Source organism: Bidens hawaiensis, unplaced genomic scaffold (assembly GCF_021521415.1).
Source record: "Bidens hawaiensis isolate Kalapana, Puna unplaced genomic scaffold, B.hawaiensis_p1.1 tig00001511_1, whole genome shotgun sequence".
NCBI lineage: Eukaryota > Viridiplantae > Streptophyta > Magnoliopsida > Asterales > Asteraceae > Bidens > Bidens hawaiensis.
Window position 1 is genome coordinate 655,016 of NW_027491085.1, and position 144,179 is coordinate 799,194.

General features: G+C 36.8%; 10 protein-coding genes and 3 pseudogenes across 13 annotated transcripts; 5 read left to right on the top strand and 8 right to left on the bottom strand.

Moving 5' to 3' along the window:
* The first annotated feature begins 4,020 nt into the window (after window positions 1-4,020).
* On the top strand, window positions 4,021-6,340 carry LOC143580539 (large ribosomal subunit protein uL29w-like). The gene is made up of 4 exons (XM_077063535.1): window positions 4,021-4,192; window positions 4,276-4,411; window positions 5,140-5,296; window positions 6,153-6,340. Exons 1-4 carry the CDS (start codon window positions 4,189-4,191, stop codon window positions 6,219-6,221), a joined length of 366 nt encoding a protein of 121 aa, XP_076919650.1. The 5' UTR covers window positions 4,021-4,188; the 3' UTR covers window positions 6,222-6,340.
* A 6,572-nt stretch (window positions 6,341-12,912) lies between these two features.
* Window positions 12,913-25,470, top strand: LOC143580549 (chalcone--flavanone isomerase-like). The gene is made up of 4 exons (XM_077063543.1): window positions 12,913-13,130; window positions 24,020-24,178; window positions 24,661-24,884; window positions 25,144-25,470. The coding sequence occupies exons 1-4, from the start codon at window positions 13,025-13,027 to the stop codon at window positions 25,303-25,305; spliced, it is 651 nt and encodes a 216-aa protein (XP_076919658.1). The 5' UTR covers window positions 12,913-13,024; the 3' UTR covers window positions 25,306-25,470.
* An 821-nt stretch (window positions 25,471-26,291) lies between these two features.
* On the bottom strand, window positions 26,292-29,277 carry LOC143582430 (putative receptor-like protein kinase At2g39360). The gene has a single exon (XM_077064999.1). The coding sequence runs from the start codon at window positions 28,893-28,895 to the stop codon at window positions 26,451-26,453; it is 2,445 nt and encodes an 814-aa protein (XP_076921114.1). The 5' UTR covers window positions 28,896-29,277; the 3' UTR covers window positions 26,292-26,450.
* A 6,198-nt stretch (window positions 29,278-35,475) lies between these two features.
* Window positions 35,476-39,733, bottom strand: LOC143580556 (putative adenylate kinase 6, chloroplastic; annotated as a pseudogene). Its single transcript, XR_013143679.1, has 4 exons — window positions 39,450-39,733; window positions 38,502-38,642; window positions 36,604-36,876; window positions 35,476-35,841 (listed from the first exon to the last, which is right to left on the bottom strand). The product of XR_013143679.1 is annotated as a putative adenylate kinase 6, chloroplastic (transcript).
* A 2,437-nt stretch (window positions 39,734-42,170) lies between these two features.
* LOC143580567 (large ribosomal subunit protein uL10c-like) lies at window positions 42,171-43,092 on the bottom strand. The gene has a single exon (XM_077063554.1). It carries the CDS (start codon window positions 42,982-42,984, stop codon window positions 42,298-42,300), a length of 687 nt encoding a protein of 228 aa, XP_076919669.1. The 5' UTR covers window positions 42,985-43,092; the 3' UTR covers window positions 42,171-42,297.
* Window positions 43,093-53,373: 10,281 nt separating this feature from the next.
* LOC143581503 (uncharacterized) lies at window positions 53,374-54,503 on the bottom strand. The gene is made up of 2 exons (XM_077064274.1): window positions 53,656-54,503; window positions 53,374-53,569 (listed from the first exon to the last, which is right to left on the bottom strand). Exons 1-2 carry the CDS (start codon window positions 54,501-54,503, stop codon window positions 53,374-53,376), a joined length of 1,044 nt encoding a protein of 347 aa, XP_076920389.1.
* Window positions 54,504-54,781: 278 nt separating this feature from the next.
* LOC143581513 (uncharacterized) lies at window positions 54,782-62,624 on the bottom strand. Its single transcript, XM_077064282.1, has 3 exons — window positions 62,044-62,624; window positions 61,881-61,959; window positions 54,782-54,799 (listed from the first exon to the last, which is right to left on the bottom strand). Exons 1-3 carry the CDS (start codon window positions 62,622-62,624, stop codon window positions 54,782-54,784), a joined length of 678 nt encoding a protein of 225 aa, XP_076920397.1.
* An 11,480-nt stretch (window positions 62,625-74,104) lies between these two features.
* On the bottom strand, window positions 74,105-77,420 carry LOC143580576 (deaminated glutathione amidase, chloroplastic/cytosolic-like). The gene is made up of 9 exons (XM_077063561.1): window positions 77,233-77,420; window positions 76,329-76,465; window positions 76,125-76,244; window positions 75,953-76,011; window positions 75,699-75,811; window positions 75,405-75,497; window positions 74,646-74,748; window positions 74,453-74,535; window positions 74,105-74,271 (listed from the first exon to the last, which is right to left on the bottom strand). The coding sequence occupies exons 1-9, from the start codon at window positions 77,326-77,328 to the stop codon at window positions 74,230-74,232; spliced, it is 846 nt and encodes a 281-aa protein (XP_076919676.1). The 5' UTR covers window positions 77,329-77,420; the 3' UTR covers window positions 74,105-74,229.
* A 3,335-nt stretch (window positions 77,421-80,755) lies between these two features.
* Window positions 80,756-85,147, top strand: LOC143580584 (putative protein phosphatase 2C 48; annotated as a pseudogene). The gene is made up of 4 exons (XR_013143683.1): window positions 80,756-81,070; window positions 81,707-82,074; window positions 83,000-83,236; window positions 84,809-85,147. The product of XR_013143683.1 is annotated as a putative protein phosphatase 2C 48 (transcript).
* A 7,113-nt stretch (window positions 85,148-92,260) lies between these two features.
* LOC143580593 (putative disease resistance RPP13-like protein 1) lies at window positions 92,261-96,329 on the bottom strand. Its single transcript, XM_077063572.1, has one exon. The coding sequence runs from the start codon at window positions 96,167-96,169 to the stop codon at window positions 92,348-92,350; it is 3,822 nt and encodes a 1,273-aa protein (XP_076919687.1). The 5' UTR covers window positions 96,170-96,329; the 3' UTR covers window positions 92,261-92,347.
* Window positions 96,330-117,468: 21,139 nt separating this feature from the next.
* LOC143581533 (putative receptor-like protein kinase At5g61350) lies at window positions 117,469-119,328 on the bottom strand. Its single transcript, XM_077064300.1, has 3 exons — window positions 119,317-119,328; window positions 119,187-119,270; window positions 117,469-118,167 (listed from the first exon to the last, which is right to left on the bottom strand). The coding sequence occupies exons 1-3, from the start codon at window positions 119,326-119,328 to the stop codon at window positions 117,469-117,471; spliced, it is 795 nt and encodes a 264-aa protein (XP_076920415.1).
* Window positions 119,329-130,350: 11,022 nt separating this feature from the next.
* Window positions 130,351-134,002, top strand: LOC143582441 (protein MAEA homolog; annotated as a pseudogene). The gene is made up of 6 exons (XR_013143972.1): window positions 130,351-130,699; window positions 131,876-132,070; window positions 132,253-132,375; window positions 132,472-132,657; window positions 133,543-133,676; window positions 133,817-134,002. The product of XR_013143972.1 is annotated as a protein MAEA homolog (transcript).
* Window positions 134,003-137,858: 3,856 nt separating this feature from the next.
* LOC143582451 (ABC transporter G family member 16-like) lies at window positions 137,859-143,261 on the top strand. The gene is made up of 2 exons (XM_077065009.1): window positions 137,859-139,503; window positions 142,642-143,261. The coding sequence occupies exons 1-2, from the start codon at window positions 137,955-137,957 to the stop codon at window positions 143,259-143,261; spliced, it is 2,169 nt and encodes a 722-aa protein (XP_076921124.1). The 5' UTR covers window positions 137,859-137,954.
* Window positions 143,262-144,179: the final 918 nt, after the last annotated feature.

A 144,179-nucleotide genomic window follows, 5' to 3' on the forward strand; every position in this document is an offset into this window, starting at 1 on the left:
AGATTATATATTACCTCTACACATTGTGTAGGTAAAAGAATAAGAAATCAAAACATATATAAACAAATTATTTTGATAGTTTGTAACTTTTATACACAAATTTTAAAATATGAGCATTGATTCAAAATATTATTTTGTTTTGTTTTTTTTAACTCACAATAACTTAATGTTTTGTAATAATTGTCACCCTGCACACATTAATAGAATGTTCCTGAAATGATCATATACGTCTTTTTCGAATGGCTAACTCGTACACGCTCTAAATCTGGATTAAGTGTTAATGAACAATTTTAGCATATATAAACGCTAAGCTAAACAACATCCCATGTATGTCCAAAAGCACTTTGTTGCTTTATCTTCATTTCTATTAAACACATGGAATTGAATTATGAAAGTGTGACGTGTGTGGTCCAACTGTTTCTAATTGGCCTCTTGCCGTACTTTCATTTTAACTGTTGTTTTTGTCCATAGGTGACCATGATTAATTGGCCTTTGGCCCATACTTTATCATGTTGAATTAAACGTAACTTAAACAAATAAATATGTTAAAGCAAACTTTAGCTAGCTATAAAGGAAATAAACATGTTCCATTAAAGTGAAATAAAGCTACTCTCTTTATGGTAGCAAATAGTATAGTCCAACATCATCATACAAAACAAAACAATATAAAATACAAAGCAAAGTCTATGTAGACTGTAGTAATGTAGGAGTATACTCTTTGCTACAAAGAAAGAAATGGTGGCAACCATAGTTTGGAATAGAATTGTAAGGTGGCGTGACATACAACCGTTTCAAGCTAAGGAGGTCCATGAGATTTTGAGATGGTTAAATAGTTTCCGAAAAGTGCCCACAAAAGAAAAATAGTGCAGTTTATGTGATGGTGGCAATTTAATGCTTATGGATTATGGAAGGTTCAAAACGAGAGAGTCTTCGAAAGCAATTGGTCAAAACTGATAAAGTGTTTGAAGAAATAAAGGGTTTGAGCTTCTTATTGATTACAAACAGGACCACTAGTTTGAACACAAATTGAGATAGTTGGAAATTTTTGGCTTTGTAATTGCTTTTCAGCTTGTTGTATGAATGGTCCTTGCTATCCTCATGGTAGGAAATAAATATGTTCTGATGTTCTCTGACCATCACACAAGGCCATTCGAAACTCGATAGTAGTTCAAGGAGTCAACCTGAAGCTCAACAATAAGCCACAATGCTCAGGGGGTCCAAACTTAATACTATCTGACAAGAAGCACAATAGTAAGTTGTATACCGAGACCGACTTCAAAAACATAAAGGTTGCTCGCAATGATGCTGGTGTGTGGCATATGTCGTTAAAGCGTCATATTGCACACAAGTACACCAATGTGTGTGCGAGTTAGAGTCCTTTGCATCTTTTTGCGCTAAGAAAACAATATCCAACTAAGCAGTTCCACTCTTTACGGGCAATTTCATAGAATAGTAACCAAGTTTCAAAAGTGTTCCAATTAGGTCACTCAACTTTAAAAAGTGTTCCAATTAGGTCATTCAACTTTCATATTTTATTAAATTCAAGGTTTTAACATGTTTTTTTAACGTTTTTATTTTTTGTTTCACATAAGAAATCTTTTTATCTTTTATTTTTTTGATGTTAACGTTGAGTGGCGACGTGAATTTTATTTTTTATTTTTGAATTTTATTATAATTAACGTTTTTTAATTTTTTAAAAATATAACTACATATATTGCAAATTCCGACCCCCACATCTTATCCTCCATTTCTTTCTTGACAAACAAAAAAATCGGTGAGACTCGATTTGAAGATTTAGTGACCTGATTTGAGAAAAATATGCATGAGTGACCTAATTGGAACACTTTTGAAAGTTGGTTACTATTCTATGAGATATTCCCCTTTATTAACCATTACATGGTTTGTATGTACACTCACCTATAAGATAGAAGTTCCACCCATATTTTCCATTTTTCCATAGTTTTGGTTATCCCATCCACACGAATTCAAGTGTTGATATTTCACAATCTTAACTCCATTTTGGACACAGTTTAGCGCATTATGATCCTCTTACATAATAAAACTCAAATCTAGAAATTGTTAATCATGTTGGACATATAAAAACATAATTATATATTTCTAAAAAGACACTTTTCTACTAAAACTTTCAACAAACTCAACCTTGTCTTTTATGAGTTGGACGCCAATCTTTACTTGCTTAATGCATTCATTTGTTTTCATCATTGATTCTTTGTAGTCTATGAAATATACTAAACAATGTATTAATTAAACAATATATAATATATTACAATATAATATAAGATGCTCTTGTTCATATAGTGCTTAAACACTCAACAAGTGTATCTGTATATGCATTAACACGACCTACTAGTTAAAAAAACTACGAATTTAGACCCCTGGTAATTAAGGGCTCCATTCGTTTTGGGGCTTTTTATTGAAGTGGTTAAGTGAATGGACCTACAAGCCTTGATGAGTGAATAACCCGGGGAGGACGAGAATTCGAGATCATAATCCATCGTTGACGCAAGCATGCCCAGTAGTCCTCGTCTTGTATGCTACCTTAGGAATTAATTTAGTTGTGACAAAGGCCGGCTTTGAAGGAGGGTCGCGGTGGTAGACGCCCACCCGACACGGTCACCCAGGTAGGTCCGAATTTATTTTATTATTTTTTTAAAAGAGATATGTATTATTAATGTTCATAATCAGTTAATCAACTTATTTAAGCACATTTCTTTAGAAAAAATTGGTTCAACTTAAATTATAACAAATAAGCCTATTTAAACATATAGTTGTTTTAAGCCCTACAATTTTTTTGTTTCACGTTTGGCCTAAAAGCTTTTTAATGATTTGTAACTTTAGCTCGAGAGTGGTTGAGATCGATCTAAAATCGACCTCCTTGACTCAACCCTGCCTCATCTCTACACGCATTTTTAAATTCAAACAAGCCTATCGATCCTCATGTGTTCAGTGCAATTACTACTTTTCACTATGAGTTTTTGTAGTTTGTATTCCGTCTAAAAGCTTTCGAGATTCACCAACTTTCTTGTTTGTTCTAAAACCGTGTTTATGTTTATTGTTAACCTAAATACTTTATTTTGTAGTTGTAATTATGTTTAACTAACAACATTACGTATAATGGTATCAATCAATCGCATATTTAAATTTCGCCTTTTCCATTATGTTAACCTAATCAAAGTTATCAAACTCACCTTTTGTATTTGTGTGTAATCAATTTCACAACTTTCATTCTAGTCGATTGTGAGTTTTACTATTGTTTTAGGCTGTTAATGTTTTTCTCTTATTTGCAAGTGCATGCACAGTTGCATCTTCACTTGTTATTTTGAGCTGTGAATGCTACATAGACCTCAATGTTTTGGAGCAGCATCTTTTATATAATCTAGGGAGAACAAACCACGGTTTACCACACAAGTTTTTCGGTTTCAATGTAAGCAAATGAAACACAAATCCAAAAATTTAGTCGTAGCATAAGCAGAAGGGTATCGAAACGTGTTTGTTTCGTTTTATTATATTTCAAACTCACGCTTCCAAACTCGCACACTGTGGCATGTACCAAACAAAAAATAAGCGCAAAAAATACAACGTGTTTAGTTTGATGGTTAGTTAAATATGTGAGTTGATTAAAATAAGAACAATAAAAAAGAATAAATAGATATTAAAAGTCATAAAAAAAGTAAAAATGAAAAGCAACAACATAAAAAATAGGAGAGTAAAATGCCTATTTTATCATTTGACGTTTAAATCTGTTTGCAGCATTTTACTCATTGGGCTAACTCCATTCATTATTTCACCGAGAGATAATGGATGAAGTTAGCCTAAGAGACTAAATCCGGATTCAAATTTAAACGTCAGGGTCTTTTCGTACAAAATTTCAATATTATGTTAAAAGGACTACGAGACGTAAACCACACGACCGATAAATACAATTTCCTTTTATTAACAAGAAAAATTAACTTAAGATTAACTATTGATCCATAAGAAAACATAATACGGGCCACTGGGGGCCTGTGATTCACATAATTTAGCCCATTTTATAACACTACTGGACCTTTTAATACAATATAAACATCCCCAATTCCAAACCCTAATTTCTTCGTTCATTTTACAAATTAGGGTTCAATCGCAGCCTCCATTGCCGGTTGATTTCTGCTCCGATTAACAATTAATCAAATGGGTAAGTTTGCATTAAGATTATAATCAACATTTTGATTTCAATTTCACATTTGGTTGTTTAATTTGCTGCAATTTGAATAACAGCTCGAATCAAAGTACATGAACTTAGGGGCAAATCGAAAGTGGATTTGTTTGATCAGTTGAAGTATTTGAAAGCTGAACTTTCTCTTCTTCGTGTCGCTAAAGTCACCGGTGGTGCACCAAACAAGCTTTCTAAGATGTAAGGTTTTTTTTTTTTTTTTGAAATTAATTTAAGCTAGTGAGAATTTTATAAATTGTGTTATTTTATCATTACATTAGTGCTTACTATATGCAATGTGAATAGGTCTGTAAACGAACCGAACTGTTCGTGAACTGTTTGGTGGGAAGTTTGTTTATGTTTGTTTTTAATAAACGAACAAACATGAACAAAAAAATTGTGTTCGTTTAATTAAGCGAACGAGCATGAACACATGTTTTGTTCGTTCATGTATGTTTGTGAACGTTCCGTCTATTTATGTTCGTTTACATGTTAATAGAAAATAAATAAATATTATCGAGATGACACATCTAGTTAATTGTTGTTCATTTGTATTCATATAAATGTGTTCGCTTTTGTTTGTTTATATTTGTTCAATTATGTTCGTGAACTGTTTGTTTAGATTTTAAGCAAACGACATAAACACACACGAGCATGTTCATTTTTTAAACAAATGAACATGAACACAAAATATGTGTTCGATTAAGTGTTTGTGCTTGTTTAAAGTTAAATGAATGAACACGAACATGCCCTTGTTCGTGTTCGTTGGGTTCGTTTACAGGCCGAAATGTGAAATTTTATTTTGGTGTTAATACATTTAAAGTAACATTGTGTGTTAGGAACATAATGCATCTTTAAATTATAGAGGTTATAAGATATAAAGGTTATAAGATATTAAGTTTTTTAAATAAATTATGCCGTGTTTGCAGAAAAGTTGTTAGGACTTCAATTACACAGGTTCTGACTGTGATTTCACAGACTCAGAAATCTATGCTAAGGGAAGCTTACAAGAATAAGAAATACCTTCCGCTTGATCTTCGCCCCAAGAAAACCAGAGCCATTCGCAGGCGTCTCACCAAACATCAGGTAAATAATAATAAATCCTTTTAATTTAATTTGTGATATAAACAGACTGTTATTCAAGTAATTAGGGGTGCAAATTAGCCGAGCTTGTGCTTTGTTTGTTAAACTTAGCAGGCTCGGCTTGTTTTAACCTACATTCAATGCTTTGGATTGACTCGTGTTAGTAATTTTTAAAGTTTGAGATTGGATCGTTTGTTATTAGTTATTTATGTATGCGATAGGGGTGTTGTGTTAAATGGGTTGTTAATTGGTTGGCAATCATCAAAGCCGGCACGAACTTTAAAATTTGACATGAACGTAATGCAACCTAAACCCTGTGTCAATGCACGTCACCTGGACATGGCATGATTTGTTTTACCTGATTGTATCTTTTTATTGTTTTCACATGTTAATACTTTAAATTTACATTTTTACATCAAATGGTTTATGAATTTACATAAACGGTTACATTTTATTTATAAAATCTTATGTCAGCTTCTTATTTGGTTTTAAATTTTGGCATTTGATACCTAACCAATGCAATATATCACGTAAAAGCACATTTTAGTGTAACAGAATAAAAAATAGATGGGTTAAACGAGTCAACCCACAAACCCGTCAGGTTGACTTGGACATAATTTGTTTAGCTAAATGGGTTTGCGAGTTCTGCCCGAGACTAACTAAAAAGTAACATACTCGTTTAGGTATGTGAGCCTAATCAACTTTTGTATATTCCACTTAATGAGTTTTTAGTTGATGCTGAGTAGGCCCAAAAGCTGATCGACTCAGTTACACCTTTAAAGTGATCTTGTTTTGGCAGTCATATTTTGATATGTTTTTTTTCTAAACGGTCGGTATTTGTGTGTTATGTATATTGTAGGCCTCGTTGAAGACCGAGCGGGAAAAGAAAAAAGAGAAGTATTTGAGGAAGTATGCGATCAAGGCTTAGATGCGTTTAAGTTCAATTTTGAATGACTTCGAATTTGTGTATGATTTTGTTAAAATTTGTTGGTTTCAAAAGTTTAGTTGAGCATTGGATCTTATTTTTCTTTGTTTTGTTTAATTGTTGTGGAGTTTAATAAGAGCTGAAATTAGTAATTATTTTTTAAAATAAGTTTATTTGAAAAACACTAACGAAGTTATACATCTTTAATTATTTTGAAAGAACTTACTAATTATATGAAAATTATTAATTGACCATCTATGAACACGGTTATATACATATCGGTCGACCTTGTTTGTTAAGGTTGTAATTAATAGTTCTATGACTTTTGATCATTAAAATGAAACAAAATTAATCCAAAAATAATTCGCACGTGACCCTTCAAATCCTATTTTTATAATTCAGCTTATACAGCCAATAAGCTGGTGACGGAGTGGTAATAGAGATATCTGATGTTCCGTGCAACCCAGGTTTTACTCCTACCCCCAACATTTAGTTTCAACGGCGTCTAGTGATCATGGGAGACTAGACAAGTAGGCGACGATCACTAGTTATCACACTGCATTGTCATTCCTTCGTTGAGTGTTCACGAAAATTGGCCTTAGAAACATGTGTATTCCGATGTGATGAATTTCGTCAGTAACCCATTTAAAGGGATTCAAAGGTCGTTAAAAAAAATTCAGGTCATGCAAACTTGGGCTTTTATGACCTTGCAAACAAATCATGGATTGGACCAACCCAATATCATCATCTAGTTGCTTTAGGCTTGCAACTACCTGAAACCGTTTTAAAGTTGGTTCGAAGGGTTGTAAAAACAATCATATCATAGGAAAGATGATTGACTGGTCCTCCCACATATAAGACACATCTTTACTCTCTTATTTGAATTTTTCTAGAATTTTATGGTTTATTTTCTTGGAGGGTTAGTCGATATATGCAAATATACCCAATATCTCGCTCGTAATTACCTAGCATACACCTGAAATGCATGTAACATAGTATTCGTAACAACTTTAGTTATTGTTTAATATCCCTAATCTCAACATATCGATGTGATGAATTTCATCAGTACCCATTTTAGACCCTCTCATTGTAAGAAATGACCTTGCTTATTAGAGTTACTCGACTAAACACCTTGTTATCATTCCTAGATAATAACAAATACATTTGGATAAATATAACCAATAGGACGAAAGTCCAATAATTAGAATAGACATGTTGATTTAATTATAATCGTTGAAACATGAAAGCTACTTGTTTCTTTCTTAATGATATAATCATTGTGGTTAAGAAAGTAATAACAAATGACAAGTGTATTTATTATGGAGTAATAACAATAAAAATATATATTATTTTGTCATAATTTATAACGTAACAAACAGAATTTTGTTTTTATTATACATCAATTTCTTTTGTAAATTGCTTCTCGCGATAGTCAAATATTTACAACTCTGGTCTGCCTCCTTTATTTTTTTCCACATATGACTTCGTTATAATTACCTGGTCATAATTACAAATCAACCAAAATATATATATTTAATAACTTTTGCTATTAAAAAGTAAATATATTAGTCAAACACTGATTATTATCACGGACCGACTGTTAAAAAATCGTTTTGATTTTTTTTGTGTTTGAACACATGGGTTTACTGGCTAGTTTGGACTTCATCAGGCACAACCTTAGTGGGATAGACGACGTGAACATGCTAGTTGTGCTTGCACAACGGACACATTACTGGTCGCGAGCTGTTGCAGCTCGCCTGATAAGTCCAAGGCCTGATGAAACCAATAGAGCATAATTATAAGAGAAAAATTATGTTGGTATACGGGACACCAACTCGGTCAAAGAAAATTTTACACTCGAAGGCGTGGGTATCAGGGACGTGCTAGAGGGTGCATAGATCACTCCTTGAATGTCGTTCGTCCCTAGTTGCCAGGATTAAAGTTTAAGACCATGCGATGGTGTTCAAGAACCTGGTTGGTTGGTGTCGTAATTCCGACATCTTTGGTCCTTCGGAGCTGGAAGTCTAAAACCTGGCGTTTTGGCCAGTGGAGCCTCAAGTCCACTAACAATCTATCAACGTATCGGATTTGGGGCTTGATAACCTAATTACTTGAAATGATCATGGAGTAAAGTGGTTGAGATCTGGAACTAGCAAGATCACCAAAGAGGGCAATGGACCAATTCTTATAAAGGAACCGGATGATCTAGGGTGTCGTCGCATGTTGAGATCACAATTCTTATGGGAGTCCCTTTAGCCTATCCCTAATGAAGCCGTCATCAGGGCCGTCTCCAAGAATTGTTAAACTTTTTAAATTGGCTTACTTGGTTATAATTTGGGTCGGGTAAAAAAACTTTTTGTATAAAAATAGGGTTAAAATGTCTCATGTAAGACTGGAACCCAACATTTTGTTTGAAAGTCATAACCTCTTGTCACTAAACAAGCTAATGGTTGTGTAATTAAGTTTAAATATTAAATACACATATTGTTTTTCATAAAAATATATATAATTTTTTTTAAAAAAAATCGGGGCCTAGCGGAGTGTTGGATTGGGGTCCGTCGACCACCCAGCCCTCCCTTAAAGCCGGCCCTGGCCGTCTTTTATGTAGGTTGCCAACATTTTTTCTCGGCATGCTGACGAATGCAAAGCACATGCACGAGGACGTGCATGGTTATGGTGTTGGGAGAAGGTCATGGACCAACTATCCGAAGATCGTTCTTCTATGTTTTTGCTTTAATGGTTGGGTTTATTGGCTATTCCAGACTTAATAGGGCATTAGCTTAATGTGATAGATGACATGAACATGCCTAGGCGTGCTTACACAACGAATACAATAATGTATCACTAGTCATGAGTGAACATGCCTATGCGCCTAGCTGGACTTAATCAGACACGGCATCAATGACTCAATGAGACACATTTTTTTTCACTCGTGACAAATAAGTAAATAGAACTTCTAGTTATGAATCATACACATTCTGTTCTTTTTTATTCTTTGGTTTATTTTTATATTTATAGTGTTGGAAATTAATTATTGTACTTAAGTCAAAAAAGTAAGGGAGAAAATGAAAAAAAATGAATGTTTTGTTTAGTGTATCGGTCACATTTTTCCAAACACACCTTCTAGCTTTGATTCATAGGTTTTATTTGTTTTATAAAGCAATTTTAATTAGATTTTTAAAGTAAAGAAATAAAAAATCTAGGATGATTGATTATATTTTGCTTGATACTTAAAATATATTACACAAAACCACCATCGGCTACGCCTTGCCCTCATCGCGCCCCATTAGTGGTGGTCCTGCGTCATTTATGCCCACATGGAATGACTTAGAGTTGGAACGTATCACATCATCATATATAATAAATGATACATTTTAATTTTTAAATAACCAATTTTATAAACTAATAAAAAAATAGACTAGCAAGAAGCTAGGATAAATACAACAAAAACACCTGATTACAAGCACACTTGTTATAACAGTCTTATCAAAAAAAAAAAAAAAAAATTCTCAATCCATCCCCACTAGTTTACCCAAGAAAACTATGTCTTATGATGTTTTATTTGAGATAGTCGAACGGGACCGTTTTATTTTCAAATGATAAAACTATTTAAACTACTCTTAAAAATCAAATATAAAACTAAATAAATTAAATGATTGGTTGTCAACTATTATGAATTATTAAAGTCGTAAGAATTTTGGAAATTACATAAAATAACTGGCATAAACAAATTTTACAATAAGGTTATTTTATATTTTAAAGACCATGATGTACGATGAAAGAATTCAATTCATTACTACTTTTTATATAGGCATTACCTAATCCAATAAAATATGCGCTCATGCGTTTAGCAACCACATTAAACTAATAATCTACTTTTATTTTCTAATGCATGACAAAATGTGGTCTCATACGTTTATAATTGTAGACAATATCGGATAGTTTAAGCCTACGGTCTCCTGCTTGTGAAATACATGTTACTCAGAGGTTAACTGCGATAAAACCTGATTATGATTGGATTCAAATTTGTGACCTTATAGTCTCTAACCCAAATCTTCAGTTCCTTTTCAAATTTCAATACCAGTTAAACTCAAACTCATTGAAAATAATCCAACATCTAATAATTTTATATGTAATAATATACAAATTCTGTAAATTTTGGTCTTATTTGACATGTACTTGACCCATGTTCAAAATCAATTATTTTGATCATACATAATAGAAAATTAATGGTCGGTTGTATTTCATGTATTACAATATATTAACTAGTTCATTTTAGCTTAAATATTGTGTGAACATTGGTGCTTCAAACATGTTTATGTGTTTCAGGTATTTGGAAGTTATGGATGCTTATTGATGCTATATACGAGCTTGGAATGATGATTTAGAAGAACGAAATCGAGTGGCACACATCCCAATGCAAAAAACAAGAAATGCCAATAAACCCCTGTCAAAGAAGCCCTTCACGCTTTGCGAAGGGATGAAGATGTGATTCTTCACGCTACGCGAAGAACCCATAAGTTAAACCCGACTATTTTGTCATTCACGCTACGCGAAGAACCCGGCTTGTAGAGCTTCGCGCTACGCGAAGAAGTTAAAAGACGGAAATATAACCCAAATGTTATAAAACACTTTTCAGTTCCCAGTCGACATATATTTCCTTCCTATAGCTGTAAAAGAACCCTAAGACGATTTTGCATCATCCTTGAGCTTTCTTTTCGTCTAATTAGTCAATGTTTTCATCATTTCATCAGATAAGCGAGTTAATCGTTATGCCGAGGTCAGGCTAAACACCTATGCGATTACTTTAGGCTAGGGTTTTTTGTAAACTGATTTTGATCGGATTCTATGTGTTTCATTGAATAAGAACTTGATTGAATATATTATTCATCTTGCTTTACTTTAGTAATTGATTGTTAACCAGTTTGTGTTTTGATTATCCTATCTTGCATCAACTATTCGGTTGTGTTCGTCAGCATTTATGACTAGGTTCTTATAGCATTGATCTGATAACCGTTAGTTATTGCATAATAATTGGTTTTCATAATATAAAACTGGTAATTGAGTAGATTGTGTCCAATTGTGTCAACAATTTGGATAGGGTTTCATTTGTCATCACAACTAAACTACTAGGTCTAGTAATTATTGCGTAGTCAACTTAACAGAATTCGTGACTAGTTTGTATCACATTACGTGAACCTGAAGTGAATCACTCTTTTCTCATAATTGTTTACATATCATAAAGTAATCATGTCATATTCAAAACATTTTTATAAACTGTTTAACATTGCATGTCCGCCTAGTTAAATAACTTTCTAAGTCATGAGTCAAACTTGCACTTCCCACTGATTCTCTATGGAGATGACCTTACTTACCTATACTAGTTATAAATATTTTAGTGATTATAAATACTTGTTTTTTATTAAAGCACGACGTGCACATCAAAAAACATTTGAATAAACTAATTAACTTTTTTTAGTTTAATTAATTTGTTGCCCGTTTGCCTTCTATATGTAATGGGTTTGTAAAATACGATATTGTACGTGACCAGTTAAACATTACTTTTATATAGAAATTTATGTGTTTTTCAAGTATTAGTTTAATAAATTAAAATTCATATGGACTTGCACCGACATATGAGCTCCTAGATATTTCGTAGGTGATGATAGACAATACATTTTTGCTGATAGGCATCCTGAAGGAAATTTTAGTGCAGAATTTCTTGCGAGTTCAACTGGCAGTTATTATGGCAGTTAGGGGTGTTCAGATTCGGATATTCGGAGTTTCAGATATCCAAACTTCGGATATCCGAACATTTCAGGTACCAACATATAAGCGATAATAATTTCAGGCATTCAGGTATGGATCATCCATGTTTCCAACTAAACCTTTTCCAATAGTAATTAATTTATTTAAAAGTATTTATCCATCTATTAAATGCATATCAAAAAAATATAACGTGCCACTCTCTGATTGCTTCTCATTCCCTCTCAAACTTCAAATTGTTTGATTTCTGATTTGAGACTTCTTATTCATTTGGCCCGAATTCACGGGTATGAGTCTCACCAAACCCGAATAGTTTTTAAATGGGGTAATACATTTCATATATTTATGAAACATTTTCATGATCAAACAATAATTTTCGTGGGTCATACGTCTCACCAAACCCGGATAGTCTTAGCATTGGTGATAGTCTCATATTTGAATGATTAAAAGTAAACGAAAACCATGTTTCCTTTCAAAGAAAAACAAGTTTTGTTTTATTTAGTCTTGAATCTTCAACGCCCTGCTTGCGGTGCGCGCATATAATGTATATATGTGTGAACCCTCGGGTGGGCAAAAGTAAAATTGCACTAATTTTGACGTTATTTTACTAATCTCGGGAAAATAACGTTAAAAGTGGCGGAAGGTTAATCAGGCATCATGTGGTGGCGTTGATAGCCGAAAGACAAGGGCACATGCACCGATCAGCCGGTGTCCCGATGATTGAGTGCTATGTGCCTTATGTCCAAGGCTTGATGCAAAACTACTATCGAGCCGGGGGTCTCACCGGAAACAGCCTCTCTATCCCTATGGGATAAAGGTAAGACTGTCTACATCTTACCCTCCTCAGACCCTACCATAGCATTGCTATTGGTGGGATATACTGAGTACGATGATGATGATGATGATGAGTCTTGAATCTTCAAAAGTCCTACAAATACACCCAATGTTCTCTTTTACATAATCTACCTAACCCTTTTGTTTCCTTATAATCCTCTACTATTAAAGTATTAAACACAAATTTTAGCTCCAACTATACTTCCATGGCTAACCTGCCATCAGTCACCGATATCCAGGTCGAATCCATTGTCTTCTCACCATCCATCAAACCTCCTGGCGCAACCAATACCTTATTCCTCGGAGGTGCAGGTATCTATGATTCAAGTCAATAAATTTTAAATATTATTGTGGAGCTTTATTGTTAAAGTTAACTAATACTATTAGTAACGGCCGGTTAGGCCAGTTCAATAGATGTATAAAACTCTAGGGAGGGTCTAAGATACTTGAAAACTCGTGAGAACCACTTTCAAATTTTATTTTTTATTATTTTACTTTTTCATTGTTTTTATATGCTATTAATCTTTATCAAAAACCAAAAGAAAAAAAAATATTTGTAATTCACGAAAGTACATATATGTAGCTCGTAATCCTTATATATTTATCTCGTATGAGACGCATATGTACTTTGCAAGGTACGTATATCAATATATGTATTTCCACAATCTACATATTTTTATTAATTTATTTTGTTTTAGGAAAATCAAATTTCTTATTTGAACCTAGCCCATAATACCAATGTAAAAATAAACATTAAAAAATTATTGTTTAAGAGTGGTTCTCATTCTTTAAAAATTAAATGTGGTTTTCGTTAGAACCCTCCCTGTAACTATATGTATATAGTTACAATACCCAGAGCTTGTTCGCGCTTGTTCGCGCCGCTTTCATCCAGGGCGCCGAATACCCAGAGCTTATCCGCACATTGACGGGTAAAGACGGCATGCCATCCACATGGGATGCCATCATGACGGCGGCCAAGCGCTTTGCCGAGACGGAGAAGCAACTGGGAAGGGATCTTCCCCAGAGTACACACCTCTACACGCAAAGGACTAGAGAAAACAATGTTCGGATCGCCCGGCAGAACAAAAAGAGGAAGCTAGGTATTTGGCAGTCAAGGGTAAACTTTGACACCTCATCCAGCTCTCACCCTCTTGTTGGCGGAAGAAATAACACACACCCTTCAAGCCAAAAACATCGGTGGACGCCACTCACCAAAAGCGTCACAGAGATATTTGCCACTGAAAAGCTACCATGGCCAAAAGCTCCAATGATCCGGCAGCGACCCAATGCGGATCAGAGCAAATCATGTGACTTCCACGGGACAAAAGGTCATAGTACGGAAGAGTGTACATCCTTGAAGGATATTGTTGAAGCATTCGTCAAGGATGGAAGACTTGCACACCTGGTGGCATCAATCAAGAAGGGAGGAAGGAACGATAACCGGTACCGAGGCAACGGACGAAAGCCCGTTGACATCAGCATCAACATGGTTCATGGTAAGATCAGGGGAAGAAAAAGGCGAACGACAGAACCATGCGCGTGGAAGGAAGCTGAGGTGCGCTTCCCGCGAGTGCCAGGAGGACCCAGCAAAGAAGGCCCTATCGTCATCAAAAGCCAGCTGGGGCACTACATCACTTCTCGCACTCTTGCTGACAACGGCGCCTCGTCAACGGTGATGTACAGGCAGTTCTTCGACAAGCTAGATGACGAAGACAAGGAGCGCCTGGAAACGATCTGCGCCTCGATGGAAGGGTTCGATGGCAGCACAAACACCCCCCTGGGCATCCTATCTTTCCCCGTCACTCTTACGGACGGGAATCACTCACGCACAGAAGACGTGGATTTTGTCGTAATGAGGAAGCCACACCACACATACGACATTCTCTTCGGAAGAGACGGGATGACAAGATTCAACGCCGTGGTATCCTCAGTCCACGGCATGATGGGATGGCCAACAGCTGAGGGTGTAGCGATGATCACCGGCATTTCCCAGGTATGCATCGCATCTGTCTCATCTAAACCCAAACCAAAGATGGCTAAACCAACCATCACCGAACCAGAAAGATGGGCCTTCAACGGCAAATACCCTGACCAGGCCGTTTCCATTGGCCCAACAGCTGTTGATCCCACACGCACCTTACTCAAGCGCTTATTACAGAAAAACGCTGACATCTTCGCGTGGACACCAGCTGACATGACTGGTGTACCCCGAAGTAAGGCAGAGCATAAGCTCAAATGCGATCCGGCTGTTACGCCAATCGTACAAAAGCGCAGAGTAATGGGGCCAGAACAAACTAACGGGTGTAGAACCCAAGTCAAGGAACTCCTTGACGCAGGCATCGTACGCGTTAGTAGATATCAAACATGGGTTGCAAATCCCGTTATGGTACCGAAGAATAACAAACAATGGCGCATGTGCATAGATTTCAAGGACTTGAACAAAGCATGCCCCAAAGATTGTTATCCGTTACCCGAAATTGATCTTAAGGTGGATTCGTTAGCACCGTTTCGCCTTAAATGCTTCCTGGACGCGTATAAGGGGTACCATCAAATCCATATGGCCGTTGATGATCAGGACAAAACCGCTTTTCGGACGCCCGATGGCACATTTTGTTACCAAATGATGCCATTCGGACTTAAGAATGCCGGGTCCACATACCAACGCCTGATGGACAACCAGTTTCATGCCCAAATTGGGAGGAACTTGGAAGTCTACATGGATGACTTGGTCATCAAAAGCCCTGACGCAGAAGCGATGTTGAAAGACATCGAAGAAACTTTCAACACGCTCAGGAAGATAAACATGAAGCTCAACCCGAGCAAGTGTGCCTTTGGAATGGAAGAAAGGAAGTTCTTGGGGGTCATCGTCACTAAAGATGGCTTCAGAGCGAACCCTGAAAAGGTCGAAGCCATTATCAAAATGGAATCACCTACTACCATCAAACAGGCTCAGACACTGAATGGACGACTAGTGGCACTTAATCGCTTTTTGGCAAACCACGCGGATAAGTCGTTTCCTTTCGTGTCAACGTTGAGAAACTGTTTAAAGAAAACGCACTTCCGCTGGACACCAGAAGCGGAAGCAGCTTTTAAGGAGATTCGGTCACGCTTGATCGAACTCCCTACGCTCACAGCACCAAAAGCGGGAGAGGAGTTAATCCTATACCTTTCCGCAACAGATAGAGCAACCGAGGCAGTCCTGCTAGTAGAGCGAAAAGGCATCCAGATGCCAATCTATTATGTCAGCCGTATCATAACAGACGTAGAAACCCGGTACTCTACCCTCGAAAAATTAGTCTTAGCACTTATACACGCTTCACGCAGGTTAAGACGATATTTCCAGGGTCACCCAATCACCATTCTCTCCAACTTCAAACTTGCAAATGTTCTAGGCAAACCCGAGTTATCGGGACGCCTAGCCAAATGGGCAATTGAGTTGGGGGAGTACGCGATAAAGTATAGGCCAAGACCAGCCATAAAAGGCCAGGTTTTGGCCGACTTTATTGCGGAAGTGCATGCATCGCGGGAAAAAGAGTGCCAGGAAGAGGCTCAACCCTCTCCAGCACAAGACATCAATGATGTCTGGCGACTCTACACTGATGGAGCAGCCAGTAACGAGGGTTCAGGCGCAGGGCTGAAACTAACCAACCCAGCAGGCCAAGAATACACTTACGCTATTCGACTGGATTTTCCAAGTACGAATAACGAAGCCGAGTATGAGGCATTCTTGGCTGGGCTGAGAATTGCGCGTAAGATGGGAGTAAAACACTTGGAAGCCCACGTGGATTCCATGTTAGTAGCCAATCAAATCAACGGGACGTACACGGCCGTGAACGACACAATGGCCCTGTACCTCGCACAAGCAAAAACCCTTATGCGCGATTTTAATGATTGCAAAGTCATACACGTCAAGCGTAGTGAAAACAAATCTGCGGATGCGTTAAGCAAGCTTGCATCATTAGCCTTCACCCACTTGGGAAAGGACATCCGCATTGAACTCCTCGAGGCACCTTCGGTCCCGCACAAGGAAATTTGTGTCATCCAAACCGGCACAGAAACGTGGATGACACCAATAATAAAATACCTTGCAGCAGGTACACTACCAGAGTCAAAAACACAGGCAAGAAAACTACGCTGTAAAGCACTGAATTATCAACTTATCGATGACATCCTTTACAGACGTAAGTTTCTTGGCCCACTCTTAAGATGTGTTGACAACCAAGATGCTGACTACCTCCTAAGGGAAGTACACGAAGGCATCTGTGGAATACACGCAGGTCCCCGCGCTGTTGTAGCTAAGCTAAACAACGCGGGATACTTTTGGCCGGGGATGCATACAGATGCGCTGGCATACATCAGAAAATGCAGATCTTGCCAGCTCTACGCACCCAACAAGCACCGCCCAAAGAATGAACTTGTTCCAGTCACCTCTTCATGGCCATTTCAGAAATGGGCCATCGATGTAACAGGCCCATTTCCTACAGCAGTAGGAAATGTTCAGTTCCTAGTGGTAGCCATCGACTACTTCACCAAGTGGATAGAAGCAAAACCCTTAGCCCAAACAACCGCGAAACATATCAAAAAATTTATTTGGGAATTTATTATTTGTCGTTTTGGACTTCCACAGAATTTGGTGAGCGATAACGGCACCAACTTTGCTGACAAGAAGCTACAACAGTGGCTGAAAGAACTTCAAATCACCCACACCTTTACCTCAGTGGCACACCCGCAAGGTAATGGTGAGGTGGAAAGAGCAAATAAGAGCATCGTCGAAGGCATAAAGAAAAGACTCTTGGAACACAGATCCGGCTGGGTGGACGAGCTTCCGCACGTCCTTTGGGCAAACAGAACGCTGAAGAAGGCCAGTACGGGAGAAACCCCGTTCAGTCTCACTTATGGCACTGAAGCCATGGTCCCGGTCGAAATTGGTTTACCCTCACCAAGGGTCTTGATTCAGCCAGAAGACAATGACGCGGAAAGACGGTTAGATCTTATGCTAACCGAGGAACGCAGAGACTTAGCCGCAGTGCGTGAAGAGAACTACAAGCGACAAATGCAAAAGTACTACAACACGCTGGTAAAACTCTGCAACTTCAATGTAGGAGACTACATACTGCGTAACAACGAGGCTTCGAACCAAGAACGCCCAGGAAAGCTGGCCCCGGTCTGGGAAGGGCCATACATTATCAAAGAAGTTCTGGGAAAGGGCGCGTACCGGCTCGAAAGGCTCGATGGCACTCCCATCCCAAGAACATGGAATGGAGCTCAATTACGCAAATGTTATATGTAGATCAATTCCAAACTTGTAAAGAAAAGGCCTAGAGCCACTTCTAATGGAAATGATTCTCCTTTCACAATGTGTTGATAGCCTTACCTTTATACTTATGAACTTCCCACACTGATGTGCCGGTATTCACCGCATAAATGGGGGAAGAAGTAAGTCGTTACGTGTGGAAGGCGGCAAAACCCGCATAAACACAACGGTAAAAATTTCAAGTTTTAAGGAAAACCTACACGCAGGTCAGATGTAAGTAAAGTTTAGCCATCCTTAAGTGCAAGTGACGGTCTTACCCGCACAATCACGAACAAGGAGGCAAAACTTCAACCTATCATCTACCACGTCCAAAGGTTAACTTATTCTGAACACTTAGAAAATTTCAAAGGAAAAGATGAGGAAAACTTCCACGCAGGTCAGATATAAGTAAAGTTAAGCCATCCTACTAAGTGTAAGTGACGGTCATACCCGCACAATCATGAAAGAGGAAGCGAAACAAACTTATAATTTGCCACGTTTAAAAGTTAACTTATCTAAGTACTAAAGAAATTGCTAAGTTAGATCAAAACATGCGTCAAATAAACAAGGCAAAGAATTAACACAATCTTTATTCCATCAAATTCAAATATTATAAAGATTGCTGGGTGCATACCCGCATACAAAAAAAAGCTATACAAAAGCAAAAATCTACGCTAATGGTGGAAAGGGATATTCAGGATCATGCTTCAGGACCACTTCCACTTGGACCCGCACCATCAGCAGAGCGTGGCGGTTCAAGGAAAGCTTTAAGGATAGCTAGCCCATCATCAGCAGCAGCGACTTCGTTTACCTTCTCACAGCTTCAGTATCCACTAAACAAAGGGAAGTTGGAAGGCGGGATGCCTTTCTCAACAAACCCTAGACCAAGCAGGAAGCCGGCCTTTTCCCCATCCTCATGAGAAGCGTTGAGGGCTGTGCTCATAGCATCGTCATAAGACGTCTCCGTGAAGACCCGATGCACAACCTACAAAAGAAAAAATATACAAGTATCAAAACCTTTTCTGTTTACAAAGAAAAGCGTAAAGACATGAAAAGCTTACCTGAGACAACGCTTTTCGAAGAAGCCATTCCTTGGCAACCAGAGCTTCTTGGAGGGCGGCTTGAGCTTGGGTACAGGCGCGTTCGGCTTCACTTTTAATGAGGTTGGCAAGCAACACTTCCTTTGCAGCAGCCTCTTCGACGCCCTTTAGCTTCCGCTCAGTGTGGTCAAGCACGCCCCTCTGGTCCAGGATCTCTTGGAGCTTCTTCGCGTCCTCCATCGCCAAGGCATCATGAGCCTGTTGGAGCGCCTCTAATTTAGCTTTAAGTTCCTCATTCTCGAGGCGTAGAGGCTCAGCAACAGCTTCAGCCTTGGTGGCCCTTTCAGTTGCGTTCCTAGCAGTTTCCTTAGCCAGCCGAAGCTGTTCGTTAACAGCTTGGGCAGCCTTGGAACGGGCCTCGAGACGGGCCTGAACCTCAACTTCAAGGGCCTTGAACGCCTTCTCCTTCTCCGCAGCCGCGGCGGAGAGCCTCCTATTCTCCTCCCGGACAGCCCGCGCCTGAGCTACTTCTTGAATGCGAGCTGCTTTTAACTTGTCATTTTCACGACAAAGCAGCTCGACGCGCGGCTGCATCCGGGCCAGGAGAACCCGAAGCTCATTGGTTAGCCTACCCTCCTGGTAGCTAGCCATGGCTTCCCCCAACGCACCACTGGGAGCTGCGTGACGAGCCCACTCCACGCACTCCACAGGTGTGGGAACGGTTGTTCCTCGGCGGATGTTCCATCGTGGAACATACACTTCATTGGAATCCGACACTGCAAAAAACAAAAAGCAGTTAGGAAAAGATGATATAAAAAATAAATAAAAATTAGGCCAAAAGAACCCTACGTACCTGTAGGGTCAATAACAGGCCGATAGCCGCCAAACCCATCACCTGAACCTAAGGGAAATCCGTCCAAAAGGTCAGGTAGATGGGAAGGAGGCAGAGGTTGGCGAGAAGCCCCATGCATACCTGAAGGATCGGCCGTCGTTGCCGATGACGGAGGAGGCATGGTGAAGGCCGCCGCGGCCGCCGCAGTCGCCGTTGCAGAGTCCGCAGCAAAAGTAACCGCCGGCTCAGTGAAAGATGCTGTAAAAATGGCACTGACAGCCGGCGGTGATGTCATCACAGCTGGAACAGTTGGCTCAATGGAATGAGCAACTGAACCAGCGGAAGCAGGCGCAGCCGCCTGGGTCGTCGCCTCAGGTAGGCTGACCAAGCCTACCGTCATGGGCGGGGGGGTACTCCTCCCCGCTTCACCCTGGAATGCGTCAACATCCACGCCTGCACAAAGAAGAAGTATTAATGATGGAAATCTATGAAGTTAAAAATAAAGTTTGTACTTACGGGTTTTCTTGAGCCTAAAAGTGCGGACAGGCGGGGATGAACCCGATGGAGCCGGCCTCTTCACGCCGGTCACCGTTGTCATCCTGGGCTCTCCGGAGGTAACAATCGTCGCAGCCTCCGGAGCAGTGGTCTTATCACCACCGGGGTTCCCCGCCACCTCCTCGCTCTCGGCCTCTGAGTCAGACCGAGGCACTGGATCGGCAGTGGAGGCCACCTTCTCCTTCCCCTTCCCGCCGGCAGCCTTCTTCTTCCGCACCAACGGAGGACCATCTGCGGATTCCTCATCAGAACATACGATTAGAGGAATTCCAGCAGAGGTTTCAACATTGAGGGGTCGAGGGTTGAATAGCGCCTTACCTGGCCGCCTGGCGCTCAGGATCTCGTGGCCTAGCGGGTAGACCTCCACGAACCGATCCGCCGTTTGTTCTAGGATGGGCAACTCGTTCTCGTCTAGAGCGCGAGTACCCATCCGAGCGGGACTGTCAGCCTCCCGCGGATACATGAGCGACTGCAAGTCGTTCCCCTCTGAAATAAACAGGAAAGAAGTTAGAAGAGATTCTAAATCAACAAAAAGAAACAGAGCATACCGTAAGGAACAGAGTTCGAACCGTATTCGAGGACGATTGGGATCTTTTGCGCATCCGCATCCTTCCACACCCGGCTCATCCCGAGCATCACCATCCCGGACTCCGCAAACCGGTAAACCGGAGATTGGACTCGGGATATCTTCGAGAACCATTCCGCCTCCTGGTAATTGGAGGCGTGAAGGCTGGGAAGTGCTTGCCCATTCTTGAATTTCATGGCAAGGGGGATGGCGCGAGCGGAGATGTAGAAGAACTCCCGCTTCCACGAGCGAAGACTGCGCTCGGTTGCGCAAATCTTCAAACCCTTAATCCGGGTTATCAGCGTATACCACCCCTGGATGCACCTCCAAGAGTAGAAGGTCATCAGGCGGTCGACATAGGGCTCAATGCCCAGAATCCGGCACACCCACTCGAAGTGGCGAATCTTCGCGATCGCCATCGGGTGCACCTCGGTCAGGTGCACACCGTGCCTCTCCAGGACACGGTACACAAACTTTGTCAATGGGAACCTAAGATTCCCATAAACAAAGAATGCAGCATATACCCCGATCTTGCCTCTGGGGGCATCATACACCGTCTGATGGGGTTCAGGAAACTCAGGCTCGAGAGACTCGAGCATGAACTTCCTGACGATGTACTGATATAGATCGACAGGCAGAGCACACTGGCACTCGCCAGCAGTACTCTTGTCATCGGCAAACACCCCAGCCTCCTGGGCTGTAGATTCGAGATCACGAGAAGACATCTTGCAGATGAAAGAAGAAAACGATTTCAAGAGAATGCTCGACTGAAAGGTGAGTATTCGCCGGAAATCGTTTTGAAGATGAAGAGAAGAGTGAAAGTGTGGATTACAAAGAACCCTCTCCCCCTTTTTATACTAATCGCAATTAATGCGATGAATTTAATGCGGAGGAGAGAGAAATCGAAGGTGCAATGAAACTATGACACGTGGCAAAAAGCAAGCTGGCAACAGCTGTTGAAAGGACGCGTACCATTAATTTCGCGGCCACGCGCCCGAAAAATCGCGCCCACGCGCCTGAAAAAGCGTCTGGAATGACCAGGTACTGTCACGTCACCATAACTTCCTGCACGTCCTGACACAGTCAGAAGAAACCGTCGCACGACTTTTCAGAGGTTTGGACTGTTCTTATCCTTTCACCAACTCTTCGAATTTCAAAAAAATTCAAAAAGATTCAAAAGTAAGCGGGAAAATACCCCTTACCTTGGCAACCAAGTAACCATAAGACGGGTGCGGGTACAGTGTCAAGGCAAAACCCTTCACATACTTAGCACCCGCAGGGAATTGACGCCAGGAATACCTTGGAAGTAAAGTAACCGTAAGACGAGTGCGGGTACAGTGTCAAGGCAAAACCCTTCACATACTTAGCACTCTGCAGGGAATTCAAACCAAGAAGGATCTTCTGGGCCATGCTTGCGGAAACGGGAATAACATCCCCGCATGACGGGAACGTCGAGAACTATATTGTTTGAAACTCCAAGATGGAATTGGTGGTTTTAGCATAATTGATCAATATGTTGAAAACTACCAAAACCCCATGGAGAATCCACACAAGTGGGACTCAACGCTCCTGACTTGCGAGGAGGTTACAAACCTACCCGCTTCATACCCAAAGATCAAGCAGAAAAGTCGGGAATTTCTGCGTGACATCAGGAAAACCGCGGGAAGAATCCCCATGGAAAACCTAAAAACTAAAAACCCTTTTCAAAACCCCTTGCTAGTCCAAAAGTTCACCTCACTTATTAATAATTCATGAGAAGAACATTGGACTGGGGGGACTTGAAGAGGTAGGTCCCAGCAGAGCCCAGTTGGACCCGCAAGACTCACCTTGAACAGGGACGTCTGCGCAACGACCAACTGCTCCCGCAGGACCCACCATGCTCAGAGAAAACCTTACGCGCAGTACGCCAGCTGTACCCGCAGGGAAAGCCTCCCAATGGTGAAGTACCCCGCCTGTTCCCGCAGTTGCGGATACAAGCCATCAGGGAAGGCTACCCGCACTAACAGCAAGGCTACACGCACAAGGCACTAGCTACTTCAGTAGTCACATGAAGGAATGAGCAAGGCGGGAATACTCCCGCCTAAATGAGCCAGTCCGTATGCTTCTGGAAGATCTTTTGTACTATACCTACTAAGGTATGGGCAGAACAGACGATCTGACCAGAACAGCCCATGAACCAATCACAGGATGACAGCTCACCGACAACAGTACGAGGGGGAGCACCCTCTAGTACTGTTTGTCACTATTAGCCGCTGCCTACTCACCAACCCTTACTATGGGACGTGCGTAGCCTATAGTTGGTGGAACAGTGCATAGCCGGCAGTAAAGGAACAGTGTACAGCCGACCTTGTTACTGTCGGCCGTAGTCTATCCACCAACCAGCATGGCCTGTGCGTAGTCCACTGTTGGTAGAACAGGAATACTATTCAGCCGGCTGTACCTTCTAGGAAACCTACCTTCGGCTATAAATACTCCAACACCTTGGAATGGTAAGGACATCATCTGATATCTCATTCTTATCTAGCAATCTCTTAATATACACTTATATTCAGAGCAATCTAGTCTGATTCTCACGCCGGAGGGTGGTCACAAGGAGGAACCCCCCCTTTCTCAGTGACGAGCTTACGGTGTCTGTTTTGCAGGTCACCTGAAGAATAACCTTCTCTGCTGGACCTCATCCTCGTGGGAAACATTACTTAACCCCCAGATTATCCGTAATCTGCCCCGGGTCACCTAGTGTTTCTTCAATATGTATATATAAATAACGTTGTTTTTGTTCATTGTTCATTATTATCACAATTATATCATCGGTGTTTCAAAAATAAATTTATCCGAAATTCGGAAGCGGCCCTAGTATTGCAAATGTGGTTTTCGAATGCTGTGAAATGTGAATAATGTTTTTATGCTGCGTGCTAGGTGTGAGATGTTTGGAGATCGAAGGCAAGATCGTGAAGGTGTCGACGACGGGTGTATACTTGGAGGATAAAGCTGTTCAGTCACTCGCGTTTAAATGGAAAGGCAAAAGCGCCGAGGAGTTGAATGACTCCGACGAGTTTTACAAGGACATCATTACCGGTAATCCTAAGAAAGCTATTTTTTATCATGATGATGAATACAAATACAAATGAATATTAAAATGAACGAAATTTTATTATTGTTAGTTTAATATTCTTTTTATTTTCCTAGACGGCAGTCCTACATTATATTAACACAAAACAAACCAAGAATATTGCTAAAAACTCTAATGGAGCCGGAGATAAGTGAACTCGAGCGTGAGTTTGAGCCTAAAAATATTTTTTTTTGTAATTAACGAGCCCAAGCTTTGCTTATCGAGTAAGCTCGCAAGCCTAAACGAGCGTTAATTTTGTTTTTGTTCGTTTTGGCAACTCCCATTTTTGCCCATTAGACATGACTTATACGACATTTTATGTTATGCATCTTTGTCAAAAATTTTGTTTTTGGTCTCTTAGAATAAACATGATTTATTAATATTTATTAATAAGAAATTAAGATACAAACATATAAATATGTTCCTTATATTTACGTTCTCTGTACAGGCTCCTTTGAAAAATGTATTCGGGTGACACCAATATTACCATTAGCCGGTAAGCAGATATCTGGAAAGGTGTCGGAAACTAGTGTTGCGATTTTGAAGACACATGGAACTTATACAGATGCACATGACACAATCATTAACAAGTTTCTCGACGCTTTCAAGGACGAAAACTTCCCACCGGGCTCCTTTATTCTCTTCACTGTATCACCCGTTGGATTGACAACGGTTAGTTCCTTCCTAGATATATATATGGTGTTTACTCTAGAGTAATTACACGTACAATAATATTTTTTACTCTTGTTATGCTAATAATTACGCTACACGTAACATATTTGATATATTGTCGATCTCAAACGATTACAATAAAGTGGCAGGTAAGCGTACAACAAGTTGGGTCGCAACCCCCTTTGTTTGAATTATGAGCTAAAATGTTCAAATCGTGTAAATGCGTGAAATTAATTTTCACTATTTTGTTTGAATGTAGATCAGCTTCTCAAATGACGGTACCATACCAGAAGCTGCGAATGTTGTGTTAGAGAATGAACAATTAGGACAAGCAATGATCGAGATGCTGATAGGGAAGCACGGTGTTTCCCCAGGAGCCAAACAAACTTTGGCATCAAGACTCGCAGATCTCATGAACTAGTTTGATAAGAAGTGGAAAATGTAACGCAAAAATGGTTTATATTGTTGTTCACTTACGTGCCCTTAAGATGCATTAAATAAGGTTTATGTTGAAAAATAAATAATATTGTACAATAATTTAAGAAAATACGGTTTTTAGTTTTATAAAACTCTACCTTTTAAACAAGTTAGAAATATTTTCCTCACAATGTGGGGGCACATCTTTGCCAAATCTTTATTGTGGATTTGTATGGTAAAACATTGTAGATTTGTATTACTCATCCAATATGATATAGTCAAATCATCGATGTAATTTTGCATCATCATCGTCCTCAGTCAATTGCATCAATAGCAAAGCTATGGTAGGATCTGAGGAGAGTAAGATGTAGACAACCTTACCTCTACCTCGTAGGAATAGAGAGGCTGCTTCTGGTGAGACCCCCCGGCTCAATAGTAGTTTTGCATCAAGCCTTTGACATAAGACACATAACACTCAACCATCGAGACATCGACCGATTGGTGCATGCACCATTGTCTTTCGGCTATCAACGCCACCACATGATGCCTTATGTCTACCGCATGATGTCTGATTAACCTTCCGCCAATTTTAACGTTATTTTCACGAGATTAGTAAAATGACGTCAAAATTAGTGCAATTTCACTTTAACGCACCCGAGGGTTCACACATGTATATATATTATACGCGTGCACCGCAAACAGGGCGTTATAAATTATAGCATACATTATGATGCATGAATCACTTCACTTGCAAACCCTAAATAACACACTAGGTATTATAAATTATAGCATAACTTATGAAAATATAAGTATCAAACCTATAACATGGATCATTTAACACTGTAATTTAGTAAATAAAATTTTTTTAGTAAAGTAATTATGTAATTATAAAACCAAACTTATATCTATATTATTGTTCCCAAAAACGAATTATAAAATGAAACTCCCATTTATCTTTAAAAAAAATTCTTGGATAAGGGAACCAAGCCATGTCATAATACCAATCAAAATAACACTTCAAATCAATCATCAAAAACATCATGTTACAAGTTGGATAGATCCTTAACATAACAAATAACAAATAAAAGAAAACAAAAGAACACTAAAACAAATATCTCCCTAATCAATCAACAAAAGCTTCATCTTTCTTCACCTCATATCATGTTTATCACCTTTAACCATCTCTGAAAACACTCTACTCATTGACACACCATCAAGATCACCCATACTCCCTTCACTTAACATTGTGCTACTCACACCATTCTCCACTTGACTTTTACCCGACTCGCTGACCGTTTGACCATTCTTCATTTCAACCCCTTCAAGTTGAAGTGCATACTCAAGATTCCACAAAACATCCCCCATTGTAGGCCTATCAACACCTTCATCTGCCAAACATTTATCACCAATCTCCACAAACTTCTTCAAAGACTCAACTTTCATCTTCCCGACAAGATACGGGTCGACAATTTTCTCGACAATTTTCTCCAACTCGCCTTTGCCTTTCAACTCTTTGACCCACTCAACCAAACTAACAGAGCCTCGTGGACGAGACGGGTCAATAACGGGCCTCCCACACAAAACCTCAAACATAACCACCCCAAAAGAATATACGTCTGATTTTTCGGTCAACTGTTGCCGAGTCATGTACTCAGGGTCAAGATAACCGAAACTACCTTTGACCGCCGTGCTTACATGAGTTTGGTCAAGCTCGGGCCCGTTCTTTGAAAGCCCAAAGTCAGCAACTTTAGCCATGAAGTTTTCATCTAATAATATGTTAGCCGATTTAACGTCTCGATGAATAATTGCTTTTGCCGAACTCGTGTGTAGATAATGAAGTCCTTTTGCCGAACCTATGCAGATCTCGAGGCGTTGCCTCCAGCTCAGCTTTGGGAGATCCGAACCGTACAGATGGTTTTTCAAAGTCCCGTTTTGCATATACTCGTATATTATTATCATCTCGTTCCGTTCGTCGCAATACCCAATTAACGACACTAAATGACGGTGACGAAACTGCGATAACATTTCTATCTCGGTTTGAAACTCGGCTAACCCTTGATGCGATTGCGGGGCCCCACGTTTAACTGCGACTATTGTACTGTCAAATAGCGTTCCTTTATAAACTTTTCCAAAACCGCCAATTCCGATGACCAAACTCTCGCTAAACCTATCGGTAGCTTCTTGAATTGCGTGTAACGGGAAACGATACCCGACCTTTGACTTTGAAAAAATCGTACTTTCGTCCGGGTATTGTTCAACAAGGCCCACGTTTGATGCTTTTTTAATATTCCTTCTCGACAAAACGAAGATCAGCAAACCGAGAACGCCTATTATAAACAACGCTCCTGCAGCCGATACTGCAATGACCCAAATTTTCTTCTTTGACCGTGAAGTCAACGACATGGTCTTACTATGGGTTCCATCAAGATTCCCTTTATTATCACTTATTTTCATAATCTCGACCCCGTTAAGAATACTTTCCGGTGGCACCCCATTAAGATTACTAGTTCCTATACTTACGTTTATCATGCCGGGACCGCCAACATGAGTGATCGCATCCAAGATATAAGGAGCGCCCTGAATGTTTGACGTTTCGTGGTCAAGATTAAGATCCTTCTTAACCGACATCGAGTTTAAATAAACGTTAAACACCAATTCCCAAGGTCGATGGATAATATCACAGAAATGAAACCGAACAAAGTACGAAAACCCCGGGTCAACATTGAAAGACCAGGTGTTGTTCAGAATTGCACCTGGGTTAAGCTCATTATCAAGTTTAGTAAGGGTCCCGTACACGGCAATTGGAGCAATATCAACCGACGGACCATTCTCAGTATAGTTTACCGCGCTCAAATTCGAAACAAACTGAACAAAATTGTTCTGTTTAATAAACGGACCGTCAGAGTTCCAAGATCGCCATAACGTATCGTCATCGGGTGAGACCGATCGGTTACCCATGTTAATACGAGCCACAGTTTGCAACGCGCGTGCTGTTAAACCGTGAAGCGTTTTTGGAAGCTCAACGGTTTCGGTTGAAACGGGTATGAGTTCATCTGGGTGTGATATAACTTCTAACGCGTTTATAAACGCAAACGAGTTAACAGAAGGCGTAAAAGTTATAACCAACTCATCCGATGTAACGTTTAAAGTATATTCCTTAACCGTAGGTGTACTATCCGGTTCGAAATCTTTCAGTAGAGTAAAACCATGAGCAGAAACCGAGAATTTCGAACTACTCAGGTTACGGGTTTGAGTATTGGGAACGAACGGGAAGAAGTGTAACCGAACGAAATGACGCCCGTGTTGGTTGATCGGGAACGTGAAGTTCGATGTTCGGTTTAAAATCCTAGCTGTTCTATACAATGAGGACCCATAAGCGGACGGGATCGTTTGAGAATCCGGTGCACTTACGGGTTCTTGTTCAGGGTTTGAAAGGAATCGGTCGGGTACGAAAACCCGATCGCCTACGGAGGTGTTTCTAGGTGATCCACAGTCTAATAAATAGTTAGCTACAGGGTCAAACTCTAAGGAGCATTTTATCAAACACATGGTGGACATAACGAAAAGAAGCAATCCAAAACCCCCAAATCCCATAATGTTGTGGAACCAATTGAATCAAACGATATAAAGAGTGAGAATTAACAAAACCCAACAAAAGAATGAAAGAATATTAGCAACAAACAAACCTTTAATTTCAAATTCTACCCAAAATCCCCAATATTTTGAGAGTGATGAGTGATCAGTCCACAGAAGCCTAAGAACCTGAGAATTAATAATAAGTTGAAATTAAGAGCAATTTAAGGACTGGGTCGGTGTCATTTGGGTCAATTATTCACACACTGTTGTTGAATTGAAAAGGGTACACAGTATATAGTATATACACATCAAAATTAAAAGGCAGAAAACAAATTAGGATAAGATGGAGGAGTACAGCTAGCGAGGTATATAATTGACGGAAGTGGGCTCACCGATTCATGTGAAACAACCCGACAGCTTGGTCAGACTATGAAGAAGGTTCCTTCTCAATTTGAGGAAATTAAGATTTAAATAGGGGTGTACCGGACCGGACCGGACCGGACGAGAGCATGTTCCATTAAGTTTTTGACGGACAAACGGACGGTTCACGAACACTCTACCGAACGAAAATTCGTGTCCGTGTCCGTCCATTAAGAAATTGAGTTTGTTCGTTTCAGTCCATGTCCGTCCGTTAATATTTTAAACGGGTGTTAACGAACAATAATGGACAAACGGACACTAATGGACATTAATGTACCAACGAACATGTGAACATTAATGCACAACGAACACTAATAGACAAATATAAACGGTTACATATTAATACCAACCATAAATCTAAACAACTTCACATACAAATTTGGAATTACACCATATAACATCTAAATATACTTAACACTTAATATATTTACATAAAGTGGATCACTATAATATAAAAACATCAGACATGTGTAGTAATATAAAAATGTTATTAATAACACTAGAAATTCTACAATTAAATTACAATAATGGATACATCTACACACTAATGACACCGGACGTTCACGAACACTATCGAACGAACTTGACCCATGTCCGTGTTCGTCCGTTAAGCTTATCGAACGAAATTTTTTTGTCCATGTCCGGTTCGTTTATTAAACGGACGAACATAAACGAACTTCTTACCGAACGAACAACCGGGCTTACAACCCTAGATTTAAATATGAAAAATTATATATTATATGTCTAGAGAACTTATGAGATTCTAAAAAAATGACCTTTTTAATTTCATCTTCACGTTTAAAATTTAAAGTTAACGATGAGATTCAACGGCCAATAACATACTGACACGTGACTCTCAAATCTCATCGTGACAGTGAGTTTGACCACTCTCATCAGATGATAAGATTTAAAAGCCACGTGTCAGTATGTTATTGATCGTTGAATCTCATTGTTAACTTTAAATTTTAAGCGTGAAGATGAAATTTGAAGAGTTATTTTTGGGATATGTCTCTTTATTAGGGTTATTTTAGTAAATTTTATTTTTAAAAGGGTTGTAATATTATAATTATGATAATATGATTGTAAAGGTTTTGGAGGGTTGTGAGAGAGTTGGCCAAAACGCGTATTGGGTTAACAACCGGGGCATAGTGGTTGACTACCACGACAAGGTTTGGTAGTGTGCTTTCACTTATTTAGGATGTTTTATTTTTTTATATTAAGATTTTCAAGATCTTGTTGTTTGTTGTTGGTATTGATTGATATTATCTAGAACCTTTTATGGGAAATAAAAAAGTTGTTTTTGAGAAGTCTATGTTCTATTGTTCATTAGTATATTTAAGTTTAAATAATTTGATATTTTTGTATTTATGTAGTCTATAATTATAATGATTGAAACATTTTCATTGAATAAGTGTACATATAAAGAGTTTAAACATATATAATAAACCATCTTTGGAATTATTTAAGATTTAATATATTTAATAGGATTAATTTCATAATACCCTTACAAACATTGAACATTGTCATATATATATCCAATCAAAGTGTACAACAATTCTAGTACTTATTCCCTTTTAAGAGAGTTAATAATTATATATGTAAGGAGTTTTTATTCAAACAAAACTTCTAAACTTACTGAATTTTGAAATTAAAATGATGAATTTTAAAATGATAAATAAAGTCAACTAGAAAAACAAAATGTACATTCAACTTTTTAATTAGGTAAAATATCTATTCTATACGAAATGAAAGTTGTTGTATTTGTAGGATGTGTATACTTTGTTTTTTATATTTAAGAATCAGTAATATATATATCTATCTATAGTATATATAAACGAAAACATAAAAACCTACGTGTCGCGATATGGTCGCTCCCCCCCTTTTTGGAGTAACCAGATTTGCTTAATTTTTAAATAGAGGCTTCTCATGCATTTGAACCGAATTCACATGTATGGGTCTTATCAAACCCAGATATTTCTTAAACGTGTTATAACATCACATTAAATTAAAAACTAATCTCACCATATATTTGATATAAAAGTCATATAAAATAGGGATATACTAAAAATTAATATATGATTTATTTAGAAAAAAAGATATATATAATTTATAATTAAAAAATTTTATAATAATAATAAACGAGTCTTGGATCTCATCAAACCCATATAGCTTTTAAACCGGGTTATAATATCTCATTTATTTGTGAAACAATTTATCATCAAACCATAAGTATATTATTAACTTTCATACGATAAAAAAAATAAAACAAATAAATATTAAAAACAAATAATATAAAGCAACCCTCGTGAAACAATTTATCATCAAATCATAAGTATATTATTAATTGTTCAAACAATAAAAAAGTAAAAATTCAAAAAATAAATAAATGTTAAAACAAATAATATAAAACAACCCCGTAATACGGGGTATAAAAACTAGTATTTTATATTTTATAGAAACAACTTGTAAAGTTGTAAATTATGACATGTATGTTAACTCATGAGCCAGTTTGGTGCTCAACCGGGTCTAGAGTGAAACACAAGTACACAACCGGGGGGGGGGGGGGATCTGTAACATTTTTATGTTTTTTCTGTTATTTTAAATAAAAAAACCCCACTTTTAAGTTATTTCAATGTCATGTGAAATACATTTTAGCGACCCGACTCGCTTAAATCTAGACCTGAAAAATATAACCCAGTTAAAAAAGTTGTCTAAAGGCATTCACGATGCTGGACGGAACCACCACATTAGTGTCACATAAGATCTCTAATTTTCCTCAAAAACCATCATTTTCTTCACAACACCAAACATCTACAAATCTCATTCACAATTATAAAATTGTATACATAATATATGTGTGTATATGTGTGTGTGTGAGAGAGAGAGGGGGTGGCGGGTGGCCGCACCCACTTCGTCCGTCTTCTAGTTTCAACCAAGGACTTTGGCGTCACAACGTGAACGTCTGTTGCATGCTGGTTTGTGAGCTACCACTAGATTCGGACGTATGAACAAATTTAGTGTTATGGGTAAGTATGAGCTCGGTATCGGTATCGAAAATACCGATCCCGAAAATCGTAAATTCTGGGTACCGGTACCAAAAGTAAAAATTCGGGAAATACCAGTACCAACCGATTTCGAAATTCAAAACTTTGGTACCGATTTCGTTACTAACGGTACCAAATCGGTACCGAATTTGTTTATCCCTAGTTATGGGTGCTCTAAGCTCACAAAAACAACCATATGATCTAGTTTATGTCAATTTTATTATTTATTATTTTTTTTAAAAAGATTCCGTTAAATGTTGGTTCCAGTTCGTTGTGAATCACTATGGAAAAGTAGAGATGATCAACTAAACCGGTTCCTGGAACCGAACCGGTGGACCCGAACCGGACCCGAACCGGTTCCTACCCGTTTTTTGTAGGAACCTGACCCTATCTGATTCAACCCGATGATCCGTGACCGGTTCTTGCATTTCTGAGTGGGGGCGGGTAGGAACCGAACCGGAACCGGTTCTGGAACCGGAACCGGTTCCTAACTGTTTTTTTGGCCGTTTTTTGACCGTTGGGGTCAAAAATAGCCGTTTTTTGACCGGTTACGGTACAGGAACCGGGTTAGGAACCGGTTAGATAGGTTAGGGGTCCGAGGGTGGGAGAACCGGTTCGGTTTCCTAACCGGTTCGAGCCTGAAACCGGTTTAAAAGGTGGTTTTGAATATAAGAACCGGTTAGGAACCGGTTCCGGTTCCTAGTCCCAAACCGTTTTGAACATCTCTATGGAAAAGGATGTGTATGTGTGATAAGGTTTTCAAAATGATTTGATTATTTTATAACAGTACTACGTCAATAGGGAGATAGGGTAACAATAAAATACCATGGTGAATACGACCTTTAAATCATTTTTAAAAGAGGTGTACGGATAAGCATTGCTAATCATGTTGAATGCTAAGCTTTTTAATAGTTTTGTAAATAAGCTTGTGCTCATGTTTTTTGAACTTACAACTTTGTATTTTTAGAACATCATATCACTAGAGTCTAGACAAATGGATCATGATTAACTTTTTTTTTGAACGGAGACTTTTATAGTGGTTGAATATTCAGTCACAGCTCTCGGAGAGAGCCCCAAGCGCTCCACTTGGGCCAAGACTATGTTGTCTTAACCGGGCCCACGCTTGGCATCCGAGTTTGGCTAGGCGTTTCACGGGAAAATTTCAAACCCCCTGCCACTTGACAGGAGTTGTCCGCCGACAAGAACAAGCTCTATGGAAAGGGACACTTTAATAAAAAACTCGTGTCGCCATTAAGATTCTAACTTGAGTGGCCAACCGGCATCAAGCTCTTACCCATCATTTGGCTGGCCACTTGAGCTAGCCCAAGTGGTTGGATCATGAGAAACTAATAACCTTTTATTCCAGTAAATTATTTATATTCTGGATTTTTACACTACTTTTATTTTCATTTCGAAAATCATCTTGTTTTTATGCTAAAAATGATATTTTTTTAATATTTACTATTTTTTTCAAAACGTTAAATGTTGTGACCTGCTAGCTACCTGAGGAGTATGATTCGTAATAACAAAAGTTAAAGGTGTAATGTGAAGTTGTGTTTGTGAGTTAGTCAATTAAACCCGAACCCAATCAATAACATATTAGAAATATGAACCTAGACACAACTTAATTTTTCATGAGATGACACAAACATGGCTCGTTTAATCCGCTAGACAAACCAAACATTTAGCTAAACATGTTTGTGGGGTTCAACCCGAAGTCCCGAACCACACAGACCACACTCAAAACTCACAAGTTTCGAGGTAAATTTGTTTTGCTTCATTGTCCGTCTCTAAAATTTACAATCCCAAATAAAGATACACAAAAAAGTATGCTTATTTAATTTTAATTTTAATTTTGACAATTAGATATAAAAATGTAATTAGTCACTCTCATAATAAATGTTGAAGCAACCTTCTAAGTGGTTGAAGGTCGCTATTAAAAAATACTTTTATGTAACAAACTAGTAGCTTGCACAAGTATGTGCTTTTCACTTTTTTGAAAGTCCATGACTCCATGTGCAACACTAGAAGATGTCGTTTTGATAAAAATAAAATGGTCAAACTTTGATGTTACATATACCATTCAAATTGAAGTTTTAAACAAAAATGTTAACCAGAGTTTCTAACATAACCATTAATTTAATATGACAAGGCAAGAAACTTTCGGTACGAAAGTCAAGAAATAGGTCGGATCAAAATGAGTCAAGTAAAAAAAAAAATAATAATCTTTTAACTAAACAAATATTTAAACAAAATAATTATTTAACCAATAACTTGATCTAATGACAAATTGTGCCTTACAACTAAATGGTTACGTGTCCTACCATCCTAGTCTCACAAAAATTAGATGTTCATAATAATAATAATAATATTATTATTATTATTTGAACAATTAAAAAATAAATATTTAAAGTAAATAATAATTTCAACAGTAAATATTATTATTATTTGAAACATGCTAAAGCCTCTGATATGCCGTAAGGCTTGTCTGGATAAATTCGGAGAGCATGCGGTTCATTGCAAGGAGATGCTTGGGTTCAAAAACCGACATGATTGGGTGCAGGACGTTCTTTGGGACATCTTATAGTGAGCTGGGATATCAGCTAAAAAGGAAGCCCCCGTAAACTTCCTTACAGACCCCACGGAAAGGAGATCCACTCTACGACCGGCAGATTTGCTCGTCTTTGGTTGGGCCAGGGGAAAGCACGCTTGTGTTGACCTTACAGGGGTATCTCCTTTAGCTGGTTTGAGGGATAATGGGTTTGTAGCTGGGCAAGCAATGAAAAGGGCTGAAACGAATAAGGTGGAGAAACATGCTAAAGCCTGCGAAGAGAACCAACATGTTTTTGTCCCTCTGGCTTTTGATACCTTTGACTCCTTGGCACCGGAAGCTATCCGTTTCTTAACCAGGGTCCAACGGGTTGTGCATAGCAATGTGTCAACTCCAAAGGGGCAGGGGTATGTCTTTAGCAGGTTAGGGTTTACAATTCAGAAAAGGGGTGGCGGCACAGCTTGTTGCCCGCCTACCTGCTGATGTAATATCTATGTTTCTACCATGAAATGAAATTGTATCTTAAATTGCCAAAAAAAAAAATAGAAAATATATAACAGTAAATACATATAACTAGATACTAAAGGCTCGAACTAACCCAAATTGTATCATTCAGGAATGCTTACAGAACCATAATGGAACAGTTTTTAATATTTTACACCATACTTAGTACTACTATGAACTACGAATAATTATTCCAGACATCTTTATAAAGCATGTTGTATAAAGAATAAATACTTTAATTATTCATTTTACAAAGTAAAGAATGATAAACTTGCTTAAAAAGACCATTACCAAATAACAATCATGCTGCTGCAGATCTTTTATCTTCATGATCATCAAGATTTAGAGCTCGAAGCAGTTTTGACCATGATTCAGGAATCCCTCCGGGAAGATCAAACTCTAGTAACTTTCCACGCGCGCGATAAAACTCTTCTATGGGACGGCTCTGTAAATATTATTTAATTAGCAGTGGCAAAATGGGTGGGCCCGGTCGCGTCAAGAGTCAAAATTCAAAAACAGGTAATTTCTTAACATAGGGGTCGGGTCAGGCTGGACCAACCCGCAAACACTTGCTTATTCACTCTTTATAATTTTTTAAATACTCAAGTGTGTTAATCAACGCTTAAAACAGCAATACATATATACATCTTTCCTAATTAAACAAAGTTTATGAAAAATTAGACCCGCTACAGAATGATTCATAACTGAATAACCGATGGCTTGGTTTTATATTTCGTAAAAACCAAAGTTTCGGTTCAATTTCAGTTTTGCATGTAATTAAAACAGAAAAAGCCGATCCGTAACTGAAATAACCGAACTCAAACAAAACTTGATGGTTTGGTTTTATGTTCTTGTAAAGTAAACTTTCAGTTGAATTTCGGCTTTGCATGTAATTAAAACCAATAAAACCAAACCACAACTGAAAAACCGAACCTAAACAAAAACGATGGTTTGGTTTTATTTTTTCGTAAAAACTAAGCTTTCCGTCTGGTTTCAGTTTTGCATGTAAAAACCCAACAGAATGCAAATTGGAAACCGAAAACCTTTACAGTTCGGTTTTAACTTTTAACCCAAAAATGACCCACGCACATCAAATCATCAAGATAAACAATAATCACTCGATAGATATGCGAATACGGGTAACAACAAAAAATTACTTTAAACTGAGAAAAATTAAAATCATATAATACACGAAGATTAGATATACCTTCTCGTTATATATCCGTAGGCGTTCTTTTACAACTTCTTCAGTGTCATCAGGCCGTGTAATGAGTTTTGATGTGCAATGTGAAGGTGGAAGAAGAGGAGGCATATACATTGCAGGCTTTTCATTATCTGCTTTTATGTCAATGCAAGCTACATTGTAATTCCCGCCACATTGGCTGCAAGTTCTTCTTCCTAGACATTTTGCAAGCAATGCTTCTTCCCTAAGTTTCAGGTTAATTACTAAGTCTATGTTTGTTACTCCCTCCAAAATTTCCTGTAAAATAAATCAAGTAAATGAGTGAATTGAAACGAAGATACAAAATGTAGCATGTGTAAGAGGCACACGAGCAAAATACATATATACACAAATACATATATTTGTTTGTATGTATAGTTATGAGAACCACTATTTAGAAACTACTGTATTCGCTTGCACTCATTATTTAATAAGGTAACATTTTTATTAAATGGTTCTACAAATAGTGTATTTACTGGTGAACACATCTATTCATCAATAAAGTAGTACAAAACAAAAATGAGTTTTATAAAATTTAGGCAGTAAATAGGTCAAAACCGCCGAAGACAACATTATACCCGTTTGAGTTAAACTTGAGGTTAATTATACCTTTTGAAGCACTCTCGAAGAATTGGAAGCATTCAATATGGATTTATACAAGTTTTGCACTAAAAAGGCCAAATTTGAAGTAGCAGTTCAAAGGGTCTACACTTGAGTATAACGAGTTCATATGAGGATTAATGAGCTTCTATAATTCAGAGGTATTTGCTAGGGTATGATTTCCCAATAAGAAAGATGTCGACACCATGAAGTCAACATAAAGAAGATGGAAGTCTCATGATTTGAGGATTACTAGAGCCCTTTGGACATACAGAAATTATATATGTTTTATGAAATTTGGCTTATGTACATGGGACATAATACAATTGTGTTTTATGTATGTTGGTTGGTGCAAAATGTGGATTCATATTCAAATATACATGTATGTTATGTGGAGTAGACACTTTCGAGTGATAATTAAAGTGTTTAAATGAGGTTAAGAGCCTAAGAGGATTGCAAAAAACCAAAATCGAGAGCATGCATGATTTAAATAGGTCAAAGGCTATGATTATTATGTATAAGTATCTGTTACCCACCTTTCTTTATATAAAGTATATGCGTATATGATACTGATTGTTGATTGTTATGATTCATGTTCAAGATGATTCACTGAGATGTATGTGTCTGCAACGTGTAAAAGCGACTTACAAGTGTCAAGAATTGAAGAAAAAAATGTTTCGTAAGGTTATGAACCTCAAACGATTTGAACAACACTAATACAAGACTACGATTCTTATAAGATTAATCGACACCAATATGAGAATACCAGTCTCATTGACACCAATATAAGATTATAAGTCTCAAATGATCACAGATGCCAATATGAGGTTAGAAGCCTTAGGGAACAAAATCAGAATCCAAAAAAGAGATCTTTGTTCTTATGAGAATAAAGTTACATGCTTCATTAAATGACATAAAGACATGTGAAAATTTTGTGTGATTTTTTATTGTATGATGATTAATAGTGCATATAACATATCATAAGGTGTTGCGAAAGAGCCTAAGTCTGACTGGGAATTTTGTTGTCAAAAGAGGCCCAGTTATGTGAAGCGGATATACGCATAACACCAATTAGAAGCACGCCTATGAGCTACATGCTTCTTGTTATTGCTGAAAGTGTTCTTCAATAACATTTGATTTTCAACTTGATCGCACTACTTTTAATGAACTAAAAATTTCAATAAATACTTTCATAGTTTCTCTATCTTTTTTAACCATCTTTAATATGCTAGTGAAAGTGACAAAAAATAATAACAGAATAATAAGAGCTGAAAAATACTCACCGCTTGTCTTATGGTCCGAGGGAAACCATCTAGAATGAAACCCGACTCGCCATTAGCATGCCCAGCTTCAAGACGTTTGGACAATAAATCAATTATTAAATGATCTGACACTAGCTTCCCTTGGTTAACAATCTCTGAAAGCTGCACAACAAAATAAGGGGGGGGGGGGTGAAACTCTAATTAAACCATAACAATTGCCACATATATGCAAATAATCATACACATTTATGTACAAAAGCTAGCAAACAACAGATTACAGAACTATAGCATCAAAACTAACTTTCATGAAATACAAATAGGCATGATTAACAGATCAAGACTTAAATGATCCTAAACATTCAACATTATAGGGGCGTGCTTGGGTCGGTTCGGTTTAAGTATGGGCTAAAACCTAACCAAAAACCGAAATGTCGGTTCCTGAAATTTTGAAAACTGTTCGGTTTCAATTTTTTCGGTTTTTTTATTTGGGCTTGAAAATTTTCTGGCTGAAAATAAATGTTGGCCAAATTAATGAACTTGTGCCTAAATTTCTTTGTTAGTTAGTGACTAATTTATTATTATTCCTCAATTAGGTTAAAATATTTGGGTTAAACTATTAAAAATTATTTATAATTAAACATAAAAAAAATGAATATCTATAAGTTCGGTTCTGTTTTTTCGATTTTATATACATGCGAAACCGAAACAGGTTTTACATAAACATAAAAACCAAACCTTCTATTTTTGCTTCGGTTCGATTATTTCGGATTGGGATTTTCAATTTCATGTACATCAGTATTCAACAAACGCAGATCTGAAGTGACATGCAGATAGAAGCCCTAATTTGTAATTTCTCACCTAACTAACTAAACCCTAACTAGTAAATTAATTAATAAAAAGATACATACCTAAATCAGATAACCTAATAAACCAAATTAATCAGACTCAAATCCTCCAATAATGAATTACCTGTGGTGAAAAAGGGCCTTTGGTAGAAAGCTCATCACGAACGAGATCACCGGTGGCAATATGCCTAATAGTTTGGAGAGGCGGCTGGCGTAAGTGCCTTTTCCGACACCGGGACAGCCGAGAAACACCCACTGCACGCTCCTTCCGTCACCAGTTCCTTTAATCGTCGGTGTTTCTGATGAGGAGGATGTGGAATAATAATATGATGATGATGATGAAGAGAAGGTACGGAATAATATTGTGGAAGGTTTGGGTCTGAGTAGACGGGAAAAAAGTACCGCCATGGATGTATGTATGTATGGAGGTCAACTAAATAATGAAAGTCTTCGTCGTCGTCGTCTGTGAATGAATATGAATATGAATATGAATATGAATGTAAGCAGGTGTGGGTGGGTTTGTCGTTTCGAAATTGGTAGTAACGTCACATGAGTTTGATATTTATTTGATGGGGGACAAAACACGTGTTTTAATTGCTTTACTTAGGAAATTAATTGGGTGCTACGCTTTACACCGTTGATGTTGTCGTGTTAAAAGAAGAAATCGTACATTTATTTGTCTTCATATTCGAATTTGTTTATGTTTGTTTAAAATCTAAACGTACACGAATATAAACGAACATAACTATATAATTGAACAAAGATAATTAAACATAATAAACTAACATAAATAGACACGGTTAATGAATATAAACAAACATAAATAATAGAGTTTTCCGAAAAAACCTGCTGGTGGAGGAAGACCTTCTAACGCAATGTTTACTTAGGGAATGAAAAGATATACGATCAGAGTAATAGAGAACATAGACGAACGTTCACGAGCACAAATGAACGAACAAACCATGAGTTTATGTTTGTCCGCTTAATTAAATGAACACAAGTTTTATGTTTATGTTCGTTCGTTTAATTAAATGAACACAAATTTTATGTTCATGTTCGTTTGCTTATTAAACAAGCGAACTTCCCGCAGAAAGGTTTACGAACAGTTCACCGAACTTTCGGTTCGTTTACAAGCCTAGGTTCAAGAGCCAGATGTTTTACAACACTGGGTCTTTGGGCAGTGCGTTTTCTCTGGAATTGGTAGTGGGCGGGGTCATAAGCGTTACATGCGATCACATGCATGGGTGGCTTGTTGTCAATGGGTGTATCCGGATGGCTGGACTTTGTTGTTCGTTCAACAAAAAAGAATAGAGTTAATTAGATAGATTGTTCTTTTGTGGTTATAATTACAATTTTGAGGTCTAAATTTCAGAAGTTGAATATTTTGATGGACTGAGTGGCAGATATACTCCTAAAATTAAAAGAAAAACATTTAGTTAAATGTATGCAGTATGGAACCAGCGAAAGGAAGCAACAGGAATGTACTCTTGAATCGGAGCGGACACATAGAAGGAAATACACAAGGTGACATGGAGAAGGATGCAAAAAGGGGACGGGAAGATGAAATACTTGAGATTTGGACTACATTCTGATCCATTTATCACAAACACAATCATATCCCTGTTCTAGCTTAGTACAAGAAAATGTTGCAGGTGGTGCTCTGAATCTGTTAATCTGTGAGTTAAATTTTTTGTATAATTAGAGTACCTACATATATTAGGGTACAAGCATATATTTTTATTTTTTTACCCCAGTCAACCAATTTGGATCATAGAGGTATTTAAGTATCAAGATTTAATAAACATGTTTTCAAGATTGAATATTTAGTCCTAATAACCTCAGAAAAAAGAAACTGGATTTTGACATGTTTTAAGTGTTTTTATAGATATGCTTTACATTACACTCATCTCTCCACTTCAAATTCCCATGAAACCTTAAAGAATTGCTTTGCACTAGTTTAAGCCCAAAAAGCCAATTTCCAAAATCTTGTAATTCAGAATTTGGCCCATATTCACTATGAATCTTGGCCTATAAAGTGTCTAAAAGTCAAAATGGTGTACCCCTTAGTAAAAAAGTCAAACTGGATCTAAAGTCAACCACAAATAACAGCTAATTTAGGTACTTAACAGATGATCAATGTAAGGTTACCAAATTATATCAGAAGATCAATTCAGACCCACAACACAAAAAGCCTTATGAAGATGACATTTTCATCACAAATCAAGATATATTTATATCCCGGTTCCAATATCGAAATACAAGACCACATAATGCTCCACAGTTCCACTTTCGATACAAAATCCCCGGTTGTTATCTCAAATGACCAGTTTACTCTTCAAACTAACACAAAAAGCCCAAAAAAGATAAACTCCTATCTAGAGTCAATGATCAATCAAGATAACACCACCATAGTACCTAAAGGTCAGAGTTTGACCCAAAATCATTGAATTCATATCAGAAGACTGGTTTAAGGCTTCAAGCTAAACGATACACGAAGCCCAAATGGTCATATAAAGACTGGTTTAGGGCTTTAAGCTAATCGATACATGATCAACAATATGTTTATGGGACACGTTAAATATGAAATTAGTGCAAGTAAAAAACTGTACCACACTACGCACTTCTAAATAACCGTCTTATATATCACATTCAAAAGCAACATATAAAAGACCAGAACAAATGATCAACAATATGTTAGAAAGTTGAAACCTATCTTATCATACTACCAGTTTAAAGTAACAACACAAACACCCAAAAATAACCAACTTCTATCTCAACTCATAGTCACAAGCTTCTACATCAAAACTATCTATGCTTACAGTCAAAGTGGCATCATAAGACTAATTAAAACTGTAAATTTCAACATTTTCATTTCGTAAACATCCGATTAAATTTTACAAAATTCTACAAACCAACCCGAAATCCATACCCAATTGAAACAATTACACAAACAAAACTTACAATCCTCATCCTCATTGCCCCGCACCGCCTTCCTCTTCCAACTTCTTCACATACGCCTTCAACGTCAACACCAAATTCCTCGCAGGCGCCTGCAACGTCCCCACAACCGACGTAGCCGGCCCCTTCAACGACCCCAACAGCTTCGCATACACCTCCGCCCGGCTCGGCATATTCTCCAACGCCTTAAATTCCTCGGGCGGGTAATACCTGCCTTCGAACACGGCCCCACTGAAGTCATTCTCCTCTAACTTCTTCTCCTTCTGGAAACTCCTATACGGCTTAATCGCAGCCGGTATCTCCTCCGAATGCACAAACAGCCACGCATTCATTCCTTTCATACATGGCTTCAATGATTCCCATTTTGTCCCTTCAATTGCCTTCAAGACAAGGGTGTTTTTGGCAACGATGAGTTTGGTTGTTTCTGGGAATGTGGTACGGAGTTGTTGGAATTGATGTACGGTGAATCCTTTGTAGTTGATTCCGGCGATGAGGTGGCAGTTGTCGAGCTGTTGTTTGACTGTTTCGACGGTTTCTTCCTTCTTGGTGCGGCTGATGGCATTGCGAATGGTGAACGGGTGGCGCGTGGAGCGAGTGGTGGTGGTGGGGCGGAGGAGGAGAGGGTTGTGGAAGTGGGTTTTGAAGGATATGGTGGTTGATGACGGTGGTGGGTATGGGTGGGTGAAAAGGGTTGTGTCCATTGTTGTTTTGAGGAAGAAGAAGAAGATGAAGGTGTGGATTTGGTATTATTGGTATTGGGTATTATCTTATCTTTTGGAGTGTGGAGCTGCTGAGGTTAAAACGACAGCGTCTTGGGTGAATTTTTTATAAGGATTTATTTTGTATGGTGATGTTTATACAGAACTTGTTAAGGGACGATGAATTCTATTAATTAATGGTGTTGCCAAGCTCTGGATTGACTAGGTTCGGCTCGACTTCGGCCTAATTAACATTTAGAGAGCTCAACCACGTTTAGCTCTATTTCTAAAAAACGACCTTCACTTATGACTTGTGAGTAGTTTTTTAAGCTTTAGCTCGGCCTGTTTAACCTGTAGAGAGCTCGAGCTTGGCTCATTATAGCTCTATTCTAAATATCAAGTTCTGTTTTTGAATTGTTATTCAAGCTCGAGATCTGCCGATTTTCTGTTTATTAATTCTTTTTTTTTAGGTTTATTATTGTTCACTATATGTATTTCATTATAATTTTATATGTAACATATAAATTATTTAGTTATTTTTATCATAATTTTATATATAATAGTAAATATAAGATAATATATATTAAGTATATCAAATATATTTTTTAAATAGTAGGCTTGTTTAGGCCCGTAAGCTGGCTCGCGCTCAATAAATGAATTTTGGGTTCGGTTAATAAACAAGTTTATTTTTAGGCTTGAGCTTATTTAAATTCGGCTTAATTTAAACAATTTAAGAGTCAATCTTAAATAGCTTGTGAGAGAGTTGACACTTACCCCTAACAAAAGACCTGTATTAACTAACAATAAAAGAATAGTGACAAAAGTTACTAATTTTTATAATTTTTATCCTTTCTTTACACTCTTTCCAAAATTCAAACTAGTAAAAAATGATTAAACATGCATTTTTATCTACCTTGGAGTATTCTCGGCGGCAGCTCCTCTATAATTATGCGAAGAAGTTTTCTAAATTTTTTTTAGAGGATGTCAAGTGGTTGTGAGTGGAGGAGATACAAAATTTTAAAAAAAGAAGTAAATTTTGAGTAAATTTGAAGAAACACTATTTATCATCTTTTTTTATTTTTTAATATATTTGAAAGTGATTGTAAGTGCAGGAAAGAAAAAAGATAATGATAAAAATATAAAAAACTATTATTTAATTATATATGAGAGAGAAAATATAGTGTTTTTTAGTGAATAGAGATATAGATAGAGAATACTGTCGTGAATATAATGTTCAAAAGTGGTTATGAGTGGATGACACAAAATATAGTGTCAAGCCTAGGGCTGTAAACGAGCTGATCGAACACGAACAAGGCCTTGTTCATGTTCGTTCGTTAAGAAAATATTGTGTTCACGAACACTTACCGAACGAGATTTTATGTTCGTGTTCGTTCATTAAGAAAATTAATGTGTTCACGAACAGTTCACGAACACAAACGAACACAAATAAAATCGGTAGAGGATGAGAATAAGACCAATGTATTCATCAATGTGAATATTGAAAGCCTGTAAATGAATCGAATGAACACGAACCATGGCATATTCGTGTTCGTTCATTTAACTTTATAACTAATCGAACAAATATTTATGTTCATGTGCGTTTATTTAAAAATGGACATTTGTGTTCGTTTGTTTAAAATCTAAACAAATATAACTAAACAAAGATAAACGAATATAAATAAATATTTATGAACCAATGTGAATGAACACAAACAAACATAAACATACTTAAATCTGAAAACACATAAATGAACACAAATTATCAAATATAAAACCTTTAAGACATATCCAGATAATATTTAGTTATTTTCTATTAATACATAAACGAACATAAACGAATGTTCATGAACATAAATGAACGAACGGAACATTTGTTCATGTTCATTCATTTAATTAAACGAACACAAATTTTGTGTTCATGTTCGTTCGTTTATTAAATAAACTAACATAAACGAACTTTCCGTCGAACGGTTCATGAACAGTTCACCGAACGTTCGGTTCGTTTACAAGCCTAGTCAAGCCTCTCATAAGCTATTTAAGATTGACTACTAAATTGTTTAAATCAAGCCAAATTTATACGAGCTCAAGCCTAAAAATAAGCTTGTTTATCAGCCAAGCCCAAACTTCATTTATTGATCGAGCTAGCTCACGGGCCTAACAAGCGTGCTATTTAAAAAAATATTTAATAAACTTAATATATGTTATTCAATAATTACTATTATATATAAAAGTACGATAAAAATAACTAAATAGTTTATTATGTCATATATAAAATTATACTGAAATATATATTATTCGGACCCCATCACCATCAGCATTTAGCAATATGGACTTCAAAAGTCAGCCCAACATCTTTGCTAATATTAGTAGGGAACTGGGCTCCATCATTTTCATCATGGACTCAGTACAGCCCACAAATCAACAGCAGGCTTCATACCAAAAGATTTGGGTCTTGTACAGTTGTACTCTTGTTCAGTCGAGCTTTGATTTTATTATTAACTTTGACCAATAAGAACCATCGCCACTTAAATCAATTTTGAAATTAGCCCGAAAGTCAACTTTGACCGAATTACTTCAAAATTGTAATTTTTCCAAATTTCTCAAAATACCCTTGATGATAAAACATTCCATTGGAAATCCCTAATCCACTCTTAAAGGTGTAGGTTTTTATTAATTTTAATTATCATCATTTAGTCGCTGCCGATCCAACTAACCAATTGATAATGATCCCACCTTTTATCATATTTGTTCCTAACAGTTCAAAAACGAACAGAATTCCAACGCCGTTAGTTGTAGGTCGCTGGAAAAACGTAATTGGCCGGAAAACCCACATTTATTCCGGAAAACTCAACATTTTGTCTCAAACATCTTTGTAACTTTGTATCGGACATTTTCTTTTCAAGTAAAAACCCGAATTATTGAGGTCGCCGGAACCCTAGAACCATCATTGGAATCGGTTGGTGGTGCTCAAATGGTGGTGGTTGATTCAGTTGGTGGTGTTCAGGTTCATCGACCAAAAGATGATAGTTGAGATTAATAAAAACCAATACACCTTTAATTAATAATTTAATAATAAATTATAAATTAAGAAAATATCCTTATATATGAACATACCCTGTTCATTAAAGAAGATATCTACCTTTTTTTCTGTGCATCTACATAGATGGCTTAATATTTTCAGGAAATAGTGCTACACTGTTCAATGATTTTTAGAAGTCTATGAAGTCTGAATTCTAAATTTACTCCTTGGCATTGAAGCAAAACACAAAGTTGGAAGAGTTTTACAATCTCATAGATGAAATACGCCCTTGAAATGGTTCACAATGAAAGATGAAATACCTTTTTCTACACACGAATGGAAAATGGATTAAAATTGTCAAAAGGAGTCTAGACGAAGGGTGTTGATGCAAGACTATATACGAGTTTGATAGGAAGCTTGATGTGCTTGGCCGCCATGGTGCTACAAAATTGGAGTAAGTTATATAAGCAGGTTAATGGAGAACCCCAAACATGATCACTGGGAAGCTGGTAGAAAGATTCATCGTTACATAAAAGGTACTGCCGATTTTGGTATTCATTACATATCAATGGTCAATCGAAAACTTGTGGCGTATGATGATTAATTACCCATGGTGCTTTTAGTTAGCGGCCTAGAGTATTTTCCATGTAATCCTTTCAAGGAGTTTGCTATATGTGCAGAAAATTGGTTCACACTCTTTCTTTTTTTCTCTCTCAATGCTCCTCTCTATTTACGGAGTAATTTGGTATCAGAGCGATCTTGATGCATAAACGTTCAACTCTGAATTTCAACAAGAAACTCAAGAAGTTGTAGCAATTGCCATATTGCGACTATTTTAACCAATAATGCCGTACGAAAAACACATAAATGTTGCCACCATAAAACCAGTCCCAAATTTTGCAACCCCTTCTCATTTACAGGCTATTATTGCCATCGTTTTGCAACAGAGTGACCGTTTTGGACCTCCTTTTACAAACTTGTGACTATTTTGCCACCGTATTATAGCATTGCTTATTCTTACAACTTGCGATCGTTTTGCGAACAAGATGTATTTACTTTATTTATTATTATTTTTTTCGCTTCGGCAATTTTCAACTTTAAAAGTGCTAATAGTGTTCATATTCTTTAAATCACGTATATCGAAATTATATAAAACATTCCACCTAAAGTTACAAATGAAAATATCAATTACCGAGTTATCCTAACGTAATAAATATCCAAACATTCAAAATAACGTGTTTATAGCCTAACTCGATGTTTTGACTCCATTAAACATATCAACTTTCCTCACCTGTATATCAAAAAGTTATCAAATTAGGGGCAAAAAGACAAACAATTTGTTACTTGATATGAAGAAACTCACAGAACAATCATTCAAAATCACAATACCAAACACTTGAAACACTACACATTACATGAAAATCAATACATATTGTAAGATCAGTGAAACATTTCACCTTGCAACCTATGAATTAAATCAAGTTCCGCAATCACCGGAAAAAGACAAACAAACTAGCCTGCAAAGTGACAAGATAACACCTATGAATTAGTCAATTAACACAAAACCTAGAAATGAATCAAGTAGAGGCAAATCTATATGGTTTTCAGAAATTTAAGCAACATCTATAAGAGATCAAATAAACGAATTCTAACCATCCAAAAACATAGAAGTTGATTTCTATTTCTAGAGTGTATAAACACAAAATCAGTGAGCTCTTTTGAATAAGGCTGTATAAATTAACAAAAAAAAAAAAACTAAAATTATCAAAATCAAATAGTTGTTGCAAGTGACTCAAACAATTGTTTATTGGGTTCAGTTTTGTTTTTGGTAGATAGCAAAACCAAAACCGAGCCAAAATTATCAGATGTTTGAAAACATAAATCCAAAGAGTCGGTGTTTAAACGGGTTCCGTTTTCTTGATTCGGTTACGCTGGTTATTCCGATTACGGTTCGGTTATTTCTATTTCATACACATGTCTCTAATGAGAGCATTTTATACATGGGTGAGGCTTCCCTTAGGCCCGCCTCTCTTTTTGCTAAGTAGTGTGAATTTATTCGTTTTCGTAAAAAAAAATTGTTACGTAGTGTAAATTTACCTTTTTTTTGTCCAAAAATTTTGAACCCGGACTCAATACGGTAGTCTCTTGGTTCTCAACAACAACACCACTCCACCTTATCTGAAGTCAATCGCGGATCCATAAATTCTTTTTAGGCGGTGCACTACTTTTAGATGCTTCAATTTTATAGAGTCGGATATAAAAAATTCATGGTTGGTTCAGGTTCAGGGAACCACCCATTTGAAATATATATCGCTATTATTTCGAAACTTGGGTCCATTTGCAATATAGATCAGCCCCTGTCTGAAGCTCCATTCTCCTAGTTCAGTGGTGACGATCCAACGGGGTAGTTTACCAAGCCGAGCAGCGTTTTGATTTTCAAAAGGATACATGTCCAAATACTATAGTATTTCATAAACCAAAATTCATTCTTTAATATTATTGAGATAACAATCAGTTAATTCTTTTATTCCAGAGTATCTCCGTAGAAAACAACGATAATCGGTGAATAAAGATGGAGTATGACCATTTCGACCTATAGGTGTGAGTGAGACTGAGTTGAAGAAAAGCAGTTTTCTCCCTCCCGAGTAGCAAGTAGGTGCCAAGTACTCGGCCCCCTACAACACTAAGTACACGGTTTAGTATGTACACCACACATGGAGTTCCATCAACCCAAAAAGAAATCTTCTAGCATTTTGATGGGCATAAGCATGCTCTTTATTATGCTTGAAATTGACTGATTTTGCCTTTCTAGTACTGCATTTTGTTGGCGTAGTACGGTGCCGTGAGTTGACATTAGACTCCTTCGTTTTTACAGGTTTCATAAGTAAAATTGTAGTGAATTCGCTACCACGATCGGTTCTTAATTGTTTTTGTTCTTCTCTGGTTTGTATCCGGCTTCCCTTTTTCTTTCTTGAAGATGCATATACTTGATCTTAAGTTTTTAACATATATATGCACAAGTAGCATGAGTTTTGGTTGACCAGTAGGATGAAATGATGATTACGTAGCTCTGTTTTGGGTGTGATTTCTCCAAATGCGGCCTGTGTAGGAGTGCCGTACCATTCTACTTTGATTCCCGCAAGACATGCGTCACATAATTGTGCTGGGTGTGTTGTGCTAGGAATTCCCCATGCCATTCGCTTTCAGAAGTTATAGCCCGCCATGCCTAAACCAAGTTTTATCTTCAATTTGTGAGAGGAGACAGAGGCTAGTGATGCCATGTGTAGTTCATAATTTTTGGACAACCTGTTTCTTGACCTTGGACTTTCATTCTTCATTACTACATAAGTGAGGTATGAAGTAGACTTTGGTGATCAGTCTTGTTCTCCCTTTTGCATTGAAAAAGACGGACCCTTTTACTTTTTATTTCAATACATGATCGGTCTCCAAATTCGACTCTTCCTGCTATATCTTCGTTTAGTTCAGTAAAGGATGAACATTCTTCGGCGTGTCAATGTGGTTGCCCTCACCACTGTCAAGGAAAAATGTTCCTTTGGTCTTTATCTTCAAAGGTTTACTTTAGTAATATTGATTCCTCGGTTTCTTGTACAAATGTGATTCTCCTTGGGTCTGGTTGGGTCTTTGAGCAATGTCAAATGTTGTGTCCATTTCAAGGCTGTCTCTGAGAAACGCTAAAAGTTTTGGGCCGAAGGCGTGAAAAAAATTGGGCCTTTAGTAAAAATAGATTTTTTATCTGGCTTAAACAATTAAATTTTTAAATGAGTTTATTTGTTATGATTTGGGTTGTACAAATTTCTTTAATATAAAAATTGCTTAAATAAATTGAGTAATTTGGTTTAAACATTAAGAAAACATATTTTTCTAACAAAATATTATAATTTTTTTTAAAAAATTCCGGGCCTAGCGCGATGTTCGGGCCAGGGCCTGTCGATCTCCCTACCTCCCCCTCCCACCCGGCCGTGGACTCCAACTGCTCACACTTAAACATTTAATATGACTCCTTGAATTTTTCTATTATCTTTTTATCCATTTCATTTCTATGATACTTGTTACAGGTATTTGTTCTTATTTCAAAAGAGTTATGTCCTTCTCCTCTTCGTTGGTAACTGGTTGTCTGGTTCTGCCTGGGCCTCGTCCATATTGCTATTGGAACCTACCTCTGCTATAGTTAATCTAAAATTGTGTCCATGCCCATTCTTCGTTCATGGCATCTAAACAAAAGTTTGTTGGTGTAATCGGTTCATTTATCTGAATCTTCCTTGGAGCGAATGCTTTCTTCATAGGTTTTAACCATTCAAGTCCGAGTATTGTTCTACGGAAGCAACTATTTGTGATCAAACACTCAGGGATTGAATTAATAAGTTTGTGTACCAGGGTTAAGTGAATACTCAGCTGCTTCCTGCAAAATGGTCTACCGTATCTATATACTCAGCTGATTTCAAAGTCAGTATCTTTACGTTTTGCACTCGACGACTCCTATGTGCCTAGTTTTTAATGCGTCCCCTACTTGTTTTGTATCTTTGTGTTGACAATGACTGAAATGATTACGCATTTGCTGTCTTATCTTTCTTGGTATCAAGCTTTTTCTCTGCGGTGGGTTCCGTTAGCTCTCATAGTCCATTTCCTTTTATAGTTATCTTGCTTTGAACTCCACTGAACTTCTGTTACTCTTGCAATTTGAATTTTGAAACCTTTCGAGTTTTAATTTTGAATTCCCGTGAATTCTTGATTGCTTCTCTTTTTTCTTTCTTCTGCGTTCAACTTGATGATCAGGATTTGTGAATTCTGTTTAATCCTTTTCATCCTTCCTGGATTTTATGAATTTAATAGATTTGTTTTAATTCGTTCTTGATTGCAAGGTATTTATACCAATTATTATCAGTGATGATTTAAGGATAGCAGCTTTGTATTGATCTATTTATACATACAAATTCAGTAAGTTAAAGTTACAAATAGGTTATACCTATTTATACTCAAGGGCGGCCCAACGTATTTGGTGGCCACAAGCGACCTAAGAAATCCGAGGCCCTCATTAAAAAATCCTGTTAGAAATCCTTCTTTTATCCAGATTTGGGACCGAAACTATAAGCTAAAAATTTTATACAAATTCACTGTTAAATGTAAATCACGAAATCAAATCAAAATCTAAATGTATATTTAAATGAGTTGATAGCAAATTAAGTTAAATCAAATCAAAGGTGAGTTTCAAGCGGTTGGGCCTCCCCTGTTTATACTAATCCAAGCGTTCTGTTGTTTTCACTGAATGGTGCGACGATTTGCGAATAATAGCGTATATATTATTAGTATATGTTCTGTTTATTCTCATAAATTTGCAAATTTTTATATATATGATTATTATCAATAAAGAGAATCACGTTGAATTACAATTCCTATATGGTATCAAATCAGCTAACCTAGCTGCGGCTACCTCTTCTTCTAAGCTGCCGGAAGCCTTGATCCTTCCCCTACAATTAACCAGCATCCCTACTCATGGACACAAATATCCATTCTGCAGTAACTGTCTCCAATATCAAGAACCTCGTCCCCATCGCTCTTGAACTGGAAACGGCCAATACACATCTTGGTCGGAGCTCTTGGAAATTAATTGCCAAGTAATGAAAGTCAAAGCCGATCAATTGACTAATGCGGACACACCTCTGTCTGCATAACAGCTGGTCCTTCAACTGATTACTGGTATATATGAGCAATATGAGGGAATTGCTGGAAGAATTGAAAAAGGCTAATCAAGCATTGAATGCCACCCAAGCTGCCGGAACTGCACTAAACAGAGCGGCCCCAAAAATCGATCAATCGGCCGCGTCCCTGACCCTTGACCACCGACAAAAAAACAGCATGACACGCTGGGGCCGTGGTCAAGGCAAAAGGGTCGCGGCTCCACTATGCGCAACCATGGTCAGGCTCTTCAAACCAATGGATCCCTTCCAGGCCCATGGAACTCTCCACATCAACAATTTTGGGCCAACCCACCACACTGTTTCTCTACTCCATCATGGCCTCAATGGACCAACAGCCCACCCTGCCCCTTTCTTACTAGCTCTCGGCCCATAGGCCGACTCAGCCCAACTCTCCTGGCATAATTGGGCCGCGACCCAATAAGGCCTATGCAGCGGGAAAGAAAAATCCTTGAACCTGCCCGACAGCACATGGTATATGGATAGCAGCGCAACTACTCACATGACAAATAACCGAGGTTTCAAGTCTTAATTTTAATTATAGCATTTTACAAGATATAACTGAAATAGCACAGCCATTCCCGTTAACAGATACGACAATCAAATTCTTTCACCATCCTTTTCACCTTTAAAGTTGAACCACATTCTTTATGCACCAAATCAGGTGCGGATTTAGGCTATGTTTAGGGGTATCCGGGTTACCCCTCAACTTTGTCGGCAAAATGCAAATATTTAAGGTTTTTAGCATTTTTATGAAACTAATATGTATATTATATTTAGCAGTTCAAAACCTGCTGCAACCAGATTTATCCATTGCGGGCATACACAGACGCCGATTGGGCATGATACCTAGACATGAGACACTCCACATCAGGCTACTATGTATCCATTGGGTACAACCTCTTATTGTGGTCCTCAAAACACCAAGCCACCATTTCCCACTTGAGCGTTGAGAACGAGAACTATGGTGTAGTTAATCTTGTCGATGAAATATTTTGGCTACGAAATTTGTTACCAGAGCTACATCGACCACTAGCTCGTGCCACACTAATTTAACACCAACTGGCCTGACATATTGAATTAGACAAGTGTTTTGTGTGTGAACATGTCCAGCAGGGTCACATTCGTGTCTTTCATGTCCCATGACGTTACTAGATTGCAGACATCTTCATCAAAACGATACCCCAAGCGCTCTTTGACAAATTCAGATATGGTCTTAGAATCCGTCCACCTCCTGCTTCGACTGCGGGGTATAATAGCGTATATGTATAAATTAGGAGTATATGTCCTGTTTGGCTGTTTATTCTCATTATTTGTAGTAAATCCTAAATCTAAATAAGAGATTGCTTTGTAATTTATATATACGGTTATTATCATTAAAGAAAATCACGTTGAATTACAACTCATATAGCGAATAACCACAACAACCGGCTGATGTCCTCTGATGCCCCGCCCCATGTCATCATCCACCTGATGCCGAAGTCAACGCTTGTAAAAAAAACATGCCATAGAACATTGATCTAGTATCTATTTGTCTACATTATTTATACGAAACCGAAACATCTAAGTCAGATATTACTCGTCTTGATTACAACTTATATGTGATGATTAAAACAACAAACTGTAACCGATAAAAGTCTATGTTTATTAAATATCTTTTTATGTTATCCGGGGGACAAATTTCCGGGCCCAGACATGCTTTCCGTTAATAACGTATCTGGACTTTCCATCCAGGCCATTCCCAATCACTGCTCTAACTGAAGACAGATCGCGAACCACCATTCGAGCAAAAAGTGGTTGACTACCTGGTTCAACTGGTTGCATGTGAATGGACTGAATACAATCTCCAAACAATCTGTACAAATAAAAAAATTTAAAACAAACACACAGAAATATAAAACACGAAAATACTGGAATTGATCATCTTTTATATATAAATACCCGCAGAAGTACTGTGTAACATCATCGGCAGAGATTGGGTACCCTTTAGAAAATGTGAGGAAGATCGTCCTATCATCTGGTGGTACTACTTCATCTGGCTCTAGTTCTAGTAATCGGGTATTATTTTGAGAACCCGCATATGCCTGGTTCTGGCCTAAAAATGTGGATTGCCTGAATTCGGTCACAGGAGTGACACGAGCAACCATCTGTTGGTGTTGATATTGATGAGCCATCTGACGGGCTTGCATAAATATCGAATCTTGGTTTGCCACTCCATTTGATGGTGCTTCTTGAAATGCCAGTACGGGACCACTAACACTGTGAGGGAACATCGCAGGAGTCCGAATAGGAGAGCTAAATTGTTCCAAAATGTCATCAAAAGATTTTGCAGAAACATCGTGGGCAATGCAATACACCTCGTCACATATCAAATCACTAGAGTGATAAATCTCATCTAGATGTATTTGTTTCCGATCAAGAAAACACTGAAGCTTTGATATGTTATAGCTATTGCTGCTTCCCTCAAACATCAAGTTGTTTGCTTTCTTATGCAAAAACTTGATGCATATAAGCACCTCATCCGCAACTTCATTGATTGTGTCCAAGGACAAATAATTGATGAAAGTTTTACCAAGAGGGTATGAGGTATACCCTCCTCTTTCTAGCCACAATAGAAACCCGATCACTAGTTTCGCATCGACTATCTCATGTTGCAAGCCAAGGAGGATTTTGAAAAGGGCACGCTCGTAATTGTAAAATAGACGGTATTCTTCCTTTGAAATTTTGAGGTTTGGAAATGTCACAGGAAAGAGTGAGGGCTGTTTTGATGAAGCAAATGGGTTTTCCATAGGAGTTGATTTAGCTTTTTGGTGAATGGTTTGGGGATTTATAGAGATTGTGCTGTCTCATGTGATGGGTGTAAAAGACCAAGATATCATTTACGCGATATTCTCGAAATTTTATAATGGAGACCAAAATATTACCAAAGGACTTGTAGCTCAATGGTATCATGGTGTTTGTTTCATAAGGTGGATCAAAAAACTCCTAAATAGTGAGAGTTCAAGTCCTATAGTGGGTAAAAATTGGTGTTGCATTAATTTGCCATTAAAAAAAAAGACCAAAATAATTATGCAATAAAGCATCTCTGAAAATAAGGAATTAATTATAACAATTATATCAGTGCTATATTATTAATATTATTATACTAACAAACTTATTTAAGAACTTTGAGAATATTATTTAGAAGTTACATACATTTTTATAATAGTTAAACACTATTTGCGACCGACTGGAAATGTGATTGCAATTGCCCGGTTTTCTAGTAGTTTTACTAACAAAATATCCTACTTTTTACACTTAACCATAACAACTACATTAAGACTAATGATATACACATAAATTGTTTGAACATGTAGTGACTTTTGCTTTATGGATACCAAGTGAGGAAGTATTATGTATGCTCTTGATTAGTAATCATAACCAAAGCATAAAAATTGTAACAAAAGTGGAACATGGGCAACGCTAATTGTAATGAAGCATGATAGGAGTTTTTTAAAACAACTTATTAAATATATTTATGTATAAGGTAAACATATACTTGAGCTTTTAACTTATTTACACTTATGTGACAATTTTTACATTTTTTCCTGCGGTATCTATGGAAACAATATCTCTGTCACTTGTCATTTGAATATGTATGATTTGTCTACATCTTATCCTCCTCTGACTCTTCTAATAGCTTTGCTATTGATGAGATATTTACTAGATATGATTGTTGTTATTTTCTATTTAAACTTTTTTTGTGATCATGACGTTGCTTGGTACAATTTTCAAATGTTTCATGTAAAAACCGTCAGCTTTATTACTTTTATATGCCTTTTTATTTAGAAAAGTACAAATATATGTAAAAAAAGACAGAAGTTATGTTGACCAAGTAAACACAATTAATTAACATTTTTATTTCCAACAAACTTTTTGTAATCATCTGAAATATTGTGTTCAGGGACCAGATAAAAACCTATAGATTTTAATTTCGGTTACATTTCGCAAAAAGACAATGTGATGATACTAATACTGAGATATTAGTAGAATTATAACAATATTATAATATCATGATATCAAATTTGTGTAAGAATTTCAAAATAATAGCTAAAATTCATATATTATTATACATTACACTGACATTCAACTTATTTTATAGTTAGCCATAGAAACTATTCATAAAATTAATAATATATACTCAAAATGTTTTGAACATGTAGTAATTCGTTTAGTTAGCCAAATAAACTCATTAAATTAACATTTTTATTTCTATAAAACTTTTATAATATGTGAAATGTATAGTGACAAGAAAAAGCAAAATTCCCAATGTATTTCATACAGACCTGGCTATAAGGGAGGGCCGGGTGGTCGACGGACCCCGGCCCGACACCTCGATAGGCCCGGATTTTATTTAAAAAAAATTATATATATATTTTAATAAAAAACAATATGTATATATAATGTTTAAACTTAATATCACAAACACTAGCTTGGTTTAGTGGTAAAGGGGTATGATTTTCAACCAAAATGTTGTGGGTTCTAACCTCACTTGAGGCATTTTGACTATATTTTTATATAAAACCTTTTTTTTACACAACCAAATCATAAGGCCCAAAAAATTAAGGCTTTTTAAAAAAATTAAATTGTAAACTCAACAAGATACCCCTTTTTTATTAAGGCCCAAAAATTTTTTCTGCCTTCGACACCAAAATTTTTAACCGTTCTCGGAGCCGGGCCTGATTACATAAAATGAAAAAATGGTGATTGTTACTTACACACATATTATTAATATAGCGGAATCAAAACATTTATGAAACTAATACTGTAAAAAATATCAATATTTTTAGCCCAAGTACAGCCATGTTGATATGCATTATATAAACATGTCGTTTACACATTGCTTATAAGCATATCCTACTCACAATCTTGATGTTCTTGAGTACTACTATTACTACTACTACTACTACAAGTATTCAAGTCGGTAACCAGAGGAGAACTGCGTACATTATTACTGAAAAAAATTCTCAAGCAAGGTTGCAAGGTTTAAATAACCGAGCTAAACAATAAACCCCATAAAGAGATAAGTATACAAGAAAACGATATCTCCTAGTAAAAGCAAAAGATATATACCGGAGAATAAACCAGGATCTCCCATATCTCAAATACTCCCCCTCAAGTTGAAATGTGCAAATCACGAACACCCAACTTTCCAGTAAAAATCGGAGCTGTGGTCCACCCAAAGGTTTCGTGAGTAAATCAGTAAAATAATTTGAGACTTGGAATTTATATTCATCTGGTGAATCTCTTTCAACTCGACACGTGCTCGTACAAAGTAAAAATCCATCTCAGCATGTTTTATACATTCATGAAAAATAGGGTTTATTTGCAAGGTGACGCATTGAATAAAGGTGTCGGTCCTTTCTAATTAACATCAAGCAAAGTCACTAACCACCGCATCCAAATAATGTCACTAATAGTAGATGACATAGAACGATATTCTGCTTCAGCTGAGGAGCGTGACACCACAACCTGTTTCTTGGATTTCCAAAAAATTGGAGCTCCACTCAAAAGAAATAAATAGCCAGTCCTAGATTGTCTAGAGAAGGGTCATCCAAACAAATCAGAATCACAGTAAGTGACAAGATTGTAACCACCCTCTTTAGGAAGAAGTATACATTGTCCTGGTGTACCTTTCAAATAGCGAAGAACATGATACGAAACTTCCAGATGGGTTTCTCTTGGGTCAGCCACTAGCACACCCCGACCTAAGGCGAAATTGCAGGGGCACGAACTGATTTCTCACAGCTCACAAGGTACTATCATACAATTTAAATATGACAATATCTAATTTAGTTATTTAAATTCAACCAAGTATACATCGTCTCAACTTGTTAAAAATAATCCAAACACAAATAAATCAAACTAGTTGTCTTTTTATACATAACCTAAAGCCAATCTATGCGATCTTCAATCTTCACTTCAAACCAAAGAATAACCTGCAATTGCGTACATATATATGTATACATACATATATATATATATTGTCAACATGAGGTTGAGTGAGAAAATCATCGGTTTTCGATACTAAAGATAATATGAGATAAAAACTACAAATCAATATCATGAGTATCAACAATTAAATGAAAACAAATAATTGGTGTCAGTTGACCATGCCTCACGAACGGACTATGGCTACTATGACGACTTGTAGAATAAATGATGGACCTCTCCGAATTGCTAGAATTAATAAAATAAGAAACTAAGCAATTAGCAAATAAACATTTAATTGATTAACAACACATTAATCATGATTTGCTAGTACAGATAATATGTAGTATGAAAAATAAGAATATATACATATAAAGTCCCCAAAAGTATTTGAAAACAGTAAAAATAAGGGAGCGATTACTCACCTTGACGATTAAGCGAGAAAACCGAGAGATAAAATAAATGAGCAAGGTTATCGTGACAAGTATTCTGATCCTAACAGACCTGAGACTCATAGAAAATAAAATAGAGTAAAAACTGAGAACATATCCGCTGGAAGCAATCCAAACGGATGTATAGAACTCCGGTTGTGATATTTTTAATAAATAAGCGAGCTGGTACTGACCAGATGCCGAACATCGATTCGGGAGTTGGTTATTGGTCAGAACACTAAAATTTTGATTTTGAACAAAAAAGTCTCCTGAACCGAAATCTAGTTCCGAACAGAATATAGAGATATTGACAAGTCAATTAAGCTTGACTAAAACACCTTTAACGGGCCGGGATCAAATTGACCACCGAAACTCCCTCAATTAGTGAAATTGATTGAGGGCTTTTGTTTATTGAACCAAAACGAGAAGAGTAACAGTGAGGAAATCGTGGTAATAATGTTTTGAACTTCAAAGTCAACAAACTTTGAACAAGTTTGTTAAATTAATGAAGATTAGGATGGTTAAAGAAGGGAATTCATGGGAGAAAGCTTGATGACAGCTGAGACAGATGCTTTAGGTTTAGGGGAAGTATTACGATTGTGTTTTGGCTAAGAATGCAGAGATTATAACTAATTGTTTTAGAAATTACTCGATTAAGATAACCGAATAATGTAATTATGACAAAATCAGTTGATAACACAAAGATTGATTCTTGTAGAAGGGGAAAATGAATGTGGACATATACCATGACTAAAGGGGTTTTCTTGGAGCTTAAAACACGAGATTTGGGTCGAAAATAAGCGATTTTGCATTAAACCCGTAATAAAACAAAAATCTGACCTGCAGCAACCTAGCCAGGTGAGGCCTTCCTCCCCGTGCAGCATGGCGTGGGGTGGTCTGACTATCATTTTTTTCAATTTTAGTCCCTGATATTTTAAAAATGCATTTTATACCATTTTAAGCAATTTTAAAGGTTTCTAAGCATTGTTTGACAAGTTTAAAAGTTATTAAAATATAAAATTAGTTAAACCAAGTTAAATACTAATAAATACAAGTTTTTATTAATACAAAAGATTCAAAATACCCGAGTTGGTAAACAAATACGAATTCAATTACGAAAAAATCCGAGATGTTACATCCACACATTGGCTGAGACATTAACAACAAAAGCAACATCGGGTCTAGTAGCCTGTAGATATAACAACTGACTAATGAGGTCTATACCTACTAGCATCAACTCAAGGACTTCCATCGGCTTTGTCAGGATTTAAATGTGTTCAACAGAAAATTGACTAGGACGACAACCCAACAAAATATTGAAAATCATCAAGAATATCCAACATATACTTCCTTTAACTTAAAACGACACCTTCTTTTGTTCTTGCAACTTCAATACCTAAGAAATATTTTAGCACCCCAAGATCTTTTATACTAAACTTCTCATAATAACTCTTAGTTTTGTTGAATACGATTCACATTGTGTCCTACTAATACTACGCCATCAAAATATAATATATTCAATTACTTCGAGAGATTGTGATATATTACCCTCATCATGTAACTGTCATCAAAATCTTTGGCCAAAACTAGTACTATCCAAGTATTCTTCTCATACCGTTCCATATACAGGTGTCGGTTCTCGCTACGATATTTGCAATACCCTATGCCAATCCTGTATCGACATTCTTGGTTCATAAGTAAATATTTTGCCAGTTAAATCACCAACGCGTTTTGGGCTTATTGCTAGTGGACGAGAGGAAAATTCCAAGTTAAGCGTGCTTTCGTGGAAGTAGTACTAGGATGGGTGGCCTCTTGGGAAGTCTTCACCGGGACAACCAAAAACAAATTCGTGAGCTCTTCGTTGAAAAGCGGACAATATTGGTGGTATAAAAGGCCGGATGTTACAAGTGGTATTAAAGCTACTCCTGCGCCCGGGATTATGGGGCAAACCTCATCAGAGATGGTGAGTCCCTGGGTGTCGCGAGATACACATTAGGTGAATCCCACATCCTGGATTGGATGGTAGGGTTAACCCGTCAAGGACGATAAGTCTGGCGGTAACACCCGAGGCAAATCCCACATAGGCCGTGGACATGAGATATTCTTGGTTCATGAGTAAATACCCTACTCTTAAATCACCGTTTTGGTCTTAATGCTAGTGGACGAGAGGAGAGTTCCACAGTTAAGCGTGCTCATGTGGAAGTAGTACTAGTATGGGTGCCCTCTCGAAAGTCTTCACTGGGCGGCAACCTTGAAGAAATCCGTGAGCTCTTTGTGGGTAAAATGGACAATATTGGTGGCGCGAGGGGTCGATGTTACAATATCGATGCCGGAATTGCCAGTTTTTTTGATTTGATCTTCAATACCCACCTCCATTATTTCTCGTATTAAGGATGTGACCTCATCTCGTTCGTTCATTCTGCAATCTACTATTTAATGGCATTGTTCAAGGCAATAGAAGCCGTTTCCCGTCTCCATTATTTCTCCTTTCATGTTGATATGTGTGATGCAGTTGTGTAGATCATCTCCTGGGATTATGCGCTAATACTATTTTGTTGGTTTTAAATTGGTTTGAATTTACAGATTTGATATAAGAAGATGATCAACTAAATTAAAAATGGTTTATCGATAGTGATGTATTGAATAAACTTGATAAATGATAATTCCAGACCCGAGTTCATTAAATGCACGCATACATACAGTTTACATAACCGGTTAACGGTTAACGGCAAGTTAAGCCCGTCAACTAGTATATCCTCAGTTGTTAATTACATACATGGTAATAATAATATAAATCTAAAACATGTGTTTAAGTATAATTATTTTAACCAAACTTTCTATTTCTGCAACATTACCAGCTTCTCTTTTTTGATGGCTGAGAATAGTATCCTTTAGATCATTAATTTCTGCTTGAAATAATGTATGAGAAACTGTCAATTTTGAAGTCTGTTGTGTGCTATCCTCTCTTGGAAATCAGAAGCACAATACAAATAAGAATTGGGATAAACAGAAATTTATATTAATCGAATTGTTTGAATTAATCTTGGTACCGAACAAAGGTGTCGTCACTCACCAATATATAAACATATTTGGCGGGTAACCATCATTTGTAACCGTTCAGACGGTTAGGCGCCAAATTGAATATTATCTTGTGTTTCATTTAATTTAAACATCATCCTGGGTTTCAATTTGAGCGACGGGTTGAGTAACTTCCTGGATGACGAAGAAGATGAATTAGGTCCAGATTCAGATGATGATTTTGTTACCAGTAAATGTACTTCTTGCAAGATTATTATGAATTGCAATGATCCAATTTAATAGTTTCACCCTTTTGAGACAATTCTTAAGCTCCCGATTAATAATTTGTTTTAAAGATCTGGGATACATCAAGAAACCTGTAGCTAACTCATCCTTGAAGATTATGTTTCAAGAGGATACATGTAATCGAGTGAACCACAAAGGCATCATTTCATTATAAAACACATACACAAAACACTGATATGATATTTATTGGTCTATATCATTTATATAAAACGGAAACTACTAAGATAAGTATTACACATCTTAATTACGATATACTTTCCATAACTAACACAACGAACTGAAAACGGAAAAACTCTAAGTTATAAAGTATCGATCCTTTCATGGTTTCCTGGGGACAAATCTCCGTACCCTGACATGTTTATTATTTATAACGTAATGTGACTTTCCACGCATACAACGACCCAGCATCACTTTTTTAACCCCAGAGGGATTGCGAAGCACCATTCGAGCATAAATTGGCTGACCATCTAATACAACTGGCCGTTGCATGTGAATGGATTCAACGATATCTCCAAACATCCTGATCAAATCAGAAGAAAAGTTAAAAAAAAATACATAGAAAATATACAACACCATAATTAATGATGTTAATTAATATATATACCCGGTGAAGAACTCTCTAACGTCATCAGCTGAAAGTGGGTAACCTTTAGAAAAGGTCACGAACATGGTTCGGTGATCTGGCAGCGCCACCAAATTCAACATGTCTTCAAAAGCTTTCTTAGAAAGGTCAGTGGCAATGCAACAAACCTCATCATATATCAAATCGCCATAGTCATAAAGCTCATCCAGATGTATACGTTTCTGATCAAGAAAACATTGAAGCTTTGATATGTTACAGGTTTCGCTGCTTCCCTCAGACATCAAGTTGCTTGCTTTTCTCTGCAAGAACTTAATGCATATGAGGACTTCATCCGCAACTTCATTGATTGCATCCACACTCAAAGAACTGTGAAAAAATTTACCAAGAGGGTATGAGGTATACCCTCCTCTTTCCAGCCACAATAGAAACCCGATCACGAGTGCTGCCTCATTCACCCCAAAGTTCACGATTGCAACCAAGGTTTGAAATAGGGCTCGCTCGTAACTGTAAAAAAGATGATACTCATCTTTCGAGATTCTGACGCTTGGGAACGTCAATGGAAAGAGTGAGGATTGTGTTGATGAAACAAATGGGTTTGCCATGGGAGTTTGTTTATCTTCTTGGGAATTCAGGTGTGGTTAACCGGGTGAAATGATTACCTATTTATAGAGATTATGCGGTCTAATGTGATGGTGTAATACAATACCATTTACTCAATATTGTTGAGAGTATTAACATTAAGGCCAAAATATCAAAACAATAACGTATCAAGAAAATGGGGAATTTTTGACATTTGTATCAGTGTTATATTAATATTCTAACAGATTTATTTAACAATCTTGTTTATAGTATTTTAAAAAGTTAAACACTCGTATAAATAGTAGTTAAAACGGTTATTTGCAACGGTTTGTGACATAAGATAATCGCCAATGACGTTCTTTTGGCGGTGATTCTAAAAAGTACGTGATTTATTTTACGCTTAACTAAATGACGATGCATTTATGTAATTATACATGTTAAATAGGAGTAGATTAATTAGGAGTCTCTTAAACACCCCAGAATGGGCAATATATTTTGTAATAAAACATTATGGGGTGTTTAAGAAAAAAATATTAACTACGTATTGTGTCTTAGAAACTTCAAATTTCTTACGGTTTAAAGAGCACAATTATCGTCTCCTTGCCGCTAGGGATTGAGCTAGTTATTAGTTTCTTCAAATAACCAAAAAATTATACTCCTAAATCCAATTAACCCGTTTGCTGCAGGATTTGAACCCTTAATCTCTAAGACAATGTATAGTGGATGGAGTTGAGGCGTTTTGTTTCATTTGACGCCACATCACCATAGGGGCTTTTTGGTTAAAAAAAGATATAGTGGACGGAGCTCATTCAAATCATTTTCTCATTCATATTTTATTATTATATTAAAAAGAAAAAAATAAATAAAGCAACCAATCATATTACTCCTCTCCTGTCCCAATCGATGGTGTGGAGCTAGAGGTGCACAAATCGGTTTTTTTTAAAAAACCGGTTCGGTTATTAACCGGACCGGTTTTTTTGGCCCGGAAAAAAACCGGTTCGGTTAATAACCGGAACCGAACCGGTTTTTTTCGGCCCGGAAAAAAACCGGTTCGGTTAATAACCGGAACCGAACCGGTTTTTTTGGCCCGGAAAAAAACCGGTTCGGTTAATAACCGGACCGGTTAATAACCGGTTTTTGTGTGTCAAAACCCTAACCGGTCTAACCGGTTAGGACCGGTTTAGAAACCGGTTAGAACCGGTTAATAAACCGGTTTTTTTATTAACCGGTTTTTTAATAACCGGTTTTTAGGTTAACCGGTTTTTTTTTTTGGGTTTAGGGTTTAGTTTGGAAGACCGAAGCCATTCTTTGCTTTCGTTGTTAGGGTTCTTTGCTTGGAAGATTAAAAACACATAACTTTCATTTATAGTTTTTATATTAAAAATACAAACATTAAATCGTTATCGCATATTCGTAACTCAAAAATACAAACATTAAAGAATGCTTAGACACGATTACATGAACAACTTGCTGTTTCTTATTCATTATTTGCCTCCATGTTTGCTGTTTCTTTAACTAATTTTCTTCGCTACCCGATCCCGAGCTATTCCTTAGGTAATCGTCGTACGCGGCTTCTTCATCGGTCATTGGTTGAGTGTGTCCTTCATTGACCTCGTCTTCATACAAGCCCGCCTCATACTCCATTTCCCCCTCGAGTGAGCGTTGATGTTGTGCCCTATCTAAAGAGTCCAAGTAATCCTTGTAGCAAATCGACATCTCTACAGCTGGTGGAGTGAGTCGAGTCCTCCTAATCGATATAACCCTGCCAGAAACAGAAAAAGCAGACTCCGAAGCTACCGTGTAAGCTTGGACCGTTAGTAAATCTTTGGCCATGGCGGCGAGGATCGGAAACTCATCCTCCTTACCTCTCCACCAAGCCAGTAAATCAAGACTTCTAAATTCATCCGGAGTCATGTGTTTCACAAAGTTGGTACCACCATACCTTCCAAGTTCACTGCTTGGGGTGTTTACCTTTTGACGTTTACCGGCGTCTTCCCAAATCATGTAGTACATCCCCATTTCAAGGTCGGTTTGGGATTGGGATTGGGCAACAGCTCTTAACGAGTCATGAATTTGGGAAGACGACCCGTATTTTGTAAGGTAAACATCATACATGTTTGACAAGGTGGTGTTGAAAGCATTCTTTAAAGTTTGGCTATAATAGGGGTTTTGATCGTCGTTTAACTCTAACTCATCACAAATTTTTTCTATTAAAGCTTCAACACCACCAACATTGATGCAAGGGTTTAACGCAGCAGCACATGTCAAAACAGCGGGTAGTTGTTGAAAATATTTTCTAAATTTTTCTTACGTGTTGGTAGCGTGGTTGAACATACTTTTGCATCATCTCCGTGAATTGAGGGTTGTCGAAGTGGTTGAAAGGAAGTGTTTGTTGAATCACAAAGTTTGAAAACTTTTGACGTACCGCTTCAAGGTCGTACGTAAACACCGTTCCTTGATTCGTCATCTCCGGCTGCGAACTACTTCCCGATTCGTCCTTCAAGGCCTTGCAAAAGGGCCTTTGTACATGCGCTTTTAAAGTGGAGTTTGCATCTTTGCCATAAAACTTCAAACAATGTTTGCATCGAGCTTTTTGGCTACCGTTAGACATTTTGCATAGGTCGAAATGTTGCCAAACATCTTGGTTTCGTTTCGTGGGGATGACCCGAATGACCGTTTCTCCCGTGTTCGAGGCACCCATGTTGACGGATGAAGCAGCACTTTGGGAGGCCATGATAATCGACTACGAAATAAGAGCGTATGGAGTGGTAATGTGGTATAATTGAGCGTGAGATAACAAAATAATCGCGTATGAAATAAACGTTTAGAGCATTTGGAGTTGTATAATCGAGTGTGATCTAACCAATACCCAACCTAAACTATATATAGATGTTTGTGGGGGTAAAATGGTAATAAAAAAAAAACGGTCAAAAAAAAAAAACGGCTATATAGCCGTTATACAACGGAAAAAAAACCGGTTTTTAACCGGTTAACCGGTTATGGAAAAACCGGTTAACCGGTTTTTTTTATAACGGTCAAAAACCGGTTTATAAAAAAACCGGTTAACCGGTTTTTCCATAACCGGTTATTAAAAAAAACCGGTTTTTTTAATAACCGGTTCGTTAACCGGTTTTGGCTCTAAAATGTGTAACCGAAATACGAACCGGCGGTTTGTAAACCGGTCAAACCGGTTTATAAAAAACCGGTTTTCGTAAAAACCGGTTTCCGGTTTAAACCGGCAAACCGGTTCCCGGACCGGTTTTTTTGACCATCTCTATGTGGAGCCCCCCCCCCCCCAAAAAAAAGCGTGTTTCTGGCGCTTTTAGGGGCTTTTTGGGTGGGAAAGCACCTCACTGCACATGGTCTAAGGAAGAGATAACCCTTAATAGATGCTCTACGTATGCCATAATTAATTGTCTCAACTACTGCATGTATTTGATTATGTGATTAGTAATTAATGTTCTCTTATATTTTTATTTTTATCTCTAAATATTTAATTTTATTGTTGATGATGGCCTTAGCGCTGTACTGTTTTCAAATGTTTACGTGTCAAAACCATCAACTTTTGTCAACAAATCGGTCTATAAATAGAGAAATTAAGTTGACCAAGTACAAACAATAAATTAACATTTTTATATCCAACAAACTTTTTTAATTAGGTGGTAAGGGTGTAAAATAGGATGTTAAGGATTCAATCCGTGCAGAGAACGCAATATTTAGTTAAAAAAAATCATCTTAAGGCAAGATATAGTCTAAAACTTAATACAGTGATATTACAATATTATATTATCAAATTGATTTAGGAATTTTCAAATTTATAGTTTTAGCAACCAAATTTAATTATATAAAAAAGAACAATTAATTTATATAAATTATCACTATAAGCTACTATAAAGACAACATTTGAAATTTTTATAGTTTCTAAAAGCTGGTTTTGTTATATTTGACTATTTTATGTATATAAGGGGCACTAAAATCAAATATTAGTTGTAAACCTTCAAAAATTATATAATTTTATTTTTAACACATTTCCAACAAAATAATGTTACTGTAATATTATAAAGCTGTTTCAGATTATACAGCTATGTTTTTATGATTTTAGCTCAGTTTATACATAAAAACTAAAACATATATCAAACTAGCTCCAAAAATTATTAAATTTGGTTTTATAAGGAATTGTTTGAAGACCTGAACTTAAATTTATGAATTTTGTATAAATTTCGGTATTATAATGACTTATAAAGGAATTACTTCTTAGAAACCGCCAAATGAAACGATGCAACGATTGGCAACGTTGTATCCTTTCATAAACAGGTTCTATAAATAATTACATGCTAGACCAAATGAAAAGATGCAACGCTTACAAACACGATCAGGTTCAACAACGTAGATGCACAATAACTTGTAAAGTAACATTAACACCACTAAGGATAACCGATTGAGAGTTTAATCGAGAATCTTAGTTACTAACACCGGGTACATTCAACCATAAAATTTGGCAGTTAACTCGGTGGTTGGTGTTAAAAACTGTTTAAGCGGTTAACCACCGAATATCCTATATACACATATTTGGCGGTAATCGTCATTTGTAACCGTTAAAGATGGTTAGGTACCAAAAGAAACCGTTTGGTTAAAGGTCTGTTGCACCCGAAAAACTATGTTACCTGGAAATTTATCTTAATAATAATAACATAAGCACTAATGTTAATTACAAATAATAACAAATGAATGATGTTTATGACATTAACATCCTCCTCAGCGATGGTAGAAATACTATCTTCAGCAGAATCATGAGATCTAGGAGACACCTCCTCGTTCACCAGTTTTGATGTGGTTTTGAAATCAATCAATGACTCAAGAGACTCATGATTAATCAAAAAACGATAAATTGAAACAAAGATTCAAGAATAATGTTTTTTTTTCAATAAACTTAAACAAAAACGCCCCATATACATTCACCAAGAACAATATATATGGAACTAAATAAATAAAAGATACGATAATTAATAAAAGGCTCGATATGGGCACGTGAATTAAACATACTTCTGCCGGGTCAGGATAGATCCCACTGCTGCTTCTGTCGGCGAATCTGCTAGTAGATTAGCAATCTCTACCCTGGGCACGTGAATTAAACATACTTCTGCCGTTGCCTTTGTCAACAACTCTATGAGCAAGCAAGTACACATCTCCACGTCGAGCCATTTGAAAACCAAAAGCTCTGATACCAACAAACTGATGCAGTTTTTAAAGTGATCAATCACTCAAGAGACTCATAATTAATCAGAAGACGATAAATTGATCCAAAGGTTCAAGAACAATGTTCTTTTTCAATAAACTTAAACAAAAACTCCCCATAAACATTCACCAAGAACAATATATAAACTAGAACCTAACAACCTTAGAGATAAACCTTAATAAACCAAATAAATAAAAGATACGATAATTAATAAAAGACTCGATAATAATGGAACTAAATATTATTCAAATCTTATGATTATCTTCACCTGCATCAAGTTTCCTCTGAAATATGCTGAACATCTTCTTGAGACTCAATAGGTGGTGAGTTAACAAATTAGTAATTAATAAGGTGGAGGAGACCTAATAATCTTAATGCTTGGAGATGTGGGAATAGTTCAAGTTCAGTTTCGAAATGGGTCTCAAATTGAATATCATCTTGTATGTCATTTAATTTGAAAATCATCCTGGGTTTCAATTTGAGCGACGGGTTGAGCAACTTCTTGCAAGATTATTCTGCATATTATTAAAGACTTTAAAATTGTAATGCTCCAATTTAATAGTTTCACGTACCCTTTTGAGACAAATCCTTAAGCTCCCGATTAATAATGTGTTTTAAAGATCTGGGATACATCAAGAACATGTAGCTAACTCATCCTTGAAGATTATATTTCAAACTTCAAATTACAGATGTATAGATGAAAGGCTTTGGTACCACCAAACCAACCACAACAAAAGATAGTGTGAGATATACATCCCAACCAACTTTTCTCGGAGAGAGAAATTTGTAGAACAATTTGAAGTAATAATATCCGGTAAAAGACACCATACCTTTGCGAATTGTTGTATACTCATATGTACCTTCGTAACCCATTTGTCTAAAAGTTCTTATAATTTTTTAAGAGGAAAAAGAATGAACACCATCTTCATCATCAAATTCGGAATGCTTTCTAATAATTCCTTCTGTGATAACCAAGTCTTGTTGTTCATAGTAGCTCGAAGCATTTTAACACTATCTTCGATAGAAAAGACCACAGACTTCCAAAAGTAACAGATGTGATATTCATAAATGATCGGATTAACAGTGGCCGCCAAAACTATCTTCGAATCTCTTAAGATTTTTTTTACAAGAGAATCTTTACTTTACCATTAAATTCAAAAACGATTACAATAAAGTGGCAGGCAAAAGGGCATCAAGCTGCGTCGCAGCCCCCTTTTAAATAGCAAGTAATAAAGTAACTTCGTATTGATGGCAAGTTACTACTTTACTACCGATGGTGACGTACTAGCGATACTGCTGACAAATGAAGATGTCACGGAAGAAGAGTTACCATTGGATATCAACAAAGTACCAATGCAAGTTTAACCGAAATTAATATAGAGTTTGTTACACATTTATTGTAACCGCCTGATAGTTAGGGATGTGATTGTATTTCCTATGATCCCTATGTAATTGTATTATATTTCTCCTGATAGTCAATAACAAAATCATCGACCATTTGTAATACTTTCATGGTATCAGAGCGTAGGTCAAATACCTAGATCTCCCCTTGCCGCTGCCGAACTTTATACCACCATTACCCACTGTCGTTTCTTCCTATGTTTGTTCCCCTATCATGATGGCCGAAAAAAGTGAAAGAAAGATCCACCAAGAACTCTCGACCCAGTGTACACCGTCACGAACATACAACGGAAGGTTCATGTTCTTGACAGGGTAAAAGTCTCTTATTCATCTTAGGTGAGATTGTTTCAATTACATGCTCATGGGTATAAGGTGTTTCACCACATTGACAAATCATCGCCCCCTTTCAAAATCGACCCCACTTTCGAGTCTTGGGTCGAAATTGACTCCATTGTCCTTCAATGGATTTATGGACATTATTGGACGATCTTCTTGTCCTCGATAGCTTATGAAGCTTGGACCCGAATCAAAGGCCTCTTTCTGAATAACAAAGGTGCTTATGTGGCGGTTCTTGAACAAATCACCAACCTCACTCTCGTGTATATGCCCTCCCTCGAGGCCTACTGACACCGGCATAAGGAGTTGGCCGATTGATTAGTCGATGTAGATTGTGTTTGTTCCTTCAACTTGTTCGAGGCTTACCTAGGAGTACGATATTGTTGGTGTCTGTCTCAATCAAGCATTGCCGCCATAGGAAACGGCATGTAGTATGCTGAAATTAGAGCATAACCGTCAAAGTTCTCGTGAAAACACTTTATCTTAAAGAAGAAGCCCTTACTTTCACCGACGTCCACAAGCTCGCAACGTCCATCCTCTTCCCACAACAAGCCTTCTCAACCCAACTACAATCACAGAGACAATTAACAAAACCACCAGCGCTCTCCAAGATGCTCAATGTACTTCGAAAAGGGTGCATTGGCTCACATCATGACTTTGGACCCGAAAGATGCTCAATGGTACATGGACAAGGGCGAGCGCATTGGCTGTACATCACTTCTAATGTTAATTCTCTACTTTCTCTCCAAGTTCTTCTATAAGTTATATTTTAGTAATTAATGGCAATAAAATTCATGTACCATACCCACAACATTCAAATCATTACACCTCAAAGATGTCTTGTTTAACCCTTCCATTATTATGAACCTTAATCTGTTCGTAAATTCAGTATATAATTACGCCTCCGTCCAACTTGACCCATTTGGTTTGACTGTGACGGATTACACGATCTTGAGCCGTCACGATAGTTCAAGTCTTCACCCTTTCACCAACGATGCTACCTTCAACTTCCCTTGCATCGTCATCTCAATTTTGGCATGATACACCAACGATGCTACCTTCAGCTTCCCTTGCATCGTCATCTCAATTTTGGCATGATTGTCTCGGGCATCTGGATGAACATGTTATGGGTTTTCTTCATTTGAATAAATTTCATGAAATTAAAGGAGCATTTCGTCTCTTTGACATTCTTGTTAGTTATCAAAACACAAAAGACTACCATTTTTTGGATTCTGTGGCCCGTAATAAAATTGAATTTTCATTCATTGTGATTTATGGACGTTCCTTATTATTATCCATTCGGGATGTAAGTATTACATGATTTTATTTGATAATCTTTCACAAAACACATGGATATACCCTTTAAACTTTGCCTGAGACTTTTCAAAAATTCTCCCAATTTCATTCCTACATAAACACCCAACTTCATATGAAAATTCAAGCTTTTCAATGTGACATGGGCGGAGAATTTGACAATCACAACTTCAAAAACTTTGCCCTCATACATGGAATTCACCTCTTTTTCTCATGCCCCCATACCTCACAACTTCAAAATCGAGGTCAATTTTTTCTATTCTCACTCATGCCTCTCTCACCTAAGTTTAGGATGGAAGCCCTACATGCTGTCTGCTACCTTCACAACATCCTTCCTACAAAAATCCTTAAAACCAAGCGTCTACTTCCATCCTATACCATCATATCACGTCTTATGACCATCTTCGAGTTTTTGGTTGCGCTTGTTATCCCAAAACAACCGCCAGTCATACACATAAACTTGACAACGTGTCTACTCAATGTATTTTCCTTGGATATCCGGCCAATTAAAGTGGATACTGGTGCCTTGACATCTTCACGGGCAAAACCATCTTCTCCTGTCACATCAAATTCGACGAAACTCACAATAGTTTTTATCCAACCCATCCCAACCTCCACCGATTACTCATGACCTATATCCCATTATCTTTACTCTACCCACATAATCCAAACACCCCAACCATTACAGCCACCCACAGCCAAATCGAACAACCCCAACATTTGCCCAATAACCCACATCAAGCGTCCCTAGCTAGAGTAGACCATCTCCAGTGGCGAAGCTTGGGCTAAGTCATAGTGGTAACCGAAGGAAGTCACTGAGGGGTGACTGGACTCAATACCTATAAAAAAAATTTAGACAAAATCGTGAGAATTTACTCTACAAAGCGAAAAAAAACAAGGATGACCGGGGACACCCCCACCCCCTCAGAAGTTGTGCCCCTTCCCATCCCTACCATCAACTTCACACACATAGCCCCCCCCAGCCCACGTCTGCTCCATCCCAACCAATCACCTCACCATCTCCTACCAAGTTCAATCAACATATTTCGGATGTCCCTCATCCCAAACACAAATCGATCCACTTGCCGCCCACTTCACACACATTTCCCACACTCCATATGGTCACACGTTCTCACACAAGAAACACCAAACCTCGTACACCCTTCAACCTAAATACAATCACATGTCTTTCAGTATCGCCTACCTAAATCCCACTTAAGACTTAACTAATCCAAACCAGGAAATTGCCATAACTAAAGAACATAAAGCTTTATTGGGAAATAGCACATAGGAATTAGTAGTGAAACCACCTGAGGTTTCATCATTCGTTATATGTGGTTATTCAAACACAAGTCCCACTCAGATGGACTTCTCGAACGCCACAAATCATGACTTGTAGTGAATGGCAAAAGCCAAACTTTAACTAGTCATGTGGTTAAGCTGACAATCATTTACACGGTCCTAAGTTTAACGGCCTCTCGTGTCTGCCTTATTCACCAATTAGATGTTAAAAATGTGTTCCTTCATGGTGACCCAAAAGAGATAGTGTACATGTTTCAACTACGAGGATTCATCGACCTCAACAATCCAAAGATGTTTGCAAGTTAAACAAATCTCTTTACGGGCTCAAACAAGCACCTTGGGCATGGTACCAATGCAATGGTTTGCAACATATATCACAAAATGTGATTTTTATAGGAGCTTGTGTGACACTTCATTGTTCATTATAAACATGGCAATCAAATGGCTTATCTCTTATACGTGGATGACATCATCTTGACGGCTTCTAGTAACGACCTTTTACGCAAAATTATTCAAGCCTTGTCCTCATATTCAAAAGGGCCTACTCAGTACTCAGTGACACTACATCATTTCCTTGGCGTCACAATTCAAAAGAAAAACGGAGGCTTATTTCTCCCACAATCATCCTACGCTTATGATATTTCACAACGTGCCAATATGTCAAATTGTAAGCCCTCTAGCGCCCATGTTGAATCTGGCTATAACTTAAATGCAACGAGCGGCCCACGAGTCTCGAACATTTCTTTGTATCGTAGCCTTGTGGGAACATTACAATGCCTCACATTCACACGCTATCTCGAATGTGGTTCAACAACTTTGCATATTTATGCACAATCAACATATTTATGCACAATCAGCAGGAACCATAGTACAAGTTATTCCCTTCTTAATCAGATAGATTCATATCTGAAAAAGGTTGACAATAAGTTTTTTACCAGTTCCTCAAACGCATCTTAATATATATTAAGGGAACGCTGCATTTCGGACTCAACTTTCACCCTCCACATCCACGACTCTTACAGCCTACTCTGATGCGGGTTAGCACGGGTGTCCCGACTCCCGACGCTTTACGTCGGTCTGTTGTGTTTATTTGGGTGCAAACATCATCTCTTGGTCCTCCAAGCATCAATATTAATTGTGCCACGGTCAAATGTCGAGGCTGAATATCGACATGTGGGATTCAAAACTTACTACTCGAACTCGGTACCCCGATCAAACGTGCTAATATTATCTACTGTGATAACATTTTTTGTTGAGTACTTATCAGAAAATCTCATTTAGCACCAACGCACGAAACATTTGGAACCAGATGTCCACTTTGTCCGAGAAAGAGTTCATGTCGGAGGCATTTTTACACGTTTAAACATACCGGTATGTAGATATCTTCACGAAAGGGCTCCCAAAGCAACTCTGTCGGATTCCGATCCACTTTGTTTCTTCTGGCTACAGCTTGTAGTGTTAGCCGAGATTATTGTAGAGTTTGTTATGCATTTATTGTAATTGCCTAATAGTTATGTATGTGATTTTTTTATTTCCTATATTCCCTATGTAATTGCATTATATATCTGCTAATAGTCAATGATCATTTGTGAAACAAATAAAAAAATTGTATACTTACATTTATATATTTGTTCATATAATAATATAAAATAAATGAAAAATTATTCAAGCCGAACCCAACCAGCAGACCTTTGCTCGTTTACAAACTGAACCGAGCAGAGTGGCTCGTTTACAATCGAGCAAAAAAACGAGCGAGCACTTTTCGAGCAACTTCCGAGCGAGCGACGGACGAGTTCGAGCGGTTTGGACGGCCCTATTTGGTACTCATAAAATAAGAAATGGACGGGAGTGTGTGGAGTCAGACTCAACCCAGGGTAAGTTCAAACAGAATTAGTACACCAGCTAAAATATATATCAAAGTAATAAAATCAAATTAAAGATGTAAAATACTCTTAAAGTGATACAACTATTTGGTAACAGAACTGAAAAATAATGCCACAAATACAACGTAATTCGATTGCACAATGTCCCGTAACTATTCACATGGAAGCTTGTTTCCAGAACTCTATAGGCTTTCGATGCTAAAAAGAAAAGAAAATTGCAAATTCTTAGCATATGAACGGTTTATGTAGATTGTATTCTATCTTAACGTGTCAAATCATTTAATATCTCATAACCATTTTGTAATCAAAGATATAAATTATTGTTGCAGCAGTGTTAACTTTGTACTACAAATGACTCGTTTAATAGCAAAGATATTACCTGTGAAATTGGCATCTTCGTTCTCACGGACTCGATCAATGAAAAATCTATATCTGCAACAACAATCCCAGTTGACGCTCTATCTAAAACACATAGTTAGATGATGTGATTTAGAGCTAATTAAGTTGAATTGTTAAGGTAATTACTATGTTAACATAATAATTTAGATTTACACTTAGTTGATAGTTATTACCTGGTAAACGACCAATTACTGTCCCCCATGGATCAATAATTAATGTATCGCCATAGCTCTCTCTTTTTTCACTATGTTTTCCACCTTGTGCAGCAGCTATAACCTGAGCCAATTTTATAAAAAACTAGTTACAATCACACGACCGTATTAAGATTTATCACTTATGTGGTCCACATATTTTCTGCGAGAACCGAAAGAACAATATAATCACTCACTTTTTCAAATTTAAAAAATGTTAAAAGTACAAGAAAATGATTGAAATGCAATGTTTATTAATCTCTTCTAACATTCAAAAATATTTATAAATACAATTCATCTGTCTATAGAACTAACATATGTGTAAATCACGAGTATTTCATATATAGGTATACTTAATACACATAACCTACAGTAAACGTATATAGGTAAGCATTTAAAAATGAAGTAAAGATATATAAACAACTAAGTCTAATGGTTTTTTTATGTACAAAAAATTACATTTGTTTGGTTGTGTGCGTGTGAGTAAATTAACATCCATGTGGTATGTAAAACTTTCAGCTTTGATTTTCTACTTTCTAGAGGAGGGGGAAAATGGCCATTTTTTATAGACTTAAAGTTCAAAACTAACAGACATCCATCCCAGGGACGAAACCAGGACGGCTGAGTAAACAGTTTGGACCAAAGCCGTAATTTCTCATACTTAAGAACGAAAGCTGAAACTTTTACATACTCGTGTCCTTTTCACACACACTGGATGGGAGATTTCAGTAGCATACATACATAACATTGAGTCTCTATGGCACGGGCACGAAGAAGAACTTCCCAATGTGCCTCACCCGTTACTTTTGTAAATGCAGCAGGAATTAACAAAACCTGCATTTATCACATTATCAATTAAAAGGTATATGAACAATTACTGATCCAAACACAAATGACAAAAATAAGATGGCAAAAGATAAATATATGAAGTCATCGAAAGTTACTTTCAATGTATACTAAAATAATAATAATTTAAAAATCATATTAGACACATTAAATTATGAAAAAAAAATTGACATTTTTAAATGATTGAACCTGTGCTCCATGATGGAACCGCAACTGTTGATAAACCTCTGGGAACCTCAAATCATAACATACAGTCAGACCCAAACGTCCAAACGGGCTATCAACAGCAACTATCTCCTTTCCTGCAAAACAATAATATTAAAAATTGGTAAACATGAGCTGCACAATATACACACATAGTAAAGAAAACATAGTGATTATTACAGAATGTACCACTAACATTAATTTTGATCAACAAGATAATTAAGTAGCGTGCCGCATACCTGCTTCTGTAAAGCTGCTCTCCTTATAAACTGCACCTCCAGGAACATCAACATCAAACCTACAAACATAAAGACAAAAATGCACAAATAAAACATCTGTTTCATATAAAACTTATACAACTGCCACCAAATATTTGAGCAGAAATAATAATCACTTCACTCACAAGTGCACTTCTTGTAGCTGCTTCTAATATTCCCAGTATCATCAATCAAAACATGAGAATTACACAAATGTGCATCATCTGACCCTCTTTCTTGAAACCCTCCAAGTGACAGCCACATGCTTGATTCCCTGTAATTTGTCACAACAAAAATATAATCGTTTAAACATTCGTACAAATGAAGAATGAAATCATATTGGTTCGTTCAGGCTTACCTTGCAAGAGCACAATATCCTTTCATAATCGGTCCATCTAACGGTTCAGCAATTTTAAGGCTTTCACCCTCCTTTGCACCAACAAATGAGAAGTTTTCAGGGAAGCATAGAAGTTTTGCACCTGCAGAGGCTGCTTCCTGTGATCCATATGTTATAAATTACAAATTATACTATAGTTTAAAACCCGTGGTCAGTGCTACAAAGAGTCTTTTTGAATATTTTATTTAATTTTGTTTCAAATATATTTTTCTTTTCTTTTTTGGTTTTTTTATTTAAATACTGTAACAAACCTAACCGATACCGACCGAATTCGTGGTGACTAGCCGCCACAACGCCCGGATTTTACCAACTACAGATTTTTTCTTTAAATTTGTTTTTTTTTCTTATGTTTTTTTTAAATAATTTATTTTTTGGCTTTAGTGCCGCTACCGTAACAAACCTAACCGATATTGACCGAATTTGCGTCGACTAGCCGCCATGACGCCAGAGTTTTACCAGCTACAGATTTTGGTTTTCTTATTTTTTTAAAAAATTGGCTTTAGTACCGGTACCGGTGTCATAATAAACTTAACTGGTATTGACTGAATTCATGTCGCTTTGATCATAAGGGGTGGGGCATACGTGTGCAGATACTGTTTTGAGCATTTACAGGTTTATTTTTTGAATTTAGTTCCGGTCACGTAACGAAATTAACCGATACCTACTTACAATTTATAATTAAATGTCATTTATCATAAACCCTAACAAATGTAAGCCTTCTGTTACTCAAAATTACATGGCGCTGTTCAATTGCAGTGATTGCAGAAGTTGTAAAACCTAATTAGATGATTAAATTAATGAATAATATTAATATTAGTATTGATTTAGACCTAAATTAGAGGAAGATTTGTTTATGCAGGTGTACCTTGACGAGGCGAGCGCACGTGGCGTAATTGGTGGCCAGATCATTGATCGATGTCATCTGAGCCGCGGCCACACGGACGGAGTTGACCGCCATCATTGACTTCTCCGGTGGTGGTAACTACGGTGGCGCTCTGCTGCACGGTTTAGAAACAGAATCAGGTCGGTGGCGGACTGTCCACCTCAGTTTTTTAAATGGCTTTTTTTTTACTGTTAATTTTTCTTACTCTTGCTTGGTACAGTATTACACGACCTTTATAGGTTTATATAACTCGTATAGATCTACCATCTACAATACTTGTATAGGCATGATTTTTTTTTTTTTTTTTATTTATTAAAGATTGTAAAGTTATTGTCATTTTATGAACGAGATGTTGGTTAAAACAAGTCAATTGATGATGGTGTCAAATGACATTAACAAAAACTTAAACGAGTAGTACAGTGTGTATACAGGTGAACGTGAAGACGTTGAAAAGTTTTGAACAAGAATAAGATATTTTGGTATATATGAGGCATATATTTTACCCATAGAGAGTTATATGAGTTGTATAATATGAGACATATGGTTCATCCATTAAGAACTATATGAGGCGTATAGAGCCTATAGAAGGCATATAGGGCCACAAAGAAGTATATGAGACATCAGAGCCTATACGGCTCTTATAGTCCTATACGAGTCGTATATACTACAAAAAATTGTGATTTTAATTTCTCCGTATATATGTCAGACACACATTGTATGTATGGGTCATACAGGTTTATACGAGTCATATAGGCTAGTACATACACCATAGAGGTGGTGTTTGTATATAACATCTCATTTCGTTAATCAAATGGGAAAGACTATTTGCCCAACAAAGCCTTGGGCATTTTCGTTGCCACATAGACTTCATAATGCCTAATACACTATGCGTGGGTCGGCAAAAGCGGGATGTTATAGAGGTGGAAGGTAGCACCATGTTAACAAGTGTGTTAATTGAAATTTAGTGGGGTCTACCAATTAACTATTAATCAAACATTTATTTTTGTTTTTTCGTTTATTTATTTCATTCACCATCATAACTAGCTAATCAAAGATAGTTAACCTACAATGCGCTAGTTAAAGGGTGGGCTAACTAAAACATTTTTGCTTACGTGACAATGACGTGACATCTTAACTAGCAATGACTAGTTAAATGACACAACCTTACTAATCAATCCTCAATATATTTGAATTATACGACAACATATTTTTACTTTTTATGTTATACGACATACGTCCATATAGGACTTTATGTGATATTGTGTACGTCGACATAGTGTTTTTATAGTCTCATACATGTATGTGATGACTAATTATAAAGATAGATAGAAAACACAACTAGGTTTTATATTATTATTGATTTAGTTTTTAAAAATTAATTGATTATACAATCCCAAATTTGAAAACATTGTTTTCAGAACAGGACGGGATGAAAATATGCTCAGGAGATTCTCCGAGATCCCTACAAAGAACGCACTGGACCAAGGGGAAAACGATGTTACGAGCCACCAACACTAGTCGTGTTGGAAGGCGATCTAGTTTCACCCTCTACACCAAAAGATTAACCTTCTAGGGACCCAATTATTCCAATTGAACACAAAATCAGACAAATGACCATTGACATCTTCTAGGTGCCCCTTTATGATTACCCCATCCTCATCATCATCCCATACTAATATGTCTCCACCCGCTCTAACACCAAGAAGTGACAAATGGTAAGCAACTATCTGAATTCTTCCACCTTAACCAGATTTTGAGCCCAACCCCATTAACTGCGTATTATTATTATTAAAAGGCAACTTGTAAGCTGTCTTTCTTCAACTCTTGCCACACAATTTTAGTAAAAATACTATTAACCATCTATAATTTTCTCGCTTATACATTAAAAGTTTCCTTTTTTACAGCTCTCGCCACACAAATTCAGCAAAAAGTACTTTTAGGCCCACCTACTTTTAGCACATATACTTTTAGGTCCCTAAACTTTATTTATAAACATTGGCTCATTAGATTTTTGCCACAAAAGTTTCACTGTATATTTTCAGCCCCTCGATTTTAGTTTTACATATATACTTTTTGGCCTCTCAAGTTTGGTAATGAAACTTTTGCTACATATCTTTCACCGCAATGAATCTAACCCAATATACATTGATGTTGCACATCTGATACCGACCGACCTTCTGCAACATACTCACTACAACACACGGGTAGAAAATACTTGTTTTATTCGTGTCACACATTTAAAATTTAAAATTCATAAAAATATAATATATTAATATTTTTTTTAATTTCATCATATATTTATGCATATTTAATATCTAAAATTATTGTGTAATAACCGGTACCGTGTTTCATTCTGAAAATATTAATATGAATAATAATAATAATAATAATTTGTAACCCCTACAGTTGTAACCCACTTCTGCAAACCATGCTATTTATACGCATACGTAGTAAAACCCTCTTTCTTTGCTTTGCATCCAAGAATCGTTTCAATTACTCATTTCATCACATCACCCTTTATAATCAATCCATCAAATCAAACCCACAATCATAACCCACTTTCTCAATTTGCCTCATCATCAAAGGTCAGTCTCAATTTCTTACGATTACGTGTTTTAAAATGTTGCACATAAGGTGTTTGATTAAATGCCTCAGTGAAACCCACCTCCCTTTATTTGATTAAAATGCGGTTTTGTTGATATATTCTTGAATTGGGTTTTGGCGTTCAATTGTTCTGTTACAGATTTACAATATCTGCATGTAGGGTTGTAAACGAACCGAACTTTCAGCGAACAGCTCGTGAACCGTTCGTTTACTTTAGTTTGTTTGATAAATGAACGAACACGAACAAGAAATTTTGTTCGTTTAGTTAAATGAACAAACATGAGGTTGTGTACGTTCATTTGTGTTCGTGAGTGTTCGGTAATGTGTTCATTTATGTTTGTTTATGTTCGTTTACGCTCATTTGTTTAAGTTCGTTAGTTAAAGGTCTGTTTTATATTTTATAAAAAAATTATTTGTAATAACCAACCTAACATTTAAATTTTATAATTTTATTGTTTATGTTCAGTTCGTTTCATTAATTGTTTGTTTTATAAAGTCTTGTTGTAACTAACAGCAAATCTAACTTGTGCTTCGTTGACATTATCTGAATAAAATCCATTATTGAGGAATGATTATGTTTATGATTATTATTATCTCAAGTGCTTAACTTAATATATAATTAAGGTGATTATGTATAATGTTTTGGATTAAGAATGTTTTTTTTCTTAAATAGTATATGCTCGTTTGCGTTCGTGAACAAGTTCAATTCCTTAACGAACGAACACGAACAGGATTTTCGTTTGGTTAGCGCTCGTGAACACGTTTAAAAGCTAAACGAACGAACATGAATAAGGCTTCGTTCGGTTCGGTTCAGCTAGTTTACGCATGTAATTTGGTGATAAATTATTGAAATTGGTGCTGTTTTACTTTAGGGTTTTAATTAATATGTGAAAGAGGGAGAATGGTGAGAGCAACTTTGAAGAAATTTATTTGTTGGAAGCCATTTTTTGTGGAAGATGATAGTGAAGATGAAGGCTCAGGTGGCACTGTTGATGGGTTTGGTGGTTTAAAGACCATGGTACGCATGCTAATGGAGAGTTCTCGATGGCTGTTATTAAAGCCAATATTGTGTTGGAAGATCAGTGCCAGCTGGAGTCCGGGGGTCTGAATTTAGATGAGAATGGGCCTCGAGGAACCTTTGTTGGGATTTATGATGGTCATGCTGGTCCAGAAGCTGCAAGGTTTATCAATGATCATTTGTTCAATAATATCAAAAGTAAGCTGTCTCTTTGTAAATGCAGTTCAGTTTTTTATTTGTTATACAGTTCGATTTACTTTTCATGATACATAGATATGATTGTATAGTGTTTTATATGTTTTAAATGGATTTATCGAGTAGTGTAGCTTTCTTAGACATTTGCAACATTTGATTAGATACATAGTGTTATGCACATAATATGATTTTTAAATGTCTTCAATGAATAACAACATAAAAGGATAAATGTGGATAACGAAAGTACGAAACGTATTTTGACTTCATTATATCATAGGTGGCAAAATTGGTGGGTTGGGTAACGGGTCAAAAATATATAATTTTTGACCCAACACTTCAAATTTGTTAAATATTTAGCATACATTTAGCATGTCAAATATGATTACAGAAACTATATTAGTGATCTATATATTTATATAAAATGATGTAGGAGGTTTGGTGCATTAAAATACACTTTGGCTGACTTTCAACCCATTTTAGTTTTTTTTTAATCTTATGCGTTTGACCTGTTAGATATGGCACATAACTAGAATCAACCTATTCATGTGTAAGACATGTTAAGTTTTGATATTCTTGATCTTTTTGGTCAAACACAGTAACTGTTGACCATAATAACAAACATATGTATTAATTATGCAGAATACACATCAGAGAGTGAAGAAATGTCAGCTGACATTATACGCAAGGCGTTTTTAGCAACTGAAGAGGAGTTTCTTTCCTTAGTTGAAAGGGAATGGTTAAGTAATCCAAGAATGGCCTGTGTCGGGTCGTGCTGTTTGGTTGGTATCATATGCAATGGAGTGTTGTACATTGCAAATGCTGGTGACTCCCGTGCAGTGCTGGGGAAAGAAGATAAATCTGTGAATGCATTAAAAGCTGTCAGACTTTCAGAAGAACATAATGCAAGCTTTGAATCGGTTAGAGAGGAATTAAAATCATTGCATCCAAACGATCCCAATATTGTTCTGTTAAAACGCAATGTGTGGCGTGTGAGGGGTCTTATTCAGGTAATTTGTGATATAAAGTTCTTTTTTATATTTTTTAAAAAAAGTTTAATTTTTGTGAGTAAATATATTCTACAGCCTCTTTATTGTAAATGTTGGCTTTTGGGGGCCAAAACGGGCAATTTTTGTACACATCCGATTGACTTGAAACACTTTACTTTTTTTTTTCCTCCAAATTTTTGGTATTTTTTACAGAGAATTAATGTGTCAAGTATGAGTATAAAATTTAATTTTGAGATTTTCTGAATTAAAAGGCGTTCTTTCTGTGAGTTTTGACCTGTAACCGGTTTCATTTGATGCTAATCTTCTGTAATTGACCTGTTTGACCCATTATTATTGAATAAAAATAACCCATTGGCTCATTTCTGTATCTTTATGCGAAAGAATCACGTAGTTGAATATTATTCAACCCATTATATAAACAAATTAACATATTGACCCGTTGAGTCAAAATAACATATTGGCCCATTTCTGTAGCTTTATGCCAAAGATGCAGGTAGGAATGTTATTCAATCCGTTTGACTCGCTATAAGATCAAAATAACCTATAGACCCGTTTGACCAGTTATGAATCAAAATAACCCGTTTAATCCGTTACAGTATCAATTTAACCTATTGTCCCATTTCTGTATCTTTATACCCAAGATTCATCTAGTAGATGTTATTCAACACATTTGACCCGGTATAAGATCAAAGTAACCTACTGACCCGTTTGACCTGTTATAGAATCAAAATAAGCTATTGACCTTTCATAGAATTAAAATAACCATATTCACACGTTTCATCCATGATAGAATTAAACTAACCTAGCCGTTTCTTCTAATTGAGTTGCTTTGATTTTTTAGATTTTGGTTGATCAGTGACCTTAAGTGCAAGATTGTATACTTTTGGCATAATGATTTGTTAAAGAAAAATTAACAATCTTGCAGATTTCTAGGTCTATCGGTGATGCATATTTGAAGAAACCAGATTTCAACAGACCCCCTTTGTTGCCAAAGTTTAGACAGTCTGAGTCATTCAGTGAGCCAATTCTAAAAGCTGAACCCGCCATACTTGTGCAGAAGCTCACCCCTCAAGATCAGTTTTTTATTTTTGCTTCTGACGGTTTATGGGAACATCTTAGTGATCAAGAGGCAGTTAATATAGTTAAAAGCTCTCCACGTCATGTAAGTTTCATATTTTTCTTTTTTCTGTTGTTTTTAGAGCATATATGTAGGTATCATTTTTTTTAAGTACATGTGGCAATTTCGACTCTTTTGCTTATGAATGGGTTGACTCGAGTTACAAATTTCTCTAACTGGTAAACTTTTATGGAAAAATATAACTTGCTCAAAGTGTATCTTTTACTAAAGAAAATATATATTATTACTGAAATAATGTAAGTTTGGTAATCACACACATGGGTCGGTTTTGGGCAAACCCAAAATTCAGTTATTTAGTTTTTGGAAACTGTTCGGTTTAGGTTTTACTATCTGGGCTAGCATTTTCGGGCCAAAATTGGTTCAAAATAATGAATTTGGGCCTAAATCCTTTTGTTATATAAGTTTAGGTTTTACTATCTGGGCTAGAATTTTCGAGCCAAAATTGGTTCAAAATAATGAATTTTGGCCTAAATCCTTTTGTTATATAAGAGCTACATTATTGTTACACATTTGGGCTAAAATATTTGTGCTACACTATTTATTAATGTATAAAACCTACTAAATCATTTTACTAAAAATTTTCATTATTACTGAAATTATGTAATTTTAGTAATCACACTTGACACTAGGAGTGTACATGGGTCGGTTTTGGGCACAAACCAAAACTTTAGTTTTTGACATTCTAGAAATCGTTCGGTTTCTGTTTTATCATCTGGGCTTGAAATTTTGGCCGAAAAAAATTGGCCCACAAGTAATGACTTTGGGCCTAAATCGTTATAGAATACCTGCCTTATTATTATGCTTTTGGGCTAAAATATTACACTATGTATTAATTCTTATAAATTACTTAAAATTAAAATAATGGAAAACAAAAATTCCGTTTTTTCAGTTTCAAGTTGACACACTATATATTTATAAAAAAAAAAAGAAATATAAAACTTTTGGACATAAATTGTTTAATGTTAGCCAAGTTGACTTGTTTTTGCCTGCTAAGCAGTTAATGCGGAAAAATATCGGATATCGGTGAAGGACCGATATCTGAGATATCGGTGGGATTTCGGTAAATTTTAATATCATGTAAATTCATATATATAGCAATTTAACACTAATAATTCAGTATAGTCTCCTCCATTAACAAATTAACCTTTTTCAAATTGAAAAGCACTAACAATCGTAGCAAGTAAGATTTGATTAAGACTTAAAACACCAACATTGAACACTAAAAGTTGACAATTAAGACTTAAAACACTGATATTGGGAATATCGGTGCTATATCGGTCAAATATTAGTTCAATATCGGCCAAATATTGGTTAATATCGTCGATATTATCTGTACCGATATTTTGAACCGATATTCTGATTTATATATCGCCAATGACCGATAAGTATAACTGATATATCTCGGTGATATATCGGCGATATCGACTGCATAGTTTGCCTGTACCAAAAGTTACATATTTTGACCCGCTATCTAGCCCGCCTGATGTGCCGTTTAGATACGGGGCCCATGAATCAAAATGGAGATCAGGCCCATAAACCGAGTACTGAGGACAAATTTGATTTACCATTCTAATAAAACATTAAAATATATTGCAGGGGATCGCACGAAAACTTGTGAAAGCTGCGGTTGTTGAAGCATCAAAGAAACGAAATATTACATACTCGGAACTGGAGAAAGTAGACAGAGGGCTAAGAAGACAAGTTCACGATGACATCACAGTTATCGTTCTCTTTCTCAACTGCAATCAACCGACACAAACATCTTTTGGTGGTTCCACGATACTATCCGTTAAGAGTCCCCTTTCCTATTAATAATGTTAAGATTTTGCATAAAAGCATAGTTGATGATTATGCCAAGAAGATAGGTTCTGATGATTGGCATATGAAGCTAACTTGCACTTTTGTTAAAACTTGACTATATCATTTCTTTAATGGACTATACTTCATGTTTATACTTTATAGTCATCAATGGCATACACAGTTTTGCACTACCTTTTAATATTTTAGTATCTGTAAGTTTAGAGATTAGAAATTGCAATTTTGACCCATTGAACCGGACGGCTTAGTTTGAGGCAAGTCACTTTTAATGTGTGCAACCTTTTGTTTAACAAGGTCAAAAGGGGAACGGGGTCAACTACGGTATTTAAACCCCGGACCTTCAAAAGGAGGGAGCACCAATTACACCATCAAATATCATTGGGCCGAATGCCGTTTAGTTATATTAAATGCGTGCAACCTTCTAAATTGTTTCATATGATTAATTTAATTATACTGAATGGGTCAAGTTAGATTGTTTCTCATGTAGAGCTTAGTTGTGCTTATATGCTTAACAACTTGAAGAATACTTGACAACAATTACCGACCAATTGAGATGATTAATGATACGAGATGTGTTCTGTTTAACCGAACCTTATCACCCGATCGACAGATGCTAGTCTTGGATTATTTAACCATTCACTTTCAACTAACGTTGCCAAAAGTAGCTTCGATCTTTCTTGTAGTAGCTTTGATATTCTTTGAAATTAGTCCATGGTTTTAAAGTTTTGACAATGATTAGTAAAAAAAGTTTCACGATATTGCAAATTAGTATTTGACTTGTATTTTTCGAAATTCAAAGTTAAATAAATTATCTTTTGGCTGAATTCGAATCGAATCAATTCGAACTCGAAATGAATTTTGAATTGGCTGCAAACTCAAATTTGGAATTCGAATCAATTTTGTTGAATTTATTTCAGTTTAGAATTGAATTTGAATTCGGCTTCATAACTTCATAACGTGATTCAAATAATTTGAATATTTAAAATTCGATGCGATTAGTAGTTATGCATGTTACAAATATTTGTAGTGAATGTTTATTAAAGTAAATATAAAATTCTTGAATATAAAGTGTTTCATGTCAACTTGCTTTGACCCGTACCAAAAGCTAACCATTTCAATGATAATTGTTTAAATTTGTGAGCTTCTTTGGTTTTTATATATACAGTTAGATAAAAGTTAGAAGAATTCAAATACAAAATTATCAGAGTAAATGTTGTTATTTTCAAAACTCATAACTTGTTTTTCTACGCTCCCACATTGGTGCTTGACGTAAAATGGAAGCACGGATGGTGCTTATTAAACTAGACGAGAATCGTTTGAAGCCTCTTAATTCACGTTCAAACCCTTCTTAGGTAAACATCTTGGATGACCATCAGAAAAACAAGAAAAAGAAAATAAAACTGCTTATTGGTTTAGTGGGTTCAATTAAGTTGGAGAATTGTTTAATTGCTGTTACAATCACTGGTCTAACTGCTGGCAGTTATAACCGACTGGCTATCGAGCTGTTATTTAAAAGATGGCTTGTGTTACCAGCAGTGCAGTTAGCCTTTAAACAACCACTAGCTTGGTCTAATGACAAACATTAATGACCTAAAATAGGTGGGGAAAAGTTAGTTGTTCGAAAAAAAAGTTGGGCTTTCAAAACACTGCTAAATCTTATTTCTAATACTTGATAGAACTTGATCACTCAAAGCCTCCAACAATCCTTTTTTGGCTATTTACCAACTTGGTCTCTCAAGTTTGCCCCTTTAGCTTATTTCATATATGCATGTTTGATAACACCTTGGACGCCAAGTTTCCAACAGATTCCAAATTACGTTACCAATTTTTCATTTGATCCGATACTAAGATGTACGTTTGTAAAGAAGACCAGACAACTGTATTTTACTTCATCAGTTTGTACTGATATGTGCTCACTAATAAAAGAAAAGGCAAGATACTAGATAGCGTGCATGCTTTTAGAGCTACACGTACAAATGAGATCTCATAGATCTAAGATAGCGTTGTCAATATTCGAATATATCAAACTGCAGACCATATATAATCATGATGATTAGTTTATTCAGGTCAATTTTATTGACAAACCGATACCCAAAATCATGTATCATTCAAATAAAATTAATTCACATCGTGTGTAGTTAGTTGGCCAAAGCACCACAATTACCAAATGAAGATGATCAAGTAAAAGACAAATGATGAAATGATTCGATCTGTACGTTGACATCAATTCATATCCTAAAACCATATAAAGAGGAGGTAGTTTTAATGGAAAACCATTCCAGTTAATCCATTTTCCTACAAAGTTTAAACTTTAAACACACTGATCGGCATACATACATAGTCAATGGGTAGTAAAAGTACAGGAAGCAGAGATTATTGAAGTTATTATCATTAATTTGGACATAATCACTCATAAAACAAACCTGACTAATCGCATAAGAAGTTAAACAACTTTGTTCAAACTTCTGTTTCAGGTAACCAACTTTAGACATACAGAAAAAAAAACTTAAAGGTGATCAAGTTTCTGAAACTTTAATTAAATTGAAGGTGACTTGACTTGATAAGTATTAGAATAAATCATCCTCCTCTTTTCATTAACAATTCCCATGGGTATAAATAATACAAAGTATCCCGTATAAATGGCAATAATAATCAACTAATAATTACAAGAATAATCAACTATATATAAATATTCTATTACACCCCCGCAGTCGAAGCGGGAGGCGACCGGATGCTGAGACTGGATCTGAAGTCTTCAAACAGAATGCGCGGTAACCCTTTTGTGAAAATGTCAGCAACTTGATAACGAGACGGAACGTGGAGAATTCGAACTTGACCACGCTGGACTTGTTCACGGACAAAGTGGATGTCAAGTTCAATGTGTTTAGTGCGCTGGTGTTGAACCGGGTTACCGGAGAGATAGATTGCACTCACATTGTCACAGTAAACGATGGTGGCTTTAGACAGTGGACAATGAAGTTCCAGAAGTAGATTGCGAAGCCAACAGATTTCAGCAACTACGTTTGCAACCCCTCTATATTCAGCCTTGGCACTAGAACGAGAGATGGTAGGCTGCCTCTTGGAAGACCAGGAAATGATGTTGTCGCCTAAGTACACACAGTAACCACTTGTGGATCGACGAGTGTCTGGACAACCAGCCCAGTCGGCATCGGTGTAAGCAAGAAGCGTGGGATCACGGTGAGAAGTTAGGGTGAGGCCGTATGAGACTGTGCCTTGGACATATCGAATAATGCGCTTTAGAGCATTCCAGTGATCAGTTTTGGGCGCGTGCATATGCATGCACACTTGCTGTACAGCATAACAAATGTCGGGCCGTGTGAAGGTGAGATATTGTAGCGCCCCAGCCAAGCTCCGGTAGAGTGTTGGGTTGTCAAAGGCGGTACCCGAGGTTGCACTGAGTTTGGAGTTCGTGTCGACCGGAGTGACAGCTGGCTTACAAGACGACATGCCGGCACGTTCAATAATTTCAGTCGCATAGGTTTGTTGAGATAGAAACATGGTGTCTTGGCGTCGGGTGACCGAAATCCCGAGAAAAAAACTTAAGTCACCGAGATCCTTCATGGCGAATTCAGTGGAGAGATACTGCATAAGATGCTGGCGGAGAGAGGTAGAAGAAGTAACCAAGAGAATATCATCAACATAAAGGAGAAGATATGCAGTGTCACCATTTTGATGCAGGATGAACAAGGACGCATCGCAGCCATTTTGAGTGAATCCCAAGGTAAGAACATAGTCTGTGAACCGTTGATACCAGGCTCGAGGTGCTTGTTTTAAACCATATAAAGACTTTTTCAATCGACAAACATGATCCGGGAACTGCTTATCCCGAAAACCCATAGGCTGGTGCATGTACACAGTTTCATGGAGATGGCCGTGAAAGAAGGCATTGGTGACGTCGAGTTGATGAACCGGCCAAGATTTTGATAGAGCAATGGTTAGGACGGTGCGAATAGTAGCAGGTTTAACCACCGGACTAAAGGTTTCGCCACAATCAATACCCACCTGTTGAGATCGACCGTCACAAACTAATCGGGCTTTATACCGTTCAAGGGTACCATCAGACCTGAATTTGTGTTTAAGTAACCACATGCTTCTAATAATGTTCATATGTGGTTCACGTGGCACCAAGTCCCAAGTATCATTATTAATAAGGGCGTGAAACTCATTGGTCATGGCAGTGTGCCATTCCGGTATGGACAAGGCTAGGGATGGGTTTTTGGGTACAGGGATGATGTTTGTGGAGTGAAAGGTGAACGGTTGTTTGGGTTTAATGATGCCATCCATAGCCCGTGTACGCATTGTGCGTGTGGTGGTTGGCTGCATAGGTGGGGGGGATGATGGGGTAGTGTGGGATGCGGGTTGAGTGGCGGGTGCCGGGGGTGGGGCCAGGCGGCGCCTGGAGTAGGTGAGTATAGGTCGGGTGGAGGGTGGGGAATGGGAGGTAGTGGGTTGGGCCGACGGTGAGGGCGGGGAAGGAGATCGAACTGGTGTATGAGGGGGTGAAGAGGGTGAGGAGGTGGGGTTATGAGGAAAGGAATATGAGTCCCATAGGAACGAGGAAGGAGGATCAGTGAGAAACTGGTATGATTTTTGTGGAGAGGTTTGAATAAGGTTGGCAAAGGGAAAAGTGGATTCGTCAAAGAGGACATGGCGGGAAATAGTAATGTGATGGGTTTGTAGGTTGTAACATTTATAACCGCGGTGGGAAGGAGGATAGCCAAGAAAAACGCATGGGTAGGACCGCGGTTCGAGCTTGTTAATGGTGGTGGAGGGTTTAAGTGGGTAGCAAAGGCAACCGAATACGCGTAAGTGGTCGTATGTCGGTATTTGGGAGTAAAGCAGTTGGGTAGGTGTGCGGAAGTGATGGGTTTTAGAGGGGGTTATGTTGATGAGGTGGGTGGAAGTTTCAAGGGCATGATGCCGGAAGTTTGTGGGTAAGGAAGATTGGGCAAGTAAGGTGCGGAGGATGTTATTAATGGAGCGGATTTTGCGTTCCGCCTTGCCATTTTGTGGCGAAGTATATGGGCATGATAGACGGTAGAGGATACCATGTTTATCAAATAAGTGTTTGAATGACGTGTTAACATATTCTTTACCGTTATCACATTGAAAAGTTTTAATGGTGCGGTTGAATTGGGTGCGAACAAGGTTGGTGAAAATTTCAAATACGGTAAAAACGTGTGATTTGTTTGAGATTGGATATGTCCACAAGTAATTTGTATAATCATCTAAAAATAACACATAATAGCGGTGCCCGGCGGAGCTTATGACCGGTGAGGTCCAAACATCACTATGCACAATATCAAATGGTTGCAATGTATTATTATTAGACAAATGAAAGGGGAGTCTAGTACTCTTGCCAAACACACAAGGTTCACAAACAGCTTTATTGAAATTTGAAAAGACAATGGAATTAGAATTCTTCAAAGACTGTAGAAGAGCCGGGCCAGGGTGACCAAGGCGTTGATGCCATAGACTGGAGGACTGAGCAGCAGTGGTGGAGGTGGAGAAACAGTGGGCATCCTTGGAGAAGGTGTAGAGATCACCGCTGCTGTCGCACCGGATTATAGGTTTCCGGGTCTTGAAGTCCTTCACAAGAAAACCAAAGGGATCAAATTCAACAGAAACAGAATTATCTCTAGTGAATTGACGAACATAGATGAGTTTTCTAATAAGGTTGGGTGCATAGAGGACACGGTTTAAGACAAATGGTGGGTAGGGTTTTGGGAAGGTTTGTGGTCCATGTCCATATACCGGAATGGAGGTGCCATTACCAACAATAATATTTTCATTCACACGATTATTAAGAATGGTACGAAAGTTACCTGAGTTGGGGTCCATGCTGATGGTTGCACCGGTGTCCATGACGCCATGCTGATAGTCCGGTGGGTTGAGAGACATGGTGTAAAGTGCCTGTTGAATGTCAGTGGGAGTATAGGTTGCTTGGTGGCCTTGGTGAGGTCGTGGGCCGAGGATCCCTTGGCTGTGGGAGGTGTTCTGTGGTGGGGGGACAGTGGGGTACGGGCATGGGGGTGGTGGAGGAGACCAAGGGAGCCAAGGTGGTGGGGAGGAGGACGTGGGGTGGGGGGTCGGCATGGTCCAAGTGTAGGTTGTGGGTGAGGTCCAATGACCGTATGGTTGTCCACGCCCAAGGTTGGGATTGCCCCGCGACCAGGAGTATCTACCGCGACCACGGCCCCGGGTGCGTCCGCGACCGCGGGCTGAAGGTGGATTCGGGTCAGGTTGGGCGGCCGAGGGGGGGGGGGTGGGTTGGTTTGTGGTTTTAGAGGTGGTAGTGTGTAAGGCCTGACCGGCTATGGTGGCTGCATACTGGGCTTTCTCGGCTTTTTGACTTTCGATCATACAAAGTTGGGAGCGGGCTTCATGAAAGGATGGGATGGGGTCTTTGTGTTGTAGGATGGTTGAGATGCCTTCATATGCATCGGTGAGGCCAGCAAGTAGGTGTAAGACTAGGAGTTTATTATCAAGGGGAGCACCTACGTTGGCAAGTTGATCGGCGATGGATTTGATGGCTTGACAATAAGCAGACATGTTGGGAAAACCATCAAGCCGAGTGGTTGCAAATTTCTGAAGAAGGTATGTAGCTCGAGTGTTCTTGTTGGCTTGGAAAAGGCCTTCAAGAGCCGACCAAGCATCATAGGCCGACATCTTGGGTTTGACAATAGTATTAAGAAGATCATTAGAGATAGTCCCATAGATCCATTGTTTGACAATGGCATCTAGACGAGACCATTGATCATCCAGGGATTGCTGAGTTGTATCTTTTGCAGCATCCGATGAGGAGGATGTTGCGGTTGTGATACGAGGAGAAAGGTGATCACTTACCTGATAAGCATGGCAGTGATTTTGGAAGAGCTCTGCCCACAGTCCATATTGACTGGATTCGGATTCAAGGAGGACTGGAATGGCGTGTCGGATGTTGTTGACAGTAATGGCAGGGTGGAGTTTCTCGGCCATGGTGGTTTTGGCGGATGAGACTACGGCAGAAGGAGGGGGCGGCAGGGAAGGGGTGGGGAGATTAGGGTTAGACTCTTGATACCATATTAGAATAAATCATCCTCCTCTTTTCATTAACAATTCCCATGGGTATAAATAATACAAAGTATCCCGTATAAATGGCAATAATAATCAACTAATAATTACAAGAATAATCAACTATATATAAATATTCTATTAATAAGTACCATTGTAATTATTTCTCAACACATAGTTATGTAAAATACAGAAAAATAATTAAAAACAGTAAAAATAAACAACTAAAAGCAGGTAAAAAGGTCATGTGTTTATTCTGATGCAGGGGATATGAGAGATGTGGGACCAATAGGAGCCTCTTCTGTCACAACTTTCTTCTAGATTTAGGCACTTCATGATTCTTAAACTCAAAAGTGAAGGCAGGAGAACTTCTGGTAGACGCATCACCTCTGGGCAATCCCATATAGCGAGATGTTGGAGCGAGGTGAGGTGTTGGAGTCCTTCTGAGAGTGATTTCAGTTTCTTAAATTCAAATATCTCAAGAGCGGTAAGAGATGAAGGAATAAGATTCGACAGTTGATCACAACTACTCACACCATCTTCTTCTGAGAGTCCACCGCGTAACCTTAGGTTGATAAGTGAGCTTGGGAAATTCTGTGCGCCCCACTCTAAGATCGGCTTATTCAATTCCCCTATTACAAGGGTATTCAGTTTGGGAGGCCAAAATCCACATCCACGAGGAAAGGAAGCATCTATATGTGGGCATTTGTATATTCCCAGATATTTTAACGAGGTGAGATTAGGTAATTCGTGGTCAGGAAATGACTTTAAGTTTGGACAATTGTGTATTATCAGGTAGGTGAGGTGAATAAAGTGACTCAATTCAATCATGGTTGTCAGATGTCGCAAACTTACAAACGCTGCATTTTGAAGCATTGGCATGTGTTGGTTGTTGATAAGCATCCCAGTGATGTTATCTCCTTCTAATTCCTTCTTTAACAGTTTGTCACAAGATAAAATGGTGAGAAACTTGAGCTTCGGCCTTCCTTGTGTCGGAAATGAAACAGATGTAATGGAATTACAACCACTGATGTTCAACTCCTCAATGTTATCTGGACACCTACAATGCTCCATACTCCGGCATTTTACAATCTTTAACTTCCTAAGAGTTGCTATGAGGTTGCTCCCACAATTATCACCATCCTCTTTCTCTTCTAATCTCACCAAATTTCTACAGTCCCATACTTCCAAGTCCTTTAAATTATTGAGAACCTTGTTTCCATGCCACAAATATCTTATTCCATGGCACACACGTATGATTAACTTTTCAACTGCTCCAAGATACTCTGTAACACCTCTCCACACCACATCATTAAGCCCTAAAATCTTTTCTATTTTCATCTCAGTGACTCCTGAAGCAAGCTGAACCAGCCTTCTCAACACCTCACTATTGCATTCATATATTTTTAGAACATTCAATGAAGGTAGTTCTTCAGGAGACACTTCAACCAGATTAGGACAATTTCTTATAACAAGCTTTTGAAGGCATGGAAACGACACAACCCCATCTCTGGTTGACCATTCCAACAACGACTTCATATTTCGTAGTTTAAGAATCTCAAGTGAAGGGAATGCATAACCAGTCCCAGCTAACTCTGAACCTATAGCCCTCACCTCATCCATGTCTTCAATAAACAACTTCTTAAGTGATGGTAACTGCCCCAGTGGTGGTAAAGATGTACATTTTTTACAGCCACGTATAGACACGCTAATCAAATGAAGAAATGAGGGATCCCCAACCCAACTAGGAAACTCCTTACCCGCATATGACACTATTCCAAGCTTTATCAGACTGTCATTACGAGGCTTCAACACATTGAGGACCTCCTTTTCAAGAGATTCTTTTCGAGAATCATCAAACACATCACTCCATTCTAGATCTAACTCGCTAAACCTCTTTTGCAATAAGTTCGCCTCACGTGCATGAGTTGCTAGTTCCACTTGTTCCAGCCCCTTAATGTGAGTCTTCCCATGAAGATTTGTGAGGTTTTTAAGCTTGGTGATTACAAGGCCGTTATCTCTACCGATAATGATCTTGGAGAGAGTATGTAAGCTCTTTAACTCGCCAACTCCCAAGGGCATCTTATTCAAAAGCAGAGTGTCCCTAATATCCATATGCCGCAAGTTTTTAAGCTTTGAGAAGTTGTTGGGCAGTTTACTTAATTTGATGCATCCAAAAAGGATCAATGTCTGTAAATTGTAGAGATTACCAACATTTTCTGGTAATTGTGTGATTAAGGTTCGAGATAGGTTAAGATACCTCAAATGCTTCAAGTTGCCAATGGTGTCTGGTACCTCATTTATTTTATAATCACTCAACGATAGAACCCTTAACAATGGTAGTTCGGGAAGTAAGTTACCCATAACCTTACTAGATAAGTAGGATTCTCTCCAACTATCTTTTGGTTCAACAGCTAAGAATGCTCTCAAACTTCTAGCACTTTTGAATGGCTCGAACGCTGTGTAAGCTACAAATTTCTCATGAACAAATGACAGATGGCGGAACTTGTACAAAGCTTCCTTTCCAAAACTCCCATCCTTCACTCTCTCATGTTCTAATCTTAAAAAGAAATCTCCAGCAACACATGTGGCCAAGTCATTTAGCAAGTCATGCATCATGAAAGACGATTTGTCATTAGGTGCATGTTGAATCAATGACCTTGACAGCAACTCTTGAAAATATTCTAGACCTAAACGTTCCATTGACTTGCTTGAAGATGGCTGGTGCAAAAAACCTTCTGCCATCCAAAGTAAAATCAAATTCTCTTTGTCAAACACACAGTCCTTAGAGAACAAGGAGCAGTATGCAAACAACTGCTTCATACATGAAGAAAGATCATGGTAACTTAGTCTAAGAGCTGGTACAATCTCATCTCCTTTTCCTAAATTCCATATCTCACTATTCAATAACTCCTTCCACTCTTCTTCTTCAGTCTTTGTTCTCAATAACCTGCCAAGTACTCTTAAAGCCAAAGGCAAGCCATCACATTTTTTCACGATGCCTTCACCATATGCCATGAGCATTGGATGCGAATTAAAGTTATTTGCGCCCAACGCGTGTTGAGCATATAAAGAAATAGCATCATCATGTGAAAGAGTCTGAAGATGGTTTATATGATTGCAACCTAGTTTTTCGAGCAATTGCACCTTTCGAGTTGTCATGATAATTTTACTTCCCGGAGCACACTCATGAAATGGACTCACTAGGGTCTCCCACTCCTCGTAACTTTCACTCCATACATCATCTAATACTATCAAAAATCTTTTCTCCTTAAGTTGATTTTTAAGATCTACTTGTAAGAGATTTAAATCTGTGAAATCCTTGTTTTCTCCCGTCACAGATTGTAAGATGACTTTGCTTATACTAAAGATATCAAACTCGTCAGACACACAAGCCCATGCCTTGAGTTCGAAGTGATTCTTAACTTCCTCATCATCATACAAAAGTCTAGCTAGAGTGGTTTTGCCTAACCCGCCCATACCAACTATGGGCACAATGCTAAAGTTTTGGTTACCAGGCTCATCCCCTAATAGCTTCACAACCAATTCATTTTTTTCCTCTTCTCTCCCGACAATACTAGATGTATCTACCAAAGAGGTCTGATAAATTATTTTTGACTTTTCATCTTTTACAACCAAACCTAGACTGACCTTTTCCTTTTCTAGATCTTGTAATTTGGTGGTAATATTATCTAACTTTTTATACATCCTTTGACTTAGTGATAAATTTGTGCAACAACTTGGGATGAACATTCTTACCTTATTGGTCATGGCTCCAGATTGCTGAGTGAACTCATGATGCGTAGCTTCGGTTGCTAGATCATCAAGCACGTCAACTATGTCATAAGCTAGATGTTGGAGACCATTTAGCCACTGTTTAACAGCCCCATCTTTTATTTCTTTTTGAGAAGCATCGTTAAGTAGAGACTGGATCTGGGACAATGTTCTCTCTAGTTTCTTCAGCTCCGAACGAATTCCTTGGGACCGGGCATATGTCTTCAAGACTTCAGAGGCCAGCTTCTTAACAAGAAGTTTCAGGAGTTCAGAGGCTATGATTTCTGCCATTGTTAATGGTGAAGATGAAACACTGTATATGTGAATGAAAGAAAGAAATGATTTCAACTGTTTATATAGCTCCTTTTGGGCCAGTGTTTTGGTACCATCGTCGAAATTGGTTTAACTGATCTCGAATATTTTAAAACTGAACTTTATATTCTAATAAACTACTCGATATATTAAATTATGAGTTGGGGTATTTTACAAAGTGTCACAAAGATGAGAGGTATGAAAAAACATAATTTATTGTCATGTGTCAAGTGTTGATCAAAGTGGGAAGAACATAAATGTAATAACTTATCTTTTTACTCTCCACATGCAAGTCATATATATGTCAAATACTCAGTCATTTAAATGTTTATAACTTTTTCATACGATATTTAAAAAAAGAAAGTTCACCATCATAACAACCGTTTTTTAATTTTTTATATGAGTATGACATTTTTTATAAAAATTACATCATTGTGTCTTTTGTTCGTTATCTTTCTACTAATCATATCATTGTGTCTTTATGCTCATCATTGTGTTTATTGTATTCAAAAACGATAAAATCTGAAAAAATTGTAATATTGAAATAATACCGTTGTGTAATCATAGTATGTAAATTTAATGATAAAATAACAACAAATTTATCTAATACATAAAACACAATGATAAATACATGTTACACATTATCTAAAATGTAAAACACAACTGTGAATAAGTATTTCACAATGACTGAACATAAAATACAATACTTAATACATATTACACAGTGATCATAATGCCATAACATAATACACAATGAACTTCTTTTTCTCAAATTAAGTGAAAGCCGCACGTTAACCCGAACAAATGACAATGAACGTAATACACAATAACTAAAACACAATTATGAGTAGAAAAACATAATGACGAATAGAACAAAGATGAGTAGAAAGACACACTGACATAATTTTTGTTTTAGTTTTTATCTTTAGCATGTGTACAATTGAAAAACATAGTGACCTGAACCAATAACACAACGTATAAAAAACCCAATTGAAAAACACCATAACCAACCAATAACACGGTATATGAAATCCATTAATTTTTTTTAGCAATTTGGTACTCACATTATAGATAAAAAACGCTTGTTATTATGGTGAACTTAAAAAAAATTTGTGTATGAAAAAAATATGGATGTTTTAAAATGCTGAGAGAATTAACATGTACCTATTTACGGAGTGAGAAAGTCAACAAATATGAGTTATTCCATTTATGATATTTTTGTCATTTTTTCCTCTTAATACAATCATTCAAATCTAAAAAACAATGAAACAGATTGTTTCTCACGCTTCATTTATTTTTGTATCTTTGTATTTTAATTTTAACCACCAAAGTATATATAAATAATGCATAGTCTTAAATTTGATAATTTGATAAAGATGTTATTATACATTACATAATGCATAATTTCTAATTTAGTGAAATTCACTTATCAAATATCATATTACTAATTTATTATTTAGTGTTATTATACATTACATATTGCATAATTCATAATTTAATGAAATTCAATAACCAAATATTATATAACTAAACAGACACATTATTGAAAGTTAGTTCTGAAACATGTTATCAAAAAAGTTGAATGGACTAAGTGAAAGTATTTTAGTAAATTTATTTGGTATATTATTTTGAACGGTAGGAAATGAAGTTAAATGAGGAAACATGGTTGTTCTCTAAGTTAGAGTTTAGTATATATAGATATAGTTATGAATTAAGTGTAAGTGTGTTAGGAATTATAATCAACTCATAAAACAAAGAAAGAGGCGATCTTGGTGGAGATCAAATATTTGTGTTCGTGTTTTCTTGAGACTGATTTCCAGAAATGGGTATCAACTGGTGAAAGGGAAGCTGTTTTGAGAATCGTTTTTCGAAGAGAGGGTGTCAACCCTTTGGGGTAGAAAACGACCAAGGAATAGAAGGGAGCAAGTGATTTGAGTAGTAAGAGAAAAAAATGTATAAGGTAAATATCAAGAATTTGGGTTATAGCAAGAGCAAGAAAGTCGTTTTTGAGTTAAAACAAGAACGAACTAAAGAAAGAAATTACAAAAGAGAAAAGCAAGAAGGAGCAAGCAGAAAAAATGAGCAATAAGCAAGGAAGAAAAAGTACATGTCGGTTTCGGATTAAAGGGGAATATTGGAGTTAATCCTGAAATGGGTCATCAAGAAAGTTTATTTGGTATGTTATTTTGTATGGCAAGAAATCGAGTTAAATAACTAAACAAGGGTTCCAAACTAGAATAGGTTTTCTTGTTCTTTAAGTTAGAGCTTTAGTATAAATGTATGGTTATGGCTTATGTAATTTGTATGTCAAGAATACAATACAGCAGACAAAGAATCGATTTTAGTTGAGATCAAATCATCATGTTTGTGTTCTTAGTCCTGATTTCCAACAAACATGATATACACTAAAATAAGTATTAGTATTTTTAACGGCCAACAAACAGAGAATTGATTAGGTATTTCGTACGGGTGACCTAATGGAAAAGGCCATCGCTAGCCAGCTTAACCCAGACGTACGGAGCCCTTAAACGCCTCAAAGTTATCTCCAATTCCGGGAAAACCACCCGCTCGAAGGCCCACTTGTGGTAAAACCTGTATGCGCTCATGATCGAACTGGATCTTCGATATCCAATCTTCCTTCATTTAGACACTCATGGCCCTCCCAAAGTGTTGTATGTGGGGATTGAACCCGGTCTCCACTGAGGAACCTAGACTTCCTACCACTGCATCACAATGGAAAGAACAAAATAAGTAGTAGTATTAAAAACTTCAAATATAAAGAGATGAATAAATATTTATTTTACATCACTGATTACAAATATTTATATATATATATATATATATATATATATTAACTAGCTTTTATCCCCGCATTACGGGAGTTGTTTTACATTATTTGTTTCCAATATTTACATATTTTTGTGAATTTTAATTTTATTTATCGTAAAAAAATTAATAATATATTTTGGGTTTGATGATGAAAGAGTTTCACAAATATATAAGATGTTATAACCCGGTTTAAAAGCTATATAGGTTCGGTGAGACCCATGACCCGCTTATATTTTTACTATAAAATTGTTTTTAATTACAAATAATATATTTTTTTAATCGGATTTTGGTTTTTAGTATATCCCTATTTTATAGAATCTCATATCAAATATTTGGTTAGATTAATTTTTAATTTAATGAGATGTTATAACATATTTAAAGGCTATGTGGGTTTGTTAAGACTCATTGAATTCAGGTCAAATGTATAAGAATTAAGAAGCCTCCATTTACAAATAAAGCATTATGATGACTTGAGAGAATGTAGAGAACAACTAGAGAGTTTTTAAAGGTTTTGTTTATATATATTTAAGATTAAAATATAATATTAACATATAGTAATGAAATTAATAGCAATTGTAATTTTTTAATAGAAAAAAAAGGCGCGTTATTAAAAGACTAATTGCACCTACTCTAAATCAAAGTCAATGGGGGCATAGCCGGCCAACCTAAAAATAAAATCGAAGTCAGGGGGGGCATATCCAGCCAATTATAAAAAAAAAATTTTAGAAACAAGATCCAATACATTTTATTCTTAATATGAAAACAGTGAGAATCAATTTGCTGTTATTATTAGATTTATTTTTATGGGTGTTTGTTGTTATTTTTTGTTCTTATTTGCTAATTTTTTATCATGAGACGTTATAAGTATTTGCTGATTTATTTTTTGTTGTTGTTATTAGATTTTGAATTAGCTACACGAATTGTATTTGTGATTTAGTCATTTCGACATTTTACATTTTAACTTCAAAAGGATACAAGCGTAGTTCAGTTACGTTCATGAACGTACACAGTTGGTCCCTGAAATGAGTGAAGGTTTAACTTATTCTATTTGGGTTTTAAAATGATTAGTATACACGGCCTGGGGGTAGTTTGCATGTATAACACTGCTCCGATTTTCATAAATAGCTCCCTCTCTTATCCTGCTCCTATTTCCCCTTAGTCGAACCAAAACTATGAACCAGATTTCCATAAATAACCTCCCATTTCCATAAAGAACTTCAATTTTTCCAAGCGAGTGGGACGATTAAAAGTGGATATCATTTAAATCCTTAAATTTTGCTAAATTCCTCAAAAGCGAAGATGGTTAGGGGACGATGACGATGAAGAAAGAAAAGTGGTGCTTTGGAGTGGTGTTGAGGATTTAGTGGTGTCAATTAGTTGTGGCGGTAAAAAAAGCAAGTGATCGGATTAATTGACATGGGAAGGGGGAGATGAAAAATGTTGGGTTGGTGGTTAGGGTGTTGGTTTGTTGATTGTTGGTTGTTGGGTTCGGGTTGGGGCAGTGATGAAGGATTAGGTTAGAGTATTCACGATAAACTCATTTTTAGACCATGCGTAGTGATAGGGGAATGGAGGAGAAGTGTGCCATGTAGTGCCCAGTCAACAAGAAGATATATTGTATTTTAGCCATTTAGGGGTTGTGTGAAAGACTAGGGGAGAAGTATCATAATTATAATTTTAGTGGTTATATGAATAAAAACATAATAAGAATAAGGCGGGCTCACTATTTTAGTCGAGAAAAATTTCTCGCTTGCTCCACTTCTCGAGGGGGGAGGGTGTTCAAACCCAATCCCAGCCTCTTCTCCCTCTCAGTCTCTTCCACTACAGGTGATCTTAGAAGGTGTTAAATTTTGTATGTCAAGTTGGCACTTGTGCAACCAATCGTTATCTTTCCCCCTCTTATGATCCACTCAACAAGTTGTTTTTGCCTTTTTGGATGTTTTCCAAGAACTAATCACTACCCTATCTTCTGTTGGGGAAATTCATATAAAGCAGTAAACTAGATGATTCTGAAGTCGTGTATTCACTTTCAGATCAAATAATTGAAGTGTATACGATTTGACCTGATAAAATCAGAATACGATTCAAGAATTTTGTATTGATTTTGGATGTTGTGTATCTCTAAAATTGCAAGTAAAAACGAATGTTCATACAGAAATTGAATATAAGGAAGAAACGGTTTTTGGAACATAACTCCTAGAGCATTTTTTGCTCATTTTACACCTTTAGTCTTTCAAGATAAATTAATGCGGTTTTTGGTAAGCTCGACCCCAACCAGGGGCTGCCGCCTCTTGGACCCCGCTTCTCTTGGGGGCGCTGCCCCCAAACCCATGCCAAGAGGGTGCTGCCCCCTTGGATCCCATGTTAGATCTGATGTCATTCATGCAAGCGTGCACTCTTTGTTTGAATGACATACACAATATTTAATTACACGAAATTATCCGACATCTTCTTAACATCTCACCATCTCTTATCAAAAACATCCTAGAAAACAATCTACTGTGGATGCTTATAGGTTGGTGTGCCCATGAGTTTATTTAAATTTGTATATATTTTTATATCATTAAAAGGGTTTAGGCAAAACAAAGTTTTGAATAAACCAGAAAAAATAAAATATTAAATTTTTGCATAGAAGTGTAGAACAAAGTTAAAATTCGAAACTCCGAGTAGTGAGACTCCCATCATATCTCTTGCCCGAATCATTTCAAAGTTAAAATTTGGAACCTTTGGGCAATGACTTGTGAGGCTCCCATGTTACCTCTTGCCCCAGCCAATGTTGTTGAGACTAGACCGGACCGGATTGACCGGTCGAATCGGTCCAACTAGGATATGGTCTACTGATCTGCCCGGCTCTTATGCAGTTCGCTCGGCTCCTAAAAAACCGGCCGGTTCGACCGGAAAACCGGACAGTTGAACTAGTTTACTATAAAAAAATTATATATCTTTTTGAAAATCTTTTTTTCAGCCCTAATCGTTATTTTTGAGACAGAAGTTGTTTGACTGGTTGCACGTTCGGTTTACTGTCTGATCCGGTTACAAAAACATTGGCCCCAACCCCCACCTAAATTATATATCTTTTAAAATTTGAATTGAAGCTGCAAAATATAAAAGTCAACTTACCTCTAAAGCGCGTAATGGGCCAATTATAAATAAAAAATTTGAAGTCAATGATGGAGAAAGAGAATGATTATATTTTTATTACAACGATCATATATTTTAATAGTCTAGGAATTGGTATTAAGAATTAAGAAAACTCTAGTAATTGTGATGTATTATTCTAAAAGTCAATGATGGCTTGTACAAATGGTAATAGACACTAAAAGAAGAAAACTAAAAAAGAATAGATAAGATAGTTGGTTCGATTTGACAATGGTTGTTTTGGATTAAAAAAAATATTGAATAATCAAAACATGAACGACTCAAATTCTAAATATCTACAGCATATATAATGAAAACAAACAAAAAAATAATCCTCAACAAGTTTAGCTTTTTGTCTTTCACTAACTCCACCCGGTAATTTTCCTTTGACTTTGACTTTCCATTAGTTTTGCTCTTGACTTTCACTAATTAAGCCTATGGGTGCTCACGAGCCGAGCTGAGCCGTTCGCGAGCTATCGAGCTCAAGCCTTGCATGGGAAGCTCCTTTAGGCTCGTCGAGTTTTAACGAGCTTAGTACATTTTTAAGTTTTACGTTTTTTGGACATCTATGTATTTAATTTCACACTACATAGCTGAGCTCAAGCCAAAATTGGGCTCATGTAAGGAACTACACGAGCTGAGCTGAGCTGAGCTGAGCTGAGCTGAGCTTAGACTCGTTTCAGGTTTTTCTAAATATATAATAATTACAAATGTATATAAATTGATTAATAAATAATTAACAAGCCAGACTGAGCTTAAAAAAATTACGATCCGAGCTCAAATTCTAGAAAAAGAGCTTAAAATTAGTTGAACGCTAGCTCTTTTAAGTCAAAAGGAGCTGAGTGATCAGCCCGTTTGTAACTTGGGCTAAATAAAAAGGAGTCAAAATCACAGGCTTAATTAATTTATACCATAGGCGTAAGTCATTGTAAACTAGCCGAGCCAAGCCCAAATCAAAGTCTTGACTTTGACTCCCTTTTATTTAGCCCGAGTTGGTTGGTTTTGTGTACAACAAACAGGCTGATCCGGCTTGCTGAATGCTTATCAGTTATCACATGATGTGAGGTTTGATATATTAATTCGCTCTAAAAGTCTTAAAATGTTATTAAAAAAATATTAGAACTTTGGATTATCATCTTTTTATTACAAGTTGAGACTTGAGATTATAATGTCAAACATTATTATTATTATTATTATTATTATTATTATTATTATTATTATAAATTACTATAGATTTATGTATCTTAAAATTGATGCAAACAAAAAATAAAGTTATAATATTATTTTACATCATATGTTATATAATAGCAAATTTTTATAATAAGTGGGATTTTACTGGGTATTATTTGATTGATGTGTTATTTTACATAATTTGGAAAATTCGTCATGAACATGTGGTGGATTTTGGTGGGCATGTGGTTATGGTGAATTTTCATTAGAAATAGTTCAAAGCCAATACGGTATTTGAGAATGAATCAATGTTAATTTGAATCCAGATGCTTAACTTTGGTTGAAAATACCCCGGCCTCAACAAACGCAGCCTCAACAATTGTATGCTAAATCGCTGATGTTCATGTTGGCATGAAGCTGCAAGGTATATATATATATATATATATATATATATATATGTAAATGAACTTTTATTTAACATTATAATGACTTGTTATTAGATCTGGGAATCACAAGGAAGCATTTGCTAGAGGTTTAGGGTAACATGCCACTAATTTCTTGAATAATCGTGACATTTGGTCGGATACATTATGTTATGCGCCTAATTTAATATTGTTTTAAATATCAAGTAGGAGAATGCTATTGTTAACGTAATCCATAAAGTTGATTAAGAAAGTAAACTAAGTTAACGAAACTACCAACATTGTGATGTTGACGGAAATCATACAGCTTGGATACTAACAATAATCCATTGTATGATGTTTAGTGTTGGAAAATTATACGTTGGTGAATGAAAATTAATATATTCAATTATTAGTATTAAACTCTTCATATGTTGAAACTATTAAATAGAGTTTTTTTATGATAATTGATGAGTTTTATTATAGTATTAAGTCTCTAATTAAGTGAGACTCCTCACTCACCTACAACTCTTGTATAATAGGAGACTTGGTGTCTCATTTGATAAGGAAGGAAAAATAAGTATTCAAATAGATATATACAAGAGAGGTATTTGGAGCATGGAGAACACTTAAAGATCCATTTGTTAAGAACCCATAGAGTTGGGCCAAAACATATTAATAGATCATATTAATAGATCAATGATCAGTCACCACATTCATAACATATTAATAGAGAAATTAAAATAGGTTTGGTCCAAAACAAACAGCCAAAGGCCCAACAACAGCCCAAAACAAAACCCAGAAAGTAGGCGAAAAAGATAAAAGTGGCCCAAAAGTGTATCTAGAGGCTTTATTTTAGAAAAAATAAGCGGGATAACCTGTCTACAGGTTACCACAACGTGGGCCACGTTCCAACGGTCGTTTTGACCGGTAGCACACCAAAAATGGAGGCCCATAGCCCAAGTCAAGCCCATTTTCGTGCAGCCCCTTTGAAGCGCAATCTTGGGCCTCCAGAAACATCATGGCCCGGTCTTCCACACTTGAGCCCACATCAGTTGTTAAAGACTAGGACACTCTTAACTAGTTTTTGAGTCTTGAGGTGCTTTACACTTATGATGGCTTGTTTTTAAGCCGATCGAAGTATGCTCATAACATTATTTAATGTACCTCTTGACTTCACTCAAACCGGTTTCCACACCTCTTGCACTGAATAGAATATTGTCTCCAGTGGCCCTCTACTCAAGATTCCCACACTGTATCACTCACTTGTTGGAGCTCTTCGGTACTTGACTATTACTAAACCGGGCAATTCTTATGCACGCAATCAAGTAAGTCAATTTCTTCCAGCTCCAACGATTATCCATTTTCAGTGTGTTAAAACAATTCTTTAGTCAAAGGTACCCTTTCGTGTGATTTCACCTTTACCAAACCACCCAAAACTAACATTTTGGGTTACTCTGACGTTGATTGGGCTCTACCTATGAGTATTCCGTATTTTTTTAGGTAATCTTGTTTCTTGGAGTGCAAAGAAGCAACCTACCATTTCTCGTTCTAGCTGTGAATCTGAGTATTGGGCAATGGCTAATACTGGTGCAGAGACATATAGTTTGGATTACTCATCTCTTGGGTGAGCCAAATGCTTTGCCCCTTCGGCCAACTTCGTTATGTGATAATCACAATGCCGTATTCTTAACACGAAATCTAGTTTCTCACAATCGGGAATATATATATATATATATATATATATATATATATATATATATTCAGACTACCACTTTATTCGGGACCATGTTTCTTCTGGGAAATTATACACCAAGTTTGTTTGCAGCAAGCTTCAAGCGGTGCGTAGTCACTTCACCAAAAGTCTTATGCACGCGTGCTCAGTTTGACTTTTTTCGGGATATGTTTTGTCTCTGTCCACCACCGATTTGCTTGAGGGGGATGTTAGGAATAAAGTAGTTAAATAATATACCTGTATCAATATTGTAATTGTTTATAATTTGGTGTGTCCAATTGTAATATTATTCATAGTTTCATATATATAGTTCTTGATCATCTTCTAAACAATATCAATGATGATCTAAACAACCAATTTCAGTGATGAGCAATTAAAGCAAATGTAATAGGTTCCGATAAAACACAGCAAGAAACAACATAAACCATCTCACAAGCTAACACGTTTTCTATTTACAACCATATATAGGTGTCACATACGACTACAACCATTTTTTGCCAATACCAATAGTAAAAAAAAACATGTTTTATTAAGAACAAATATGTCTGAAGTTGTACGTCTGGAATGGATTTAGTTTGGAGGAAACTCAATGCCATTATTGACTTATAACTCAATACAACAGAGAAGAAATGACTTAAATATTATTGACTTACTAGAAAGTTTACTGCTCTCTTTAATTCTTTGATGACAATTTCCAAGGTTGGACGACTAGCTTGGGTTTCTCCCAAACATTTATATGCAATTTCTAAAAATGTATCAAACGAATCTTGATTAAGTCTTGTATTAGAAATAAAAATGGCTTCATCAGTTCCTTCCATTAGCTTGGGATCTATCATTTTCATTATGGTTCCATCTTCAAAGCATTGTAAAGCAATGGATGCAAGCCCTTTCTCGTTTTTGTCCATGTAAACTGGATCATATGCCAACCTCCCACAAAAGATCTCAAACATAACAACTCCAAGAATAGACATCTGATTCTTTTCCTAATTTACCTGCCTTTTCATATTCCGGATCCCGATACACTTTCAAGCCTACCTCTTGATTTGGTAGGTGTAATTTGGGGATCCCAAAACAAGCAATCTTCGCCTCCAAGTTGTTATCTAATATAACGTTGGCACTCCTTATGTCACCGTGTGGCTGAGGGTCCATCTTGGTGTGAATGTGATTGAGTCCGCGCGCAATACCAAGGCACACGTGTAGACGTTGTGCCCATGTAAGGTTAATAATATTATCACTTTTCAGATAGTCATCAAGGTTGTTATAAACATGCTCATAAACAAGAATCTTCTCATCATGTTCATCACAAAAACAAGAATGGAGACTATGTTGGGATGATTACAGCTGATACACTTTTCAATTTCTGAAAAGAATCTTTCTTCTCCTTGTCCACTTTCTCCAACAAAAATGCGTTGTACAGCTACTTTGTAACGTTCTTCACGATAACGATAACGATAACGATCCTTGTGAAAATAAAGTTCTGCTTTGTACACAATACCATATTCATATACTCCAATGCAGTATGATTCAGAAAAGTTCTCAGTGGCTAACAGTATATCACTAAGGCGGACCCTAAAGAGTACTATCGTTTCCCCCTGCAATATTGATATTGTGAGTTAAAAAAAAAAAATAGGATGCTGTAGGCTATTTATATGTTCGTTAGGATGAGAATAAAAAACCTTTAAACAGCTTGTTTAGAAGGAACTCACCAAAAACACACAAAATTATCTCTAGAATTCAAACAACTCCTTAGTTATATAATATGTTCAAAAAGGAAAAATATGTTGTAGGTTTCCCAGATTTCATATATTAGAAACTCCAAAACTCCCTAATTCCGTGGTATAAATGTATGAGCTATAGTTTTGTATTTGGGTGTTGTTCTGTACATATGAATTCAAGTTTGTGCCTAATGTTTAAAAAAAACTAGTGCGATAAAAATCAGTAACTTTCTTCTAAAACTGTAATCGAAACTAAGTACACTATATATATAAATATATCCTGATAAAGATCATATAAAAGAAGAAATGTGAATTTTGCCCAAAAAAAACAACTTACTTGCAACTTTAATGCAATTTCAAGTTCCTTGATGACGGCTTTCAATGTTGGACGTTTGGCTGGATTTTCTGCCAAACATTGATATGCGATTTTTGAAAATGCATCAAAAGAATCTTGATTGGGCCCTCTATTTATTGTAAAAATGTGCTCGTAATCTTCTGTTATTTTAGGATCTATCAATTCCTTTAATGTTCCCTCATTGAATCGTTGCCGTGTAATAGGTGCAAGGCCGGCGTTGTTTTCCATCATGTAAATTTTATCATAGGCCAATCTCCAAGACATAATCTCAAATAAGACTACTCCAAAAGAGTAAACATCAGATTCCTTTTTATACTTGCCTGTTTCGAAGTATTTTGGATCCAAGTACACCTGTGAGTCTGCAATATGTTTTGTTTGGATCGTGCTCTCTTTCGTGTGGAATTTGGAGAGCCCAAAGCCAGTGACCTTTGCTATCAGATTCTCGTCTAATAAAATGTTCTCACTCCTTAAATCTCCATGTAATATTCCTTCCATGCTAGTATGAAGGTAATGAATTCCACATGCAATATCAAGAGAAATTTGTATTCTTTGTGCCCAAGTAAGATTATCCACGAACTCGCTTCCAAAATAATCATTTAGGCTTCCTCTAAAGGCTTAGTCAAAGACAAAAATCGTTTCACCACCTTCTGCACAAAATCCAAGAAGAGAAGCAATATTTGGATGCTTAAAACTAGTAAGCAAGTCAATTTGATCTAGTAAAAACCCCTGTTTATCTTGTTCATCTTGTCTTGTAGTGATGCGTTTTATAGCTACAGTTTTTCTTTTCTTGTATGGAAAAATAAGTTCTGCTTTGTACACTTCACCGTACCCGTCAGTCCCTACGTAGTATCTCTGATGAAAATCATCTGTGGCCTGCCTTATTTCACGTAGTGGAATCTTCAAGTAATCCAACTACAAAATAATACGTTAAGTAAGTAGGGGAGTACGTATTGCAGCTTGTACTAGCATGGAGGTCATGATTTTTTAAATAAGCGTCCCTTATTTTATACTTTTTATTTTCTTCTGATCAATAATACCTATCTAAAATAACAAGAAAATATAAATATTACAGCAAACATTTAAATACAAAAACATATTAATCATACACATACCCGAACGGATGTTGTATCATGTGATGTTTCAAAAATACTAGTTAAGCCTCTATATATAGACAAATATATAAACTAACAACAAACCTAACTCACAGAAAGACTAAATACTAGAAGTCAACTGAGTAACTAACTCAGAAAACAAGTCACTGATATTAAATAGACTAACGAGATCGGTAAATAATTATAATAAAATAGCAGTGGCAACTTAATAGCCACTAGATAGTATCTCTTATCCAGTACGTGTGTGCGCCTTCTTAATAGCCAACAATATGTTTTGTACAACATCGTCTATCTAATGGCACACTGTAAAATCTCCCATTTAATTTAGTTAAGAACCTCTTATCGCATAAATTCTGTAGTTGCTCTCCGTCTACACCATCCTATTTGGATGAGATGGGCACGTCCCTATCTATCCCATCACTCTAGACAAATGAACCTAAATACTTGAACTTCATTGTCTGTTGAATCACTTGGCCTTCGATGATGATTTGGACCTCCTCATCGTCATTTACCCCACTAAAGTCACAATGGAGATATCCGGTCTAAGAGCAACTAAATCTTATACTTTTCCTCTCTAAAATATGCTCACCACTCCTCATGTTTAGTATAACAATCCAAAATATGAACTATGGAAAGTGGGTTTGTCTCGCATTGGTGAACTGGAATAATGACTTGCCCCACATTGCTAAAAAGATAAACTTGTGAGCTCTTTATAAGGAGACGGGCTCACAAGATTATATTCTTGTATGACAAGACAAACTTAGTGGTCTTTGTCACACCCGGCCTCAGGAGCCTAGTCGTGTGACCCATAGTTGGTACCAAGTCTGTTAATTTATCAAAGTTTGATTACTCAGCGGAAATTATTTAATAAAATATTTACTTTCATAGCATATGAAATTAAATACCCTTTTGTCATTTTACAAAATTACTTGCTTTAAAACAAGTTTAGCATATACTTCGTTTACAAAATTTTGCTGAGCCATCAGCTGTATTCTATGCTTAGTGATATTCTATCTCCACCGGGCATATTCACTTCTATACCTTACTCTTAGTTACCTGAAAACACTTTTAAAAATACGTAAGCTATATGCTGGTGAATAACACTGACTCGATAAAAGGCTTTCATAATTCGTTATGACACAATCATGACAACTCAATGGTCTCAGTCCATCTCATCGGAACTAAATATACGCACAGACCACTTAGTGGACGGTTATGCGCCCTAGAGACAGTTACTTGCCTCATGGTCAGTATGTATGTAGTGCGCCCACTACAATTCATATATGTAAGGATCCAGACACATGTATATTTTAGCCCGGGTGTCTAATACTACCTTGTATCAATACGTTTTAGAGGATTTGAATCAAATTTCATGTAAATACTTTTCTAACTCTTTACATATGGATAACCCTCCATAATCTAAAAGAGTAAATACTTTTAAAAGATTGCAAATATTCATGATATTAAAAGGTTAGGCATATTCACCTTTTGATGAGTTGTTCAACTAACAATTTCTTTGTATTTGATGAATGATTACCTTAGACCTATAGTTCGAGAATACTAGTTTAACAATTTATCTAGATCGAATGATCTAGCTTAGACCTTTAGTCCAATTTATAGATTTAAACTTGATAAAACATTTCTTTTAATAAAAAGTCATTTTTAATCAAAATGATTACTTTACTTTGTATGATGTTTGGTGTGGCATGCTTTGGCATAATAGGTTCTAACACTCTTATCAAGCTCTTCAGGAAAGTAATCGGGTCCTGTGGTTGATTGTGATTCATACGAATTACTTTCCTTAGACAGGAAACTCGACTACCGGTAATGTCACCCTTCCAGTTACTACATGCCCATCATATGTTATGCTTCTTTTTTATGAAGTAATATATATATATATATATATATATATATATATATATATATATTAAAATATCTTTTATGTAAAAAAGTTAATGTTTCTTAATTTGAAGAAAGTCAATTAACAATAACATTTGTATGTAAACTCTATGTTTCTTAATAATAAAGAAAAGTTTATTTTTTTACACCTTTATATATTAACAACTTAAATATATCTAAAAACTTTACAAGGTATAGGCTATACATTCGACTAGAATCTAAGCTATTAATTGAAATATCTTAAACGTAACTCTTACTTTAAAATGGGTATAACGCTTAAAGACGAATGAAGTGTACTTCAACTATACGTATGATGTCGGGGCATGAAACGTCGAAACTCTAGAGTGGCGTCAAGAATCCAACTCGGTGGCACAAACTTCGAGAAAGCGAGAGCGGTTGAGTTTTTGGATGCCAAAAATGAGAAACCTAAATCTTCTATTTATAGTCATTTTCTTCACCCCGGTCGGACCGTCGTTCACCACCATGCGACATGTGTCGTTGATAATGATGAGTCGTGTCAAAAGGTGTTGACATGTGGTATTCAAAATGATTAGTCATCTTGCCACATGTCACTTTGTGAGGACACTTGTCCTTATGCGTTGACACGTATCGTTCCATCAGATGAGTCGCAAGACATGTGTTGCTTCCATATAATTTTAACTAAATGACTAACTAGTCCCTCAAATTTCTAAATTGTCAAAATTGGTATGGTAGTTTTCGGGATGTTACAGTCTTAGCGAGGGTACAAAGCACTCGACGCGCACGGCTCGGGCGAAGTGCGATGGGCTCAATGTGCCGGTTTGATGGTGCACTTTGCACTTCACACACTCGCATCACCGCGAGTCACCTTACTATTTTTGGTGGTCGCGCTATGCGACAAATAAATACAAAACTGTTGTGAAATGCGAAGCCTTATAATTATCCGAAAAAATTGATGGTTGCGCTACGCGACAGGTCAATTGACCCATCGCGATACGCGACGTGCTGGTTGTACAGCCGTGGAGCGTTACATGCCACGTTGCATAGCTATGGCTGACTCGGCAAGCTTATAAGGCCATCGCGCTACGCGATAACTTTCCTTTGAGGTCGTTGCGATACGCAACTAACTTTGAAATCAACCATAAAAGAGGCTGATCAAGACTTTCATTCTTCATCCAAAGTCACTCGCGCTCTCTCTCTCACACACACACTTTTTCTTATCATATAAGTTGGTATAATACCAGATACTGCAACGGTACTTTTTCCGATTCATCGAGATTTAGTACATGAATTAAAATCTCGGCCTGAACAAGGTGAGACTTTGTGCCATCGTGTAAAGTTTTTAATCTTATGATTTTCGTTAAAGCCTTTTGCTTTATACTAATACATGCCACATTGTTTTAAATTAGGTGTTTAATAGTGGGAAGCTCTTTATTTGTAAACTTTCAAGGTGAGACATTCAAACTTTTGTACAACTCACATTTGTGTGAAACAACCAGTTTTTCAACATTGTTATTGAGATTTTAAAACTTTTTAAACTCATGACAGATAGTTCAAATGCTTTCAAAATGTTTTCAATCTATTTTCGGTTACATTACAGTGATTTAAGTCTTTGTGATTAAGTTTTTGTAAACTTACGGGATTGTTACTACTGGTATGTGGGGTTTTGTATACAAGGCTTACCTTATTACACATTACTTATGGGATAAGTGTGAGCCAATAAGTAATATGACCATAGTCACATATACATCGAGTGACAAATACATTTCGGTAGTTTGTAAGCAGACAAATGTAAAAACATCTTAATATTTTAACTGTATAAATGTGTCATTTACAAATGAATGTAATCATCGGTATTTCCTACTGATCAAATATTTTTAAACATGTTTCAAGTAACTTGTTAAAGACACATGAATGATACATGCTGGTCTTCCAGCTTAAATAAGTGGCTTATTACCTTAATAAAGAAACATGTTTTGTAAAATAGAGTTTATCCCTATAAAACCTTTAAACATATAAATGTGGGTTTTATCCTAGTTTATAAAATGTAAAACACGGTATTTTAAACTCTGAATAAATTTCCTAATTACGATCCTAATGAAAATTCCGCTACAAAATGTTTTAAAAACACAGATACCACTACTTGCGTTCATGGCTCCCCTACCGGGATAGGGTCGGGGCATGTGACATTTATATTTTGTTTACTCTCAACAAATAGCCCAATATCGTATCGAAGATCATGCACCACGAGATTATCTCTTGGATCGAACTTGACAGCTCGTCTAGGATTGCTGCAAAAAGATAGGGGCTAACGCTAAATCTTGATGAAGGCCTATCTCCACCGGGAAGGAGGCAGTATCCCCCACGGTAAACGAACGATTGTTTCAGTCCTAGCATACATATCCCAGCTATGTTTACATATTTCCCGAGTACGCCTCTACCCTCAGGGCTATCCCAAAGCAGTCAACGTGGCACACTATCACACGCTTTTTCTAGGTCCAAAGAACACCATGTACAATACTCGTTTTTTCTCCTTATACTTTTCCATCAATCTCCTTAGTATATGTATCGCATCCTTAGTAGAAAGCTCAAGCATGAATACAAATTAGTTTACCGTAACCTGAGTTTCTCGTCTAATACCTCAAATAACTCTTTCCCATGTGAAGTTTGAAGGACGTAAATACGTTATGCAAATTTTCGAGGGTATAACAAAATTTGCCTTTGAAATTATAGAGTTTTGAGAAGTAAGTGGAGAAAGATAACCTAGGGGTTGCTTGGCATCCTTGTGCCAAGCCATTAGACATAGCCTCTGAATCAGTCACCATGTTTCTATTACTTATCCATTAAGAAGTTCCATAAACTATTAAGAGATGTCTTTTAAGTAAACCAAATTCACTCTACCTCTGACCTATTTAGGGGAAGTCTCTTAATGGAATCATTAAGACTTAATGCTATGGGCGCTGTAGGGAGGATGGTGGGTGTCGTTGGGTGCAGAACACCACCAAGGGGCGCCGCAGAACACCACCAAGGGGCGCCCTTGGTGGTGAGGCGCCATTGGTGAGGGTGGTCAGGACGCCCGACACGGAAGAGGAAAAAAAAAGGTGGCCCAGCCCAACGGATCTATTACAGTTAATAAAAAAATTCAAAAATATTATCTATATATATATATATATCATTCACTCAATCTCTACAAACTTAAACATATCCTACACCTCTTTAAAACTTATATAATTTTCTCCAAAAATATGTCTTCCGAATCATCTTCGACACCCGACTACTACCCCTATTCCGACGTTATTTCAGACTCGGATTCAGGGGATGAAGTGATATTTAGTGCTATTCGAGATGCTGCCCAAATCTTAGTCGAGCATTGCGAAATCTCACAACCACGAACAAGACGACCTCATCTTCAACGGGATCTTGTAGGTACTCATGAACGGTTGATAAAAGATTACTTTTCGCCGAACGCGACTTTTGATTCGGAACGATTTCGGCGCCATTTTCGGATGAGTCGCCAAATTTTTTTATGAATAGTTGGTGATTTAGAACATGATTGTGCATTTTCACAACAATGGGAGGACGCGAGAGGTAGACTGGGTTTTTCTCCATTGCAAAAATGCACGACAGCAATTCGTCAACTAGCGTACGGGACCACGAGCGACGCCATGGAAGAGTATTTACAAATGTCAGAGACAGTGGCTCGTGGAGCCCTTTACACGTTCTGCGAATGTGAGTATTATTATCATTTTAAATATTTATTTCAAAATCTTTTTATTTTAAGTGCAAACTTTATAAACTGACCTTAAAATATTTAACATTAGGTATTCCTCAACTATATCATAAGAAATATTTGAGGAGACCGACTCAAACTGACATACAAAAAATATGCGAGGTGCATATTTGCTTGGCAAGGTCAATATTACACGGTTTTCCCGGGATGCTTGGTAGCCTTGATTGCACACACTGGGATTGGGAAGCCTGCCTAATTGCTTGGCAAGGTAAATATTATCGGGGTGATATGATTGCCCAACAATTATCCTTGTGGCTGTTGTATCATTTGATCTTTGGACATGGCATGTGTTTGGGATGCCCGATGCAAACAACGATATAGTTGTGATAAATGCGTCCCCTATTTTTGACCGTCTCATAAACGGAGTTGGACTTGGCACCTCATTTTTCACAAATGATGCCAACTACGAATACGGATATTATTTAGTCAACGACATTTATTTGGATTGGGCCACATTGGTTCATAGCTTTACATGCCCGACCGGTGATAAACGAAGATATTTCAAAAAAAAACACGAGTCAGCCAGAAAGGACATCGAAAGGGCATTCAGGGTATTAAAGAAACGTTTGTCTATCGTTAGACATCCGGCTCGTAAACAGCAAATGGACAAGTTGAGAAATGTAATGTATACTTAAACTATCTTGCATAATATGATATTGGAGGACTCAGGTAGAGCAATTTGTCAAGACGAGTACAACGATGCGCCGGAGCCGATCACAACACTAAACGAATATGAGAAACTTGCTAATTTATTAAAAACACGAAGAAGGGAAACGAATTTCAGTCTTCGATCGGATTTGGATTTGGTTGAACACATTTGGAGAAACAAGCAACGTAGCGGCGACGATGACGGCCACAACTAAAAATAGTTGATTTTATTTATTTATTTATATGTTTTTAAATTTAATTTAGTTTCTTTTTTATTATTATTGTATTTTATAAATTTGTTGGGTTTTTTTGTTTTATAAAAAAAAAGTTTAAAGGGGCATCGATACCCGCTCACTATAGAGGGTCATCATTGGGTGGGGCTTCGATGCCCCCGGTGCCCACGTGGCACTGTGAAGGAGGCATCGATACCCTCACCATAGAGGATAGTCTAAGAGACTACCAAACAGCCCCTGACTTGGTCCAGTTTTAAAAGTTTATCACAGATATTTAAACAAACTGAAAGAAAATAATTAAATGCCGTACCGTTATTATGGTTAAAAAATTATTTACGATAATCGCCTCAAACTATATATAATTAAAAAAATATATATGCTTACAATCCGGTGCTTGGTTGATGCATCTTCATCTGCTGCTAAATGTTCCTTTAAGACAGAAAGAAAGTAAATAAATAAACATCAAAATAAAAATAATTAATAACATAAGGATGAAAGATGGCAAAACAATTACAGTGAATTACAGAAGGATGGTCTTACAAGATATTTATGTTTCCGTTGAGGTTCCAATACCTCCCCAAGTTTTTTGACAATTTGATCCATAGTTGGACGTTCCATAGGATCTTTTTTCAAGCAGGTTTTAGCAATGTTTAAGAAATTGTTAAACGAATGCGTGTCCATTTGTTTTCTTAAATTAGGATCAACAAGTTCATCCACTTCTTCCTCTACATCATCATCTTCTCTAATCATTGGTTTCCTCCCGCAAAGGACTTCAAACATCAATACACCAAAACAATGCACATCATATTTGGGTGTCATACTTGTGTCGTGAAAGTGGCGAGAGTGGAGAAGGCGATGCCTCCAACTTTGAGGATAGTTTGTTGAAATTCAAAACCAAATATCTTAGGTTCCCAGTCTTTATCCAAAAATATCTTAGAGCTATTGATGTCACAATGTATTACATCAGAACGTATGTGGTCCAACGCCCTCGCAACACCTAAACATATTTGTAGTCTTCGTGAGCCGTCGAGATAAGTTGGGTCAATTAAATGTTGGTACAAAGTTCCTAGAGATGCGAGGTCGTAGATTACGATCTTTTCATCTTTCTCATCAACAGCCCCAAAGATAGAGATGATATTCTTATGCTTGAGACTAGACAGCATGGAAATCTCAGTATGGAACTCAGCATCTCCTTGCCCATATTTACGATTGAACCTCCGAGCAACAATATCCATCAACTTCCCAGACTGAAAGAGTGTTCCTTTGTAAAGCTTTCCGAATCCACCATCCTGGATGAGACTTTCATCTGAAAAGTGATTGGTGGCGATCCATATCTCTTGAAGTTGGACTTTTTTTACTCTGTTTGTCTAAACAGCCAAAAAAGGAGAGGTAAAAGTTAATGAGAGGAGAAAACCATTTCAAAGTATTATGGATAAAAAATCATTTGTAAAAGTTGATTCTTTTTACATGTATTAGGCCCTGGATATATTTTGTATTCTCGGGAACGGCCCTGAAGCAACTAACACGGCCCGTGTCTGGTTTAAGGCTGAGGTTTATATACAGGGGATAATTATATGGGTCAGGTTCACGTTAGGGGATAATCTTATATATTTATCCCTGTAATATAGCAAAATACATATAAGTATCTTCATATTTCTTTATTTCTTGTATTAGCAAAGATTAATAACATATGAAAAGAATGAAAAAATATATTTTTTTTAAAATAGTGTTTAAAAAAATTAACAATAAAAATATATATAGCTCACAAAATTACATATATGTAACTCGCTATTTTTTCATAGATTAATAATATATAAAATATATGTATAATTAAATATGAAAAATGAAAATAAAAAAATCTTGTTTAAAGTGATTATTTCTTCTTTTTTTCTCGTTTATTTTAGATTTTCTATAATCCGATACATGGTTTCATGATATTTTAGTAACTTGCTAACAAGGAAACCAAGTATATATTAGTATATATTATTTATCATAAAATAATAATTTTAAATATATTTTTAATGTGTTTAGATATTTAACATAAACCAATAGTTCAAGAAATTTATAAATAAAATGACTGACTTGAAGAAGCAAAAGGTTCTATATTTTGAACATAAACTTACTTGAAAGAGGAGGGCTTTCTCAAGTTCATCGACTACGACTTTCATTGTTGGACGATCCTCTTGTGCTTCCGCAAGGCATTTATAGGCAATTTTGGTAAACGTGTCCAAAGACTTTTGATCGTGCCCTATAATTGAAGTTAAGAGGCTTTCATTAATCTCTTTTTTTTATTTTTGGATCTACTATTTCGTTTATTGTTCCCTTCTCGAAGTGTTGTCTTGCTATGAATGCAAGCCCTCTCTTATTGTTCTCAACGTATTTTCTATGATAGGTAACCGCCCCACATAAAATCTCGAACAAGACTACTCCAAAACTGTAGACGTCCAATTCTTTTTTCAACTTAGCGTCTTTGTAATATTGTGGATCCATGTACGCCATTGTGGCTGCAACTTCTCTGGTATACCTAGTGTTATGTTGTTTACCAACAGATTGGAATAGGGAAAGCCCAAAGTCACCAATCTTTGCTTCAAAATTCTCGTCCAACAGAATGTTGGCACTCTTGATGTCACGATGCACTATCTCTCTTCGGTCCCACTCGGTAGTGTGAAGGAAACTTAGTCCCTTTGCAGCATCAAGGCAGATTTTCACTCGTTGCGCCCAACTATCATTATGATTAACGCTCTTGTTTTGTAAATGATAGTTGAGACTCCCGTTTGAAGCATACTCGTAAATAAGGATCATTTCACCTCGTTCGTCACAAAAGCCAAGTAGAGTGATTATGTTGGAATGCTTACAACTCGTAAGCATTTTAATTTCTGCATAAAATCCTTGCTGTGCTATCTCATCTTCTGTATCGGTGATGCGTTTTATAGCAACTTTGCTGCGTTTCTTAGGTACTTCAGGCTCATTGATCTTCCATTCAGTTGCCAAGCAATATGCTTTATCTACATGTTCAAGTTCTGCTTCGTACACTGAACCAAATCCGCCAGCTGACACGATGCCACCTTTTGTAAAGTTCCCTGAAGGGGTATGCACCCGCCTTAACATCGAGCGGGGCGGGTCAACCCACAAGATAAAGACGAGGCTTGAAATCAGGATGTCATGAAGACACAGCCAAAACCTATGCGCGTGGCGCATATCACATATGCTCACGCATCACACATGCTCACGCATATCACATATGCTCACGCATATCACATATGCTCACGCATCACATATGCTCACGCATATCATATGCTCACGCATTATATATGCTTACGCATATCACATGCTCACGCATATCACATCTGCGCATGAAACATCTGCGCGTGAGAATAAAGAGAAGACCTTGCGCATCCCTGGGATAAGCGCATAAAGGACAACACAACAAATGAGACAATAGTCTAATCCAAATCAGGATAAGGACAACCATGATTGTACTCATCAGACAACCTTCCAGAAGGTATCTTTTAAGGAATAAAGAATGTGCTGATGTTGACAGCTGCCAATGAAGGGTGGACAACTCAGCAAAACCCATGTGCCACCACATGATGGCACATGGGTCAGGTAAAATACCTTGGTCAGAGAATAATCAATGAAAAAGCACCAGGTGTCCTAAGTGCACGTGGCGCGAAGCAATAGGAGGAGGCCAAAAAGGCCCTAATTGGGTCTAAGCCCAATCATTGGAAACCCTAATACTATAAATACCACACCACCTCCACAGTTGGGGTCAAGCAAGAAATATATTCTGAATCCTTTACTCATTTTCACATTCTTATCTCCTCCTGCAATATCTTATTTTCACACCGGAGGGTTACCCCAAAGAGGACCCCTCTGTCCCTTTCTGAGAGGTAAGCTCACGGTGCTGTTCGTTTTGTAGGTGGAAGAACTCGTATCTCGGAAAACCATCGGTGATATAGCACACTCATACCCGAGGAACGTAGATCGAATACAAATAAGTCGATCAACGCTTCTTCATTCCCGGTGGCCAACAGTATATCAGCTAGTGGAATCCTCATGTGTTCTATGCTCGCCAGCTGCAACGATACAATATAAATCTGTAACATTTTAAAATAAATATACATTTTGATCCATTGAACCATTTAAATCCTTTTTCTAAGTTTTCTTTCATTCGCTATACTTTATACGTTTTTATTTATACTTTATACTACAAATAATATACGTTTAACGGCTCATTCAATAGTTTCCTTTATTATTTTTCTCTAAAAAGACGCGTTCATTAAGATGCTGTTTGTTTTTGAAGACAAAATATGTCTGCAATCTGATTTCATCTGATTAAATGTCTGCAACTGAAGATGTGGTCTGAAGGTCTGCAATCTGAAAATATAATACTGTTTGTTTTATAAACTGGAAATCGTTTGCATAAGCTGAAAATTAGTTACCTATCATATATATTACAGTAGATAAAGTCATTTAACGTTTGTAGACTGCCAAAATAATTGGTAGTGGTGTACGAACTATGGAAGTGGGTGGTGGTAGACGATTGTGGTAGGCGGTGAACGGTGGGTGGTGGTGATGGACGGTGATGGTGGTGATGAATGGTGAGGTGGGTGGTGGACTATGGTGGTGGTGGATGGTTGGGGCGGGTGGTGGTGGTGGTGGTGGATGGTGGTGGCGGCGGACGGTGGGTGGTGGCGGTAGGGGGTGGTGGTGGATAGTGGTAGCGGGTGGTGGTGGCGACGAACGGTGGGTGGTGGTGGTGGATGGTGGTGGTAGTGGACGGTAGTTGTGCCATACGGGGGTGGTGGTGGTGATGGGTGGTTAACGGTGGTGAGTGGATGACGGTGGTGGTGGCGGACGGTGGGTGGTGGTGGTGGACAGTGGGTGGTGGTGGCGGCGGAAGGTGATGGTGGGTGGTGGTGGTGGCAGACGGTGGATGGTGGTGGCAGACGGTGGGTGGCAGTGGTGTTGGACATTGGGTGTTGGTACTTGGTATGATGTTAAGAAGTGTGAAGATGTGTGAAGATGAAGAAAAAAGCTTATTTTTTAAGACAAAAAAAACAGTATTCAGATTTTTTTTTAAAACAAACAGTCTTCAAGAGCTTATGTCTGCGCACCCACAGACATAGGCTCCTTGAAGACCTTATAAGCAAAAATAAACACAACCTAAGTTTTTTTAAAAACTAAATACGCAGTTGTATTTAACTCTTTTTCTTTGATGTTTCGGTATAAATTGTTGAAAACGGTGTATTACATAAAACAAGTATTTTGTTGTTATCTTAAGCTATACTACTGCCAGTATTGTCCCGGCCGTACCGTGATGTACCAAATTGATCGACCAAGCATCGGTACCGGTATTTGGTATTACTGAAACCAAAAATACCGATGTTCTTTTTTGTTGCTTTCAATGTAAAACGTGTATTGATATCATTTTGTGTATATCACGAATTTACTTTTTTAGTTTCGCTTTAGGTTGCTATAGCAAGTGATTGTATTGTAACAAGTTACAGATTTATATTGTAGTAAGGTACCACTTTATTTTGCACAAGAAGTGAAAAAATCATGAATCCGATTCGTATTGAAGCCAAAAATCTATAGGTTCGGTTTGGTAAAAAAATTATGTGCATTACAAAATAATAATAAAAAATTACTTAAGGTTTAGTTACACAAAAGTTCTCTTTTTTTTTTCTTTTTTTCCAAAGACACATGAAAGTTATCTCATACCCCAAAAGCTAAGTCATGATATGCGCAAAAAGATATAAGCTTAATTTAAGCTTAATTCTGATTTAAATCAATCAAAAACTATATATAAAAGTGAACGCCTGATATCGATTCCAGCAATACCAATATAAATACCAATATTGCTTAATTGGTGCTAGTATCGATGCTTGTCAGCTATAATATTGGTACTATAGTTTATGGTATAACATAAGTTTATTTATAATGGTTTGATTACATAAAGTAGTCTCTTGTTACAAAAACAATAAAGACGTGATATGCTTAAAAGGACATTGACACATGTTTACATCGATAGAAAGTCATAAAAATGAACACCAATGCCGGTTTCGATATTGGTATCTATGATTAGTATCCTTTCGTTCGGTACCGTTACTATACGTGTAATCTTTTTTTTTTTGAAGGAAATAAAATTAAGTACAAGATGCGACAGTTTCATAGTTTGTTTTCGTCTAGTCATATTTATTAATCATTTCTTGGAATCACTCAGTTTTGAAATTGGTTTAACAAGTGACCGACCTGGCGAGAGCCGACGGCCAGTTTGTTTATGACCTACCCGGTTACAAAGTATTGATAGCTGTCGTACGGGTACAAAAACAACTACGTACTAACACAATCGCCAAAACAAATAAATGTGTTACCTTAAAATTCAAGTGGTCTGGTATTGTACGTTCAACTGGAACCGCTGAGTGCTCCTGTAATATTATCATTACGATATTATTTTAATTATACATAATCTAGAATAATTAGCAACAATGAAGAACAAATTAATAAACTTATAATAGGCTGTTATGACATGGTCTTACATTATTATCACGCATTTGTTGAACTTTCAATGCTCTCTCAAGTCTTTTGAGGACCTCGGCCATAGTTGGCGGCGATCTTTGATTGTTCAGACAACTATAAGCTGTGTCCGAAAAGATTTTGAACGATAGTGGATCCATTTGGCTAAATAGATCCGGATCAACCAAATTATTCAATGTTCTATTTTCATAATTGAACATGGCTAATGAAGCTTGAAATCCAGTATAATCTTCTGAAGCGAATGCTTTCTTTCCGCACAAGAGCTCAAACAATACAACGCCAATGGAGTAAACATCACACTTGTAGATCCCAATTCCAAGATTTTCGTACGCCAGGTCTAGATCTCTTGCCGGTATTGTCATGGAGTACTCGAAGCCAGATATCTTGGCTTCCCAGTTTTCATCTACTAAGATTGTGTTGGTATTGATGTTATGATGTATTATGCTAGAATTATGCAAGTAACTCAAAGCACGCACGGCCCCAACGCTTATTTGCTATCTTCTCATCCATGTAAGTTCCCGGTCACTTAGACGCCTCCTTAGACTTCCACGGGCGACACACTCATTTATAATAAGCATCTCATTGTCCTCATAACAAAACCCAACAATTGAGATCATATTTTTGTGCTTAAGACGAGAAAGAACTGAAATCTCCTTTTCAAATGCCAACTCTTGCAGCCGAAAACTATTATCTAACCTTCGTACAGCAACATCGACGTCGACCAACTCTTGAATCCGAGAACGATTATCTAACCTCCGTACAGCAACATCGGCCAACTCTCCGGATAGAGAGAGCCGTCCTTTATAAATCTTCCCTAGAAAACCTTCTCCAATGAAATTTGCATCGTCAAAGTTGTTGGTGATCGATTTTATCTCTTTCAGCGAGATCTCTAGAGGAGCAGACATCCTCTTTCTGTTTTAAAATGAATAAGAACTTCAGAAAAGAAGGGATTATGCAAGAAAGAAACGATATATAGTAACATACATAGGCATTCTATACTCAGTAGCAGTTTCAAGATTTCTAACTACCATACCTACGTCCATTGAGCATTCAAAACGCTACACAATTTTGAAGGAAAATTGTCGAAATAGACATTGTTAGCTAAGAAATTTCTAAAATACTGCTTAAGCCCAATCAGATAGCGCCACCTCAGATCAGGCGGCTAAGGTGGGTAAGCCGCACTTTTTTGCACTGAATGCACTTGGTTAATAGTTCAAAGAGACAAATTTATCTTTTAGCCACAATCATCTACGAAATTTTGAAGTTATTTAAAAGAATACTTATAATTTTCCCCCTCAATACCAAAGTTGTGTTTGGGAATGCTTATTTAGCTAAATTAGTTTTAAAAAACAAGTGGGTGACGGTCGGTGGTGGTGGTTGCGGCGGTGGCGATGGTGGGAGGTGGTGACGGTGGGTGGGGGGAGTGGTGATGGTGGTGGGAGGGTGGTGGTGATGAAGGGTAAATGAGGTGAAGGGTGACGGTAGGTTGGTAATTTGTTATTAAAAAGGCAAAAGCAGTTTAAGATCAACTTGCATAAATCTTTCCTATTTGGATGCGGGGTTGGAGGGTCGGAAGTTAGTGATATGGCTGAGGTGGTAGGCTACAAACCATGATCGATGTCGTTCTCTCATGCATCTTGGTATACCGGTCGGACCTAAAATGAACAAAGTCAATAACTGGAACATGAAGTGTTTGAAAAGAGATTGTCTTTGAGGAAAGCACATTCTTTATCTAGTGGGGGCGGGTCACTTTGATCAAGTCGGTTCTTGAAACTTGAAAGTCTTCCCATTTACTTTTTATCCATTTTTAAAGTCCGGGTCAAGGTTGTGCAAAAGCTTGAAGGCACTATGAAGAGGTTTCCGTGGGGGTGGGGTGGGGTGGGGGGGGGGTCAAACAATGGTAAGAAGGTTCATTGAGTTGCATGGGATCGGGTGGTCCTACCAAAAGTTAGGGGCGGGCTCGGTTTTTCCAAATTAAGAGATGTGAACAATCCTCTGTTAGCTAAATGGGCTTGGAGAATTAAGACGGAAAAAGAGGGTATCTGGAAGCAAGTTTGAAGCTATTCATCGGCAACGATCGGAATGGAAGTTGGTTCCGATTAATAAAACTTACACGGGAGTCTGGAAAAATATTGCCAATGTTGTTAACAAACTGAACTTGGCTGGTAGGAATTTCAAAGAGTTGATTAAAGGGGATTTGGGAGATGGCAAGGAAATTAGCTTCTGGTTAGATGTTTGGAACCAGAACTCTAGCCTGAGATCATTATTCTCCAACATTTACAGATTGGAAAAAGACAAAAATTTCAAAGTTAGAGATCGTGTAAGCTGGCATGAGAGCGGACTGGACCCGAAGCCCCTTCTGTGGTGGAAAGAATGGAATTTGAATGTTGTTCTAAAGCCTTAATTTCGGCTAAGTGGAATTCAGGTATGAGTGGTTGAGTGACCCGCCTGGTCCTTCTCGATTAAATCGGTTAAAACCCTTCTTGTTCAAAGCAAAGTTAACTCAAATAACTTTGTTTTGGAATGGTGTGATCGGGTACCGATTAAGTGTAATGTCCATGTGTGGATGGCGGCGATGGGTAGAACCCCCACCTAGGAAGCACTAAGAAAAAGGAATATCCTGATTACTTTTCGACTTTGTGGTCTTTGTGATTCAGAAGTCGAGTCGGTTGAGCCTATTTTCTAGGGGTGCCAAGTGGCTTTAAGGGTTTGGAACTTTGTAGGCACTGGTGTAAGGTGCCTCCGGTTTATATCTTCTCGGTTAGAGATTTATTGGAGTTACATCTTGTTTCGGGGTTGGGGGATTTGAATAAGAAAACTTTTCAAGGGGTTGTGATTATTGCTTGCTGGAGGATTTGGAAAGCTAGGAACGAGAAGGTGTTCAAAGGAAAAGATATAAAAATCGAAGAAGTTATAGGTGACATAAAGTCTCTTGGCTTTTTATGGCTCAATAATAGATCTAACTGCAAATCAATAGATTGGCTAAAATGGTGTAAATTCGATCTAAGGTGATTGTTGTTTGTGGGCACCTCTCTGGGTTGTGGAGAGGGCTCGGTTGTTTTGGTTGCTTTGTTTATAGAAGTTTACACTTTGAGGGAAAAATCTCTTTTAAAAAGTCAAAACAAAAGGCACTTATTAATTTGCCAAACATTTTTTTTACTTATTTGCTTTTTGAAAAATCAATAAGTTAGTAAGTCATGTTGAAACTCAATCCCATACACCCTCTTACACTTTTGTTTTCTCAATTTTACCCATATATTTCTTTTAATTTATTACTTATGCCAATTTTCTCTACGATTTTTAAACGATCAAAATTAATTCTTTCAAATGTTAATATTTTTTAGAAAAACTATATAATAAAAATAAGTATTATATTATCTTTAATTTCAGTATGGTATTGTTATAGTTAAAGACTAAAACCGAAATCATTGCATACCGCTATTATGAGCAATTAATATGATGTGTGATGAAGTCATTGAACAAGTAAATGAGATTTTTCGTAAAAAAAAAGGAATAAAATTTTGGAAATCCAGTCTAGTTCGTCGTTTCAAAAAGTTTGACCAAACGCCGATTCAAGAGTACACAACCTGACCGTAGGGGTGTTCAAGAAATTCGAAATCCGAAAAAAACCGAAACCCGAACCGGAACCGAAACCCAAATAAACCGATCCGAATTGTTATTCGGATATTCGGATTGGATCAATCCGAATATCCGAATAACTAATTCGGATTCGGATCGGATTCGGATATAGAATTTTAAAAAATTCGGATTGTTCGGATTATTCGGATATCCGTTTAATCCGAATAAAAACATGTTTTTAGTAGTATTTTCCGGTTTAGTATATTTATTAGACTATTATTTGAAGTTTAAACTTTAAATTTGTGTTAATAGTAATTCGTATTTTCCAGTTTGTATGTTTATTGTGATTTTAAACTATTAAATAGAAACAAAAAAATAGAAAATTATTTTGGTTTATTTCGGATAATTTCGGATTTTTCGGATACTATCTGAATTGAATTCGGATAGGAAGAATATTCCTTATTCGGATCGGATCGGATTTCGAATAGGATCCAAAAATTTTCAAATCTGAATAACCCGAATCGAATCACCCGAATAATCCGTTATCTGATCCGATTAACACCCCTAAGTCCTGACCTACCATTTGTGTAGGAGCCTAGGAGGTTCCCAGTCCTATTGGTCGGTCTAGTATGGTTTGGAGAACATTCGTGCTTACGGAAATGGTTTGGACTAATTGAGGACGAGCCTTAGACTCAAAACGTTTTCTACACTTACATCTTTATTTTTTATACATGTCAATTGCAAACTATAGTTCATGAGTTAAGCCATGAATATGTTACTATAAAATTATGGATCAGAAGAAGATTATTTGAAAAGCAGAATGGGATTAGTTTGAATCAAGAAGACTAGCAAGATGTTACATACAAAATTATAGATCAGAAAAGATTGTATACATAATTAACCAGAAATTATATCGAAATGATGCAAAATTATGCACAAACACAAGAAAATAATAAGTTTTGTACATCGTACGTACCTTGCCCTGATTAACTAGGAGAAAATGGCCAGCAAATATCCTTGGTGACAGTAGCGTGGATGAGGCAAAGATCGGAAGAGTGCTACAAATAATGTGGAGCTATGCTGGAAGATCACCAGAAGGCCTTTTTTTTATGCTTTTGTAGATCTAAGATCCAAGGAAGCTTGGGAAATCGTTGACTTTTGATTTTGGATGCGAGGGAACTACAAAAATAATTTAAACTTTCTCAATGGCCGGTAGATGTTTTACCAATTCAGCCACCTTTGACTAGCTAGTTTTTAGTATAAACTACTTTTAACTATAACTTGTTTTTTAAGTTTATGAAATTAATTTCCATCAGGTTAGGTTATGTTATGTTATGTTATGTTAGGAATTTATTTATGAGTTATAACTAATAGTTAGCTTCTATATTGTAGTCCGGTTAACCCAAACTGACACTTTAATTCAAAAACAAAATTTCTTGTGAGACGTTATATTATTTTTCCTATTTGTTATTACAATCAAGACATTAACTCCGTGTAACTTTGATGTTACTTTGAAAGGAATTTTGGTCTTTTTAGTTACGGTAGAAGCTATTTTTGCAGAGGGTAGGAATTCGTAAAAAGAAACAATAATAATAATAATAATAACGAAAAAATAAACTTAATTTTTTTTGTATATATTAAATAGTTCTATTACCTACCACCATCATCTACGACAGTGATGGATCCAGGATTTTTTGTCAGTGTGGGCAAAATAAGATAAAATTAATCGCAACCTAAAACGATAAAGCTAATGCACCCTAAACATATATATCGAGCAACCTAACTGAAACAGATTAAGGAACATTAAAAAAGAACTCGGTTTGCCAACCTTTTAGGCTCACATGACAACTCCTCAAAGACTCGGGTGGGTAATTGGAGATCTGTGATATAACAACTCCAAAATGTCTAACTTATATCTATCTCGTCAATTTAGTAATACTAAATTAATAAACAACTCTTAGTATAAGCCTTGAAGTAAAATAAACTATCCATTCAAAAAGTTTCATCCTTAATTTTTACATTCTTTGGACGACATTTACAGTTTGATTCTTGAAATCTACCGAGAACAGTTTATTAGTTTGACATCTAGATAGATAAATAACAGTTCTATTTTTAATATCTAAGTTTTTTGTATTCAACAAGATGTCAATATCAAAATCAGTTTAATTTTATCTTCAGAAGTTTGGGCTTGAAACATACGGGGTCTATAAAATTATCCAGTGGGTGCATATTAGTTTTTAATTAATATTTAGAAAAAAAATCAAACTCAATTTAAATGAAAAATCAAACCCAATCGGAGATTGAGTGGGGGCTTATACACCCCCTGTGTCCTTCTTCCATCCGCCACTGATCTACGACCATGTTTTTTTATACATTCATCGAAATGGGTCATTGTATATATTATAATGTCGTCGTATACCAACTCTTTTTTTCTTATCTAGTGGTTGATTATAATAAAAAAAATGTATACATATTGATGGGGATGTTATTCACTATTTTATACTAATGCACATATTGTTATTTTAAAAATGTATGTTGATGGTGATATATGTAGCTCCTAGTATTAGAACATCCCAATCTTAATTTGATATACACTTTGTATAGATTAATACGGCTCGTATAACTTTCACAACTTCCAAAGACAAACAACCTTATGCAGACCGTCGACAATCATATAGTGACTTAGGTATAAAAACCAGCCATAACGTGTTGACCCACTCATATGCGTTGTATAGATCAATATGTGGCATAGAATGGGTGACCGGTGACTTGTTGACTCCATCCATACGCGGCATATAGAGTTATACAAGGCGTACGGGTTCAATTTTCACATTATTTGACGCATAACAATAAAATCTTTGGATATTTTACTAATAAATAATGTTCAACTTACTTGTATTCGTACTCCTATTTGAGTTATCTGACTTTTTTTATGAGAACGATAATATGGACTCTGAAGTTCTATAGTCGATGGCACATTTGATTATTCGCTTCACCACCGATGTGGGATGTACAAAATAAACATAGATATCGGTTTAAATTTTTAATAAACCAGAATCCCTTTTTACTATGGACTCTAAATTGTGCATTGGATGTTGATAATGTCTAGGGTCCCTTTTCTTATTACTTCCTGAAAATACAATGAGATATTTTGCATATGAATGTTATAAAACTTAACTCGCAGATTATTAAAACGTGAAGTTTTATTTTAATGGAAAAAAACACCTTCATATGCGAATCATCAAGTCTCTACGAGTTAAATATTATTACATCCATATGCAAAATCTTTCATTGTATAACTTGCAGTTTTGTCACTTCTATTAAAACCTGAATTGTACCTAAAAGACCAGACACTATTGTAATTGAGACTACTTCGTGTTAACTTTTGAAGACCTCGTTGCTTTCTAGTCATGAACGGCATTTACTCCAATCTTTGAACTTGGTTTTTTAACCTCTTAACACCATATTGGGTTGAATCACTACCATGAAAATTCACCATGAACATGTCGCGGATTTTGGTGGGGCATGTGGATGGGTTACGGTGAATTTTCATTAGCAGTTGTTCAAGCCAATACTGTGTTTGAGAATCAATGTGAATTCGAATCCGGGTGCGTAAATTTCCCTCAAGAAACCTGTGCAGGAGTCCAAGATGATCATGTTGGAATGAAGATGCAACATTTATAAACGATTGTTTGTTCAACATTATTGCGAATTATGCGTGTGATTTATAAATGATTTAAATTTCGTCCAAGTCGGAGAATACTTTTCTTGAAGTAAACCATAAAGTTGATTTATAAAGAAAACAAGTCGAAAAACTACCAACAATTGCAATGTTGATGGAACCAAAGAGTTTGAAAAACAAATCGAATTTCAAGTTTTCGAATAAGTTAAATCGAGTTATTTGAAAGCTTGAAATTTTGAAGCTGAATACAAATTAATCTGTTAAATTCGATTCGAAATCACATAAAATTCTATTCGAATTGAATTCAAGAAAAAAATAATAATTTGTTTTAGTAGGCCCGAAAACTGGATCATCTGGATATTGAGTTAGTAGGCCCAAATGTGATTAAAGTTATTGGAAGCCTTTTTGTGTATGTGTATGTATATGTATAAAGTGTATGGTTTGAATTCTATATGTATAAATTCGTATTCGATTTAAAATTCAATTGCTAATATCTAATCGAATATTATAAATCCGAATTCGAATTTAATTTTGAGTTTTCAATATTGATTTGGATACCGTACACACATAGCAGTTGTTGAAGCAACAGAGAAACAAGAAACGATAAATGAAATTAGATATGTTTCTCAAATGCCATTCACCAACCAAACTTCTGGCTTCTTATTAGAAAACTCGAACTCTGCATTATGTTCTTGTGAAACTCTAGCATATGCAATGTGAATGTACCAACAGAGTTTAGACACTTAGACTTAAGCTTACATTGATTATGACACTTGATTAGCTTGCATCCCCGCTCTTGAAAGTCACCAATTGCACATTCCCGGTTACCATTGTGCCGCAACGGCGCAACAACCGATCCACATTTAGTTAAATCCCCCTCTTTAGGCCACACGGAATGAAAACTTTGATGAATATTCAATGAAACTCGAACCTGTTGGAAAACCTAAAGCATTTGGAACGCGTATTGTTGTCCAATTAGTGTTTGGGTTTGGTATGACTTTTGATTTTTTTTTTCACGGGTCTAGGACTAGTATGAAAGTTGTAATATGTCTAATTGTCCAATAACATAGTCTCATTTATCCGATTATATATCCTGGTAACTCAACACAAAACCATATAAATACCCAACATGTTTTAGGTCATATTATCCCAAACCCAAGGATATATCTGACGAGTAATTACCCGATAAATACCCAACGAGTTTAAGTCAGGCTTAAATAACTGAGTTTTCGGTTTAAGAGTACATAACATCATCTGAATCCGAAAACCGACCCGATATCATCCCGTAAGAATTAGAATTAGTCAAAACAATCACCTCGTAACGACGTCGTATAGCATACAATTATACACATCTTCCCTATTTCTACACACTAGCCTTCTTCCTCTTATTCATTCCAGATTCATCAAATGGAACCCATTTCTAACGGCAACTCCACCGCCACAACGGCCTCCGTTACATCACTCAACGCCTCAACAACAACCACCCCGTCCTCCAAACTAACGGAGTCGTTAAAGTTAGAACACCAGTTATTACGAGTCCCATTCGAACACTATAAGAAGACGATCCGTGCCAACCACCGCGTTGTCGAGAAAGAGGTGTCTGCTGTTATCTCCGGCATACCGGATTCAGCCGGTATCTCGCGAGATGACGCTATTCAGCATCTCAATTCACTCGTTTCGAGGTTACAAGGACTCAAACGGAAGGTAATTAGTTGTTAATTGCCATTAGTTTGATAGGGTTTCGGTTTCAGTTATCTAAATGTTATTGTAGTAATCGATCGGAAAGCATTTGTTAATCAGTGTGTTTCAATTCGTTTTATAGTTTGCTAGGGTTTCGGTTATTTAAATGCAGTACTTGATTTTTAATTTGTTGTTGTGTTGGTTTATTGATTGATTGTAAATTTGTAATGCTACTAATTGTGAACATAAATTTAAATTAGTTTGCTTGGGTTTCGGTTATGTAAATGTAGTACTTGATTGTTATTGTAGTGATTGATTGAGGCATTTGTTAATCAGTGTGTTTTAATCTGCAAAACAATTAGTTGTAAGGTAATCGGTTCTCGATTGTTTGGTTTCGGAAAGCTAAATTGAAATTAGTTTGCTATCGATTATCTAAATGAAGTACTTGGTTATTATTGCATTGATTGATCGGAAAGCATTTGTTAATCAGTGTGTTTCGGTTTGCAACAATCAGTTGTAAGGTACTCGATTGTTCGTTTTTGTAAGCCTAAATTGAAATTAGTTTGCTAGGGTTTCGGTTATATAAATGCAGTACTTGATTGTTAATTGTATTTATTGACCGATTGATGGGAAAGCATTTGTTAATCAGTGTGTTTCAATTTGCAACAATCAGTTGGAAGGTAATCGGTTCTCGATCGTTAATTTTCATAAACCTAAATTGAAATTAGTTTGCTAGGGATCCGATTATCTAAATGCAGTACTTAATTGTTATTGTGCTTGATTGAGTGGAACACTACTAGTTTTCTATCGATTTTCAATTCGTTATCTTTGTAAACCTAAATTGCAATTAGTTTGTTAGGGTTTCGGTTATTGAAATGCAGTCCTTGATTGTTATTGTATTGATTGATTGGAAAACATTTGTTATTTGTTAATCAGTGCGTTTTAATTTGCAATAATCACTTCGCTAGGGTTCCGATTATCTAAATGCAGTACTTGATTGCTATTTTGTGCTTGATTGATTGGAACACTACTAGTTTTTGATCGGTTTTCAATTCGTTATCTTTGTAAACCTAAATTGCAATTAGTTTGTTAGGGCTTCGGTTATGGAAATGCAGTACTTGATTGTTATTGTTTTGATCAGTCGATTGAGTGATTGGATAAAATTTGTTAATTAGTGTGTTTTAATTTTGCAAAAATTAGTTGGAAGATGGGAGTAAGGCTGAGCGTCTTCAAGCACAAAGGTGTAGGGCCAGGCTTGATCATTTGGAATCTGCAGATAGTGAGAATATGTCTGAGTGGAATAATACTCGGTTGAACCGAATTCTGGTGGACTATATGCTGCGAATGTCATACTATGATACTGCTACAAAGCTTGCTGAAACTAGTAACATACAGGTATTTTGATTTTTTGTTTCTTTTAGCAATGGTGTTGGTATTGTGTTTGTTTGGATAACTATGGTTTGGATCCATTAAAGGTTAGATTTTGAAGTAGATCTTATATTATTTAAAGCTTGAGACTTTTTTTGCATCATTTCTAGTTGATTATGAGGGTTAATGTTCTTGCTTGGTTTTGACAGGATCTTGTTGATATTGAGATCTTTTATGAAGCTAAAAAAGTTATTGATGCTCTGCATAATAAGGAGGTAGCCCCTGCTTTAGCCTGGTGTGCTGATAACAAATCTAGGTTAAAGAAATTTAAGGTACTTTTTTATAGACTATATATTGTATTTGCTATTGATATAAAAAGTTGCATAATTTTGCATCAAATCTTCTAATATTGATTTTTTTGATGGCAGAGCAAATTTAAGTTTCAGTTAAGACTTCAGGAGTTCATTGAATTGGTACGTAGTGAAAATAATATGCAGGCGATTATTTATGCTTGAAAGTATCTTTCACCATGGGCTGCTACATATATGAAAGAGTTTCAGAAAGTTTTTGTCACACTGGCTTACACAAGCAATACCGGATTGGAGCTATACAAGGTTAGTGGTTTTGTAAATATATGCTTTGTCAAATTAGCATAAGCATTTCTGGTTATGTGGAATAAATGAATGATGATATCACAAATTCAGAATAAGTTACAAAATCATAACTTTAATCAATATTGATACATGTATACCACACCTCAGATATATTTTAATATAAAAGTAAATAAAGGCTAAGGTGATATTATTTTATTGTTAGGCTACTAACATGATCAGAATTTGGAAGTAGCATCTTTTTTTGAATGTCGTGTTTGTGTGTATATAGACATGTTCAACTACATAGTGGAGATGGCCTAAGAAGGATTGTAGGTCATTGATTTAAGAAATGAATATTTGAGATCTAGGTGTAGGAAGAAAAGGGGCCAGATGAACATTTTTTGGAAAAACCACATTTGTTGACTTTTTTACAAATTATACTACCTTTTCTTAAACGTAAATAAGTTTTTCATTGTAGATTATTTTTTTCAGAAAAATTACACTAAAAAGTTGAGCCTTTTTGTCTTCAGTTTGAATATTGTATTGCTTTATTTAAAAAGATCATTTTTTTCATCATACACTGTGAAAAGTGTGCTGTTTTAGCATATAGTTGTACTATTTAATCATCATCGTGGGCATTGTGTTGTTTTACCATTATAATGGTACCAACAAAAGGTTTTAATGGAAAAGCAACACAATAATAAAGGGTGTATAATGGTCAAATAACACAGTTTGAATTGAAAATAACACGATACTGAAAAAACATCAAAATGTATGGAGATGTTTTTTATGCTGAAAAACACCATATTGCTTCTTAGGCTATATCTTCTTTGTATTTGGATACACATAAGTTCATTGGTTAACCTACTTGACTTACTCTTAATAATCTTAGTTTTTTCATGGCAGGTGTTATTTGAACCAAAGCAATGGGATTACTTAATGGATCAATTCAAACAAGAATTTTGTAGGTTGTATGGCATGACACTGGAGCCTTTGTTGAATATCTTTCTTCAAGCAGGCTTATCTGCTCTGAAAACTCCGTATCCTAATATGTTATTTTTACAATGTTCTCAAATAATAATAATTTGTTACTGACTAACACATCAGGTATCATATTAAAAACAATTAACAATCCTATGTTTGTACTAGGTATCTTTTGTTTTTGCCTTGACCACTTCAGATTATGTTACGAGGATGATTGCACAAAAGAAGATCCTTTGTCTCAAGAAAGCTTCCGGAAGCTTGCAACGCCGTTACCTTTCTCAAAACAACACCATTCAAAGCTTGTCTGTTACATAACAAAAGAACTGATGGATACTGAGAACCCACCACTTGTTTTGCCTAATGGCTATGTTTACAGCACTAAGGTTAGATATGATCATATGATTACATAACTATATTAGTACAATCTAAATGTTTTAAAAAAAATTTAGAAGTCTGTAATGTGTATGTAGGCTTGTAAACAAACCGAACAAACACGAATGGGGCATGTTCGTGTTCGTTTATTTAATTTTAACTGAACAAACGGTTGAACATGACAACAAATTGAACGTGGGTATTTTTGTTCGTGTTTGTTTGTTAGAAAAATGTCCATGTTGATGTTTGTTTATGCTTGTTTGTTAATAGTGTAAATGAACGAACATAATTGAACATAGATGAACACCCGTAATTGACCAGAGACCAATTAAAGCAAACTTGAACATCAGTTTGTTGGCCCACAAATGAGCCAAACTATACTAAATTGTAATGGCTCTAAAAAACTAAATGAATGTATATAAATGAATAAATGCAAAGCAACGAACATAAGTGAACAAACATAAATGAACGAACAAGACATGTGTTCATGTTCGTTTATTTACTTAAATGAACCAAAAGTGTTCTTGTTCGTTCATTTGTTAACTAAACGAGCATAATCAACTTTCTCGCCGAACGGTTCATTGAATGTTAGTTCATTTACAGGGCTAGTTGTATGCGTTGTTGAACGGGTTTATAACCTGTTTGATGTGTTTGGGATTAACATAACCCAAATCGATCTGTTTGTGAACTTGGAAAAAACACCAAAATAATAATAATAATAATAATAATAATAATCATTAAATATTAATTTTTACTTATTTATTTTTGGATATGCAGGCTCTTGAAGAAATGGCGAGTAACAATAATGGAAAAATCACTTGTCCAAGAACAGGCGAGGTTTACAACTATACCGAAGTGACCAAAGCATTTATCTCATAATATACCTACTCATCGGAGTATAGGTATGTTATGACCTTTATTTCTTAAATTATATATATATGCTAATCGCCTTATGTTTATCTGTCTTATCTGTCTTTGTAATTGTTGTTTGTACCTAAATCAGCCATAAAACTTCCCTTCATTGGAATACATTGTTTGAATGTCCAAATGTACAGTTTGTGTCGATCATCCGAAAATATTTAACTGTTTCATTGAAACTGTGTTCTGATAAAGTAGTTTATTGTGTCGATATGACGTGATAAGCCGACATTGTAAGTACATTTCTTGTTTGCAAATTTGGAAAGCATAGTTAGGTACTTAGGTATACAATTCATTAGTAGTGAACACAAGTCGGCTGGGTCTATTTGAAGTATACAACGGGCCAATACGGATCAGTGTTGTGAAACTTGGTAATTAAAAATTGGTCCAAATGGGATATAGCACTACTCATTTCCCATGGCTATGTTTGTCAACGACGCCTAATCGTTGTCGTTACCACCGCCGCCACCGCCCCTTCCGTCAGACCACTGTCATACACCACCAGTCACCAATCTTACAACGTCATTGCCTTTGCAACACTAAAAGCCATATTTTAAAAAATGGTCACACATATATCATTACCCAGTTATAAAATATAAAGGGGGCTTCTAAGGGCTGTTATTTAGACATGTTAAACAAAGTTAAGTAGTTAATCTGTTTAAAATTGGTATAATACAACGCCTTTGCAACAATGTAGAGCCAAATTTCTGAAAATTGTTTGCACGCGCACCATTAGCAATCTTTAAATTGTGCTTCGGGTCTTGATCCGGAGAAGATGGTCAAATATGAGGAATATTATGTGGTAAAAATATGTATAATTGGAGGCACATCATCGGTTGTGTAAGCAAATATGGAAGGTGGTGTTGAACACAACCAAACATGGAAGGTGGTGTTGAACAACAGTAGCAAGTAACAACTAACAATTAGTATGATAATTGGTGTTTAAACTCAATAGACTAAGGAAATATGCACAGTATATGAAGATGTAGCATACCGAATTTTAGAAACCCTAATAATAATAATCCAAATAAGTTTTTTTATTTTTTTTTTTTACTTTTAAAGTGATTTAAATCCAATTAAATTGTATTAAATTAAATAAATTAAAAATATTAAAAAGGGAGTTAACAAAGGCAATTAAAGATATTGAATTATGTGCCCACTTTTATTTTATATCTATTAAATGAACTCAAATATACTTCTTTTATAATAGTTGATGCATATTATTGTGTTATAAATTTATACAAATTAATGGTTAATTTTAATTCAATATAAATTAATGTGAGATAAGCAATTGAAACCGAAGGAACTCGGTCAGTTTGATCGATTAAAATGTATGTTATATATCATTCACTTCACGTTGAAAGTTGAAACATTTTGCAAATCAGATCATCATTTCACCCATTTTATGTATTAAAATTTAATATTAGACTGTAACTATACATATTAATTCAAATAGATGGTTAGAGTTATCTAATTGGTAGGTCAAGAATTTTAATAAACAGAAAGTATTCAGCTATATGTGATCCCGGGCCTAATTTCAAACATGCTTGTCCCTAACAAGGTTCAGACTAACTAAAACTCTTCGTTAGAATGAAATTACCTATAACTAAGAAAGTCAAAGTAACAAATATCACCAGTCAATGACCATGTTGGCAGGGGCGGACCTAGAAAACTGTTTTACAGGTGTTAGAAAAGGATTGGTGTTAAAATTTCACAGTGAATGGTCGGGATTTTAACAAATATATACCTCTAAAAAATTCACAGAGGTCCTCCGACCCCTACGTCCGCTTATACTGTCGGTCCACCAATGTATGTATGAGCGCGAATATATGTGTGTTTATTTAATTTAGTCAAAGTACACGTCAAATTCTCGTGATATAATGGTGATCTAGTTTACAAACACCATAATCACAATTCACACACGTATCTCGCTCATCATCCCCCATGCATTTCTCCGACAAATAAATTGAACACCATTTATAATTCTTCTCACGCTCACCAAGTGTAGAAATTAAGATGATCGGGTCCGGGTTGGCTAAGATGGCGGTTCGGTATCAACAAAAACACTCTCATTTTAGATATTGAATTGAAGTAATTTCCTGATGACACTGAGCCATCCAAAAAAACTAGTTAGCGGTAGTTTATTGTCTGTTTACTTTCTGAGTCAACGTAAATACCATCTTTTAATGAATGTTTATTTAATAATATATTTTAGTATAATTTAAAATATTATCCACGACTCGATCTACAAGTAAAGTCCCAATTCAAATGTTAAATCTATGTCTTGTTTTTTGGCTATTCGATTTTTTATAAGTACCAATGAGACATTACATTTCAACATTTAAAATCGAATTGGTACCACTTCTACGATTTTATGCACTTTAACCGTTGTGGTAAGTGGTTCACAACTCCCTTTCTAACTTATACTTTATATTATTATTATTATTATTATTATTATTATTATTATTATTATTATTATTATTATTATATTTTTGGCTGTTTAAACTTTTTTCTTAATAGCAACGAATCCTATAAATGATCTACTGGTTAAATTCATCACATCGAGATACACCCGTCTTCTGATCTTGGAAAAACCCTCACCTATGGCCAATGCCTGTAAACACTCGTTTGAGGCACGACAATGTGGTGAAACAGAATCCGCCCGTTCAAGGATCCAAGTAGTCGACGTCAGCTAATCGCCTAGTCTCCCATCATCACCACGATTCTTCTGAATCTAAATGATGGGCATAGGAATTAACCCGGGTCATATGAAAAATCAAGTCTCTTCCTTACCACTCTAGTAGTCCACTACGAGCCAATTGGCTCTTTGTTTAAACTAAATAATTGAAATTATTTTAGGTATAAATTGTATCATGTTTTGAGACGAAAACATATACATAAAAAGGTGATGTGTTAAGAGTTGTAGGATGTAGAGGTTACATGCAAAATACACGACATACACATGCATATATACATCTTCAACTTCCTTACAATTCTCACCTTCTCTACTACTACTACCTCCTAGTTTCCTTGCCGGCTCACCAATGTCAAGGCTCATGCCCGTAACTTCACCCTTTTACGCCCGTCGGGAAGCCGCGGTGTCGAATCCCGTGGCTTCCCCAACTCTTGGTGAGCTATTGAAGCTTGTTGGAGATATTAGTAACAACGGTAAAGATGATCAAACACCCGCACATCGTGTATTTGAAATGACCGAAACGAGTCCCTTGCCGTTTGTTTTATCGTTTAATAACTTGACGTATAGCGTCAAGGTTCGAAGCAAGATGGCGTTGTTCGGGGGTGCTCCCGCGACTTATAAGGTATTGTTGAATGATATTTCGGGTCAAGCGAGGGACGGGGAGATAATGGCGGTCCTAGGGGCGAGCGGGTCGGGTAAATCAACGTTAATTGACGCTTTAGCGAACCGAATTTCTAAAGAAAGTTTAAAAGGGACGGTGACGATGAACGGCGAGGCGCTGGAATCGAGGTTGTTGAAGGTGATTTCGGCTTACGTGAGGCAAGACGATTTGTTGTTCCCGATGTTAACGGTCGAGGAAACATTAATGTTCGCGGCAGAGTTTCGTCTGCCGCGAACACTTTCTAAAAATAAAAAGAAACTTAGAGTCCAAGCCCTAATTGACCAATTAGGGCTCAGAAACGCCGCGAAGACCGTTATTGGAGATGAAGGTCATCGCGGCGTTTCTGGTGGGGAGCGACGTAGAGTGTCGATCGGGATCGATATAATTCACGACCCGATTATTTTACTTCTCGACGAACCGACGTCAGGACTCGACTCCACCAGCGCGTACATGGTCTTTAACGTTTTACAACGAATCGCGCAAAGCGGAAGTATCGTCATCATGTCGATTCACCAGCCGAGTTACCGGATTGTCGGCTTGCTCGACCGATTATTATTTCTGTCCCGTGGACAGACGGTTTACAGCGGACCGCCCGCGAATCTTCAGTCATACTTTTCGGACTTTGGGCATCCGATTCCTGATAACGAAAACCGAACCGAATACGCACTCGATATAATTCGAGAACTAGAAGGATCACCAGGCGGAACGAAAAGCCTAGTCGAGTTCAACAAGTCATGGATAATCCGTAAACAATTTGGGCGTAATACCATTACCGGTACCGAAGCAGTAACTTGTGGCTTGTCGCTAAAAGAAGCGATAAGCGCGAGTATTTCGCGCGGTAAATTAGTCTCGGGTGCGGGTGCCTCAGCGGGTGCATCAAATCCTAACTCGTTAGTACCTACTTTTGCCAACTCTTGGTGGCGGGAAATGGCGGTTTTGTCGAAACGATCGATCACGAACTCTCGACGAATGCCCGAGCTGTTCGCGACTCGGTTAGGCGCGGTCATGGTCACCGGGTTCATCCTCGCTACGATATTTTGGAACCTGGACAACTCGCCAAAAGGCGTGCAAGAGCGATTAGGGTTTTTCGCGTTCGCGATGTCGACAACGTTCTACACGTGCACGGATGCATTACCGGTGTTCCTTCAGGAACGTTACATATTTATAAGGGAAACAGCGTACAACGCGTATAGACAGTCATCATATGTTATTTCAAATTCAATTGTTGGGGTTAGAGGTGTTCAAAAAAACCGGTTACGGAACCGGTTTGGCCGGTTCAACCGGAAACCGGTTTTTTAAAAACCGGTTTTTTTAAAAACCGGTTTGACCGGTTTACGTAACCGGTTTACGTATCGGTTATACGTTTTGGAGCCAAAACCGGTTTTATAACCGGTTTTTTTTATAACCGGTTTTTTTTAATAACCGGTTATTAAAAAACCGGTTAACCGGTTTTTAAAATAACCGGTTTATTACCGTTATAAAAAAAACCGGTTAACCGGTTTTTTAATAACCGGTTAACCGGTTAAACCGGTTTTCGAACGTTACCAAACGGCTTTATAGCCGTTTTTTTTTTTTTTTTGACCGTTTTTTAGCCGTTTTTTTTTTGTTTTTTTACCATTTTACCCCCACAAACATCTATATATAGTTTAGGTTGGGTATTGGTTAGATCACACTTGATTATACAACTCCAAACGCTCTAAACGTTTATTTCATACGCGATTATACAACTCCAAACGCTCTTCTTTCGTAGTCGTTTATTTCATACTCGAGTATACCACTCTTAATTCGTAGTCGATTATCATGGCCTCCCAAAGTGCTGCTTCATCGGTCAACATGGGTGCCTCGAACACGGGAGAAACCGTCGTTCGGGTCATCCCCACGAAACGAAACCAAGATATTTGGCAACATTTCGACCTATGCGAAATGTCTAACGGAACCCAAAAAGCTAGATGCAAACATTGTTTGAAGTTTTATAACAAAGAAGCAAACTCCAGTTTAAGAGCTCATGTAGAAAAGCCCTCTTGCAAGGTCTTGAAGGACGAATCCGGAAGTAGTTCGCAGCCGGAGATGACGAATCAAGGAACGGTGTTTACGTACGACCTTGAAGCGGTACGTCAACAGTTTGGCAACTTTGTGATTCAACAATCACTTCCTTTCAACCACTTCGACAACCCTCAATTCACGGAGATGATGCAAAAGTATGTTCAACCACGCTACCAACACGTAAGTCGTTCGACCCTTAGAAGAGATTGTCTTAAAGCATGGAAAAACGCTAAATCCGAACTAATTTCATACTTTTCAAACTTACAAACTGGTGTGAACTTAACAACGGATGTGTGGTCGGTACCTAATGGTTCGCCCGACTCATACATTTGTGTGACGGCTCATTGGGTTGACCCCCGGTCGTGGCAAATGATGAAACGAACCGTTGCGTTTCAATTGTTTGATTACCCGCACACGGGTAGAAATATTTTTAAACTCTTGGATAAAGTCATTCGACAATACAAGATTGAAGATAAAATCTTTTCAATATCGTTTGATAACGCGTCCAACAATACGGCCGCGGTTGGCCATTTAAAATTAAAGTATAAACCTATCTGTGATGGAGCGTTTTTTCATAGCCGATGCATTGCACATATTATCAACTTGGCCGTGCAAGATGGGTTAAACGTGATCGAAACGCAAAGAAACAATTTTAAAAGAATGTTACGAGATGTTTTTAGCAACAATTCAACATTTTCAAGATACAAAAAATTTTGTGAAGAAGCTAACTGTCAATGGTTGGGGCCTAATTGGGATTGTCCAACAAGATGGAACTCGACTTGTGAAATGTTTGAGAAAGCCATCCAACAAAAACAATCGTTAATTGCGTTTCATCAAATTTTGTCAAATAGGGGTAAATGTGCACCGTACGATCCTAGAAACTGGTTATTGATTGAGATCGTTACGGAGGTTCTTCAAATTTTTAAATCTTGCACAACTAGTTTATCCGGGGTTTACTATCCAACAAGCCCCATTGCTTTACCAAAAATTGCTGTCATGTGCACAAAGTTGACTGAAATTCATTGTAGGGGTGCACCTTATTTTGATATGGGTGCAAAAATGAAAGAAAAATTTAGAAAATATTTTCAACAACTACCCGCTGTTTTGACCTGTGCGGCTGCGTTAAACCCTTGCATCAATGTTGGTGGTGTTGAAGCTTTAATAGAAAAAATTTGTGATGAGCTAGAGTTAAACGACGATCAAAACCCCCATTATAACCAAACTTTAAAGAATGCTTTCAACACCACCTTGGCAAACATGTATGATGTTTACCTTACAAAACACGGGTCGTCTTCCCAAATTCATGACTCGTTAAGAGCTGTTGCCCAATCCCAATCCCAAACCGACCTTGAAATGGGGATGTACTACATGATTTGGGAAGACGCCGGTAAACGTCAAAGGGTAAACACCCCAAGCAGTGAACTTGGAAGGTATGGTGGTACCAACTTTGTGAAACACATGACTCCGGATGAATTTAGAAGTCTTGATATGCTGGCTTGGTGGAGAGGTAAGGAGGATGAGTTTCCGATCCTCGCCGCCATGGCCAAAGATTTACTAACGGTCCAAGCTTCCACGGTAGCTTCGGAGTCTGCTTTTTCTGTTTCTGGCAGGGTTATATCGATTAGGAGGACTCGACTCACTCCACCAGCTGTAGAGATGTCGATTTGCTACAAGGATTACTTGGACTCTTTAGATAGGGCACAACATTAACGCTCACTCGAGGGGGAAATGGAGTATGAGGCGGCCTTGTATGAAGACGAGGTCAATCAAGGACACACTCAACCAATGACCGATGAAGAAGCCGCGTACGACGATTACCTAAGGAATAGCTCGGGATCGGGTAGCGAAGAAAATGAGTAACAAACATCAACTTGTTAATGTAATCGTGTCTAAGCATTCTTTAATGTTTGTATTTTTGAGTTACGAATATGCGATAACGATTTAATGTTTGTATTTTTAATGTAAAAGCTATAAATGAAAGTTATGTGTTTTTAATCTTCCAAGCAAAGAATGCTAACAACGAAACCCTAAACCCTAAACCCTAAAGCAAAAGCAAAAAAAAAAAAAAAAAAAAAAAAAAAAACCGGTTAACCGGTTAGACCGGTTATTAAAAACCGGTTGTAAAAAAACCGGTTTAATAACCGGTTCTAACCGGTTTCTAAACCGGTCCAAACCGGTTTGGCCGGTTTGAGTTTTCATTGACAAAAACCGGTTAATAACCGGTCCGGTTATTAACCGAACCGGTTTTTTTCTGGATAAAAAAAACCGGTCCGGTTAATAACCGGATTAACCGAACCGGTTTTTTCAAAAAAACCGATTTGTGCACCTCTAGTTGGGGTCCCACCAATCATATTCCTTGCATTCGCCTTCGCGGCTACTACATTTTGGGCGGTAGGACTTGACGGAGGGTTTTCGGGCTTCTTGTATTATTATTACATAATCCTCGCCTCGTTTTGGGCCGCGACGTCTTTCGTCACGTTCTTCTCAGCCGTGGTCCCGCAAGTCATAGTCGGGTACACTATTGTTGTAGCACTCCTTGCTTACTTCCTTCTCTTTAGTGGATTCTTCATAAACCGGGACCGGATCCCAGTGTACTGGATCTGGTTCCATTACCTGTCGCTTGTGAAGTACCCGTACGAAGCCGTTTTACATACTGAGTTTGGAAACCCGGACAAATGTTATGTTAAAGGGACTCAACTGTTTGACAACACACCCTTCAGAGTTATTGATGACTCCATGAAAGTAGCTTTGCTTAAAAGCATCAGTACTTCCCTTGGAGTCAGCATCACCAGCGCCACTTGTCTATCAACTGGCGCTGACGTGCTAAAACAACAAGGGATCATGCAGTTAAACAAATGGAACTGCTTGTGGGTAACGGTTGCTTGGGGGTTCTTGTTTAGGATCTTGTTCTACTTGGCATTATTGATAGGAAGCAAGAATAAGAGGAGGTAAAGTGTTAACGTTTGAAAGTTGAGATACTAGTAATGAAATTTCATAGTTGTAACTTATATAATATATAAATTATAAAGAATAATTACTTGTATTAATTAACTCAGAATAAATTTTCCTTTTCAATAAAGACTAATCTTAATTTTTGAGCAAATAGTTGTATTTATTTAGGTATTGGGTTTAAGTCTCATAAACAGATAATAATTAAAAGAAAATTCACAGTTCAAAAAATTAACTTTTAAAGGTTTAAGTTGTGTATTGAAAACAACAAGTTGTGATGGATTTGGTGGTATATGAAATGATTTAGGAAACTTGTTATTTACCTTTTGTTAGCGTGTAGTTTTGATGTTGTAAATATGGGTAAACTATTGGACATATGATAGAGATCATTTCAACTTGGTGTAACTATTTTGTTCAAAAGTTAGGTTATTAGAACAAACTAACCAAGATAATTCAAGGTGGAAGAATGTAAAGAGTAAATTGTAAACTAATTATAAGGTGTTACGTGTAGTATTGACAACAAAATATTTGAATTTAGTATTGTCACGCCATAATATGGGTGGGAAGAAAACATATATATGCATAGTCTATTCAATCTCGGTATAAGCATGGGTCGATGCACAATACTCAACCTCGTTGGTCGGTCTAGTGTTGATATGATACTCTCGAAATTGTTAGATAGGTTCTAAGAAAAGGTGATCCTTAATTCCTTAGTAGTACGTCAACGCAATCAACATTCACATAAGTACTAACATTACATTAGTGGTGTGTCCAATAGGAAAACCATGGGGCCATCTTCAATGGGGTCCATCCCTCCCCCCCCCCCCCCCCCCCCGGTTGCTAATAGCCTGATATGTAAGCTAGGGGTATGAGATGGAAGTTAGAGTGACCAACGTGGAGGAGGTGCTTGAGAGAAAATTG

Bases quoted from the DNA above. Each gene is read 5' to 3' on its own strand.
- LOC143580539 (XM_077063535.1), top strand. The intron at 4,412-5,139 runs GTAAGGTTTTTT...CCGTGTTTGCAG, and splicing joins CCAAACAAGCTTTCTAAGAT to AAAAGTTGTTAGGACTTCAA. The intron at 5,297-6,152 runs GTAAATAATAAT...TGTATATTGTAG, and splicing joins GGCGTCTCACCAAACATCAG to GCCTCGTTGAAGACCGAGCG.
- LOC143580549 (XM_077063543.1), top strand. From the start codon at position 13,025: ATGGCTAACCTGCCATCAGTCACCGATATCCAGGTCGAATCCATTGTC. The intron at 13,131-24,019 runs GTATCTATGATT...GCTGCGTGCTAG, and splicing joins CTTATTCCTCGGAGGTGCAG to GTGTGAGATGTTTGGAGATC. The intron at 24,179-24,660 runs GTAATCCTAAGA...TTCTCTGTACAG, and splicing joins TTACAAGGACATCATTACCG to GCTCCTTTGAAAAATGTATT.
- LOC143582430 (XM_077064999.1), bottom strand. From the start codon at position 28,895: ATGGGATTTGGGGGTTTTGGATTGCTTCTTTTCGTTATGTCCACCATG.
- LOC143580567 (XM_077063554.1), bottom strand. From the start codon at position 42,984: ATGGACACAACCCTTTTCACCCACCCATACCCACCACCGTCATCAACC.
- LOC143581503 (XM_077064274.1), bottom strand. From the start codon at position 54,503: ATGGAAAACCCATTTGCTTCATCAAAACAGCCCTCACTCTTTCCTGTG. The intron at 53,570-53,655 runs GTATTTATATAT...TTATTTGTACAG, and splicing joins GTTACACAGTACTTCTGCGG to ATTGTTTGGAGATTGTATTC.
- LOC143581513 (XM_077064282.1), bottom strand. From the start codon at position 62,624: ATGGCAAACCCATTTGTTTCATCAACACAATCCTCACTCTTTCCATTG. The intron at 61,960-62,043 runs GTATATATATTA...TGATTTGATCAG, and splicing joins GTTAGAGAGTTCTTCACCGG to GATGTTTGGAGATATCGTTG.
- LOC143580576 (XM_077063561.1), bottom strand. From the start codon at position 77,328: ATGATGGCGGTCAACTCCGTCCGTGTGGCCGCGGCTCAGATGACATCG. The intron at 76,466-77,232 runs GTACACCTGCAT...TATGGATCACAG, and splicing joins CGTGCGCTCGCCTCGTCAAG to GAAGCAGCCTCTGCAGGTGC. The intron at 75,812-75,952 runs GTATGCGGCACG...ATTGTTTTGCAG, and splicing joins GAGCAGCTTTACAGAAGCAG to GAAAGGAGATAGTTGCTGTT.
- LOC143580593 (XM_077063572.1), bottom strand. From the start codon at position 96,169: ATGGCAGAAATCATAGCCTCTGAACTCCTGAAACTTCTTGTTAAGAAG.
- LOC143581533 (XM_077064300.1), bottom strand. The intron at 118,168-119,186 runs GTATTCGATCTA...ACTGAATGGAAG, and splicing joins AAGCGTTGATCGACTTATTT to ATCAATGAGCCTGAAGTACC.
- LOC143582451 (XM_077065009.1), top strand. From the start codon at position 137,955: ATGTCAAGGCTCATGCCCGTAACTTCACCCTTTTACGCCCGTCGGGAA. The intron at 139,504-142,641 runs GTGTTCAAAAAA...GTGCACCTCTAG, and splicing joins TTCAATTGTTGGGGTTAGAG to TTGGGGTCCCACCAATCATA.